The sequence below is a fragment of the Thalia democratica genome, chromosome 9, assembly GCF_965202585.1.
Source record: "Thalia democratica chromosome 9, ktThaDemo2.hap1.1, whole genome shotgun sequence".
Lineage (NCBI taxonomy): Eukaryota > Metazoa > Chordata > Thaliacea > Salpida > Salpidae > Thalia > Thalia democratica.
In genome coordinates, this window is record NC_139173.1 from 8,719,331 (window position 1) to 8,863,509 (window position 144,179).

Consider the following 144,179-nt stretch of genomic DNA (forward strand, 5'->3'; position numbering starts at 1 on the left):
CTTGAATACTATTAAAGGAAACAAAATGGTTAATTAAAGTAAATTAAGACACCTTCTAATAAAATTATTTTTATTTGCACAATTCTGTTTCTTTTTTGATCATAGAGATAGCCTCTAACTTATAGAGGTCAAAAACACTATTAAAGTTAGTAATTATATTATATCTAGATATCTGATGATTCTCAGCACAATCTCTATTATTTATTACACTTTCTGCAAATGAGGATCTTTTACCTGCATTTTTGGTTGCTGTTGCCTCGAAGTTTGTCCAATATAGCTTCGTTCATAGAACCAGTTGAACTTTTGTACCATACCAGAATTAAACAAAAGTTGTTTAATTTACAAGTTCAATTGCTTCTGTGAAAGAAGTTATATCGGTCAAACTTCGAAGCATTTCAAAACTAGGTTCAAAGAACATTTATCTGCATGCGTGTTAAAATTAAGGTGTATTTTTCTCAACTCTTATGGTCAACTGGTTAACAACTAACAACAGTGTAGTTTGATGACTACTTTCTGTGAGAACAAACATGTGATACTGTAGTAAATTTTTTCACACACAAACACAATCAAGTTTGTATTGATTATGATTACTTATACAGCTTCATTGTGGTATTCAAAGTTTACACTTATTGGCCTTTTATGAAACTGCCCTTTTATTTAGGGTGCAATACATATGCATTACAAATACAACTATTAAAAAAAAAATGTTCAACTCAAACATAAATAAATTTTACTTTCAATTTGTAACAAAATTTGTCAGATTTGTCGGATGACATACGAATTAATGCAGGGAAAGCATGCTGACGCCACGCTAAACATCCACTCATTAGACGACGACTACTTCTACTCCGTCCTCTACGCCTACTCCATGATCGAAGAAATCGCCATCTACGACCACCAACCAAACGGATTGAACCAGATTGAACTGAGGGTCGGTGACCAGATTGTTATCCGGGACGCAGGAGAGTTCAAAGACGCCGACATTTTCAAGGGGCCGAACAAGCGGACGGGCAATTTGTGGAACGGATGGTCGGTGGGAGTAAATAGGAGAACGTGGAAGGCCGGATGGTATCCCACTTTTAAAACTGTTAGCAATGTTCGAACAATGAAGTTTTCAAAGTACCCTGACTTTTGATGATTGTTTTTCTTATTAGGAAATTGCTAGTTGTATTAGCTTATGCTTGCAATTAAGTTAACTCTTATTTATTACAAACATTCTCACACTTAATGGTAAATAATGAACTTCACCACACGACCAACAACGACAGCATCCGAGACAACCTACGACCGGTTTCTTCCTTATTAATTACACACTTAATGGTATAAGTTTTTGTATGTTTATTTTTTAACTATGCAATTGTAAAAATGTTTTGTCTTTATTAGTTTTGTTTATACTTTTAATTTTTTCTTCTTAGCATATATTTATCAACTTAATTTAAACAAGTATAAACATAAAACTTCTGTAAAAATGATACTATCTTTAGCTTTACATTATTCTAAATTTGCGTCCTTTTGATTTTTGTAAAGAATCTTAATACTACAGGTATATAAATACCACAAAATATACAAAATATATACCACAATAGGTACAAAACTTCTTAATGTCTAAAAGAAGTTTATTTATTTTTTTACACATAATTAAAAAAAAACTAGAAATTTTTAAATGAAGTGTTTGGTAAAATCTATTTAAAATATTTTGTTTACTTACAACGGTCTAAAAATACATTAACTTATACAAGTTTTAATAACTATAAACTGAATAGTAGTGAATAAATTTGTTTAAGATGAATTAATTTTCTGATTTGTTTTGTATAAAAAAATCAACAATGTAGGCCAGCAAAAAGATCAAAAGTACAAATTTTAATGAGTTCGTGTATTTATCCAAGCTGTAAAATTTTTTAATTACCAAATTTTTTACTCATTTTTAATTATATTTAACTTGACGAGAGCAATTTATTATTTATGAAAAATAAAAGTTGGTTGTTGTGTTTCTACAAATTAAATGAAGTATGATGGCAAGTTTAATTAAAGTTTAAAAACATTAAAAATATATATAAATTAATTCAAAAAAATAACTTACAGTTAATTATTAGTTAAACGAAGCTAAAATATTTTTAAAATATATACTAAATACCCCTTTATTGTGTTTAGAACATAAAGCATATCTGTATTTTTTTTTTGAGTTTACTCTATCACAAGAACTTACTGCTTTTTAGATAGAATTTATTGCATAATATAAAGTTTATTCCAATTTATTTTTAGGAAATAATCTATCGACAAAGCTGAATTAGAGAAATTTATAGTCTTTGGGATTTTAAATCATAAGTTTTAACACTAATAATTATATCAAAAATTGTTTTCGGGCACAACTTAGCTAACGTACATTTATAACACTTTAGCTAGTTTAGTTTTATAGTTAATTTTGTAAACTTTTATAGTTATATACAGTCTATATGAACTAGTGTTCTTTACTTTAATATAAGTTTTACAATGAAAACAAACATATATCCAATAGCCTTGGTTTTTGTTAATTTTAACCGTGATGTTTGATTGGTTGTACGTAAGTAAAAGTAAAACTGAAACAGAAAAAAAAATTGTTCGTTTAAAATAGAACAAGTTATTAAAAAACGTAAAAATAGCTCTAATTTTTTTCTGTGAGACAAACTAAGTAATTAATATTTTATAATTATTTTTCAACTTAGAAGTTAACACTTTTGAAAAATTAAGAATTGATAATACCAGATAAAGTTCTTAATGCTTTATTAGTTTCCATTTGTTATCAGTAAGTTTTAATTATTATTTTTTATTTTTACCTTACATTAAAGGTGTATCAAATTCAAATAAAAAAAATTTTCTTACTAAGTTATTAAAATTTGAATAAAAAGAGTTTATAATTCTTTTAATAAAACCCAGAATTTAATAATCGTACTGTTTAAGAATAAATAATGTAACCAAAACAATGCTTAAATTCATTTAAAAAAAAATTATACAGTTAAGGTAAATCGTTTAACATCTTTAAAAGATGACTTATAAATTAGACTTTCTATAATAAAAGATAGTTTATGCGTAAGTTTCTTTAATAAATGACAATAAAAGTCTATTTTTTTTCTAATCTAAACAAGAACACAAAAAAATATATCAATTACAAAATTATCTGGTGTTGTTATTTTTATTGATCCTTCACAATACTCTGTAACTTATTATCCCTTAGTACAATAATCTCTATTACATTTTTGTTTTGAGTTTATCTGTTATAAAAACTAGTTTGTTCGTGCAAATGATTTGTTTTTAAATTTCTTTACCTAATTTTTGTATAATTTTTCATTTCTGTTTGTAATTGCTCTGTAGCAAATAAAAAACTTCGCCGGCGAATAAGTGTTGTAAGCAGAAACAACTGTCTAAGTTAAAAATTTGTTTTTGTTTACTATATTTATAATTTTTACCTACAGAAAGTAGATAGCCGCTATTGTCATTACAAGCTTCATGAAAAAATATTTATATATAAAGTTTATTACGTTCAAATTTTTAAATTATGTTTTATAGAGATGGATAATTTGTTATTAAGCAGAGCAAAGTTTTTTTTCTTTCAAATAAACAATCTTTTGTTTCATCTAAAGTTTCCTAGAAAATTTTCTGAAAAATCTAGAAAAATCTAAATTTTTTGAAGATAGTTCGAATGTAAAGTATTAAACTATAAATATAAAATTCCGACTTATAAACTCCAACCCAATTTATTTCCAACCCAGCTAAATGAAATGCTTTCCAGTATTATTTACAACCTTAATTGTTTTATGGTTGAACATAACAATTAATTAAAGTAGCTATTTGTCGGTTATCATTTAAATCACTTTTTTTTCTGAATAATTATTTGTTTTGTTTATTAAACGAAAAAAAGGGCTCAAAAATTTGGTCTAAGGACCTGATGTACGAAAGAACCTCTCGTTTAAAGAGTCGTACACCACGTGCTTTTACAAACTCTTATGAACTAATAAAAAAAAATTATAATCAAAAACTTTGAATCTTAAGAAATAGAATAATCAATAAAATAGAAAACAATAATTTTAAGCAATAATTAAAAAAAAAAAACTTTTAAGAAGGTTTGCTAGATCTCTTTTCTCTCTTTTCTACAAACAGACGGTTTAAGTAACACATCTATCTTTTTAAACATTGTTGTTTATCCTTTTTTATTTGATATTTAAAAGCATCAGAAACCTGAGCTTTGAATGATAGGCAGGTACCATTAAAATACAGAGAAACTAGTTCTTCAACAACATACCAGAGATGGCGATTCACGGCGTTTAACTAGGTTGCACTTAAATAATCAGTTTTTTTGTAACTTCAAAGTCTGTTTAATTAAACTGAATCCAAATAATAAGTATTTAAACCAAATAAAACCAGAGGAAGTCACAACCCATTACAAGACAAATAACAGGTTTCCAAAATATTCTAGGGAGAACAAAACTTTAAATGTTATAGTCTGTTTTTACTGTTTTAGTTTTACTCTTATATAAGAAACAAATTAATTTTATAAATTTGATTGTTTATATCTTAAGTTGTAAGACTATAATAATATAACTTTTAACAGCAGCTTATACCTTAAGTAAAATTCTACAAATTAAAACTCGGCATGTGAATAAAAGAAAATAACTTCTGCGATAAACTTGTTATGATACAATTCGAAACGAAGTTTTTAAATATCATTACCTAAAACTTCATAACAGCTAGGGAAAGTTTTATGCTGTTTACCATATGATTTTCAAACTAAAACAATTTACAACATTTCACTTGAATGCCAGAGCACTTGATGCACCCTAACTTATTTTTTTTCAAAGCAAGCTTGAATTTATTTCATCATGTGAATGATACTTATTTTTTGATATCACCAACATATAGATTTACTACAAAAAATTGTGAGAGCTGTTAGATATCCTTTAAAAATATTCAAGTAAAAACAAAGAAAAGTTCATAAGATTTTAGGCCGGCAGCGCGACGATAACTGCTATAGATAAGAGCCACTGAAAATATTTTTTGTAAAAACTGTATTTAGTCGAGTTGTTTACAAATTAAAGTTAATTCAGGTAAAACGCGTTCATTCTACTAATTTAAGTGAAGTAGAAAAAAATCGTTTTAAAGCATTTTATAGCCAAAATCAAGTATTTTATCTGCTCGTTGTAAATAAAGCACATAATTAAATGATAACCATCACGTACTTATCGCGAGCTTTATATCAAAACGATGGTCTTAACTGCAAGAGACAACAATTGTAATAAAGCAGGTTTATTCAAGCCAGCAAAAAAAATCTAAAAAATTAGAATTGTAATTATTGTTCCAACTTTTTGATGTTTTCATCTAACATTTTTATTTGGTCCTCAATTTTCTTCATATTTTTGGTGCATTCATCTCTGAAATCTTCAAGTTTTGTTGCTTCTGTCTTAAACGTACTAAAAAAAAGTTTAATTAAATTAACAAATTATAAAAACAATAATTTGATCTAATGTACTTGGAATTTTTTTTTAGGTTTCTTTTATTATATAGTTATACAACTAACTGTGCATTGAAAAGAGTTAATTTTACTTTGTTAAAAAATGTAACAAATTACAACACTTTATTTCTAAACTGATATTAGATAGCTACTTTCTTGTTACTGTATAAAAAATTATATTATGTTTATCATACAGTTTTTTTTATTAACTCACCAACTACAGTTTTAGATTAAGTTATAGTATTGTAATTTGTTACATTTTTTAACATTAACTCTTTAACTTAATCTAAAACTGTAGTTGGTGAGTTAATAAAAAAAAAACTGTGTGATAAAAATAATATAATTTTTTATACAGTAACGAAAAAGCAGCTATCAAATATCAGTTTAAAAATAAAATCAGCTATAGATATTTGAGACGCGGTTTATTACTTGAAATTAATTTAAAGAGAGGTTTTACACTGTTTAAGAACAAAAAAAAACTTGTATAGAAGTTAAAGTTAATTTATCTTCTAATTATGTTAAAATTTTGAACAATAAATTTTATAACGTTCTGTATTGTATAAATTTGTCTTTAACACGTTTTATTATCTAAAAACACACTAGAAACATAACACATTATTTTATTTGATGAAAATACAATGTACATAAGTTTATTAAATAAAGTTAAACTTACCCCCATTTATCTCCAACTGAACTCCAAGAATCCTTATACCCCTTGAAAATGGATGTTTCAAGCTCGTCCAATGACCGATCATGAGCAGCTACGCGTCTGAAAAAACGATTTGTCGATATTGTTTTTGAGACTAATTATAAATAACTAGACTTAAGTGTTTTAAGTTTATTTTAAACAATTTTTTTGCTCATCCAACTGATTTATTTGTTTTGAAATGACAATTTATTTACCAAACAAGCAACTAACTCCTCAAACTTTCCCTCCATCAACGTCTTTTCCTGGTAGCATTGATTTCTTTGTTTTCTTAAATCAGCTATTTGTTTTAAAACTTCTTTTTGTTCTTGGGAAACCTTCAAAACATAAATAAATTTACAAAGTATTGTAGTACGCTGATTTTTGTATAGCTAAAAGTTTTACATTATATTTACCAATCAAGTAGCAGATTTTCTTAATAATTTAAAATAACCATCCTTCAATATGTATTTAAGTTTCAAATAAACCGACACGTCGATTAAATACATACAATTAAATTTTAAAACTTAAGTTTTTTCACTAACAATTAAGTTTAGTTATAATAGAAATAGTCTAGATACAATTTTATATCAACTTAACCATTTGTTGCAAAAAGAAACTACAAATATGGCAAAATAACTGTAGGTTAAAAAATAAAATTTAATTGAATAATTACACTGTCGCATCAAACAAACCATCCTAGAGTCATTCCAGCCAAATTTCTTGCCACACTGTTGCATTGAACCAACCGTCTTGGAGTTTTTTCCGCCAAGCTGCTTACCACACTGTTGCATCAAACCAACCATTTTTGAGCTTCTCCCGCCAAATTCTTTGCTTTTCTCAGTTTTAAGGACATTTTCCCCGTAACCGAAATCACCCAACGCATGCTGAACCCCATTTAGTTTCTTGTTCAATTCCAAGTTTTTATTGGACATATCTTTTATGTGTTTCGTAAACATGTCTACTTCCTTGCTTAACAGACTGAAAAATGCGTACTATAGGTTTGAAAAAACAGTTATAGGTCCCTACTTTATATAAAGAAAACAAATACACTTTTTATTTTCAAAGGATCGTCATTGCTTTAAATAAAAGATTATATAATTAATACTAGCCTTCATGGAAAGTGACTCCAAAGTGTTTTTTTGAAAATGGAATAAAAGAAGACAGGGTTACTTTGGCTAAAATAGCTTTTTTTTGCAGTTTTTAAAAAACACCCAAACTTTAGATCCAGTTATTTTCCTTATTTTTAAAGCTTAAGATATTTTTGTTCTAGAAAACGCTCCTTTGCCTTTAATTAAAAACAAATCCATTGGATTGGGGTTTGAATTTAGTAGTGGGGTTTAAAAATTTAACGTTTATTAAAATTTTTACTTATTTTAGCTTTTCTCCAAAAATAAAATAATATTTTTTTCTAATGTAATTATCAAACTAAGTTTTTTATGATGGAAACAATTTTATCCGCAATTATCCGCAAATAAAATTTTCTAAATTATTCAAACTTATCATGGCTTTACTGCAAAAATATAATTTTATTTAAACAGTTTTCATCATCAATGTTATTATTTAACTAAGTTTTATGTCAACAAAATATTAATTCTTTTAATTTTTTTTTATCATATGAACTACGCAAATTTTACATAAATTTATAGCACTTAACCAGAAATCCTCGAATTATGTAAATTTATGTAAAACTGGCATAGGTGATATAATGAAAAAAAATAGGAAAAATTAATATTTCCTTAACATAAAAATTAGTTAAATAAGAATATCGATAATAAAAATTATTTGAAAATTATTGTACTTTTGCGGTAAAGCCATGATAAATTTGAATGTTTGGAAAATTCTTTTTAGGGATACTTGGGGATAAAATGATTTCATTATAAAAAACTTAGTTTAATAAGTACATTAAAAAAAAAGTATTTTATTTTTGAAGAAAAGCTAAAATGTTTAGAAAAGTTAAAAAAAAGATTAATTTTTTAAAAAGACGCCACTACTAAATTCAATACTCAATCCAATGGATTGATTAATTAAAGGCAAAGGAGCTTTCTCTAGAATTAAAAAATCTAAGTTAGCTTTAAAGATAAGGAAAATAATTGAATCTAAAGTTTGGATAGTTTTAAAAATTGCAAAAAAACCTATTCGAGCCAAAGTAACCCTCGTTAAAAGAAATACGTGTATACATACATACATAATATTACTTTTAAATATTACTCACAATTGTGTTTCAGGTTTTATTAGCTTTTTAAAAGCATTACTACGGCTATGTACAAATTCTTCACAACTATAAATATTTGTCTCACTAATCGTAATTTATTATTATGTGTTTGTTAGATACCGAATACTTCAAACGACTCCACTTACGAGTTGTAGTTTTGCTTTGGTGCTCCCGAAGCCGCACACACTTTTTCAAGATTAAAAAGCCTTTTTTGGAAATTCTCACCAAGTCTATAAATTTTATTATTATTTTGTTTTTTGTTATTATTTTCTCACTATAATGTTTTGCTCTGCTACAACTTTTTTTTAAATTTGTAGTTGTTCTGTTTTACTACATATTAAGCGCTTATTATATAGACATTATTTTAATACATACTTATTATTGTTCACATAGTTATTAAGTTTTATTACGTATATGTTTTTGCTAAGTTGCATTAGTTTCATTGATTTGTGCCTTTTGATACAATTCATTTATTCAAAATGTTAGGAAAATTTAAAAAAAGTAATCGAACAAAAAAGAACTATCTATAAAAAGATCATTGCAGATTTGATGGTGTGAGGAGTTATAACTGTATTTTTCACTGGTTATTTAAAAAACAACGATATTTATTTAATTTTTAGTACAATCAAAAAGCTCACTGCTCATAATTGTACTGCAGTGTCATATTCATTTCTTTGAGCTTATTTTTCTTCATCAAGAGGTCACGAACCACAACATCATTAACGGAAGAAGTGTTTACATTGCGCTGTTGAATGTGTAAAACTTTTAGATTTTAAAATATGCTAATGGTAGAAACATGCTTTAGTCAACAATGTACAAAAATAAAAGCAAAAAAAAGAAAAAAAAACTACATAGGTTATAAAACTGTATGAAATAGAGTGATCCATATATAAAAGCATAATTATTAAAAATAACTTTTATTCAACGATGTCAACTTAAGCTAACGCCGTTTCTCCATCACTTTTTCTCCATTATCACTAATTAATTTCTCTTCACCTTATCTCACTATATATATTTGTGTGCTTCGTATCATTTTTTTTCGCTTAAAAAGCTCAAAAGATCCTTTTAGGAGAATCGGCGTTAGCTTAAGTAGACAATCGTTTAATAAAAAAGTTTTACAAAAATAAAACAGTTAATTTTCTTTTATTATATTTAGTTTACAACAAAATTATAAAAAGAATAAACATTTCAGAGTTTGGTTAAAACCATTCAAAAACTTTAAATAGTGCTTTTCAAGAGATGATTTTGTATCTGAATTTATACAAAGTTATAACGTTGTATTCTATAGAAAACGATTCTTCTTGTTATTAATTTCATAATAAAACTATATTTAAGACAACTAGTATTTTTTCGATTCATTTTGAAAATCATATCTTATTAACATAAACAATTCTGCAAATACTAACCAACTTAGAACAATATTCTTTTTTTGTGTAGCAGGGGTTGACATCTACATCTTTTTTATAGTACTTCAATTGTTTTTTGTTTGCGTCAATTTCCAGGTCTAACTTTGAAAGGTTTTCTAAATACTCACTTTTGTATTTTTCGAAGCGTTCTATTTCTCTATTTCCGAAACTAAAATTGTGTACATAAAAAGGTGGTATTAGAAGATTTCAGAGTAAGACAAAAAGTAAGCGTGGTGTTTAGATTACTTTGTGTAGTAATAAAAAGGTATGGTTTATTTTTGCTTAAAGATTCTGCAATGGACAAAATTAAATGTTCAATGTGAAAACAGATATTAAGCAATACTAACATATGTAATATATATTATCATCATATATTTGCATATTGTTCCCTAAGTATTTTTTTTGATTCTAATGCAACAACTTAAACATAAACTAAGAACATTTGACTCAAAGCTTGGAGTTTGTAATATTTAAAAAAATTGAAACTAACTAAACATATTCCTTTTCTGATAATCCAGTCTTGAGCTGTTCTTTTAACTTGTTTAAATTATGCTGAAAAATATCTGAACGTCTGAAAATAACATAATATTTTATAATGTGCTTTTAATAATAAATGATAAGTCATACCATTTATTATATATGTAAATTCATAAAATTGAAATAATATTCTCATAATTCAAAAAATATGATATTCATAAAAAAACAAAAAAAGTCATATAATTAGAATTTAAACAAATTGTTTAGAAGTCATATGGTCTAATCACATACTTTTGTAAACTATTTAAAGGTTGTATTATAATATAACATACCTTAAAAAATTAAAAATAAAATTTTATTCTTATATTACACGTCTATTTTGATAGTAGTTTATAGGGCAGAAACCAATGACTACGCGTAGTATTTTTGTTAAAGGGTGCGGAAATTTACAATTAAAAAAAAATCTTAACTTGATGTCTACAAAAACAAAGCTTAGTTTATAAAAGTACTAAAACTAAAACACTTTTTTAGTGTTTATTAAAAAAAAAACTTAGTTTAATGGCTTTGTGAAATTTTATAAATTATTTTTAAATTATTTTCAATGTATTTCAAAGTTGTTTAATTAAAAGTTTATAGAACACTTTAAACTATAAATACATGTACAAACTACATTAAGTGAATAAAAATTATGCGTTGAATATCTAGTGATAGTTTTGGTATGTAATTTAAAAACTAATAAGGTAGTTATCTAATATGCGCTTAGGGACTTTTTTGCACGAAGGGTCAAATATGCACGAAGACACTAATGCACGGCATAAATTTTGCACGAAGGATCACTTTTGCATAATGACACTTTTGCACGAGTTGAAACATTTTTCAATTTATCTATTTCTATTAACTTTAAATTTTTATTAAGTTTTTTACTATTACTATTATCATTGGTCAGTATTTTTTTCTATTTTATCTGTTTTTTTATACCTTAAATTTTTTAAGTTAATTTTTTTTATTTTATTATTAGTTTTCAATAGGTTTATTTTTTTTTATCTATCACTGTTGTCCGTAACCCTAACCCTCGGTCGGTAACTTTTTATTTTCTATTTAGTTTTTCTTTAATTTTTTTTCTCATGTTTTTTCTATAATATTTTTTAATATATTATTTTTACTATCACTATTACCCTAACCCTTGGTCGATAATTTTTTTTTGTATTACTTTATCTTTTATTAATTTTTCTGTTTTTTTTTTTGCATTTTTTTCTGTTTATTTGGTACTTTTTTTACTCTGGTGCAAAAATGACTCCTTGTGAAAAAGTGACCTTCCGTGCAAAATGACGTTGTGCAAAAGTGTCCCTTTGTACATATTTGACCCGTTCCCTTTATAAATTAAAAAAAATCAAATGTTGTTTTAAACATAAGTTCTTTATATTTGATAATAATTTTATGGTCCAGAGTATTTTGCTAAAACCTGATTAAGTTTAAAACTTTAAAAACCACAAGCTCTATTAGAAATTTAAAGTTATATATTGTCTCATGTGAAAAGAAAAAGACTTTTTATCACAAACTCTAGAATAATGTAAAATGCAAAATTTAGGACTACTTTTCAAGCTACGACTCATGCACCCAAAATAAATTTCGTGCACCCTAAAACAAACTTTTGTACACTAGTGTGTATTGGTACACACTTTGAAGACCACTGTTCTAGACTACTAGACACCAAATGAATATTGATTCCAATGAAGTAAACTATGGTGTTTAGATTAGGAGTTATGTAAATAAATTGAAACTAAGCAGCTAACTTTTTGTAGTTGTTCAGCATAGTGTCTTTCATTTCACGGAGATGAATACTTTCCATCAAAAGTGTCGGAACCCTTGATGGTTCATCTTCATACGAACAAACGCTATTGACCTAGTAATTACAATAATTAAATTAAAAGTAAAAGCAATACAATTTAACTTCGTTTTCGATTAAATCGAATCACAAATAATTTGTTTTTAATGATTTTCAGAAAGATAAAAGTTAATACATATGTGCTATTTAATTGGTAGTTTTGAGTAGTAGTATAATGATTAGGTACTGACAAGTAAACAGAAAAGTTTTCTTCAAAAGAGTTGAAAAAATAATATCAAAATAAACCAGTTCTATACTCTTCCTTGTTTTTATACAAGATGTTAAAGTTTAAAGAAATATTAAAGTAACTTAACTAGTAAACTAGTATACTAAATCAATGAATTTTACTATAAACTACTCAAAAACAATTTACTTACCGCCCTAGAATAAGAACCAGAAAATTCTTTCTTCTTTTCAACTTTGCTGTCTTCATCATCATCAGGGTAACCAGACACCTTATTTAAAATTAATTAACTTTTTTTTTTATGTACGTATGTTAGAAGATTTTGGTAAGATAAAAGCAAATTATATTGTTATTCTTTATCTAAATCAAAAATGTATAATTTTAAGCTGTTGAAAACCCGATGTCAACAAAAAAAAACTTTTTAGATTAGCGTTTCCGCTTCAGTTTTCAGCAGTACAATTTCTAACTTTTGGGCAGCTATATAGTTTTAGTTTTTTACAGTATTGCCACTCTTTGAACCAAAAAAATCTGTCCTGAGTCATCCTGAGTTGTTTCAAAAGCTTTTAAAAATTATTTTTTAAAACCAATTGTTTAAACTCATGAAAATTCAAGTAATTCAACATAACTAGTTATAAAATAACAAAATATCGGAAACAAATCTTGTTCAAAACCTACAATAAAAAAACTGCCCTAATATTTTAAGATGTCTTAAAACTATCCTGAGTTTTTTTTTAAAAACAAAACTATCCTGAGGAATCCTGAGGTTTTCAAAAATTTTAACAAAGCCTTAGTTATCTTAAGTATCATAAGTATGTGGCATACCTGAGTAGCAATTTTTAAAATGAGCTTGGGAAGCTGTAGTTATCTACTAACCTTGAAACCATCTCTACCATGATTTTTCATCATTATTTTTTTCAACTTAAGTTTCAACAGAGCTTCTATCAGATCTTCTAATTCTTTCACGTGACCTTGTTCTGTAATTTATACTTTATGTTTAACTTATGTAATTAAGAAAAATATCATAATATAAACAAGAAAAAATTGAACTTTTTTTTTTAAATCTGAAAACATTATTTTTTTCATAGTTGTATAAATAGGAGTAATTTTTTGTTTTAAAATCTCTTCATTTTTACCTTGTTCTTCCTTCTGAAAGGCTTCTTCTACACTTGCTTGCATCTTGTTTACTTTTCTTTGAACCATTCTTTTCTTATATTGTTCTTTGTAGCAATTTTCTTCATTTCCATAGTAACTGTTACTACTACCATTTAATTCCTGGTAGCTGTTGCCAAGGCCACTCATTTCTTGACCCCTTCTCCAGTCAAGGACCACATCTAAGTAATATAATTTTTTATAACACGTTTTTATTCACTTTACACAAAATATGTTAAAAATACAAACTAAAATAAAAATGCATACCAAACTACTTTATTGCTAATAATCTTAAAAGTATCCTTTATTTAGTTGTTATTTTAAAACATAAAAAAAACTTGTTACATATATAAATAAAAATACTATTCTAAACAATTACCTTGGTTGTAGGCTTCACAACTGTCCTCACTTTTAACCGTGTAAGTGCACACTTCAGGGTAACCTCTCTCTTCTTGGTAATTTGCTTCTACTTCTTCCATTTTATAAACTTAAAATATTCTTAATACAATAAGTTATCTAAGTATAAGAGCAAGTTTAATTGTCGGCTGGTAGTATATGATAAAAAATTAATTTATTTTATAATTTAAACTTTGTGTTTAAAAGTTTTTGATCTTAAATTAATTTTTTTTTTGGAATTTTTACATACAAACTTTTATGAAACATATTTTGTTGGGATTTAAAACTATATTAGCACGTACTGCAAAATAATTAAAGATATACCGGACCCGGATCCGGACTTTTTTTTTCAAATTAGGATCCGGCCGGATCCGGATATCAGACAAAAATGGCAATATCCGGCCGGATCCGGACCCGGATAGTGAGTCCGGTAAACAGCTAGTTTTCACATAAAAAGTAGAGCTTACATTTGTAGCTTCAAAATTTCATTTTTATAAAAGCTTTTGTGATAAAAAAAAACTATGAATTACTTTAAATTTAGTATAAGGAAAATTGATAGAAAGATAAAGTACATCACAGAAACAATATCTGGTAGCTAAGATTAAAATCTATTAAATAAGATCAACTTGTAAAAATCAAGGAGGACCCCCCCTATAGCCTTACCAATCTAAAATCAATTAAAATCAACTTCTTGAACAAAATTAAACAGAAAATCACAAAATATTGAAAACTGGATCAGCTTAAACTCATTCAAAATCTAAAAGAAAACTAGCCTGAGTTTTTCAAAAAATCTTAAAACTAGCCTAACAATTAGGTAATAAAATTTTAATTTTACAATATAGATAAAGAGTTGCAGTTCTGAAATGTTTATTTCATAACTTAAATGTAAACAAATGTAAATTAGTCACATGTTCAAAATGAGCCAATCACTGTAGGTTTTTAATTTTAACTGACGAAAATGACTCTTTTTAATTTACAAGTGGTTTGTTTTTGAAAAAAATACTTTTCTATATGCTCTTTTTTACTAATTAGATCTGAATCGGCCGGACCTCTGTTAGGATCTGGCCGGAACCGGATCCGGACTTTTTTTTCAAATTAGGATCCGGCCGGAACCGGATCCGGACTTTTTTTTTCAAATTAGAATCCGGCCGGAGCCGGATCCGGACTTTTTTATATATCAAGATCCGGCCGGATCCGGATATCAGACAAAAATGGCCGGATCCTGACCCGGATAGTGAGTCCGGTACATCACTAAAAATAATAAACTTACATAAAACAATGTTTGTGACATTACTGTATTACAACTGGTTAATTATATTTTGGTTTAAAAATAAAGTTAACTTGTTCTTTTTGCTACTTATTATGACTATTTCACCCTATCTTATAACTTGTGAGTTTGTGTTATGTATGTGTGCATAATTTTGTTTTTTGCTAAACTAATTTCAAAAATATGTTTTCTATTAATTGTGTTTTATTTAGTTAACTTTGGTATATCAAATAATAAAAGTTACAGCAACTTCTGAAATAACCAACATTAATTTCTTTGCTTCAATGAACTGCTCTGAACCTTGAAAATCTCTAAAACTTCTTTGCACTCGTAGTTGCTTTAAAAATGACATGTTTACAAAATAAGCTCAAAAACTGCAAATTTCTAAACTACAGAGATTACGTTTAAGCAAATTTCCACATGCTTAACAGCGTTTTATTTTCTATCAAAAAACTTTCTATATGATATGTTTGTATAAATAAGTAGTATATAAGTAAGTATTTAAGTATAAGTTATATAAGTATATTACAGTATCTCTAAGGCAAATAATGTTATTTTACTATACTAATATATAATATATACTAGTACTATAATACCATTATAATACTAGTATAAGTAATACAATGCTATTAAGTATATATAATAGTATTATAGTATATATTATTAATATTAAGTACTAAGTACTTAATAAGTAGGATATTATGTAACTAATATTATTATTATTATTATTAATAAGTAAGTACTAATAATAAGTAAGTATTATTTACATAAGTATTGTAAATAAGTATATAAGTATAAGTAAAAATTAAGTATAAGTAATGATTAAGTTATTATTAAGTTAGTTAAAAGTAAGTATTATTAAGTATAAGTTAAGTATATATATAAGCTAGTTTTTAATTTTTAAAAACATTACAATTGCTAATGTGGTCAGATACAGCTGTTTTGCCTTTTAAATGTTCTTTAATTCTTTCTACTAATGGTCGTGACTGATCTGAAGCTGTATCTGACCACATTAGCAATTGTAATGTTTGTAAAAATGAAAAATTAACTGTTAACAATTTTGGAATTTTGAAAGAACGTAGAAATAAATTTGAGACCCTGATAAGTGAAGCTCTACTAATTAAACGATATAATCTAACTTTAAATAAACAATTAACTAAACCGGGTATTACCCATACACTAAGAATTTTTGATTAGTTTGATATATATTAGTTTAAAAATTTGTAAGTATTTATTTACCACTTTATTTTATTGTAGTTTATAATCTTAATTTATAAATGTTTATATACTGTATTACTTAAAGTTTTGTATACTTAGTTGTTTTTCACTAACTTTTAGTTATTTTTGCACAGTATTTTGTTGATAATGACTAATGGAAAGTCGAAACGTCGTCATGCGAAGTATAAGTATATTATAAGTATATTGTAAGAACATATATACTTATAAGTATATATTATTATAATAATAAGTTTAAGAATATTTATAAATAAATATATATATATATATACTAAGTATAAGTATATATTATAATATATTTTATTCTTAGAAGTACTATATGAGTAAAAATTCTATTAGTTAATTCTTATTTTAGATAAAAAACTTCTTAAAACTTCTGTTTCTTAGACATAGTTTATTTGTCAAGTCTGAAATTTCATTTTAAATACTTTTATAGCATAAAGGTTTTAACTTTATTACTTTGCTGTTGTTTTTTAATGCATTATAACACTCAATTTGTTACGCTTAGCAGGGGCGTGTCTAGACATTTTTCAAAGGGGCTTCACATTTTTTTGTTCTTATTTTGCCGCTTAAGTACGAGTTTCTTAGGTTTGCACTGCCAGTTACGTACGCAATAATTAGCCGAAAAACTCTGTGTTTAAAATATTTTTTCTGCTAAGAAGTAAAAAAAACATATAAGTAGTAATAGAAATGTTTTTTATTTATTATACTGTATTAAATTTAGATGATTTAAAACTAAAAGAATCAGAAAAAAGTTATGAACTTCGAAATTGTATATAAAAATTCAAATCCGTTTTTTAAAGCAAATATATTACATACAGTTTATTTAATAAACGAAAATAGCGAAAATTGTTTAGACTAATATAGGTAATTAAAGACCAAAACTTGCAGGTAGTCTTAGTATATTATAATCATTGGTTTAAAATTTAAAAAAAAACTTTATAAATCTGTTGTATAATACAAAACTCAGCACAAAACCTTTAGAAGTTGTCGAAAATAAAATTGCAAGTCAGTTAAAAAAAACAATTAAGAACATAATTTTTACGAATATTATCATTAATTTTCATATATTATTTGGAAAAGAATTAATAAAAAGCACAGCTGGAATAACATTTTCTAAGGTAAATAAAAATTTTTGAACTTTAAACAATCTATAAATACCAGTAATACAGAATGTAAAATCTTTAACCCCTTTTAACCCCTAATCTCTGCATGGTTTCACGTTTGTAAGTTTAAACTAGACGTTACTGAAATTCTACTCTGTAAAAACAAGTTTAATTTAGAGTAAACAGTTTTTTTTATAAACAATCAAAAAAAACGTTCCTTAAAGCCAAAACTTATTACTCTTCCAAAATTTCCTGTGTAAAGCTCGAATTTCCTGTAAAATCAGTCTAAGAATTTTACTTTTACTCTTCATTTCAAACCTCAAAAAATATAACTTTTAAAATTCGCATCCCATTGTAAATTGAAAGATGCACACGGGCAGCAGTTTGCCGACTCCTAGTCTAAAAATATGACACTTATGAGGTAAGTATATAGAACAGTTAGTAAAACGATTGATAATTTACAAAAATAGTGTACACAATAATAAGTCTAAGACAAACTTTTCTAAGTTGTGTTTTGTGTGCTTTTGTAACATATTCTTTTATGGGTTATTAAAGCAGCACATTTATAAGATTTTAAAAATTTACACTTAAATAGAAAGTTAATTACATATAGCAAACATAACATGGTATTTTAGATGTTAAGTGTGACCTTAAGTCAAATAAAAGTAAACATTTATTATAATATAATTTAAAAAAGATTTAGTTTGCACACTTTTAGCTAAGTTTAAAATAATATACTGTAAGTGTATCAAAAAAATATAATATATAAATAAGCCAATTGTTTTTATATTATTTTTTAAATTACAATTAATCGAATTAAAACTATGTTCTGTTTGATAGACTCCTTAAAGCTTAAAGAAAGTTAAAATCTATTCTTAATTTAAGAAATATATAAACATAACTTATTCAAGAAATTTACCGCGTAATTTTTTTTGTATTGTAAATATCGTTAACTTGTTTAACCTATGTAATCAAGTTTTTATATTTAAAATTCATTTAACTGAGGTAATTTTACACAGGAGAACAAGAACAAACAAATATCTTTGGTCAACTCAAACAACTCTTAGAACATTCATCTTATTCTGAGTCGCAATTCGATTAAGTTTTTGAATTATAATTATGAACGACAATCCTTTTCTAATACATACAACTTAAGCATTAGATTTTTTATTTTTTTCGGTTTTTTCAATACGAACTTTTAGTAACCAGAATCAAAAACCTTACAACTTTAACATCCAATTATAAATAACTTGTTTTTCACAGTTACTTGAAAATGATCATATCTTGAGTTTACCATGCTCGACACTTCTACCTTCTCACCTACTATGTGGTCGTAGCTTCAAAAACTTTTAAGCGTCTTTTAAGACAATCTCCCAATCCACCACTTTTCCCTGACAAGCTGAACAAGCCGCCTCATTTTTACTTCATCTCGGCAATACTTTTGAACGAGTAGTCTTTTGTAATTTTTTCTGTGCCAAATTGCGATCCGTGCGACGAATGTAGTTCCACCGCAAATACAAAATTCGTCTATCAAAGCACGAGAGCAAATGTAACAAAGAGTAGCTCATCAGCTACGCAACTAAGTTCAAGTGAATACTAATAAACACATTTAACATTTCCAGAACTATTTTTGCCTAAAAACACAAAAACTTTCTCTCTCTAATAAACCACTTAAAGAATTGCCCGAGGTTTTTTCATTTGTGGAGCGGTAGTTGTGAGATCGCTTAATTTTCAAGCATTAATTTCATATACATTACTAAAAATAACATTGATAACAAGTGAAACCTCTTGAAATAAGTAGATTAAACATGTTTTGATAACAATATCTGCAGTGAGTGAAAAGTTAAGTTGATTGAATTAGCTTTTAAACGTTTTTTATCAATTTTACACAACCATTATATCTTTTTAAAGCTTAACTTTCACGTAACAAACACTATGAACTTATGTCTGATAATAAACAGAGAACCACTTTTAGTAATGGATCGCAGGCAAAGGTTTCTTTATAGTTATGACTCAACCAATCATCAACTGCTTTTAAATCCTCAAGTTCGGAATTGATATGCAGTGAAGAACTTAAAAGTAGTTTTGCAAGAAGATCTAAATTTTTGGTGCAGAAAGTTTTTAGTTTTAGCATTTACAGAAAAGCAAATATTCATTGAAGTGCAAAAGCTTCTGAGTTAGATTTAGTAATTTGAAACGGTTAGCTATTTCGTAGTAGATTGTTACGTTTAAAAAGTTATTTTGTCTTCAAAAACGTTTTAAACTTTGTTTGCATCTATTTTATTTAAAAAATTACTGACTGTCTTCAGAGTTAAAACAACTTTCCCAACTTTAGATTTAAACATAACTTTTTTACAACACCAGAACTTAATGTTTTGTTTTTAACCGAGGAAGAGGCTAGTCTATTTAAACAAATTTAAAATAGCTCGTAGTATAACTGTTAAGTTATTATTTCGCAAGCATAAATATAAAACATAAATAAAATATAAACAAAAAACAATAAAAAAATATTACTAGTAAGTGTATTTTAATACTATATAAGTAGTTAACTTATCTAGTTTAAATTTTGCACGAATTTTGTTTATATTTACTTTTGTAACTAAACTAAATTTTAAACATTTTTATTGTTATCAGTTTGTAAATATTTGGTTTCATACAAACATTACGGACCTTATAAAATATGTAACTTGGATTTTTTAGCGACTTTTCTTGATATTAGGCATATATGACAAAAACAGCTAGTGCAAAATTGAAGGTGACTAAAAAAAATTCTTGGTAACAGTTTTTGGTTTTAAACCCGAGTGCAAACCCATGAAATAATGTAAAAATCTGCTAATATTTTGCACATGCTGTTTATGTGATATTTGTAACACATAAAACAATTTAGCTGATTTATGGACAATATAGCAGAATCATATTTTTTATAAGTACTTTAACGCACATATGTGAAATATATTGTTTCTGTGAAATATATTTATACAATTACACATGTTATTACTTTTTACTTTAGTTGTAGGTTTTTTTTACATAGGTATTATGATAGTTTTAAACATTAACCTTACTTAAAAAAACATTTTAAAGAAGCAAGCTATAAATCTCAACTAAACTATTAACAAAATTATAAGTAAAAGTTCAATGTGCAGTTTTTATTTTAAACATTTAATGATAAGACTGCAATTTTTAAAACAAAAGTTTAAATGTATACTAATAAAACATCACCTTTTTGGTAGGATGGAGCTTTATAAGCTTTGTTATTTTTCACTTTAGCAACGTTGACTCTGCAAAACCCAAAAAATTCTTCTTCTTTTATGTATTCACAAAATTTCTCAGTTTTTTGTTGTTTTTAGATTTCTCACTCATTATTTACCAGCTAGTTGTTGATTGCATTAATAGTAACTATAGCTTTGTTTTTTTTTAAAATATTAGTTTATATAACTATTTAAAAGGAATGAAGGTTGTGTTAAAAATAATAGTAAATGTATTGTTTTTTAAACAGTTTAGTATCAACTTTTACTGTCTAAGGCAGGGTTTCCCAAAGTAGGCGATATCGCCCCCCTGGGGGCGATTTTAGTATTTTGGGGGGCGATAATTAGTAAGGGGGCGAAAGGGTGGGCGATAACTAGTAAGGGGGCGAAAAGGGGGCGATTTTAAAATTTTGGGTTGTCATAAGATTTTTACTTTTTTTCTTGCTATTTTACTATTTTTAGCTTGCTATTAGTTATTTGACCCTGAGGTACAACTTAAACAAAAAAGTTTATTTAATTTATGAAAAAAAAAAAAAAATCTAGTGCTTATGACTCCTACTTTCAAGTAAATACTATATTTTCATTTATATATTTCCATATTTAACAATTACATATATCATAGACGATTGGAATCCCTCTCACTATTTTATAACCTGACATATATGTTATTTGGGGTTATAAATGGTTTGTAAAAATCTATGTTATTTTTTACTAACTATCACCTCATGATAATTCCAGTTGCTTTTTCAAAAGTCACTAAGTTAGACTAAGAAATAAAACTATACCAGGTTGCCAATTTACCTAGAAACCTGGAAAAACCTAGAATTTGACAATTTAAGCAAAAAAAAACCTGGGAAAAATCTGGAATTTTTAACAATTTTAACATATTAAGTAGTAAAATTTAGATTTGACACAAAAAAGCTATCATATAGATAAAAGTAAGGATCCCTTCGAGGCAAATACTTTTGAAGTAAACGACTTACAGGAAACCTTCTCAGACTTACAAACTGACCTTGAACTTGAAGTAAATTCTTCCAAAGAACGATATGAAAGCTTTGGACTCAACAAAAACTAAGGCAAAAGAATCCAATCATTTTAGAGAAATTTAGATTGTTGTTTATAGCTTTTCCTTCTAGCTATGTTGTTGAGAAAGCTTTCTGTTCAGTTATCAACATCTTGACCAAAAAGGTCTAATCTAGATATTTATAAAGCAGGTGACTTAAGGCTCTATTTTACTAATTAAGAATCAGATTAGAAAAACTTGCAAGCAGTCATATTCCTCATCCTTCACATTATATTCGACTTCAGTAGCAGACATTATTTTATGAAAGTTTTTTAATTTTATTTGATCTTTTGAAGTATTTCTTATTTAACCTGGTTTGTATTGTATTTAAGTAGTCTTTTTATAATAAAAATATTGTAAAGTTATTTATTCTGCAACAGGTTTGCATAATGCCTAACAAATATTATTTACGGTAGACTTCCTCTTGAGTTCGCACTTTTACCCAAAAAAAAGTGCAAATTTATATTTTCTTAAATTTAACTAAAGTAAAGTCTATTACTAACTAAATATTAATAAAACTAATATATATAATATTTAATAGCTTATATAGATCTTTTTTTTTATGAAAGTTTGTTTTATGTTTTAGTGGATTTCATGTTTATTCATAACATCATGGCATATAACATATTGTAATTTGTCATTTTGTAAAAAAAAATTAGGTAATAATTTTTTGAGTTTGAACTTTTTTATTTTTTTCAAAGTGCGAACTCAAGCGAAAGTCTACTATATTTATTAAAATGTTTATGTTTTAAAGATTTTAATAATTTTATTTTGACCTGGTTAATTTTGTAGTTGATATTCGTTGTTTTACATTACACTAAAAGTTTTAATAGCATAGTGATTAAAATATTTGTTTGAAAGACCTTTATTTGACAGGTTTTTGTTATTACTAGTTTAATTTGTATACAACTTATATCACTATAAAACTATTATCTGATTGTAATATTTTGACAACCATTAAAGTTTTTATTTCTAAAAAGATTTTTTTGGTTTTAAAAGTGTATAAATTTGAGGTCTCTATTTGAAATGACTTCTACTTTTTCATTTAAAAGTTTCTTAAACACAATTTTATTTTCTTAACTTGATTTATTATTGTTAAAAAATTTATTATTATATAAGGAGTTTTAAAGAATTGTTACAACTGTTTTTTGTTTTATCTTAATTCAATATATATAAGCAATTAGAATATACTTAGTTTATTTTAATACTTCAAAACTAGATTTTAGTTTTTCACTTTTTTCCTCTGTTTAATTATTATAGGCTAATAGCTAAAAAAAAACTTTTCAAACAGAATTAAATAAGCCATCAAAAAGACTGCTACAGTTACAAAAAAAAATTAAAACCTAGTTAAAAGTTTTTTTCTAATTGTTCACAGAATTAACAGTAAAACATTGGATTTTTTTTGAATTTAAATAAAGAAAAAAAATTGTTATAATTAAGGTTTAGTTCCCTAAAGATTATTCCAAGTCAAATGCTATTTCATGGTATTCTACTACGAAACAAATAGTTTAAACTGTTTAAAATTAAATTTTTAACTTTACAACTAACTTGCTTACAGTATATCTTAGCATTGAAATTAGTAAATTTACTGCATTAACTGAAGCTGTTGACGAAACCAATTTTTATGTGAGGTAATCAAACAGTCGGTCAAACATCCTTTAACTAGATCAGAAATAATGTTTTAATATTCATTTCATTATGTTTAAAATAAAACTATTAATTCTTTTATAGTTTTTTAATCTCTGGTATAGATATTTTTAAAAAAAGCCTATTTATAAAGTAGTTTAAGTATTTTGTGCGGCTTAAATAAGTTACTTAGTATTAACTTCTAAATGTCCAAATTTTTTTATATGAGATATTATTAAAATGTCAGGTTTAAGTTGAGATTTGAGGTGGGTAACGTACGGCTCAGATCCAGTCGCAGATCCAGTCGAATTTCGACCGGCTAAGTAAATTGAAAACTACTTGTGCAAAATAAATAAAAATTAGTTTTTTGATATTTAACATTTTGATATACTCTTTCATTTCGTTTTCAGTTCACAAAAGTATTTCCTAGATCACAATAATACTAAATCATTTTATTACAATTTTGCTCGAGTTTTTTAATTTTCTTATTTGTAATTTTTCTAAATCATGCAGCCCGCAATTACATTTTCTAACGAGTTGAAAATAGAAAATATTCTTTAGTAAATATGAATTGCAGACTACAAAAGTTGTCCACCACTGACCTAAAAGTTTCAATAGCTTCAAAACAGATCATATTTAAACAGGATTGATTACAGATTACTCAAGACTTTTTAATAATTTAGTAATTTAATACTTTTTACTGGGCTTCTAAGAAAATAACTGTAACTTATTTTCTCAAGCCCTGTAAACTACTTTGAACACAAAAGTGCGTGCATAAGAAGTACAAGACTAAATTATATTTCGAACACAACTTTTTTTAGCTCAAAAGTTTGTACTCAAAAGAAAAACTACTTTGTAAAATCGTGGGGGGCGATTTTTTTTTCAATTTACTGAAAAGGGGGCGATTTAGTAAATGAGTTTGGGAAACCCTGGTCTAAGGGCTTCGAGGATATCTAAAATTTTAATTTACTAATGATTTGAGTAAATATTGCTTAATAAACAATGTTTTCTTTTGTTTTACATGAACTGTTTGTAATATTAATTCTTACTAAACGACATAAATCATACTAAATAACATTTTTAAGTTTACATCTTTTTTTGTTAAAAAAAAACTAATTTTTAGTCTTTATTAAAAGCAAATGCACCAGTATGTGTTACGGAGAACAGCCAGCTACTGCCGACCCAATCCGGGTCTTCCAGCATATATTTCTCGTAAGGGGGCTTATTTTGTAAAATAAAATACTTCTAAAACTTAACTGACGTTCACTTTTGAACTCGTCATTATTATTTTAAGCATTAGTAAGTACACTTAAAAGTATAAAATAAGAATCAATTCATAAACTAGAGTCTGTTTAACTTTACTTCCTAAATTTACAATGGTGTGTTATTACTTATTACTGATGTTTTTTCTACTTTTTTTATTAAATAAAATTTTATTTAGTTTTAGTCTATTTAGTCTATTTATTACTTCAAATGTAGTTTTATTAAAAATTTTAGAAATAGTAAACAGTTTCTTATTCAGTGTGTCAACTTATGAATTGCTGGTTTTGTTAAACCTTATTTGTTTTGTTGATTTTCTGATTTACTAGTTTTTTAGAAATGCTTAAACAAATCAGTTGCATAAAACAAGCTTATGAAACAATTTAAAATATTTTTAATTCAAATTGTATTTTTATTAAACCTCTATTTTCGTTCAGATGTGTCAAAATAATTGAATGCTTAAAACTAAGTTAAATTTTTACCTCGTACCTTTGAAGTTTTGTTTTTAATAAAACATTATGTTACAATTTTTGGTATTCAGTATTTTTGATCTTAAAATGCACTTTAAGCTGTATCTTTCAATCAATTTTCCTTATACTAAACTTAAAGTTGTTCATTGTTTTTTTTATCACTTTTTTTATTATTTTATAGAAATGAAATTTTGAAACTACAAATGTAAGCTTTACTTTTTATGTGAAAACTACCTTTTAAGAAAAAATAATGTAGAAAGTATCTTAAATCTATATGATTAGTCTTTTTTAGTTCACAGTAGATTATTTGATGTTTTTTGATCTTTTTCTTATTAATTTTTCAAATTAATACCTAAAATAATGACATAAAACAGTTAGTTATAAAACTTAAATAGTAGTACCTGTTATTTTTATGGTTTAGTTTTAAGAAGTACTAATAAAAGCAATTTAGTTCTAATAGCTTTAATCCATTTGTTTTTCATTATTATGATGAACAAAGAAGATTAAAAGACCAGCTTAAAATTTGAAATAAATTCTTCTAGGTGTTTTTTATTGTAAAATAAGTTTTACTGTTTATAAGATGTAACTTTTTTTTTCAGTTTTGCTGGATTTTAGACAGTGAACTATTTACAACTTATACTTTGACTAGTTTTTATTATTTATATTATCTATATGTTGACTATGATAAAACTTTAGTGTTTAATATATTCTTTTTAGCTTGTTTATTGCAAATTTTTTCAACAAGTTACTTAATATATTTCAAGTTTTGGAAACCTAACTGATAGAATTCTGCATTTTAAAGTAATAAGTATAAACAAAAAACTGCAAGCAACTTTTAAATCAGCTAAAGAATGATAGCGGAATTTGTACTTTTAGTTAGCAAGAATTACTCTTTTAATATTTTAGTATAAAGAAATTAATTTCCGTGAACTAAAAGTTAATAAGAATAGCACTATAGTATAGTGTTTTATTTGTAGACTAATTCATTTATTGAAATTAAAAGAAAGTCAAACTTAGCTATTGGGCGATACTTAACGGTTAAAAATTTATATATGTCAATTTTCATATATAGGTTGAATGAGGGCAACCATAGCCGAATAATTCTGGCAACTATGGTTATTAGCTTTGTAGTGTACTTACCAACTTGTGAATTTGAGCTGTAGAAAAAAAGTATTTATATGTTCTAGAATATTAGTATAAGAAAACTTGGCTATTTAAAGCAAATTTTCAACTGTTTAAAGTTTTATTTAGTGGATGAGAAATTGTTTTTTTTACACTGCTTTTCATTACAAACAAAATTTTAAAAAGTACCTTATTCTACAGAACTTCATAGTAGTATAAGGTCTAAAAGCGAAATTCATATTAATTTTGTACATAAATATTTGATTCAGGTTTAGAACAATTTAAAGACTTGATAAAAAGAAGAGTTTTTATTTTTATTTTAGGAAATTAATTTAATTTTTTTCAGAATGTTTAATAAAAAGAGTTTTTAACAATACACATTGGTAATTTATTTTCCTTATTTTCGTACTAATGTTTAAACTTGATTTGAAAAAAAAGTTTAAGAATTAATAAAAGAAAACTAACAATGTTGAAAACCGAAACAGGTCAGTTTTGCACGAAGACACTTTTGCACAAAAATTAGTTAACAGATATGCTTTATATTTAAAAAAACTTACAATAAGGGAGTTTTTGGTATATATAAAAAACAAGTTAAAACTAATTTAAGCTAAAACTTAATTGTAACAAAAAAACGATTTTTTTGGAACTTTTTTATATACATTTTTTACACTTTTAAAGTTAAATTAAACTTTCCATCAATATTTTTATAACAAATTTATAGTAACACAACAACCAATGTTTATTTTTCTAATAATAAATTGTTCTCGTCAATTTAAATACAATTGATAAATAAGTGAAAAATTTTGTGATAAAAAAGTTACACGGTATACATATGAAAAAAAAAGCTTTTATAAGTCAAAAAGTTATTAAAAGTTAAACTTTTAGTTTTTTTGCTGGTTTAGAGTGTTGTTTTTTTTATTCAAAACAAATCCAAAAAAATGTTCACCTTAAATAGTTTTACTTAAAACGATTGAGTTTATAGTTACTAATACTTGTACAACTTATTGTATTTTTTAAACCGTTCTAAGTAGACCAAATTATTTTTGAATAGATTTTACTTTTTGGTGAATACCATTAACTTCATGTAAAAATTGCTAGTTTTTTTTATGTTTAAAAGAAACAAATAAGCTCTTTGTAAACGTTATAAAGTTTTGCACCTACTGTGGTGTGCTTAAAGTTTCTTTGTAAAAATCAAAAGGACGAAAGTTTAAAATAATGTAAAGCTAAAGATAGTATCAATTCGCACGTTTATACTTGTTTATACTTGTTTAATTCAGTTTAGAAATAGAAGCTAAGAAGATTAAAATTCAAAAATTAGAAACTAATTTAATGAAGACAGATTGTTTTTACAATTGCATAGTTAAAAATAAACATACAAGAACTAAGACCATTAAGTGTAAAAACGTTTGTAATAAATTAAAGTTAACTTTTAACTCGAAAGCATAAACTAATACGAACTAGCAATTTCCTAATAAGAAAAACAATCATAAAAAATCTGGGTACTTTGGAAACTTCATGGTTCGAAAATTGCTAACAGTTTTAAAAGTGGGATACCATCCGGCCTTCCTCGTTCTCCTATTTACTCCCACCGACCATCCGTTCCACAAATTACCCGTCCGCTTGTTCGGCCCCTTGAAAATGTCGGCGTCTTTGAACTCTCCTGCGTCCCGGATGACAATCTGGTCACCGACCCTCAGTTCGATCTGGTTCGGTCCGTTTGGTTGATGGTCGTAGATAGCGATTTCTTCGATCATGGAGTAGGCGTAGAGGACGGAGTAGAAGTAGTTGTCATCTAATGAGTGGATGTTTAGCGTGGCGTCAGCATGCTTTCCCTGCATTAACTCGTAAGTCATCCGGCAAATCTGACAAAAAGTTTGTTTTAAATTAAAGGTTAGAGTTTATTTATGTTTCAGTTGAACATTAATTTGTTTATAGTCGTGTTTGTAAGGCATCCTTATAAAAGGGCAGTTTCATAAAAAACAATAAAAATGTAAACTTTGAGTATCAGCATGAAGCTGTATTAATAATTAAAATTATACTAACTTGATTGTGTTTGTGTGTAATAAAAAAGTATTGCAGTGTGTGAAAAGTAATCAACAAACTACACTGTGGTTAGTTGTTAAGCAGTTGATCATAGGAATTGAGAAACAAAAGTTGTCAATACTCTTTGGTACTGAGAAAATTGATAAAAGTTTTCCTACTGCTAAGTCAATGATCATAGGAGTTGTGTAAAATAGACTTAAAAAGTTGTCCGAATTCTATGGTTTTAGATCAGGTTGTATCTGTTTTGTTCTTCAGTTTAGACTGCAGTTTTGACTCTCTTGATTGAAATCTAAATAGCTAAGCACAGTTCAGTTTCTGACATTGGAGCTTTTATATCAAGTAATTTTGACAAAAGTAATATTTCAATGTGTTATAGTTGCTTCATTGCAAAAAGTGTAGGCCGTTTATGAATTTATGTTGCTTTTGTAGTACCGATTCCATAGTTGCTTTATTGCAAAAGTTGAATAACTTACATTTGTTCTTGTATTGTCTTGAGTACAAACTTTTATATATTAAATCTAAACACTTATATTTGAAATTATGGACTCTCTTTATGTCCCACCTTTTAGTGTTGATTTAACTAACTTGTCAACTAGGAAGCCATCACCAAGCCAGTGCTGACACCGACCCTGGGGATTACCCTGAGAGGTTTCAAGCTAAACATAAAAGAATATTAAAATTTAAACTGAAGGCATTTTAAAACATAAAATTCCTGATAAAATTAAGCCTTTGTAATCATGAAGGTGATTTTGAAAGGATGCGTAGCATAAATACTACGCAAGTGTTACTGATGCTGAGGTTTTATTTTCTTTTTTTGTGCAAAATTAAATTCATAAGTTAAAACATATAATTTAAATGCAAAACTAATTGAAAAACTTTGATCAATAACGTGTTCAACTACATTTGTGTGTTGTAGTGAAAGTTTACATACTTTACTTTCGCTCTGTATTGTTTAAATGTAAAAAAATTACAACTAAAATAAAAATTTGATACAAAACGCATTTTTTTTAATTATCAACAGAAAGTTAAATCAACTCAGAAAATTTCGTTACATTAAAAACAAAAGACAAACAGACTAACATTGGAAGACAGCGTGCAGACGAGATAATTGCAATTGGACAGCATATGTACGTCAGTAACCACCCCAGACAAACTGGTCTGCGTGTATCTTGTCTTCATCTGTGCGGACTGTGATATGCTTGTGTCCCCATAAAACACATAATCCGGATATCTTTTGTTTGTTATTGCAATTTAATGTATGAAAGTAATTTTTAATCTTTGTTAAATCTTTTAGCTGAACAGTATTTTTAATATCAGTAACTTTTTATTTAATTTTCGTTTTGCAAAAGATTAATAAAAAAGTCCGAAACACTTTTAAATCATTAACTTGTCTCTAATAGTACTTTAAACAATGTTTTGTAATTCAGGCTCGAAACATTTTACCTCGAACAAAAAAATATATAATTTAAATAAAACATTCTTTTGATGACTGCTGTGTTTTCGTTATTAAATATTATGAAGTACATAAGCTTAATTTTTATACACACAAAAAGTACAACAAAGTAAAAAAGCAACATTTATACACAGCCGTTTTCTTTATACTTATCTAACTATCAAATTAAGTCATTAATTTAACACCCTTTCATAGCGTAAAGATATGTTTAAAGTTTTTTCAATGCAAATCATTGATTGAATAAAAGCACGGCGTTTTTAATCAATTATTATCAACTTGTGGTATAAGATTTAGCAGCTATACGCTTGACAATTTAGTTACATGGGTAATTTAGTAAGAACAATAAGTCATCGCAAAAGTTTCAAAAATGAAATTAATTAAAACTTTATTTAATCGAGTTTTCAATTAACTGGAAACTTAATGTTGATGCTTAAAAAAAATGCTAGGTTTGAAACAATGCTAGGTTTGAAACAAGTATACGTAGATAAAATTTAGAGCAAAAGTAGTTCACTTTTTTTCTAAGTATTAACAGAAAAATATAACGTACACATAAATAAATTAAAGCTTTAACAAAAAATACTTGATTTGTAGTACAAAAACAGAAAAACTCTATATAAAAGTAATTTGCATCAAAATCACATTAAAAACCAATGCAAATGTCAATTTATTAATGAGCTTACTTTTTTCTTGCTTCTGGAAGTACAGTTGGATCATCAGTTGCCAAATAAACTCTCTTCACTAGTTTGTAGTTTGCAGTTTTATTTCCACTGTACTTTAGTTTTGTTTCATATTTTTTGTACCAATTTTCAACAGGGGTCATGTATTCTTCTATTCCATAACGTCTCGCGTCTATTCCCAATTTGTCTGTTCTTCTTATTTGAACTCTGTTTTTTTAAACATAAATAAATTTGATTAATAAAAATTTATTCTTTAACAACGATGAGAATGATGTGTTTCATTATTTGAACAAAAACAGTCTAAAATTAAAATATTTTTATTGTTCATAAATATTTCATAAATTAAAACTTTAAAAATGTTAAACAACTAGTTACTTACAGTTCGTTGAAACAAAAAAAAGTTTACACGTTAACTCACCCAACAATTGGGGGGTTCAAAGCTTCTTTAAATTTTTCCAAATCTTTCAGCAGCCACGGTTGCGGTTTCCACAGATAAGTGAGAAGTTGTCCGACCCACCACAAGGGGGGGCTGCCGTGCAAAGTGGAAATTGTGGCGTGTAAATCTTGTGGGACGGATAGTAGCAGGTTCCTCGGTCTCTTTGGAAAGTTTCCGTTCATCAAGTTCACTATAAGCACTTCTGAATCTGTGTCTTCACCTGAATAAAAATTTATTGTTATTCAAATATTTAACTTTTAATTAATAGTATATTTTTAGCAACATTTATTGTAACTCTAGTACTTCTAAAATTATTGGAAGTATTTTTATGGTTCAGTTATTTTCGTCTTTAATTCATTTAAAATAATTATTTAGTTCACACATATTACAAATTACTTATTCTTTTCAAGTAGTTGTTTTTTTTACAGTTTTTATCTTACTTAAAAAGTAAATTAAAATCTTATATTGTGTAAGTATATAAGCTTTTATGTTAACGCTACACAGAGTTTAAATTAATTTAAAAAAGTATAAAAAAATTGAAGTTTGAAATTGTGATAAGAAGCTTGATATAATCAAGCTTAATTGAATTATAAAGTATTATATACTGTCAAGTTTGAAAATTTTTTTTGTATAAACAAATATTTTTGTTCAATGTATTTTAAAATCTAATTTAGAACAATTTAGTTTTTAATTAGATTTTAGCATATCAAGTATCATCACCAGAGTATGTTCTTTTAAATAGTGACTTAAAACACGTAAAAGGAATTTTAAGTATTGTTAGTAAGCAATTACTCACTCAGAGGTAATAATAGAAAATATACATGCAAATATCATTTCAACTATGTTGGTTGGCACAAATCTTTTTTCTATCGTTCGGTAAAAATGTGGAACAAACTTCCAAATGAACTAGTATCGTGCAAAAATCTTAAACATTTTTGATTAAACTTAAAAAGATTTGATTTAAATAAAATATTTACCAGTAAAATTTATAAGTGATTAGTTTTGTTCATCTCTTTAGCCATTGATTTGGTGTGTAGTATGTAGTTTATTGGTAGTTTAATCTGTAAGCCACACCTTCCTCTTATAGATTTTAGGTACTTTTCAACTTTGATTTTTTGGAAGGGCTATTGTTAATGTGCTTTGGGCTTTAGATTTTGAAATTATTGGATACTCAGTTGATTCCTAAGCTAGATTTGTGAACTGTTGCTGCCACATTTTTGAAGTGATTTTTGACTGAATTTGCCGTCATAACGAGTGGAAAATAGTAGCTGAGATCAATGTTCTGCAAGATGAAGACAGGTTCTGAAGATTTGACAGAAATGCTTGTTACAGGGATTTGTTGCTTTGGAACGTACAATTGCAGATTGGTGACTTTGGAACCGTTGAATATTTGGTTGTGAAAGTTTTAATTTATTCAGTTTGTGCCTTGTATAAGTTTTATGTTTATGTTTATTTAATCACTGTAATTTGTTTTTTCTTTTTATGTTAGTGTCTTTCAGTTTAAGTGGCTTAGGTTTTAATGCCTAGGTCCTTCGTTGGACAATAAACTTAATAATAATAATAATAATAATAATTTCATGCCTAAGACATTAAACTAAAAACAGTGCTACAGAACCAGTTAATTCGTTTTTCTTTTGATTATAAAAACTTTATATATTGTATACAAAAATACAACCCATAAATAGTAAATAGTCCCAAAAAAAAGCATACTAGTTCATCTTTTTTATTTAGAAAAATTTTAATCAAAGTTAAACATTCTGTTAAAACAAGTTATGGTACAAAAAAAAGTTTATAATAAAATTCTAACCGGTCCAGAGTTGTGGCTTAGCACCCCTCACATGCGTGCAATTTCCACTGACGTTCTGGAACACCGAGGACCATCCCTGGTCGCTGTACCTGCTCAGTATTGAGGGGTCGACCACTAGAGTGCGTTGTGTCTTGTATGCGATCATGAAGCAGTAGAGGAGCCAGTGGATCTGACAACCGGATCCGCATCCCTGATTCGTCTGACACACCAACCGTTTCGCATGAGTGCAGTCTGAAGGGTTCTAAAATTAAAATGTTTTAATAGTTTAAAAAATAGTTTAAAAATAGTTTTAATAGTTTAAAAAAAAACAGTTTTAGAAAAAATTGAAGTATCTTTTTTTCTTTAAAAAAATTATGTTATCTTTTTACTTTTTTGACCAAACTTTGACAAAATTACTAAATAGACTCATTAAGGTTTTATTTTTCATTAGTTTTTTTATACAGACTAATAGCAAGTTAAAACATGTATATACTTGGTTTTGTTAAGAAGCTGATCAAGTACAAAACATTTTGTTCAACTTATAAGCATTTTTTAATAAAATTTAATACATTCTACAGTACTTGATAAAAGATCATTGGTGAACATAACCAAATTTTAGATTCTTCCTAGCAAATTTAGTGTTGGCGTAATTTATAATAAATTAAACAAACTTTTTTTTCAAAACTTAGTTTAGATAAAAATTTAGGTTTTCTTAATATAACTTTTTTATTCTAATTCGAAAAAAGTTTGTTATGACAGAAAGTTTTTTGATTGACGTTTTTTTAAACTTTGCTTATAAAATAAAAACTGATTTACATCAAACTTAATGCTTATAGTAAATTAAAGTTCTCTTTGTTATTATCGAACAAAGTTTAAGTTAGAGATTAAAACTTTGATAGTTAAACACCTTAAGAAAAGTAGAAAACAACAAATAATTTAAAAATAGAACTTGTTAACAGTTTAGCAGCAAATTAACAAACTTGCAAATATTCTAGTCGTTTTTGAACGAGATTACTTAGCGAATTAGATTCCTTATTTATCCAATCAGCATTAACTTCTTGTAAATTTTCAACATCAATTTTTGCAGCTCTGTAAAAAATTCATTTCTATTATGACTTATTCATTACACACAATTGAAACTAAAGAATCGATGAGCTTATGTTGTTAAAAAAAACGGTTTAAAATATTTAATTATGTAACTTGTTTGGCAAACTAAAATATAGTTAAACTTGGTGCGGTAGTCTTTTATGGGTGGCTTGGCGTTTAGCCAACAGATCCTTTGCTCTACTGAGCACAAAAGATAGCTTTTTTTAATGAAGTAAAATCATTCAACCGTATAAATTGGTGCTAACAGCTAAACAGTAAAACACAACATAACATTTTTTGAGTGAACAATAAAATCTTATAATATTTGAAGTTATAAACAGTAGTAATGGTGACACAGTTAACAGCACATAGATAAATAAAATTGATATTAGCCTAATCTAAGAATGTGATTATAGTGTGAATATTATATTATTTTAAGTCTATTTGTTTAGTTGAAGTTCTCATTTTTATAAATGTGTTAAATTTTCTTTACAAAATTGATTGACCCCTCCCTATAATAGCCTTAGTAACATTTTGTTTGTTTCTTTGCTCATACAATTTATATGCCTTTATGAAATAGTTTGAAATATATTGCTTTTAAAAAGATGGAGGATATCTATTTTTAGTGAATTTTAAATTTCAGTAAGGTAATTTAATTAGCCCTGTTTTATATCAGCAGAGCTAATTTGACTCCTTTAGTGACATTTTTAAAAAACAAGTTTTAAAGAAACTAAAATTTAGACTCAAAACTTTTTGAGTTAAAAGGTGTGGGCCCAGCAGATCACCAATTGATGATTAAAAATATGACCATACTGGGTTTTGAAGCGGCATAGTTGGGCTTTGGCTGATATAAAGCCACACGCTTTAACCACTCGGCCATAGGAACTTACTAACCATATCATATTTAGCTTTTATAAATTTTATAACTCTAGAAATTTTTCCCAAATTTCTGCACTGCAATTATATTCTTAGATGTAAGTTCAAGAAATTATGCTAAAACAATTAACTATATGTCTATTTGGCTAAAAAACTAAATAAAAAATGAATTCATTAAACAAACACAAGATAAGAACTTATTTATTTTTAAAATAATTTGTTTACAACAACATTAAAGTCGTTTTAAATGTTCTTTTGTGTTTGTTTATGCCTAAAAGTTCATTTATTGTAAATTTTTTTATTAAACATGCTAAACTTACATTTTTTAATTAGTTTTCTAAATTATGTGATAAAAACCTCTACTTAGGACGTTTTAAAAGTTTTTTTGTATTTATTTTTACCAAAAATTTTGAACTTTGTAAGATTATCTTGTTTATAAATGCTTACTAAACCATTTTAAATTGTTTATTGTCATAGGAAATTATATTACCTATACAAACTGTTACTAAGTTTAACTGCTGAACAGATTATTAAACTATCTGAATTGTAATATGTGTTGTCAATAAAGATTGTAGGTAGATATTTTTATGAAAAGTTATTTTCTTTGTTAAGTACAGTATTTGATTTTTTTTTCATAACTTTAAATCAAAATAAAATAAAATAACTTTAAAGACGCTTTATTTGTGTTTTTGTTTCTGTAAATAAGTTTATTTATTGTAAGTTTATATAATATACCTGCTTAAACTAAAGTTTTATTATTTTTTGTAATTTTTGTGCTAAAAACCTCTACATAAGAGGTTTTATGAACATTTTTACGTTTTTTGTTACTAAAAAGTATATTTATTTTTTTGTTAAAACTGTTATCTTTAGATTAAAACTGTCTGTCTAATTTATGTACTAAAACGATAATTTAGAATTTTGGATTCTATAACTTTGTTTTCGTGTCTATAAAACCTTAAAGTATATTTATTCTCATATTCTCTACTTAAATTGCCTATAAAGCCATGCCTCGACCAATAACTAATGTTAAATATGTACGAAAGGGTTCTACTAAGTACGTTTAAACGGTTTTTTAGGTTTATTTTAAGTAAAAGACTAATTATTGAAAAAGATTAATTAAAATTTTTTAAATTATTACTTATAACTACTAAAAATGAGTTCTAGTTATTACGTTTAATTTTTTTTTTGCCTTTATTTTAAACATAAATTTATTAAAGTTATTTTTTATTTAAAATTGATTAAATTCCAACCTTTTAATCTATAAATTTGTTTTATTACGTTTCAACAGTTTCTCTTTTGTTTTAAGAAAACAATTATATTCGTTTACCAGTTTCAATCATCTTTATATCTTAAAGTGTAAACTTTTTTCAAAATACAATTTATTATTATACTTTAAATAAGTAAATGTTACTTTTTATTAGTTTTTATTTAAAATAGTACAATTAATAAACAATTATATGTTAAAAATATCCCTTTGCGTATTTAAATTAACTTAAAAAAAGATAATACTTTAATTAATGCTTTTATTAAAAATATTTTAAAATCTTGTAATTTTATTTTACATTAGATGTAGAAAAATTATAAAAGTTTTTGTTTAAAACTTTTAAATCAATATTATAAGTCTTATTAAACATCAATTATTTTATCCTAATATTTAATTTATATATAAAATAATTTTGAATAGGTAAGGTTGATTTTTACATGTAATTTTTAAACAAAACAATATTTATTTAGATATTTTAACCTTAAATACAACATAACTAATTTGTACAAATAGCGAAAGTTAGATAAAGTATAGTGTAAGAATACATTAAAAAACACTTGAAAATATGCCTGTTTAAAACATATTTAAATTTAATTTTTCAAACTCGCATTGGTTTCATCGCTATTTAACTATTTACGATAATGAACTTTCATATTAGATAACAGTAAGCTTTTTTTAAACGTTGAATACTTTCTTCAAAAAAGCTATCTTTTGTGCTCAGTAGAGCGAAGGATCTGTTGGCTAAACGCCAAGCCACCCGTCTTTTATCGATTTAAGTTAAAAATAAAATTTAAATATGTTAAATTATAATAAGTGAAATGTGGTTAAACTAAATAAACTTTAACGCCTACTTAAAACTTGGTATTTTTTTATTTAAAATACTTCAAGCATTAAAATCAGTCAAACTGGGAATTTAAATACAAACGCAAATAGTAGTTTTAAGATTCAACGAATTTACATACCACCGCTAGTTATCTATACTTTAACTTTTTTTTTCAAAGCCAAATTTTAAAATAACAAACATTATCTGTTCGTTGAATAGCGTCATAAATCCATCATCAAGTGTTTTGTTGTGTTTGCTTACAATTAAATTTGATATTTCAATAAAGTGATTGTAAATTTTTCGTTTGAGATTTTCTTCTTTATAAGAAGGCTTGTGATGTTCAACTTGACTTTTTAAATCTGAAATATATAGTTTACTTAACCTTATAACAATATCTAAATGATTAAAAACTTAAAAATTAACATTAATAAATCTGATAAACCATCTTTATGTTACAACCATCATTTTAGCTTAAATTTAAAACAAAAATTTTAATTTTTTCATTAAGTTTTACGGAAAAAACTTTTTTAATGGCCTTAAAACATTTAATTACTTTAACTTATCTAATTTTTCAAAGTTACTTTGTTTAATCTATTATGTATTTAGAGTTAACCATTTAATAAAATGGTCGTCTATTAAAAAATATTAAAGAACATCTGAAGTTAAATTTTTAGATACCTGTAGATATATAGTGCTTTTGTTTATAACAAATAAATACGCTACATTTCAAAATCAAAATTAGTATAACACCCTAAATTACATTAAAAATTGTGACATACTATTAACTTAATTTTGACACTATTAGCAAAACTACAAGAACTTTATTTTGCCTACATAACGTAATGTTTATGCGTATAAATAATTTATAATATGCTAGTTTATAACTAATTACTTTTAAGTACATTTATATTTTTTGTTAAGTTTTAAATTGACAAATTTCTAAGTATAGTTTATTATACATACTTCCAAACCAGTTATACTAAAATAGCATAATAGGCGCTACTTTTACTACTATTACGAACGTAATATATATTTAACTTAATATACTTTGATAAACTTATTGTACTTTACACACTTTAAATCCATCAAATTATTTTCAAAATGTTAATTTAATAAATATTTTCAAAGGTTTGAGGTAAATATTCGAACTCACAGAGTTTGTATAAATGAATCTCTATTAGTCTATTTTTATTTTTTCAAAACTTTTGAAGATTGTAAAATATATTCAAAAGACAAAGGTATTAGCTTTTTGCAAACTTTTCCAACGACAATGTTTGTATAAAAATAAAAAAATATAACAAACTTTTGTTAAAAAGTGCTTTATGTATAATTTAAAATAGAGTAGGTGAAACTTTTACATGCTCTAGTAACTGCACAAGTTACAATTATTTACGCTGATTAACTTTTGAAAATACGTTAGGATTTTCTAGGCTTAAATAAAAGTTAACTAATGTTCTCAATAGAATAGTTTTAAAAGCTCCAGAAACATAATAAAAAAGTTTTATTTAAACAAAAATATGTATGTATGACAACTCTAATACGTGTAGCATAAATAAGTCAGAAGTTTTAAATATTGACTTTTAAAGTATGACCTTAGTTACATTTTGATAAAAAAGTTTAACACCGTCGAGCTATCGATTGATTTAATTATTTTATTCAAGTTCAGATAAAAAACAGAACGAGGATAAATTAAATTAGCTGAAACTGCTTTCCTAATTATCCATTTCAATCGTGTCTTTATTATACGTCATAAAAGATGTCAAACTATTTGCACCAGTGAACTTTTCACGCAAGAATAATGTTCCTATAAAGGTGACAATTTAAGTCATTTTTCTGAAATTTGATCTTTTTTTGTGCAACTGATTTAATTTAGGTTAATGAAGAAAAACTAAACTATTTTGCTCGGAAGTATTTTAACTTTTAGTAATAACTATATGAGAAGTTAAATTGTTTTTTATACTGTATATCAAATTTGAGTCTTTAATAGTGTGGAAAAGCATGTTCAAACAGTTTGTAAAACGTAGGTAGACTAAAAAAAGATTAAAAAAATAAAAAACTTTACCACAGAAAACAAAAACAACACATAGATTAGGGACTGACAACACCCATGAGGGTCCGCCAAACATATACCTCTGGCGCACGATGTCTGTTTGATCTTGAAAACAACTTAGCGAAAAAATGTTGAGAATTTTTATAAAGTACGTTTGGAATCGGTTTTAATTTGATTTTAAGTTTACAGTAGTGCTTAATTAAAAATTATTTGAAGTTAATTTTCCTTTCAAAGTTTAAAAATAATAATACTCAGCCAATGAAGACTTTTTTCTTTTAAATTACAAATGTGACTCACAAAAACTAAAAAGAAATTATTTTAATAATGTAAAATATAATTATTATCTATATTTCTTTTTTTTTACAAAAATTGATTCCAAAATGTTTATTTTAACTGAACTTTATATAGATACGTCATGTATTTTTCTTAAGTTAAAATCTTACAAAGAAGTTAAAAACTTGTTATATTGATAAGATCATTTCTTTAAAAAACTTTCAAACCTTCGTTTTTTCTTAGTAGATTCAAAATTTCTTGTTTGGTATTTTGTTCGTTACTCGAGTCTTCATTTATCTTCTGCTCGTACAGATCGATTTGATTCTTTAAATCTATTTTATAATGTGCTATTAGTGATTAATGAAGTTAATCTGGACATTATAAATTAGCGTAATTTATAATTTAAGTATAAGAACAAAAAGTACTGCGTTTGCAAAATACTACTTACGCAAAATATAAACTTTTGTATAGTTAAATGTATAACTGCTTTTAAATCAAATGTTTTAAAATGTTTTTGAACTCAAAAAAAAAACTGTTCTTTTATTTTACAAGAAAAAATTTCGAACTTAAGTTAATACTTTTTAAAAAGCTAGGTATAAAAGTTTTATCATTTATTTGTTTCTTTTCTTAATACTTAATAGTTAAACTAAATTATCCATCAAAACTTTGAAAGTACAAAAATGTAAACTAACTATTAAACAGGAATAACTTATAGTTAGTAAAATTGAATTGAAAAATTAAATTTATGCCTTTTCAAATTCATATTTTACAAGCATTTAAGCTGATAAACTTCTTGACTAACAAAAACTAACATATTTTAAAGTTAAAAGCAAATTTCAAAACTGTATATTAAGTAGTATTCGTGTAACCTTTAAGAATTTTCGCATTGTTAGTTGATTCTGTCTCTTTTTCATTTTTATTTAGCAAACATTGGTCTAATTCTCCTCTTAATTTTGAAAAATTTTCCTTTGAATCTTTTAATTCGGCTCTGAAAAATTTGTAAAATCAAATGTTTTTAACTTAATTTTTCGTAAAAGCATAATTATGAAAATACAAATCTAAAACTATAATAAATTATGTTATTAAAAGTAAGAAAAATACAAGTAAAAAATATAAAAATTTAGTTTAAAATAAAAATAAAATTTTTAAATAAAAAATTATTTTTGTTTACTTCAAACAATGAAACAATTACTATAGCCAAATTGAAGATTAAAAACAGGAAATAAATAAAAGTTAAACTTAAAGTTCGTAAAGTCAAAAGCTAGTTAGGTGAACAAACAAAGACGAAAATTCAAAAGGTAACACTTTTTTCAGACTTTGTTTAACTTTGATTTACACAATTACAATCTTTTAATTAAAATCAAGTTATACTATTGAACTATTTTCAGCATCGTTTTTAAGCCTAACAATGTACAATTCGTTTTAAAAAAGGTAATATATTTATTATTATGAGAATGAAAAACTTCAATTTTTTCACTTCTTCTTTAAGACTGTACACTAGCTGATTATACCCGTTAGTTTCTTTATAATTTTCCACCAAAGTTTTGTGAAAATCCATTCTGAGAAGTTTAATTTAAGTTTTAAAGTTTAAAAAATTTTAAAGTATTGATTAATAGGATACTAGATAGACACTGTAAATCAAAACTATTTCAAATTTGAAAAAATATAAAACTTAAAAAGAAAAAAATATTTTTAAAAATTGTGGAAATCATATGATATAAAATTTTATAAAACTATTTTGATTTTATTCTACTATGGTTCTGTGCTTTAAAACAAATGAAATAAAATTTAATTCATAAAACAAAATTCTCTGTCATTGAAAACAATTAGACTTATGGTTAAATAGAAATACTTACTTTTCGTCATTTTAACACTTTCAGTAGTAGTATTTACAACTAAATTATTTTATAAAAGAAGCGTTTAGTAAGTAAGACAGGATTTAGAAGAAAAAGTATTTTAATAAATAACTTGTTTTACTTGTTTCTACTTATGAACTCTGAATTGTGTAGAATCTTTGATAATGTTTAAATACGAAAACTAGTATTGTTTTTAAATAAATACTTAAAATAAACAAACATATTCAAAAACATATACAACTAAGTAATACTAATAAAACTTTTATTTTTGCTAGTTGTTTGTTTGTGTACATTATAAATAAGTTTTAAGTTTTTAGATAAACCAAATTTAGTATGTATTATAACAAACTGCGCAAATAACCTGTTTTCATAATTGTTTGAAATATAAAACATAGTTGTAATACAAATCAATGAAATCACAATGAAAATTCCTTTCAAGTTTTCCATTAAGAATTGTAAAAAATATGTCTAGAACAAAATTGTTTAAACATTTAGAAAAGTTATCAATTAAAACAAACCTAACATTTTAAAACAAGGTTTTTAATTAATACTAAGTAGGTTTTTTAATGTTGTAAAAAAATCAAAGTATGTTTATTTTAAAGCTAATATTGCATTTTTAAAGATAGTTTTGATAATTGAACAAAGAATTCAATCAAAAAATATAAATTTGTAAAAATAAAAGTATAAAACAAAGAATTAAAATGACACCTGCATTTAATTTTTGTTTACGATAGTAGCATATTTTACAAAATCTGACATAATTACGCACTAAAAGTTTGTTTTATAAATATGCAATAATTTTAAAATAAAAACAAAACAAATAAAAACTAATAATCAAACTAAGATTTATTTAAACAAGACTAGCTGAAGATTTTGATTTTAAACTAATATATTTTTAGCATCTTTTTTTCTTTCTCTTGTATTTTTTTCTTCAGGTTTAACTTTTGAACATAAATTTATATAAAAGATGGGTTTGTGTAGAGAAACCTTTGCAAAATTAATCTGTAAATTTGTTTAATTTTTTCCATCTAATTATACTATTTCTTTGTCATTTATAATTAAATATGAATAAAAACACTTTTAGTTCATTTAATAAATTTATTGTTTGTATTAACTTCGAGACAAATAAAAAAAAGCTTGCATTTCCGGTTAACCGTTTTCTGGTATTAGTTATACTAAAACGTCTATAAACTGTAACACATTTAAATTCTTTAAAATAAATAAATAAAAATCGGCCTGCGATTTATTTTACAGGTTCTAAACGATTCTAAAACTATTTGAATATAGTTTGTAGTAAAAACTTTCAATTAAGCTCTAAATTCGATAACTACTAATTACTAGTGATTTATTATTGCTTGTGTTATTAAGTTTATGGTTTAGTTTGTAATTGTATGTCGATTACCACTAATACTTCAGAACGAGAGTAAATTATTCTGACATAATTACTCTCGACATGAAAAATGTTACCGACTCCTTGATTAAAATAAACTAAAGATCAAAGTAAAGTGCAAGATTAAACTCAAGTGAACAAAAAATAATATTTATATTAAACGTGTTGCAACTTTATTTATAAACTTATTTATACCACAAAATTCTTGTCAAAACTGTTTTATTTTAAGTTTCAATTCTAAAGCAACACTATCAAGAAGTTAATTCGATGCTAATGTAGTTTAATGTCTTAAAAGCGTTTCAAAGAAGTAATTAAACACAAATTTAATTGGTGGATTAGTCGTGCTTTTATTGTTACTAACAATTTGTTAGTATTTATATAAGTTATTTTTATCAAATAAAACTTTAATTAAGTTGTCTACTACTTCTTATATTTTTGGCTTAAAATTTACAAAAGCAAAGATAAAAAAATGCTTTAATAACATTATCATAAAGAACGATTTTACATTGAAGTAAAAATTTATTTATACTTTATTAACTATTTCTAAGTAGTTTGTGCTTTTTACTTGTAGCAGTAAAAACTTATTTCTTAACATCGATAAAAAACTTAGTTAGTTTTACAGTTATTATTCGAAAATTTAAACCAAATAGTATTATAATATTTTAGTTTTTTAAACGTTCCTGGTATTTAAACCGTTCTTTGTGATTTTTTTCTTTATCATTTACTAAATTACGTCAAAAATGATCAATTGTTTTATTTAACCTTTTTATTTTTGCTTCAAGTATTTACAAAACCTTCCTCAGCAAGCGAATAAAATAAAAATTGTTAGAAAAGAATATTTTTAACGCATAAAGTTTTATGTTCAATACAGTTATTATATTACTTGCTTGCTGAGTTTAATCTAAGTTTTAAAAGTAATTAGTACTTCAATAAAATCATAAAAATGTTTAAGATTATTATAATCTAAGTCTTTGATTTTTTGAATATAACTTAATTAATATTTTTGGGCAAAAGTTTTTACATTTTTCTGTTTATAGTTATTTGCCTTAACTAAAAAAGAATGCTCAATTTACTGGGATGTAAAGAGCTTATTTAAATAGATTTATGCAAATTGTATATTTTATTCGCGACCGGTTTCGGTGGCAAGAGATTGCGACCTTTTCAAGCAAAAATAAAATATGAAACTGCATATTACAATGTTAGTTAATTATACTGTTGTTTAAAAACTTATTCATGCGTGAAGAATATAAACAAAAACAAAAATGCTGCATATTCGAAAATTCAAGCATATCAGAGTATATTTAGGTAAAATTGGTACTAGTTAAAAAAAAACGGATTGAATTAATATTAATATAATAAGTCAAATAAAAAAACTGAATTCAGAGTTTTTTTTTTTAATAATAATAAAAAAATATTTATACCTTGAAATTTATCTAAATGAAATTAAGAATTGTCTAAAGTTGTGGTTTTAAGCCAACAGTCAACAAAACATTAATAAAACTCAAAGTCGTTGAAGATTTAAAAATCTAATTTGTTTTAAGCTAATATAACAGTCAAAATTTAAACGGATTTAAGAACTATCTAAAAAAATTCTAAAAATTTATCTAAGTTGAATTAAGAACTGTCTAAAAAAACTTTTTTTCTATTTAAGCCAAATGCAACAAAAGCTCAATGAAAAAATCAAGAAAAATAACCTACTTTTTACTTTAATTACCATTTTTCTGTTTAAAAATATTAAGCTTACAATAACTTTATATGATTCTAACTCATTGTCATAAAAAGATAGCACTTTCTTTTATAATGTTATTTAGTTTTAATTTCCACTTAATTTCCGATTTATTTTTGAAACTATTTGCTCAGGGTTTCCCAACCAGGGAAGCTCGCACCCCTTGGTGGTACGAGGCAGCATTCATGGGGGTGGCAAGATTGGATAGATAAGGAATTTTTTCTAAAACTTCGGTGACTGTAAGCTAAAACTTTGTATACTAAACATAACTACCGATTTTTAAAGCTAATAAGCAATTGAAATCATTGAAAAAAAAAAATTGATAATTACGCCATAGTATAATTCAGGGGTCGGCAAACTGCGGCCCGCGAGCATATTTTTTATTTAAATGGAATGCGGACCGCGAAAGAAAAAGTCTGCGGCCCGCTAGCATGTAAATGTGGCCCTCGAACATATAAATTTGGACCGCTAAACAAAACTAAATTTTAAATTGACTTTTTCGAAAATAAAAAAAAAGTATTTTTATTAGTTTTGTTTTTAAGTACCTGGATATCATATAAAAACCGTTTATTATTTTCACTGCTTAAGCTTAAATATGTGAATTAAGACAGATAGCAGTTCTAGCAGTTTTTTTTTTCGAGTTTTAGACTTTGATTTTCCTTTCAAATAACAACATCTTGGAGTGTATGACTTGACAACCAAAAGGTTTTTACGTGCACCAGGTATTTGGACCAAAGTTTTAGAATTTTTTTTTTTTGTTCATAAAGAATATTTATTTAAGTATATTCTTGTACTTTTTTATTATTACTAGCTTGTACTTAAAGTACAAATTAAAATGTTATATTTAGTTAGCTTTTTTTTCAAAAGGAAACAAGTTAAAAAAAAGTATTATTGATACAATACTTTTTTTTAAATATTATATTAAAACAATTATATACTTAATGTTACAAACATTTTTTTTTGTGTATTTTAGTGATTTGCGTTTTTTGTTCTAGATAGTTAATTTCCAAGTCTAATGTTTTGTATAAATAATTTCTTGAAAATTTCAACTACAATAATCTAGTTATAGTTTGTAATTACTTAAATGTGTTATCTCTTCATAACTTATCAATAAAGGGATTTGTTTTAAAAAACACAAAGTTTTTCTTTGAATACTAAGCTATAAGGCAGGGGTCGGCAAACTGCGGCCCACGAGCATGTTTTTTATTTAAATGGAATGCGGCCCGCGAAAGAATAAAACTGCGGCCCGCTAGCATATAAATGTGGCCCTCGAACATATAAATTTGGGCCGCTAAACAAAACTATATTTTAAATTGACTTTTTTGAAAAAAAACTCTATTTTTATTACCTTTAGTCCCTGGATATCGTATAAAAACCGTTTATTATCTTCATTGCTTAAGCTTAAATATGTGAATTAAGACAAATAGCAGTTCTAGCAGTTTTTTTTTAATTTTAGACTTTGACTTTCTTTTCAAATAACAACATCTTGGAGTTTATACAAAAACTTACGTACTTGGATTGGAAAGTTTTTTAGCTTTAGTAAGTTAACAATGCAATAAGTAATTTTATTTAGTATAAAGGCTCTTATGTGCACAAATATCACAGTATTTTACTAACATGTCTATTCTTTATGATTTAGGTATTTTGCTTTGACATGTAATTATAAAAATGTTTCTTTCATAATTATTTTATCACTATAGTGAAATTTGCAAAGAAACATTTAAAAGAAATCAAAAACTATTCAGCAATTTTTCTTTTTTAATTTGTAAATTACTTTGTTTAAATGGCAAAGTTTTTTAATCTTGGCTTTTTTACATTTTTTTATTCTTTAAAACACCGACTAATTTGATGTAACTGATTTTAACTTTTTTGTTTCAAAAAGTTGCAAACAGGAAAACTTTAAATAGATTATTAAAGTATTTAAGGGTTTTAAAAAAAAACTTAGGCTGTTCAAAATTAAATTAATAATATAAGTTTTGTTTGTATTTTACTTAACTTAACAAAATAACTGTAACTTTAAACGTGTGATGTGTAATGTATTGAATATATAAAGATTATTTTCAAAAACTTAAAATAAAATAATAACTAAATAAACAGAAGTTGATTATATAAAAAGTGTACAAAGTGATCCACATCTGTTTTTTAAGCTAATTTTTTCAGATGTCATTAAGAGTTGCTTGTAAATGACTACGTGAAATACTATCTACAAAATGCAAAAGACTAAAAGAAAGAGAAAAAACAACACTATATGAAAAGAACACTATATGAAACTGAACTAGAATAGGAAATGGATATCAAATTTTATCAATTGTTTTACTGCATCACTGTGTTTGCAGTTGATCTTTTATTGTTGTGTAACGTGTAATTTTTTTCTAACACAAAAAGTCTGATAGATTGCTTATTTCATTGTTAAAGAGTTAGGTAGTAATGAAAAGAACAAAACTGTTATATTATTCAAATAAATATATAAATAATGATAGAAATAGTTTTAGGACATAAGTATTATATAAATTATTAATTTTATACTCTAAAACAAAAAAAAAAATTAAATGGGCCTGGCCAGACGCTTATAAGTAGCTAAATATAACTAAAACCGATTGAAATTAAAAATTGACTAAAACAGAGTAGTTGCCAATAAAACTTTTATTTATTTAATTGTATTCAGTTCTTGATATTATAAACAGGCTGCTTAAAGTTTTAGCGTTAGTTTTTATTCATATTTATCTTCTACGAATGATATAATTAACGATTCTAAAACACTTGCCTTACGAGCAGCAAAACAAACAAATCCTGTAAACCGTTCTGTCTGAAAACACATTTTAAATTAATTTTTTAGCAATGAAATTTTGAATTATAAACACAAAAAAAAGTTTGTTGTGCAGCTGATCTACAAAACTTAATACATCATTTAATCTTTACATAACTTACGAACTAATAAGGCTGCTTACAACACACAAGCATAATAAACAAGAAAAAAGCTTATTGTGCTTTCAAGCAGATTGACTAACTGATGAATTCATAAAAGCTTCCTGCTTATTAGCTGCTTGGTAATGAGCAAATAGGTAGGCGTAAAGTGAACAATAAGTGCAGCTTGCTTACTTTGTTTGTTTTAAAAGTAAATAAATTTAGTTTTATTTTGAAGCTTTTAAAAGCAGCAGATCGCCTAATTTTCAAAAGATAAACAAAATTAAACTTCAGGGTTTTAGAAAAATCAGTTGTTAAAAAGTAAAACAATAACTGTTGTACTAGAAAAAAAAACAAGTGTTACATAAAATCGATTAAAATTTCAAAATTTTTTTCGTAAAACATTTTTGGTTAGTATAGTTCTACAGTTGTTTTTAGCTACCAGTTTAGTTATTATTTAATAAATCAAAATCGATAACACTAGTTTGTGATTTATTGTCTTAATAGTTATTTTGATCTAATATTTTTACGAATTTTTTTCTCCTTTACGCAAACTCATCATATATTTATCCCGCGGTATTTGATAAGTTTCAACGGAGCAACACTTTCAACTGAGCAATCTTCAACGCTTTCACATGGACTTTCCTCCTCTAACTCATTCTGAGCCTGATGAAAGTCAAGAAACTCTCATTGCAGTTTTCTTTATCTTAATTTACGAGCCCAGTTCTGAGTTTTTACAACAAAAACTTTATATTCTAAATGTATGTTTTTGCTGTAAAGTACTTTGCAGGCCGCATGTTATTGCTTTGTTATTCCCACGGGCTGCAGTTTGCCGACCCCTGACTTGACTTTACATGGTCAACATAAAAAAAAAACGTTGTGATCAAAATACATACTTATCAATGTTAATAGAATATTTATATTTGCGCAAGCGGTTAACTGTAGAAAAAGAAACTAAAGAAGCACGAAATCTAACATTTATTTTTGAAATTTAGCATCTCATGTTAAAATTTAAAAATTTCCAAAACGCGTATCTGTGAATTAAATTATTGGAAAAGATATACCCTTTCTCCTTAATTATCTACGGGCATAACTTCAAGAGATGTAAAGCCCAAAATAAAACATTAAAATGTTTTGAATTGCTGGTCGAATATTCTTTAGTTTAAAATAAATAAAAGCTCTTTTAAAAAAGTACTTTATAAGCACTATAACAATAGTAAAAAAAATTTTAAATGAAAACTTTTATAATTTTATCGATCGGCGATTAATTTAATCACAGTGACTTCAACGTATACCATAACATATAAACTTAATATAGAACAAAATACACTAATATTATCAATACAAAAGTTTTATTAGCTACGTTCTACCGATAATACTAAAAGTCAGAGCCGACGGTTTGTTTGCAGGGCAACTTTTATTAGATCTATTAGCGTTTGTTTACAGTTCTCAGCAATTCTTACTAAAATCAGAGCTAATTTAGGACGTTAATCTAGTAAAACGTCTAAAAGTCCGATTTGGTTGAACTACAATAGAAGTTTCTACTTGAGAAACAGTTTAAAAAAAGCAACGAATGATGGAAATACATACAAACCAATATACACTTGCTTTAGATTTTCGGCGGTTCTTACAGGAGTCAATTAACCAACTGTAGAAGTGCAGTGCTCGTAAAAACGGTTGTAAGCGATCAACGAAAGCTAAAAAATGTATTTAGATACAGTTGATTTCGTTTTTCATCGGAATTTACTAAAACCAGTGGACTACAACATAAGTGCAGTGCTGAGTAACAGTTGCCAAAAACAACTCAAGATGAACGCATATAATCACTAAAATACAATCTAAGTGACGTTCACAACTAGACCGAAATACGTTTTTCTAGGTCTTGTTTGTTACCAAGTCGAACAGTACACAATTCTAACTAAAAACAGTGAAATCTTCATCACAAAGAATCCAAAAAGTGCCTACTAAAACAAAAGAGCGTTTGCTTTAATTCTAAGTTTTTGTAACTTTTCTTGCCAACAATGATAGATAACCAGAACGAAAAGCGAATGAGCCTGCAAATGCAAAACGCGCTCGCTTTAAACAAAAAGCTGCGACGATTAACTACGACGGAAATTTTAACATTTTACTCAAGAATATTTAAAAACTACGCTGAAAGTTTTAAAACTTTATGCAAGAATATTCATAAAACTGCAAAACTCCCTTTCAAGCTGCGCTCGGCTTTATATAGTGCTAAGCAAGAGTAGAAACTAATCTCTCTTTTTTAAGTATCTTGGAACAAGCAGATTACGCTTACATTGTTTTTTTTAATGATAACCTTAAATTAACATATTGAAAAGCTAATATCCAACAAAGTTTTAAGAACACAAAAAAAGCTAACAAATGTGGTATTAGGACCTAGTGTGTCAAAAGACCTTTTGGTCATTAAGTCTTACATTACATGCTTATATTACCTAAAAAACACAATTTAAAGAAAAAAAATTAACAGATTTAGTCTTTGATAAAGTTTAACTATAGTTATATTAAAAAAATATTTCATGCTAAGTAAAAGCTTTCCTAAAAAATTAAATAAATATGTTACAGATATAAGAAATTTAATTGGTAGAATAGAAGAATTTTGTTTATCGATAATTTTTTTTTTAACTTTTATTTTTCACTTTTCAGTTACTTTGAACAAAAAACTATTTCAAAAAATATTTATTAGCCCTAAATAGTTTATCAGTAGCTTTAATAGATTATTATTTTATTTATTCTTAGATTAAGAACTGTAGTTTATGCAACAACTACCTTGCTTATACTTATTTAATACATATATTAAAGTTATGTTACAACTATTGTTACTTTAAATGGAATAAAAATAAAATATTTGGTAAAACATGTCTTTTTAACTTAAATAAGTTTGAAAACATTTATAAACTAAATAGAAAAACTCTTGTTCATTCTTTTTTAATTGATAAATTAGTAAATGAAACATGATATGAATGTTTAATGCAAAAGAAAAAAACTATTGACAGCAAAACTATAAAAATATACTATTTAGGAAAATAAATAAACCTTAATGAATAATAAAATTAAGATTTTCAACACTAAACCCAATTAGAAATTTGAGTTCAAAAATTTTGACTACTTAAATTTGTAGATAAATTTAATTTAAGCATTAATAAAGTTTAATAAAAGTATGTTGTATAAAAACAAGATCGTAGAAAATAGCTTATTTCCAAAACTTTTCATAGTATTACTAATATTCTGTTATACACAATTTTTTTTTTTAAAGGTTAGTTTTTTTCTTGCTTGCTATACTTTTTACTTATATATCTTTTTATTATAAAAGCTGCAGCGTTTTAAAAAGATTAATTACTCTACTTTTAACGACCGTTTTTACATTGTCTGCCTAAAAAAAAAATTAGATGTTTAATTTTTTTATGTTTAATAAGTATTTGTATATTCTAACAATAAGAATTAACAGTTTTTTGATTTTACATTACCTCGGCTTCTTTCTTCTTCTAATTTTTATGTAAACTTATTATTTACTTTTTTTTTCTAAATTCAGTGTGCTTTTTAACTTTTGTTGTCGATTGCTTTTTAAACTTTTGTTTTTTATTCAATTTTTACTGTTTTAATTATTTTCTAAGACGTTTATTATTAAATTTTTGTCGCATAATTTGTGACAAGCATTTTTTGTACTTTTACTTGTGAATAAAAGAAAAATACAGAACTACAGAATTGCTTATTTGTATGTTTCAGTTAAAAAATATAATAAAATGTCGAAGTAATTCGTGGTAAAAACCTTAAAAAAAGCTTCTAAATTGTATAGTCTATTTTAGGTATATATAACGAAGCAATAAATATAAAACAATTTTTTTTAAAGCCTTTTTATATATACTTCATTATTGTAAGCTTGTTTGATCAAAAAACTTATTTAGCTTTCACAAAACTTTTTATTTACCATAATCATTAGTTTAGATTTATTTGTAAACCCTTGATTAATTTATTTTTTACAAAATGATAGCTGCAACAAAAAAGTTTTCAAAGCTTTAAATGTTTGCAAAAATAAAAAATAAGGTTAAACGTTAAGACTAAACTAATATTTTTAAGTAAAAATAATAGTTTGAAATCTTAACTACTTGTGTGCTTTTATTCAATAATAGACTAAACTCTTAATTTTTCACTATTGAATGTTTAAAAAATCAAAGTGGTTGTAAAACAAAATTATACAAGCTAAAATGTAGTACTTTAAATATGTAAAATGTAAAATAGAATATACTTTGACATTATTTGGTAAACTTTTAATTCTAGTTAGAAGAAATTTAGATATTTATTTTATTTGGGTAGTATACTTTTATATGCTTCAAAAAAAAGGCTTATCTTGCATAAGTTCACATAAATTACATTTATAGATAATAAAAAATAGTAAAGCTCTAAATTTTTGTTTTTAAGACTTTAATAGCTTTAAAAAACAAACTTTATTTTAAGTTTTGTCATACTGACCGGTACTTATTTAACCTAAGAGTTGGCATAATGCAGCCCCGATACACTAGTCATCTGAACGTATTCTTTTTGATAACAATAAAAAAAAAACTTTATTGCAAAAACTTAAGATTAGGATTTTAATTCAACGATTCACTAGTGCCTTTATATTAAGTAGTTCATCATATTTTTGGTTCAAAATAGTTATTTTTACATTGATTACAACAATTCATTTAAATAACTGCAGCCCGCGGAAGACCTTATTCTTTACCAGCAATTTTTATAGAAAATTTACCATTTACTTAGGGGTCGGCAAACTGCAGTCGTCAAAGCCAAAATCTACAACCTGCAAGGTACTTTTAGCTTAAAACATAAATTTTTAAAAACATTTATAAGAAAAATTTTACGGTAAAAGCTTATAATTAGGCTCTTAATTTAGCATTTAATCATTTTTAATGCTCTACTGTTGATTTTAGTTCAATATAGTGTTTTTATGCTAGATACTACAATACTTGAAAATAGTTGCGGCCCATGGTAGACTTTATATAAACAATGCGGCCTGCAAATAATGTTTTAAGGAAAATTGGCCCCCAATTTATAAAAGGCTGCCGACCCCTACTTTACTTAAATAACATTAAAGTTTTTGACTATCGTTTTTGCGTTAAATTGTAAAAAATTGCATAAATGTACTAATTTTTTAATAGTTTCATTTTTATTAAATTTTTTTTACGAAATGACGTAACTATGCTTTAATTTTAGAAATCAAGTTTATAAATAAATAATTTCAAATTTATTAAATATTTTACATTTAATATTTTTACCGTCGAAAAAGAACTTTCAAACTGAACAAAGTTTACAGGAGAGGAAACCGTATTGAAATGAAAAAACTATTTTTTCTGGCTTGCGCTTTTACAGGCGTCTTATACAGCCAGAACCGTGTAGAAAAATCTGTTTTACCTGAATGGAGTGTATTCAACGCGAAAGAAGTTGATGATCTTCAACTTGATGAATACGAAAATGATTATGAAGGACCCATGACATACCCCGACCAATATAGTTTTGATTACAACTATTACAAAGAACATGTACCCGATGAAGACCTAGTACCTGATGAAGACCTGGTACCTGATCAAAGAAAACCAAGATACTCAGATCATTTTGCAAGTTTGTTTGGAAGCTTGCAATATTTTGTTTCTGGTTTCATTCCTGAATGGAATATGTTCAAGCAAACAAAATATGTTGACGATATTGAAACTGATAATTTAGATTTCGACGATTTTTATGAACCCATGCTTGACAACGACGAAGATGATATTGAACATTTTGACCAGGCCAACTTTGGAAACGAATATAAAGACAATCTTGGATACCCTGAACAAGATAGCTCTAAACAACTCGATCATCACAACTTAAAAGATTCCCAAAAAAAAGATAACAACTATAACAAATATTCAGAAAACTTCGAAGAAAATCCAAACAAAAAAGAGCTAGATGGTTTTGATAACGTTAAGGAAGAAAAACAAGTACCTTTAGACGAAAAAGAAAAAGGAGAGAATTTTGGATCTTACGTCTATGACTTCTTGCACGGTTGGTTCAACCAAGCTAAAGGTATAGAAAATACCAACCAAGCTAAAGAAGTTAAGGATCTTGAATTAGATGATCATATCCATGATAATGAAGATTACGAAGAGCAAGATATCTATGAAGATATAGACAGATTTGAAGACCCTAGTCATGAAAGTTTTGATTACCAAGACAAAGACGACTATGATAGCTATGAACGAGCTAATTATGATAGCTATTATCAAGACGACTATGATACATACTATGATGAATATTACCAAGATAACTATCATGGCTATAATCAAGATAACTATGATAGTAATTATCAAAACAAGTATGATAAATACTATGATGAGTATTACCAAGATAACTATCATGGCTATAATCAAGATAACTATGATAGCTATGACCCAGAGAACTATGGTAATTATGACCCAGAGAACTATGAAAGCTACGACCCAGAGAATTATGGTAGCTATGACGAAGAAAATTATGGTGGCTATGACTCAGAGAATTATGGCAACTTTGACCCAGAGAGTTATGATAGCTATGACCCAGAGAGTTATGGTGAGTATAACCCAGAGAATTATGGTAGCTATGACCATGATAATTACGATAGTTATGACCCAGAGAATTATCATGACTATGATACAGAGAATTATGGTAGCTATGATCATGATAATTACGATAGTTATGACCGAGAGAGTTATGGTGACTATAACCCAGATTCTTACCATGACACGAATAAGGAAAGTTCTCAAGATAATAGCAGTCATGAAGATAACAACCAAGACACTGAAGCTGACCAAAAACATATTGACTTTTTAGGATTATTCCCAGACAACTTTAAAGAGATTCTGAAAGACTCTAAAACGACATCTGAGGACAAAAAAGAGCCTAAACATCCTGAAGACACGTTTAATGAGGACGATTTTTTCGAGGAAACCAACAATGAAAAAGAAAACTTCGAAGAAACTCCAAACGATAAAGACAACTTTGAGGAGTTTGAAGGAGAAAAAAAGCTTTCTATTGACGAAAAAGCGAAATACTATTTCAAAATGTTCGCCTTGGAAACAGATCACTTGTGCATGTTCAGATTCAGTTGGTTTTTTAAAGACGTCGACCAGTTCTTGGACGAGAAGATGGCGCGGGTGTACTATGACGTGGCAGTGGCGATTGACGTCATCTCGGGTGCTATGACGTATTACTTGGAAGGACTGGCGCACATCTTGGCACCAATTGATTTCGATCTGGTCAAACTAGTGTTCATTATATTGGTCCTTGCCGTCTACATTTGGATGGCTTCAAAGTTTGTTTATTTGTTGTTGTTTCATATAAGCTTTTGAAGTTATTATAAAGTACTTTGGTTTGAATGGAAGAGGATAAAACAAAACTTGTAATCTACTATGTAATTTATCTACCACAATGTTGTGTTTTTAAATTAATTGCTAACATAAATAAATTTTCTCAGATAAATGAATTTGCTCACTATAGTTTGTCATAAAATCTTTTTGAGTCAAGGTATTAAGTACAATGTAAACTATATTTTAAAACGTTCGGTTTATAATTTAACAAACAGTTAAATTTACTAAATACCTAAACTGTTTTGCTTCAGATGGGTGTCAAGAAGAGTAACAAGACCTGAAGTTGAAATCCCAAGAGAAAGCGAAGAAGCAGCAAAAGATACCAGTAAACCGGAGGTTAGATTTTTCACATAATATTTTCTTTATTTGAATACAAGTTAAATTAATTAAGAACAGAAAAAAGCTATGCTTGTATATTAAAGCATTTGTATTGAATTATTAGGGTGCTATAGCATTAGTTTACAACTTATTTTTAAGTTTAAGCTTTATAATTTACATAACAAATTAGTAATTTTTTTTCTTTAATTTACTTTAGGTAGAAAAAGATGATGAATTTTTTGACGGTTTGGAAAACTGCATCGGAGATTCTAAAGTTCCAGGAATTTTTCAGGACCCCGAAGCTGTCATAACAACCAGCGTTGACCCCAAAAGTTTCCCCGAAATTGAAAGTGTTATTGTGAAGAAAGACGTAGAACTTACTGGTGAACAAGAGAAAAAAGGTTTGTATTAATAATTAAGCACACATTTATATTAAATTACATCTAAATAGTTTTGAAATGCTTTTACCTCAAAGTTTCTCACTTTGAAAATTTACAGACTAACTCGAAACAATGTTTTCTAGACTTAAAACCGCACTATACTTTAAAGAGTCTATAAAATATTTCTACCTAAATTGGCAATAAAAAAGCGTATATAACTAAACTAAAATTCTAAACTAGTTAAACTAATTAATAAACTATTTTTTTTAGTGCTTCAACGACCAAGGAGATTTGGTAGGAATAGAAACCTGTTTGCAGGAGTGCCAACATTGCGCACAGTGGTTGACCCACCAAGGATGAAGCTACCTGGAACTGATACAAACAATGACGAACATACTAGCATGAGGGCAGGAATGAAGGTGCAAAGACAAGCAATGAAAGCATCAACATCTAAAACTATTAAAAAAAACTAAGTAAAGAAGAATTCAGATACTAAAGAGTAATGGCTAAAATAAATTAAATAACTAACTTAAAAAAGAATTATTAAAACTAAAATAAACCGGATTAAAATTAACTTCTGCTGTTTGTTTTTTATTTTTGTTTACGTTAGATGATATGCTAAACTTATTTGTAAAAACTACTGGTTTTAGACATTCCTATGCTTTAACTTTATAAACAATTGTTTTTACAGTAATTTTTGTTAATATAAACGAATCTTATAAATTACTACTTGTTAAGTTTGTATCAATTTAGCATAGAGAAACGTCGTGCATTTTTAATGAAGTTAAGAATTAAATGAATTGTCTTTAGTCGTTGTATTTCATAAGAAATTTATTTACTTAAAGTCGACTCTATGCGTGCAAGTTAGGAGAAGCAAAAATAAAAAAGTAAATGCCCTGCAAAAAATTCAAAGGGTGCGTATAGTTTATTTAAAGTGATTTAATAACAGTTTCTAACTATTTTACCTTTAAATGTTTAAACTTTTTGCACCTCACACTAAGAAATAAAGATAGCTCGGTAAGTTAACAGTATTAACTTAATACTCGTAAAATTTTCAAAGCTTGTTGATAAAATTTTTCAAAAGTTAATCCAATAAAAGTCTTAGTCGAAATTCCGTATGACAGCTTAGTAATTTAGCCAACGTAAACTTTTAAATATTAAAAATTTATTTAAACAAACAACTTTAAACTTTACAACTTCTAAAAATCTCTACAAAAATAATTTTGTTTATACTAAAGATAATCAGCCAATTTCAAACTTAAAGAAGTTAAAGTCCTAAACAAGACGTAAAGTAATATCCAAATGGTGTACGGTTTTTCGAACGGTTTTTTTGTGCACCAGGTCCTAGGACCAATTATTATGAGCAAATTTTTTGTCGATCAATAAACAACAAAACATAGTAATTTATGACTTATCTCAATAGACTCATTAAATATATTGAAATTACTTGTTGTTATGTATCAAAGTTTGATAATGAATGTGAAACTTTTTATACACTACTTAAACGTCTATAATTTTTTCTGTAAAACTTGAATACTTTTGGTTTAATATTTTAATTTTAGTATTTACAAACTTATTAAAAACTATAAGAATATAAATAATACAGGATAGATTATAGTTAAAAATAAAATCATTGTTTTGTTTAATAATTATAAAAATTAGTCGCTTAAATTAAGAATTTTTGCGATCTACTGGAACCGGATTTATTTTTCAAACTATATAGGTTTGGAATGTTTTATTAGCAAATACTAGTTTTATTTAATGTTTTCAAAATCGTTATAGTTTGCTCGTCTGGTTTAGTAAGGGTGAAGTTCAAGTCATTAAACTACAATAACTAACTTGTAATTAACTAGCTTGTAATTATACTTAAGCATACTAAATTAAAACGTAGCAGTTATAGAGTAAATACTGGTGTAATATTTTTTGCATAAAAGAATATAAAACAAGGGTATCAATACTTTGAAAGGAAATAATATTTAGACTAGTTTTACTTCAATTATTTAACGTCTTGTAAACAGCTCATAAAAGTTGTAAAGCTGAAAAACGAATACAGAGCGATGAAATAATCTATGTATAATCATTAGTGTTTTGTTAAAGTTATAAGTTTTAATTGGGGTGAAATCATTAATTACAATAATAACTTTTAATTAAGAGAAAAAGGAAAAATTTAAGTAAATTTGAGTTTAAGTTGTGTAGTATTTCTTTAATCTATATAAACCAGTGTTTCCATAATAGGGCAACATTGATTAGAGACGATTTTGGCAGTCAGGTGGCTTTAACTGGTAAGGCGAAGAAAAATTAAACGAGTAATAACTAATACAGGGGCGATTTAAAAAAAAAAAAATTATTTTTTAAATTTTTGCCATTGAAAGTGATTTTCGGAAACCCTGGATAAAAAATTTAGTAAAAAAAAAAACTTAATTTATCAACTAATATACACAGTAGCTACTTTATATAAATCTTAATAAACCACTTAAAGAACGTTTTAATTAGAAAACTTAAATGTGTACCTGACAACGTTTAGTAATTGTTGATGAAATTTAAACAAAATTAAATATAGCTTAAGAAAAATACAGCTGACAAATTATGTTAAGACTGTTTTCTAGTTGAAATCAAAACAGATTAGAGTTTTCTTTTTAGAGAGTACTCTTTACCAGGTATTTATCTTATTAAAAAATAGTTCACTTAATACGTTATAATTTATCTTATTTTAAATGTCAAATTATAAACTCAAATAGTACTTTTTTTTTTAATTTTGGAATAAGATGACAATATTTAAGAAACTTTGAATTGTGAAAAGCATTAGAATTAGTTATAAGTCTTTCTTTTTTGTATTAAAAAACAGTAGCACCAAGTTTTCAATTAAACCAAAATACAGCAAAAGAATTTCTAATGCAGATGAATTAATTGGCTCATTGGTGTATAACTGCGACTCAAACAACTGTAGTTGTTGAACTTAGTAAGATCTAAACCCTTTAGTCAACATATATGCAAATAAAACCTTATATTAGGGAAATAGATAAACAAATAGATTAAATGGATAACATCATTTAATACCAAAAGCTCTTACACAGATGCAACAAGTAATACTTGTTAAAAAATATTTACTTACTTTAAATAAAATTTCCTTTTTGTCATTTGAAGCGTTGTTTTTTATGCCATCAATTTTTTCGATCGAGTATAAATAATGACCCAAATATCATTATAAATTTTTATACTAAAACTTTTAATATATTCTCATTTTTTGTTTCAAAAGCTCTTCAGAATTGACTTATAATTGAAAAGTCCTATTGGGAGAAACGATGTATTATAAAACATTCGAGTTAAATGGAATATCATTAAAAAATTGTAATAAATTTTTTTTATAAATTTTTTTCTACATAAATCTTAAAAACTAGTTTTATTTATTGTTAGAAACTTTCAAAATGGAAAACAGTTACAAGCGTACAAAATTTATTCTAAACAATTTGCGACTAAATCAATGTAAAGTACAACAAAAAACAGTTGACACAAAAAAGTGATTGTAATGCAATAAGGCACCTTGATTATTTAGCTTCGATTTAAAATAAAATCAGTAAACAAAAATAGCACTTACTGGCAAAAGTAATGGCCAAATTGGTGTAGTACGTAGAATGCAATATCAGACAACAAACCATTTATTAGCTTTTGGTAGAATTTAAACGAAATAAAAAATTAAGACACGATTTAATCAGAAGTGCAAAATTAGTGTTGTACCCAAAAATTGATTGGTGATCAATAAAAAATGAACAAATTGCACTAACAAAACGTTGCAATGTAAAAATAATTGAAATCTTCAGACTTTGGTTTTAACAAGTAACTGTTCAGAAAAATAACCAGAAAGTATTATCAGTTTATATTGATTTTTAAAATTTTAAAACGGAAACACTTCAACTAATTTTCTTTGAAACTCGAAAAAACCTCCAAGATTGAAATTGACCAATCAGAAGTTGCCATCATCCAAGTTATACGAGAATGAAGTTCTACCTGACTTGTACTGAGTAGACGGTCTCCTGTGTGTTGAGTTAATATTTCGCTGAGGTTTGTACTGATAACTCGTCTGCAGTTGTCCGTCTGCTTAGTTGATATTTGTATAAATACTTTAAGGGAAATATTTAATTATGTGTGATAACAGTGTTTTAGCAAAAAAATTAACACACTTTATTTTTATTTACATGACATTTCAACTTGTTTTATCATCGTTTTTTAATACTTCTGAGTAAATTTTTGTATAAGTGTAATTTAATAATATTTATCAAAAAATAAAAAACGAACAAATTTTGTGGAGTTGGGCTTCCCTGGTAATAAGAGGAGTCGTGACGTATCTGCTCTGTGACGTATAAAAACTTCTGCCCTCACCACAAGTGACATTATTGCAGCTAGTTGAATTGACATTATTGCAGCCAGTTGAAATGACATTATTGCTTGAAGAAGGCGAATGCTTCTTGGTGGCAACCGTGCGAGGGCGGATCTTTTTCGTGCGAGCAGTGCCCACTCTGAAAAATATTCAGCAATATAATTAAATTTTCAATGAAAATTATAAAACAACATTATACTTCTAGTTCTAAAATTAAAAAAAAATTGTTCTCAACTTCGAAGAGCAGAACATTGTTTTGTATTTAGAATATTTTCAAACAAAATATCAGTAAGTAAGAGTTAAGAAAAATTTAAAGTATGCATTCTGGTCATTAAAAGTAAATTTAGTCTTACCCAAAAATTTGGGTAAGTGAACGACCAAAAATATTTAAAGAAAAATTAAATTAAATTTTGGTAAGCAATTTTGTTTTTACAGCATAAACTTTTTTTAATTACATTGAATAAAAACTAATTAAACCTTTCATCTCCGCCCCATTTAACTCTGATCGGTTTGCGGCCGACCGAGTTGAGAGAAACTGGGGGAAAGTTTTTTCGATCATCCGCACACCTGCTGGTATCCGTACCTCGGTTATAAGTTTCGTAGTTGTCCGCATAACTCGAATGCGAATGGTCGAAAGTGGGAAGGGTTTGAGGTCCTCTGTTACGTTTCACAGAAGATTTCACGCCTGAGTGGTTGTATGTTAAATGACTTTTTGAAAAAAAATGAATTTTGATGTCCTAGTATTTTATTTGTATATCAATTAAAAATAAGCTACTTGTTTTATAAACGAACTGTAGTATATTTTGTTTAAATAAAGGTAAAAGTACTCACGAGATTTTGATGAAGGTTTCGGAGTTGAGGTTTTAACGTTGATGTTTCTGTTGTAAAAAAATAATTAACTAAAGTAATTTGTAAGAAACTAAAATGAAACTTATAAAATAAGTATTAACTTCGTATATGTTTCTGGTATTAAAAAGGAATTAATTGATTGCTGTAGTTTATAAAAACTTATAAATAAGTTTCAAAAAAACCTATAAATAAGTTAAATAAGTATTAACTTAAGAAGTTTGTGTGAAAAAATCCTTATAAAACGGTCATTCTAACATTGTTTATTATCTAATAATATTTGATGAACTAGTTTAACACAAAGTTTGTGTTCATTACTGGTAGCAACACAAAATAAGTTACATAAGCACCTAATTATCTGAAGTGGTTTTGAACAACAAAAAATATTAACTAACAACGCGACATATCAACACTTGAGTTTTCATGAAATTTAATCGAAATTGTGTGTATTTCAACAACTTTTTGTTATGAGAAATTAAAATATGTTTCCGCTTAAAACTTGTTTTTGTTGAGTTAACAATCAAAAACTATTTTAACATAACAATTTAAAAACAGTAAATAAAATCCAAGTAGTTAAGCTCTAAACCGTAAACATAAATTTCATTTAATCATAGATAAAAAAATAAACTATACTTATTCCAAATTAAAATGAAAACACGCAAGTTCTGTTCATACTGTAAGCTTTCATTAGTGTAAACAAGATCAAACAGCATCGCATTTATTTACCAACTTTAATAACATTTATTCATATAAAAATCTTATCGCTTCAGCTTTTTGAATTTCACACTCTATTAAAGTGTACTGGACATAAAAAACCAACATGTTTGTTTTTATGTTTAGTAAAGTGAATATTTAAAAAAAATTAAAAAAAAAACTGTTTGTAAAGCAAACTTACTTGATAATGGGCTGCAACTTATCTTGATTGTAACTGTCACCAACGTTTAGTGGTTTTATTTTGTTTTTAAACTTTTTATCATCTCCAAGTCGAGATGAATTAATTTCATCTTGGAGTGCATTATGTAGAGATCTAAAATAAAATAGGTTTCACTTGTTACAATTGTTTCATTAATTGTGCTTAAACTGTTCTAAACTATTATTATCTATATGTATGACTTAAAGTTATTAAAACTATAAATATATTAATAATCAATAATGTGGCATATGTGAAGAACAATCAAATTAAATTTTTTTTTTGTTCTGCAAGCTAAAAGATACTTTTAAAATTATTTACTTCCAGACATTATTTTTAGAAAATACTTTATAAAAAAAATATTGATCATAAATTTGTCCTTGTTTTAGAAACAATTTTATAAAGATGAATTTTAAGGTTAATATTACTTACAAAAGGACATTTACAAAAGTATTTCAACAAGCTAATATAATCAAAAAAAAACACATTTTTTAAAACAAACAACATATAAAACAAACTGACCCTTTTCTAGCAGAAGAAGCAAAAAGAACGTTGTCTTCGTCATCATGCTTCAACTTTTCCAAGTTTATTTTCATCTGTTTAAAAATAAAATATTTCATCAATCACAGTATAAATGACTGGAATACGAGGTGATATTACCAAGTAGTTTATAAGAAAAAAAATTTAAATAACAGGCTTGCCAATATTTGAAGCAAAAATTCAGCTTGAGTTATATTGAACTAGTCTGCATCAGCCGGAGTTTATAAGAAAACTTGAAAAAAAGTAAAAGAGCCAAAAAATAAAATATACTGTTACTTTAGACTAATTAGAATAGAAAAAGCTAAATAACTTGATTAAAACTATAATTAACAGTTAAAAACAGGCTAGAAGTTTAGGAAGTATATCTAAACTAGCCTGAATGAGTAGCAAACCTGCAATTAAACAAATTTTAAAGTTTTATATATAATATTTACAAACAATTTTATTTTTTTCTTCCTCCAATTTCTTCTTCTTTTCTTTTCTCCTCCTCCGACGCTCCTCCTTCTCCCTCCGTCTTTCTTCCTTTCTCCTCACTTCCTCCTCCTCAGTCACGTGGTTTGAGGGAGTTTCTTCCACGATAATTTCTTCCACTTGGTGGGGCAGCTGCGGTGGTGAGGAGAAAGAAGCTTCTTCCACGATCTCAGGTTCCTCGGGTTCAACACAAGGTGGCGTATTTCTCAATTTGTACCTGTTGTGACGTCATGATTGAAAATGTTTGAAGAACAGTTTGATGATAATTATCTAGCACTACAATGAGTACTAAAATAATTAAAGAGTATGGTTAGTGTGCGGAAAATTAAGTCAGGTTTGAATAATGTCATTTGTTTTATACTTATCTGGTGTTAATTTGTTTTGTTTATTTAACAAGAAACAAATTTTCTATTAGAAATACAGTAAAAAAGTAGAAGTTTAAAGAAATTAAATCAAACTTTTTCCAGTTGTTTTGTATGAGTGTGGCGGCGTTGTTGGCTCTTTGTAGCGTTTTCTTTCTGTTCTGCTGCAGCTGCTGAAGTATTTTGTTTTCTTCCGGTGACAACCCGGTCAGCATTCCTTCTATGTATTCCGACATCATCATGCTACTAAGTATGTTAATATTATATTTTAGCTGTCATACAAATAGTTAGAACATCGGATAACACAAACTGTGTTATTGGTATGCAATTTATAAATCTTATTGAAAAATAAATTTAGTTATACCTTGAACTTTATAAACAAACAGATATTTTTTTGAAGATTCAAAAACTATGATTATTTTAAAGGAAACGTACTTTTTTTTCAGTTTTTATGAATAAGTTAATATTAACTAATATTTTAGTTTAAATAATATAGACCAACAACCATGTAAAGCTTTGAAATACATTTTAATTAAAGTTGCTCAAAAAAAATACTTGAAAAGCAAAACAGTTTTCAAAAGTGTAGCAGTAAATATTTAAGAAAAAAAAAGTCATACTAGAATAAAATGGGTCTAATTTTTAAAATTTCTAACCTATCGGAAATTTGTACAGAAGAATTGTTGTTGTTATTATTTGTGTTTTTCTCTGGTGTTTTAGCAACTTTTTGTTTGCTTTCTTCTCTGCTTTTACGTTTTTTCTTTGACTTTTTCTTTTTCTCCTTTATTTTAAGCACATAAGTTTTTTAAATCGAATAAATTTACTTTTATTGCACTTATTATACATATTGCTTTGTCAATTGTATAAGAAAAATAACTTATTTGTTAAACATAAAAAAAATTAAACGAGGCCACTTAAAATTTCAGTTTTTTATACTTAGATACAAATTATTTTTACCTTTTTCGAGCTCCTTATGATGTCAGTGCCTTCGCTCGCTCCAACTGGCGGAGGCCGTTCGATGGTGGAAAATGAAGGGATCTGATTGGTCGGCTGCTTTTCGTCGAAAAACACGTCATCGTCGATCGACGTCGCAACACGAGGCTTCTCACGCGAATACTCTGAAATTTATAAAGATGTGAGTAATTGAAATAGTATCAGAAAAAAAGTTTATAAGCAAAGGTCTTGTCTCTCTGGCGGTTGTTAGTTTTAAGACAAGATAAAATTAGAAATAAAAAAGTTGATAATAAATTGTTGTGAGCTCAATATAAACTATAAGATAAATTATAAAATCAAAAAAGATTAAATATTGTATGCACAAAAATTTAACTACTTTCTTCGCTTTTCAGTGCAAATTGGTCGCTGTATTCGTTTGAAGTTTTTATCATCGTGTCGACGACGGATATCATGGAAGATTCCCTCACAAGTTTGCGAGCCTCCTTTTCTGCTTGCTTCACCTATATGGATTAAAATATTAATAATCTACTTAGAGCTTATCGAGTAACAAAAACAAAGCTAACACAAAAATAAACTCTTATTTTTTTATAAATTTAGTAGTATAAGTTTCAAACCTTTCTTCTGACCTTTTTAGATTTTTTCACAGGTTTAGTATCTTCTACTTCTTCTTTCTTAGCATCACCTTTTGGTTCTTTCAACAAGTTATCTTCTGGTATCGGGCTGAGAACTTTACCTTCTTCTTGTTGTGTAGATGGTTTTTTAATCAAACTTTCGTCAGAAACCATCGAACTTTCATCTTGCGTCTCATCCAACTTTTCACAAACTTCTTTTCCTTCTGATTTTTCATCAACTTCTCGTTCTTTTAACTTTTTACTAACATCCAGCTGATCAACTTTCGAACTTTCATTCAAACTTTCGCGTTTTTCTTCCGCGAAAAACCGCACAGAGTCGTCGACGACCTCGCAAAAATCGCATTGTGACGTCACTTCGAAGATCATGCTCTCCATCGTTTCGTCACAACCCTTTCGAATTTTGTCGTCGAAAACTTCCTCGATTATTTCTCCTTCAAACATGTCATCGCCGTTTTCTCCCGGATGAACTTCTTCTGTGACGTCAACAACAACTTCTTTGAACTTATCTCCCAAACTTTCCTCGACTAATAATGGCGTCACAACTTTATCTTTTTCGTCATTTTCTCCCAAACTTTCCTCTATCAGTGACGACGTCACGATTTCGTCGACAATCTGCGTCACTTCTCTTTCGATTTTCATTTTTGACAAATTTGTTTCATTTGAAACGTTTTTTTGCAAGTCTTCTTTTTCAAAAGTTATTTCTCCCTGATTAGTTTCGTTTGAAACTTGCACAACTATTTCCTCTGCATCTTCTTCATCCAATAATTTATCTTCAACTTCTACTTCTTCTGCATCATTTTCATCCGGTGAACTTTTTTCAACTTTTTCATCTTTTATTTTCTCATCATATACAAAAATTTCATCTTTTACTTTTTCCTCTGCATTTCGACAAGAAGCATTTTCTTCATCTGGTGATTTTTCCTCATTCATTTTTATTTTGTCGTCATTCCTCACAATTTCGATGTTTTTTACTTCAACAGGTTTTTCTTCAACTTCGGTTTTAAATTCAACTTTCTTGCATTTGTTCCTGATAAGTAAAACAAGTACGTGCTTTTATGGAGTTTTTTAGTTGAGTAATTAGAGTAAATAAATTTGAGTACAACCAAGTTTCGTAAACTTATACATCCCTACACATAGTTAGTGTTAAAAATTGAAAAAAAAATTAATTATTTAATAGATGTTGTTTATTAATCAGTAAAAAAATCACTCTGTAATATTATAAAAAATCTTTTATCAATAATTTTTTTTTTAATTGAAAATATTTTAAGTTGAAACTAACCTATCTTTTCGGTTTCTTAGCTTCATTTCGTGTTCCATCAAAAGATTTTTCCGTCTCAAAAAGTCTTTCCGCATCTAAAAAGCAGTTTTGAATAATGATATTTTTTAATGAATACATTTCAAAACAAAAAAAAAGTTACAATTTGATTATTAACTTTGGTAAAACAATTAAGAAACACACTAGTATTTAAAAGTCATTTACATATTTCAATAGCATGTTTAATGCTAGGATAAACAAAAAAATAATAGTTGTATAAATAATTTAATTTTTGATTCAAAAATTTGTTTAATTATTAAGAAAGTTTGTCATAATAATATAATCTTTATAACTGAGAAGTATTTAGACTAGTTTGTTAAACAATTAAAATAAAAGCAAACCTTATAACCTCTGTAGTAAGCCTGTATTCTTGCAGCAGCTATATTTCTAATTGTTTCAGAGGAAAAAGCTCCTAGATAAAAAAAAGACTTTATTAGCATTAATTCACAACACAACTTTATATCCTTAACAAAAAAATTAATTATAAATTAAACAAGTTTTTTTACACTTTTTCTTGCCAGTAATAAATTCATAATTGATAACTCCTAGCCTGAATCAACTAAAATTTGCAAAAAAAATTTGTTTATGGAAAAAAAGTTAAAAACAAAAAAAAAATACTAATGTTGATCAAGCTCGAGCATTTTTACATTCATAAAGCTTAAAAAAATGTTAACATCGAAAACAAAACTTTCAAAGAAAAAATAAACTTAAAGTAATAAAAATCAGCTTGAGTGTGTGGCTGAACTATAAAAGTTCAAATTTAGTATAGCTAACATTTTTTAAAGTAAAATTTAGTAGTTTATATATACTAAATATAGTTTATACAGAACATATAACGATCAATACCTTGCTCCATGAGGTACTGGGCCATCTCATCGTTGCTGATTAGCAACGCGTGATCCAACGGGGTCAGCCTCTCCTCAGTGAACTCCATTAAATTGGGAAACCCCCTGTACTGAATTAACAACTTGGCAGCGTCCAGGTGACCCGACTGCGCCGCCCAGTGGAGAGCCGACATCCCCTGTGAGTTAATAAGGAAATTAACTATGTATTTAACTTAATTAAATTCGAAGAACTTAGTGTTATTATTTTTGTCCTTTCAAATAACACCACGTAAATAAAAATTCATGTATATAATCTTTAACCAGTACCAAATTAGTTCATTTAAGACTTGATCGATTGCACCAAATGTTACGCCCTTTAGTTTTGATTATTTTAAAATAATTGTTTTTTTTTTTAATAATTGTTAGTAAAGATCCTTACGAAACAAGTTAGTTGGTATATACAATAGTAACAACAATTTTCACAGTATCTGACGAACGTTTCTCTGTGTTAAACAATTAACACTTTCGTGTTATTAATACTTTCATTAAGTTTTCCAAAATTTATTTGTTTAAATAGAGAACCTTGCGTCAGTTTCAATAAAGCAAGTACTTAGTAAACTTAGTTTGTTATTATTGTTTTGAAACATCGGTTGTAGTATATTTATTTTTAAATAATACTAAAAGTTTTTTAGTTATGCTTCGGTGTATTACACGTATTAAAAAAATAATTGGCAACTAAAATTTTCTTTTTCTTAAGGTAAAATATCATATACGAAAAGATGATAAAGTTTTAATTGTTTGATATAATGATTTTTTTTAGAATAAAATTTTATGATTTTTTGTTTAGCTTTTTTCCGGTGCATAACTTACTAAAAATATATAACATAATGCATTTCATTTTCTTTGTTGGACAATCCTGAGTGTGTTAAAAATTATAAAAAGGACAATTTTTCAGTCTTAGTGAGAGCGGAGAACTCTTTTCAATTGCATATTCTGGAAGCCTTATGTATTCAATCTTTAAGGCCCAGTTTATGTAAGCAGAAAAAGTTCGTTTACCAAACTAGACTTTTTAAATCCTTATATTAGTAATTTTAAAGTAATTAGTTTCTTGTTAAATTTTATTTTTAAGCATAGTTTTAATTTAAAAATTTTTATTGCTTCTTTATTTAGATTGTTTTAATTCTACCGAGTTTTATTAGTATACCAAATTTGTTTAACATTAGCACTTATTTAATTTTTAACATTTGATTATTACGTCATTTTATATCTGAAAACTTTAAACTGCAGTATAATTTTATTTCAATTTGTATTCATTCCAATCCAGTAGGAAACAATTTCTGACGAGTCCTACTTGAAAGTACTTAAATAAATTCAAAGAAAATGAAATGCATTATGTTATATATTTTTAGATTTTTTGTTTCTAGTAATAGTCTTAATAAATGAAATAAAAAAAAAAAAATTTGAATACCATTATCAAATTATAGAGAGTTAGAGAAACTAAATTTTTTCGATTGTTTGAAACTATTTACGATGCTGTTAAAGTATAAAGTAAGTAATCTTATTTAGGTTATTTATATGTTTTTAATTTAACAGTGATATTTAACAGTACAAATGTCACTAAAAGTAAAAAATTGTTGTAATTTGTTTAATTTTAATATCATTTATTAACCCATCATTTTTTATATTAGAAAATAGCTTACTTTCGTAGTGATCTAATAAAACCTTATTAATTATGGTGTTAATTAACTAATTCATTTATCAAATTTGCATTACCCACTTAGGTTTGATTTGAATTAGTTTAAAATGTAATTTTGAAAGAAAAACTTTATTAAAAACAGTAAACATGAAACAGTAAAAATTAAGTTCAACAATTAATATTAACACATACAACTTATACAGTTTTTAAAAAAAGAATGTGTAATTTTTTTTTAGTACGAGTAAAACATTTGTACAACATCTATACAAAATATACTAGTTTATACGAATTAAATCAAAGTAACCACAAATTAAATCATAAATAACAACTTTAGTTTCGACGAAGCAATTACAAAGTTAATTAATTAATAAAACCACAACAGAGGCAAAGTCAAGTGTTTGAAACAGTCTAAAATTTTTGTTGAAGTTGTAAACTTTATTTGTTACCAACGCTTAGTACGTCATGATTTGTTTTATCTGACAATTTGAAATTAAAAAGATATCAACTTTAATTATCTCTGAAGTATATGTATACTATTTTTTTCATAGTAAAGAATTTTAAACATTTAATTTTTTTTCTTCAAAAAAAAAAGGAAAACAAATAGCTACGATTTTTATATCTTTTTTAAGATTGAAAATTAATTTTTATTTTAAAGTAAAAATACAATTAAAACCAAATCAAACAATTTACTTCTTTAAAAATTACACACTTATTGTTTTTGCTGTAAAAACCTCATACAAAAGTATAATATTGTCAAAAATGTTAATTTATTCTTAAGATTTTAGAATTAAAATCGATTAACAAAACAAAAAATCTTGAGGTAAACTTAAAGCGATTTGGAATTTTTCCAAATATTTTACAAAATGTAGATAATGCCTTCAAGCAATCACCAATATACACGATAAACATATGTTATCTTATTTGTTTTTAAACGTATTGAATACTTAAATTGATTACTTCAGCTTTATTAAGTAAATAGATTTATTAAGCATTGAATGAAAACGCAATAACTATGACATTAAAGTTGAAAAACTTAAAATGTTGTACATTTTTTTTGTAAGCTTAAAAAAATTACAGCTTAACTTGATAGTTTCATAACTAGAACATGTGTTATAATTTAGAAAACATGTTTTCTATCTCAAAGTTATGTTGCATTTACAATCATTTTAATTAAACTTTAAATATCTTGTAACTTACACCTTGTTTTATAAATATAATTAAATATTTCCGTATTCATAAAATTATTTGCTTATAGTTTAAAGTTATTTTAATAATATAACAAGCGTATAAAAATAGAGCAAATACTTTAAAAATAATTCATGATAAATTACTACTTACACTTACACAACTCATTAAAATTAAAGTTTTAAATAGCAAAATTTATTCAAATTGTGTTACATGTTTTGCATAAAATTACAAAAAGAAAAATTAGAAAATTTTAACGTCATACTAATAATCACCTACTTATAAGTAAAATGTATTTGTTATCGTTTTAAACGGTATACATGTTATCAAAAGCACCAATAAAGTTGAAAATAAAAAACAAATAACTTATCAGGATTGCCAAAGTTTTTTTTGTAAATTTCTTCCAGGTTTTTAAAAAGCAAGTTTTTTGGTCAGTTTTTTGTAAAAAACTAAACTTAACTTAAAGTATTGTCTTAAATAGCATAAAGGCAATGAAAATATACTGTTAGGCTACTTTAAAAAACTATTTTTAATTTTTTTTTTAGTTATACAAAAAATTTGTATCTTAATAATAGAATTTTTGTATCTAATTGAAATTTCTTTAGTTAACTTATCAAAATAATTTAAAATTCTAGATTTTTTTGCGTTTTTTGTTCAAAATTCCAGGTTTTTCAAAGTTTTTATAAAAATTTCTCAAATTCCAAGTTTTCGAGGTTTTTTTTGCTTAAATTGTCAAACTCCAGGTTTTTCCAGGATTCCAGGTTTTTCGGCAATCCTGATTTATAAATCAACGAAGTTTTTTACCTAGAAAATCAACAATAACTATTTTATAATATTGTAAGATTTTAATAATTATAAAGATTTACACAAAATTGTTTAAAAACCATTATAAACTTATGTAAGAAATAAAATATTTTTAGTAACCAACGTTTTTACGTTTTAAATCACCAACTTAATTTGTAAGATTGTAGGTTTTTACTACTTTTAAGGTTAACCGAAAAGTAAACTAAACTTATAAAAAGCTTTCAATATAAAACAAACTTCATTGTCTTGCAAATCAACGTTGGCCTGATGTTCTAGCAGCAAGTTCATGCAGTTGATGTAACCACCGAACGCAGCACAATGAAGTGGTGATCTCATGTACGCGTCTTGTTTGTCCTGGTGCAATCCTGTCAATAGTTATTACATAATGTCCAATCCTGTATAAAACTTAAATATTGTATTGTATGCATACAAAAGTTTGTTGAAGTTACTTTTTCCACTAAGCATTTATGTACAATGTAATCTATTTGTTAATATTTTTTTTTAAGTCAACAAGTCGTCTTTAACTGGATGTCAGTTAATTTGAAATCAAACAATCTCAAATTTATTCAATGAAACTGTCTTTTTTTTTTGAACACCTATTTTTCTAAAACTTAATACAAGAATCTAAAGATATCCAAACATATATAATATATAATCAATTACCTTTTTGTATGAGGAAGTCGCAGACGTCGGCGTGGCCACCGAGTGCGGCCCAGTGCAATGGCGACCTGTTTTCCATGTCCACCAGAAATATGGACGCGTTGTAGTCCAACAGGTGCTTCACAACCTCCAACTGGCCCTGTGACGTCACAATTAACGTTTGTCACGTGGTTAAATTTAATTCGGTCGTAACGTTTTAACTTTAAAGTTAAACCATTTAACATTATTTAAACTAACAAAGTAATCATTAATATAAGATACAGTTTAAGTAAATATACTCTTTTTATCAAAGATGCAAACTTAAATATCTAAAAAATCGTTATAAAAGTACCAACTTTAAATGTTTTTTATTCAAAAGTTTATTATTTAAAGTGAAGGTGAACTCTTACTCTGAAAGTTTAAAACTTATGTTATTTTCTTCCAAAGTTACATAATTTATTCTGAAGTTAAAGTATATTCAAAAAAGACTTATTTACTCTGACAAGTAACAAACTTTTTCGCAAGCGGAGAATAGCGCGGTGTGGTTCATGTTGTTCTGCATGTCGTGTCTCGCCGAGTAACTCAACAATAATTCACACGATCTCGCGTGCCCGTTCCACGCCGACACGTGCAATGCTGTTAGTTTGTTAAATTAAACATTTACTTGATATTGTAATTTAAACACACAATGCAACTTACTTAGTCTAAAGTTATTTTTGTAAAAAAAATTTCTTTACTTATAGAAGTTTTTATACTTTTTTTCCTCTGCACAGTAAAAATTTTAATAAAAAAATATTTTAAAACTATTTAGTTACTTTAAAATTAAACTGTTCAGATTTAGTTAACTTTTACTTATCAAATGGGAATGCTAACAAAAAAGAGATAATTTAAACGAAAATGTGGTAGTCAAAAAAATTGTCTGTACAGATTCAAATATATGGATGGTTTAAGTAATCTAGTCTACATATTTAATAAAAAACATTTAGTTTCTGTAAATTTAAATTAAGTTAGATCGAGTTTATTTGTATTTCATTTAAATTATATCATTTAAAAATTCATATTTGTTTTAAATATTTAATATTTGAAAAATATTTATACCTGTATTTCCTTTATTATCAGTCGCATTGACGTCAACAATTTTGCTCTTTTTAAGTTTCCTTCCTTGCCTGAAGCTTGAAATACGTTGGTCGTTATCTGAAAAAATAAATGTGTTTTATTACAAAAAAAGCTTTTAGTTTTTAGTGATAAAACTACCTTCACAACTATGCAAACATATTTTATGTGTTTTTTTTTGAAACTCTTAAATAACCTTCATAATAAAAATAAAAACTAGGAATACTAAGAAAAACATATATTTTCCAGCAGTTTTTCGTGTAATTTTGTAATTTTTCGCAAAAATATTCCAACGAACCCTCGCTTCCGTGCAGTTTCTCCTCAACGTTGCTGACGTCATCATCGTCACTTCCTAGCCTCAGCAACGCCAATATGACGTCATAGGCGCCCCTGCCACTTGCCCACATGAGTGCGTTTCTCCCCTGAAGATCGCAGGCCGACACTAGGTGGGGCTCGTGCTCCAACATGGCCAGAATCACCACCTTGCATTTTTTTGTTAATATTTTATTGAGTTTTTTTTATCAATTTTATTGTTAGGATTACCACCTTGGATTATTTGTAAATACAACATAAAAAATATCTTTGCTGAAAAAAAGAACTATTGAAAAACTTAAAAACATCTTAAACTTTTAAGTTTTTTTATATTTTCTAAATAGAATACAAAAAAGTATCATTGGTGATAAACTCCGTTATATGAGATCAATACTTACATAAGATTTTATGCAAAACAAAACTAAGTTGAATATATGTATAATAAAATAAGTCTTTTACTACGAAGTTTAAATATTTTTTATGAGAACTACTTGAAACTTAAACAAAAACTTTTTTGTTGATACAATATACAGTATTATAACTAAACACTTTTGCAAAACTAATAATTAAAACAATTTTTACTAACTGGGTTGTTGTTGAGGGCAGCGTACAGGAATGGCGTGGCTCCGTTCAAATCTGAAATTGAATTTTTCGCTCCAGACTCCAAAAGTTTCTTCACTATTTCAGCATTTCCTGTTCGCATGTACATACTAAATTAAATTAATATACCTAAAAGAATGTTAAACCTGCAACTGTTACAAAGAAATTGTTACAAAGAAATTTCCAGTAAAAACTCAAACGGTGCGCTAATTTTATTACTGAATTAATTTTTATCGAACATTTATCGAAATATCTACTTGCAAATCTTAGCATCTTCATACCGTTGCATTACTCGTGTTAATCGTCTTATCACACACAAACACTTTGTAAAATCTCCAACAGAGCTAAACATTCATACCGAGCTGAGCGGCCCAGTGAAGGGGTGTTCTGAACGAGTTGTCGGGTCTGTCCAGCACCGCGGATATTTCCTCGATTGACAGCAGATGCTCGACCACCTCAATGTTCTCTACCGCCACCGCGTAGTGGATCGCCGTCCTCCCCTCGTAATCCTGCCACGTCAGCACGTTCGGTGAGTAATCCTGTGGGTTTGACTTGTGAAAAGTAAAAGAATTATGTAAACAAAAATATTTTGATTATAATAAATTGGTGTCTTTATTTGTTTTATTGAGTGACCATTGTTTTGAATGTATTAGATAAATAATTGTTTTTTTTAATTAGTTAGCCTTAAGATATTCTTTTGTTGTTTTTAGTGAAAAACTGTGTTTCAAACCTTGATACGCTGCGTTTCTTACGTTTCTTAAGACATGCAATAAAAATACATTGAAACGTTTAACAATAGCATCTGAGTATTTTTTATATAATTTGATTAAATTACAATATACACTGATCTTTGTTTTATTAAAAGTAAAAGGTTGTTGTAATCAAGTTTCAACCATTTCAGTTGTTTAAGAAGTAGGTAAGGGAACAAAGAAGTTTATGAATAGTTTTCTGTTATATTAAACTTGAATCTTTTTTATCACTTATTGTAAGATTTTCAAACTCCTTCATTAAAACAAAAATTAATACACAATAAAAAAATACAAAATAAATTAAGTTTCTATTAGCTTAGTATTTTAACTCATATGATTTTTAGGCGGGTCTAAATTTATAAACAAAATAATTAATTGATACTCAATTTAACATTACACTTTGTTTTTAAAAGCTTAAATTACTTGTCCTGCTTTTGAATGGTTATTAAACCTCGCAAAAACAACTTAATAAGCAAAATAAAATAAACAATCATAACATAATACTAACAAGTAGCGTTTGCACGCACGCAACCGCGTTGGGGTGATGGTTGTTGGCGGCCCAGTGCAGCGGGGTTTTCCCCTCGTCGTCAACCAGCGCCACGTTGCTGTTGTTCTTCAATAATAACTTCATGCAATCCACGTTGTTGAACGCCGACGCCCAGTGCAAAGCCGTTCGCTGTGTGTAATAGTCTAAATTGATAAAAAAGCTCTATCTGTCAGCTCTAATGTGAGTGCAATAACTGTTTTCACACGCAAAATTTTTTAAGTGTTACTAGTTAACGGGTTATTAAACATAGTTTATTTGTACTTTTTTATTTTAAACATTTTTGTAAAATGATATTTTGTAGAGAGCCGTCCGCTGTTTAACAGTTGAACTGTCACTCAGTATTTTAAGGACTTCATGTGAAAAACAAATTTATAATTTAAATAACTTAATGAAAAATTGTATTATCTTAAACTTTATGCTTTAAACATGGCCATCTCTTCTATTAAACATCATTTTATCAAGCACATTAAACGAAAAACTATTTAACATTTCAATCCACATAAAAGAACAAAACAAAGGTCTTGTCTCAGACTAAAGTCGACGTGCTCCAAAACAACACAAAGTATTTTTTCAAACAAACAATAGTGTATTAAAACGAACATTGTTGCTATCGGGGGAGTCCACGTATCCCGGTGACAACCTTTTTAATAAGAACTCGGTGCACCTAGTGTGCTTGTTCCTGGTGGTCAGGTGCAATGGTGTCTGCATGTCCTTGTCCTTCATGTGGATGCTCCCCCCTCTCATGTGAAGAAGCTCTAATATCTTGTAACTCGCCTGTTGGATTTTTTATTTTAAAATTAGATACAATAACTTGGTATTTAGACATTTTGGTAAATTAATTTTCAATAAACATCTTGTAGCTCGTCTGTTGATGTTTTAAATAAATATTTAGAAATTTTGTAAGGATGTTTTGAATTAATATATCTTAACTCGCCTGTTGCTTAAATTATTTAATTGACAGTTTGGAAGTTTTGGTATTTTGAATAGAAGTCTTGTAACTTGCTTGTACTGAGTTTTTTTAAATAAATATTTATATAAGTTCTGTAAGGATATGCTGAAGAAGTTTTTTTTTTAATTCGTTTGATTGGCTGAATTTTTAAATTTGTTTCAAAGTTGAAGAACAAATAATCATCGAATAATATTTTAAGTTGCTGTTTGTTCTAATGTTTACACCTTTTATTAAACTACTAGTAGAAGTTATACAACTTGAAATGTATTATTTATATTTGTCTTTAGTATGTACTTTTAGTAGAATTAATTCCTGAGTACTAAAAGGGCACAGGGGGGTTAATCACCTTTTTCACAATTTAGTCTTATTTTATTGACTTTTAAGTAAGCTGCAAGTTTTTTTTACAGAGTTTCTAAACTCAAAAAAAAAATTGAGATACAGCTGGTCTAAGTCGAAGACTTCAATACCTTCTTTATGGGAGGCGCAAGCTTTGATCAAATTGTGAAAAAAGTGATTTACATCACTCTATGCCCTTAACTATAAAAGTTGAATTTCGTAATATGGTAATTTCGAATTGCTGCTTAATTTAATTTTGATAATAATTCTAATGTTAAGTTGAAAAGTTATAGAATATTGGTCAAAAAAATAATTAACCTTGGGGTCTTGTTGAAAAAAATATTACTAAAAAACAAAGAAACTACAACACCAAGTTTTTAGCTTTAAACAACTAGGCAAAGAGACAAAAATAATAAATACAACAATCAGTCAAGATAAATGCAAAAAACAAGGCGAGACGCTTTAGAGCAGTTTTATTGTCATAAAAAAAGTATATCAAAAGAAAATAATCATAAAAACTACGTTAACAACCTGACCTATACCGACAACTTTTTGTCCACTCAAAAACAGAAGGCTCAATCTTTTGTTTAATTAGCGCGTTTACGGAAAGCACTCGAAATTAATGCGGCTTATTGTTTCAAGTGCTTTATAAAAAGTTCCTGAACGCTGTTGTAGTAAAATTAAAACTGCTTTTTATGAACCAATAAAAAATATTTGTGTTAACTACATTTCACATGAGGAATTTGTTATTAAAAATATCACCAAAAGATGATTACGAAAATATGTTTTATGTAACTATTTTTAGACTAAACCAGTAATGGGTGCGCGACTATTCGAATTCAAATCAATTCAAATCCGACAACTCACATTCTTTTAAAAAAAATTGAAGGGCCGGAACTCAAAAACGGCACTTTTTTTTAAATACATATGTAGGTCCAAGTAACACCTAAAGACCTTTTTTTTGCAAAACTTAAAACGTTTTTTGAGATATGGCTAAAATTAGGTTTAATTTGGTAACTTTTAGTAACTTCAAAATTTACTATTTCATAATTTTCTTTTAAGTTTATTTTTTACTATCAATCATAATCATTTTAATTAAATCTATAACCGCTTTTTCTTTTTTTTTTTCAAATATATATAACTTTTTGAGATATATTCTCTAAAACACTTTTAAAGATATTGAATTGTCAAGTAACCACCACTTTTACTGTTTCCAAAAAAAATTACTGTAAAAATATTTAATTACTAAGTATATAAAAATTAAAAACAACTATATAAAAACTTTGATACAAACAAGTATTAATAAAACAGTTTATTAATAAAATTATAAAACAGTAAAAATTTTCATCTGTTTGAAAAACAATTCGAAATCTATAATTGACTTTATAATTCCAACAGTTTTATTTATTAAAATATTTCTACGCCAAAAACTATTTTATATAGAAAAAATTATAACAATGTTTTGAGTTAGGAAAATGTCTTTATACTTTTTTTTTTGTTTTATTGACTTTTTATTACAAGATTAGTTCAGTTTTAATTTTTACAAGTTTTTTTAGCATCTATTACTACTAAGGTACAACAAAATAAGCTATGATCTGATAGCTTTAAAGGTGGTAAAGGTAAAATACTTACGAATAACCTTGCAAACTTTTATTTATAACGTACAACAACCATTATTAGAATCAAAGTCTAAAGTTCGAACAAGGACTTGGTATGCACATTTCAGTGGTCACAGTATACAAATAAAATTATTTAAAATATATCATCATATAAATATGATCTGATAGCTTTGAAACAATGTATAGCGCATTAACTACATTTAAAAAAAACCATTAAATAACTTTTATTTTTAAACAAAGACTAAATACCAAAAGACTTTAACAACTTTAACTGTCAGAAAATAAGAATAAACAAAAACTAACAAAGTTGAAATTATAAAACGAAAATAACAATAAAAATGATAAGAAAAATAAAACAAAGTCTAAAAAAACTTGATTAAAATTTAAAAAAAAGAGTTTAAATATCAAACTCAAACCTTGTGTGCAGCCAAGTGTAACGCGCTTCTTCCCGCCTTGTCCACCTGGTCCAGCTGACATCCCATTTTTAGCAACAATTTGGCGCATGACACCCGGTCGCTCAGCACGCAGTACATCAGCGGCGTCCTCCCGAAATTGTCCTGACCCTCCACTATGTACGGATGCGCTGTCAGTATTTTAACAACGTTAGAAAGTTTCTTAGCAAGTTAGTGGCTCATATTTAGCTTACAGAGCTAATAAAGTCATCAGGCTTAAAAACAAGAATTATTAAAAAGTATTCTTTTACGACAATCTGTCAAAATATTAGCTTTCACAGGTTATGGCAAAAATAACTAAAAATCTATCAAAGATGAAACGTAAAACAGTGAATACAAATGATGACTAAATTTACTTATTGTACAAGAGCCAAAACCAAATATGTAAAATGCAATAGCTAACTAAAAGTTTAATAATTATAAAGTTACAAAGGAATAGTTTTATATATTTAGTTTTTAGATAAAAGTTCTAAGTTTGGGAAATCATCTTTAAGTACCACCCTTTTAATAAATAAAAAAATACTGGACGAAAGAATCAAACAGTTGGCAGACAAAACTGATTTATTAAGGTAATAAAAAGTATTATATAAACGTAAAACTATTACTAATTGATTAATGAAAAAAAAATATTCATACGAAAATGTTATTTTTCTAGATCAAACAAATGTGCCAAGAATGTAGTTTAATGTGCTTGTGTAAAAAATAAAATATATTAAATGTATGTTTAGTAAACACTGCAAGTTGTAATTAAAGTAGACGAAAATAAAAGCAATCACAAAATTTGAACAAATTGTAGATACCATACTATAATAATACAAATTAAGTATATTGGTTAAATTTAAGTAGTTAATTAGTGAGTTAAAAAATGTTTAAATCTAATAAAAAAAAAGAGTTTATAATTTTAAAGAAGAGGTTTTAAAAAAGTACATAGAGCAAAATATTTGTAAACAGTCTTATCCTTAGCCAATATGTTGTTTTCTCACCAGTCAGCAGCTTTTTAACTTCTAGCTTCTGTCCCTTGATGATAGCAGCGTACAGAGCCATCATTTGCGGATGGTTGGATTCATTCAAATTGTTCTCATTTACTAACTTCAAGTTCACCTGGTAAAGTTGTGTAAATACTGTTGTGAATTATCCGTGTTGTGAAGCAAATGAAAATATTAATCTCATTAATTTATCAGGTTAAAAGTTGAAAGGTTTTGAATGTCGCAACCATTTAAATCATAAACTTTATTTTGAAAAATTGTCTGTAGCTTATTTCAATTTTAATTCAAAACTTTGTTCTTTGATACAATATATCAAAATTTAAAAAAAAATATTTTTCACTCAAACTTTATTTGGACTTATTCAATAGATTAAAAATAAACTTTCAGCCTTATTTTCATATTTTATATAATAGTATTTATTTAGGTAAAAATATTTTTTTACCAACGTTATCTTGTAACATTCCAGGACTCTTTGAGCTGTCTTCCATCAAGTCTTCAAAAATTACACTTTTTATTGGTTTTTCTAAAGAATTCAAACTGACAGGTTCCACCAATGTTTTTTCGTATGGCTTTTCAGTAACTACCTCTTGTTCATCTGAAAATTATTTGTTATATTGTTAGGAAACATACTTAGTATTTTTCAAAAGTTTATTCTGCAAATAATGTTTCGCTTAAAAGGGCCGGTCAGGGCTTATAAAACTACAAACTTTCAAAACATATGTGAAAGTAGTAGAAAATGGGTTACTAAAAAAATAGTTTGAATATTTATAGAAAACAAAACTATACAATACAAGTCTAGTTACTATTTTAAAATAAAAGTAAAAAAAATAACAACATTAATTTAATTTTAAAACAAATTTATTAGATTACAATACTATTTATAAAACAATTTTTCACCTAGTTAAACAACAAGATTAAATTAATGAGACCCCCAGTTAATATAAACTTCTAAAAATCAGCATATGGCTTAGTTAAAAACTATATTCAAACAAAGAACAAAAAATAAATAAATATTTTAAAACAAGTAGAAACAAACATAAAACTCCTGAAAGTATAATTTAAAAAATATATTCTTTTACTAGAAACAAAAGTTGAACAAATCAATAATTTAAAGATATAAGTAGCATTAAGTTGTAAATAATAGTTTATATCAAAAACATTTATACGCTGTAAAAATACTAAAACAAATATTATGAAAGATACTAACCACTTTGTAAAGATTTCGAAAAATTATTTTCTTCAATTTCTTTTGCTTTTAGAGAACCATTTTCTTTAAACAAAGGTTCCTAAAAAATTTAGTACATCTATCTTACTTATTCTGTTCAGAATGTTATGATGCCTAATATTTGTTTGCCACAAATATTTTTAAAAGACACTTTAAACACAATAATAATTCAAAGTGTATTTGTAGACAGTAAAATTTGATTATTAATTTTTTTTTTAATATTAATAATTTTGCACATATACATTGTATATTGAAATCAAAAGTACATTCTTTTGAAAAGATATACAAGTAGTAATATATAATGTCTCAATAAAAATAAAAAATTGAAAAACTTAAACTACTCGACTAGCTAAGTTTATCAAAAAACTTCTTTAGGTTATAACAAAAAATAACTTTTTAAACAATAACTGTTTTTAAATGACTTTAAATTTTACACACTAAAAATAAACAAATATAAATTCAGTTTTAAAAATCAAATCAGTAAAATTGAAATTATTAATAGATTTCAATAAATAAAAAACTTTTAAGAAAGTTCAAAAAAGTATGACTAAATATATATTTTAAAATTTACTACTTAAAAATTATGCGCCTTACATTTTTCAGTCAAAACAGTATTTATTATTAAACATAGTACCCGAAATTTCATAACAAAAAAAATATTAGTTAAAAAATAAATCAAACACATTTAACTTAATTTATACGGGTGCTTAATTATATAAGTTTAAAAACAAAAATTCAAGCTAGTTAATTAAAAATGTGCATTTGAAATTGCAAACTGAGTACATGATTTATATTTTCAGTACTACCTAATCTTAATTCTTTGGTTAGAAAGAAAAAGTATACTATTTAAAGAACTTACCAATAATAAATAACTTAATGTTTTTTTAAACTACCTAAAACATAAAAGACTTAACAATAAGTATATTTTAATTAAGTTTCAAAGAATTCTTAATGTACTTAATTATGAAAAAAAAATCCTATAATTTAAAATAAAAAATACTAATTATACCCAAATAAAAAAGGCTGTATTAAATAAATAAAATTATAAAAACAATTTGCATTTACCTCAAAAGTTTTAGTTTCATCATTTTGGTAGTTGCCATCATAATGAGTGATTGCAGCATTTGATCTTCGCAAACCAGCCAAATTTCTGTCACCCTGGTCATCGCCGTGATGGCTTGTGGCATCCAAAACTGACACTGATGATTTGCGATTTCCAAACAGTTTCAACAACTTCATCTTTATTTTACAGTTGTGTGTGTCATTTCATTACATTTAATTTATATATAACTTTTGTTGTATAATTACACTAAAATAAAAATTAAAAAAACTTGTGTTTTTTGAACTAACAAAATCTAAAAAATGTAAACAAGACTTTATTGCTATGCATGACCTTAAAAAGTAAACATCTGAATTCTAAATATAATGTTTGCTAAAACTTCTAAATATGTTTAGTTTACTTTAAAACTTCTTAATTAATAACCGTTTAATAAAAAATAAGGTTATATTATTTTTAAGAATTTAATCAGATAGGTTTTTTTAAAAATTTACCTGGTTAAAATGCTATATAAATAAGTTCTAGTTACAATAAAATTCATTACATTTAAATAAAGCCTTTTAATCACCTTTAAGTTGTGATTGTATAACTCACTTTTTGATACTCACTTTTTAAATTTTTTAAAGGAAAGAGTTATAAATAACATATTTTGTATGCCTTTTTTGTATTTTGAAAACAACAAAAAAAGTATAATTACAGAATGAAAACAGAACTATTCATTAAATTTCAAAAGTACTTACAATCAAGTATTACTTTTACAATCATCATTTATAAACAGATTTTTTAACAGTAAAATTTTTAAATTAATATTTTAAAATCCAAATTGACCACAGAAAAATATAAATTTAAGTTAAAAACTATGTCTTTCACTTTTTTACTCCACTTAAAAACTGCAAGTCTTAAGTATACCAACTGATTAGTTTTTTCAAGTTTTAGCAAAATTTAAGTTAATCCTTCTCTTTTTTTTTTGAAAGTTGTGCAGAACTTTAAATTTGTACTTTTAGAAACCATTTTAAATAAGGGTAGTTTAATGTTTTGGGCATAGGGGGTAAATCACTTTTTTCACAATTTGATTTTATTTTATAGAGTTTCTAAACAACAAAATTCATTTTACAGATTTTAAAAGTTCAAAGTAATCTTTGAGGTATAGCAGGTCAAAGCTGGAAGCAACAATAGGTTCCTTATGGGAGGGAGAAACTAAAAAGACTATTTCACTAAAAATCTATCTTCTCTTATGTATTTTGAGATAACTACCTCAAACTTTCAGGAAACCTTCCTTACAATAGTTTTTTCCAGGATTTCCAGGATTTTTTTCCAAAACTGTCAAACTCCAGGCTTTCCAGGTAAAGTGGCAACCCTGAAAAACATAAAATAGGGTAGATCTCTACAGATTTCTATTGATTTGCAGTTTTAGTTTGAGCTCCCAATAAGGATCCTATTGTATTCTCTAACTTTGACCAGCCATATCTCAAAAAATATTTTTGAGTTACAAAAATCTGTAGAAAGCAACTTGTAGCTTATTTAAAACTTAATAAAATCAGACCAAATTGTGAAAAAGGTGATTTACCCCCCAAGCCCTTAAAGTATTTTCTTTAGAACAATATATAACTTATACTTTTAAATGACTAAACCAGTCTGGGCTGTTTGAAAATTTCTTCCATATAGACCCTTTAAGTGTACTTAGAAATGTTTATAATTACATTATTACAACTTTTTTTCAACTCTACCCTTTGCAACAATAAAAGTTTTCTTGGGAAAAGCAAGTGTGTCACATCATGTGTAATTTCATTTGCTCCAATAATATTCAACTTATAATTAACCAAAATAAAAACCTATACTTGAAAAAAATAAAAACCCTTGGTGGCAAACCTTTTAGAGAACACTCACAAAGCTTTTTTTTTAGGTAGAAAAACATCAGAAGAAACCCACTCCCCCCTCTACAACAATAAACGTTTTCTGAAGGTCATGCAAGTGAGTTAAAGCTCATCACATGTTATTCTACCTGCCCTATCTTTTAAATTTACTAAGAAAAAAAAATTTCTTTTTAATTAAAAATAAAACTAAATCTGTCTAAAAACTAAAAAAAAAATGTCTAACTAACCAAAATAAAAACTAATCCTAACCCTTTATTCAAAAAACAAAACCCTTGGTGACATAACATTTGGCAAACAATCACAAGGCTAAAATTTCAACATCAAAAACCACAAAGTGTGGGAAAACGATGAAGCTCAAATCCCCAAGTAAGTATCCACCGGCTCTACAACAAAAAACACATCAACAACCCAATCATGTAATCACTGCCACCAGTGTGAACTCACAATCAGCTGTTGCAAACTCAAATAAACCAATATTAAACTTAAAGTATTTAGTTCTAGAAAAACAAGCTAGAATAAGAAAACAAGCTAGATTACTACAACTAAAACCACTAAAACTACAATTTTGAGTAGGTCATTGTACACTTTGGTTTAATCAAAAGTTACAAGTTTCTTATTTGTGTACACAAAATTTTCTAACTTAATTTATAGATATATTTATACTTCTAGACAGAATAGACTTTAAGTTATCTTTTATTATCTATTTACTATGGAAAGTAGTAATACAACATATTAAATTACTAAGTTTTCTTTATAAAATAGTTTTACTTAGGGTTATTCACCACATTCTTTTTAAGCTTACTTCAGGGGTGCATTTTAAAACATGCAACTAAGTTGCATAAATCACAACAAAATTAAGAATATCAAAATAAGACTACTGCTACTACTCTTAGATACTCTAGAATCGTTTTCTTATGTTAAATTTTTAAATGTATAGAGTTCAAAAAAATGTATAAAAACAACACACAAGACGTAGTTTAGTTTTTAGTACATTTATTTCATTTATTCTTCATTTGTTATCGTAGAACGTGTGTATTACATTTGTTTTATAAATTATATTTTCTTATATACTTACTGGTTTATACTTTTATAATCGTTTAAATGTGTTTAGTATGTGTATAATTTAGTTTTTTATAATGTTTGTGTATATATGTAAAAACGTTTCTTTTGTCCTAGACAAGACATTGAACTGTATCTAAGTAATGTACTATTTAATAACCGATGTAGTCCACAATTTCCTAGTACTAATTATTTTGAGTGTTTATTTTAGTCGTTCAATAAACAAGATGACAATTTATTGTATAGACTTTTGAATTTTTATAAGTGTGTTTCAATATTTAAATGGTTAGTTATATCTCTTCAACGACAATAAACAAACTATTTTTATAGATTTTTTAATGCATATAAAGTTATATAACCTAAATTATAAATAGCTTTTAACATTACATACGTAAGTTCATATATTCGTGCTAGGTCTTGGGAAAAAAAAATTGAGCGCTTTTTTGTCGTTCAATAAACTATATTATGTATACAATAATAATATAATATACATAGAAAACAATATGATTATGTAAACTTAATCACTTTTTACAGAGCCCACTTCGACGGCTTTTAAATAATTTATTGAGTAAAATAGAGTTTAGAAATAACAGAACGTATGTTTAATAAAAACAATAAAATTATTTTTAATAAACAGCTGTAGGTTTATATATCAATATATATATATATATATATATATATATATATATAAAATAGGGTGATTATTAAAACTTAATCACTTTCTACAGAGCCCATTTGAAGGGCTTCTAATAATTTATAAGGAAAATGTAATCTTTAAAATTCCAGAACATATGTTTCATCAGGGAACCGTTCAGTTCCAACCCGCGCACAATTCCCACCCGATCAATTCCAACTCAAATCAAATCACACCCGATCATTTCCCACCCGATCAATTCCAACCCAAATCAAATCCCACCCGATCAAATCCAACCCGAATCAAATCCCACCCAAATCAAATCCCACCCGATCATTTCCCACCATATCATTTCCCACCCGAATCAAATCCCACCCAAATTAAATCCCACCCGAGCATTCCCATTCGAATCTAATCCCACCCGAGAATTTCCCACCCGAATCAAGTCCCATCCGATCAAATCCAACCCGAATCAAATCCCACCCGAATCAAATCCCACCTAAATCAAATCCCACCCGATCAAATCCCACCTAAATCAATTCCCACCCAAATCAATTCCTACCTGATCATTTCCCACCCGAATCAATTCCCATCCACATAATTCCTACCCGGTCAATTCCCACTATATTATCAAACCCGATTATTCTGGTAAGAATTAAAAATTTTAATACGTTTGGAGCTCACATTAAAACTTTAGTTTTTGTAATTTAAAAAATCATTTGAAATATGAAATTAGTAAGGTAAGAACGATTTTTTTATTTAAGCTAAAATTGGTACTGTTGCTTATTTTATCATGTTTTTAGTTTAATGTCATTTTTGTTTGTTGATAACTACGATAATTAAATAATTACGACTTGCGAGCAACAGAAAGTTGGTCAGTCACTTGTAAAATGCTATCATTGTTATTAAAGTTTAATCCAGATCAGGTTTAGATAATAATTAAGTTTTTAGTATTGGAACCATTTTCTATAATGTTAACTAATTTAAGTCCAATTGATTTCTTTTTGTACGAGTTGGAACAATTGACATTGACACTTAATTATATATTAGTTTTTGTAACTATTTAAAACAACAAAATAATATAGTATTGTACAACATAGTTTTTTTTAATAGAACTTTGGAATTTTAAAATTATGTTAATGCTTATTTTATTAAACTCTTGACCTAAATTACTTTTGTTTGTTGATTACTAGACTTTTTTAAGTAATTACGGCCGGCAAGGAAAATTGGCCTATGTTTTGTAAAATGCTTTTACGGCTAATACAATTCAGTCCAAATCAGGTTCAAAGCAAATTCAAGTTTTTTTAGTACCCAAAATATTTTTTACAACAAAGTATTTTACGGTAACTGATTTATGTTCAATTAAATCTACCCTTGTAACGACTATAGAAATTAATATTGCTCGGCATAATTTTTTTTATTTGCAATTTTTGGAAAATATTTTGTTTTCTTAAGCTTAATGTTTCATATTTCTGGTTTAAAACAATACTTCTTAGTTTAATTTAACAACAATTTTAAGTACTTGATGCCTGCAGCGCGAATAAGTTATTATAGAAAAATTGATCTTTTTTAAAAAATATTTGTTATTCAAAAAAGTTCTTATTTGGTTGTTATTCAATTTTTTCTTTAAGTCTTAGCTTTTAAACCAACTAAATTAATTGAGTACTGTATCTACCTAAAAATGAGCTTATTTTAATTGTAGCTATGAAGTTTTTTTTTTCTAAAACATATGTTTTATTATTTATGTGAAAATAGATGAGTTAAAGAAAAATTAGTACTTGAAAATAACTTGAGTTATAGCGTAACCGAGCGAATTTTCTTTAGCAGAGGACTAAATTTTTGTATTCACTAGTCGCAATATAACATATAAACATGCTCTCGAGCCACACTTTTACAAATATGGGCCACAGTTTGCCGAACTCTTGTGTAGATCATTAAAAAAGATTATCTCAGTGTAGCAGAGACATTTCTAGGCCTTTTCAAATGAAGAAGCACTATTTTTTGCTTTAGTTTAAAATGATTCTTCTTCTAACTATAAATAAAAGTTGTCTTTTAAATATATAAGCATCTACTCAACTGTTAACATATTTGTTAATCATAGTATTTAAATACATAATGTTAAACTATCAATAATGGTTTTCAGTAAAATATCTATATTTTTTTGTCTATTTCATAAATAGTTTCTCACTTAATAACCTTGCTAGTTTAGATCAGGTTATCCTAAACTTTTTTTCAATTGGTCTCCTTTAACAACATTAAAAAAGCTATGGCCCTCGGCAAAAATATTACTCGAAAAACTACCATTAAAAGCACCTAAATAACTGTAATAAACTTTTTTTTTTCTTAATCAACAACTCCAGAATATCTAGATACCTATTTAAGTTTCAAGTTATGATATCTTAAATATCTATACTGCTCATGGCCTCCCTTTGGCCCCTTTGCTGCTCATAGCCTCCTAAGTATATGTCATGGCCCCTAAGGGAGCCACTTTGGGAAACCCTGGTTTAGATCAATTTAAAAACTATTTAACTCATTTAATTTATCAAATGTTTTAAATATTTAATTATGTAATAGCAAAAAATAAAGTAAAGACAAAATTGATTTAAAATATAAAAGAACACGAGATAATTGAAGTTAAATGGCAAGTTAAAGAACATGTAGTAATGTCACTATATAGAGGTCGTGTTTGAATAGTTTTGTAAAGTCTAAGGTCTTTTTTAATGTATAAGAATCAAAACTGGAATAATAATAAAAAAAAACAAGTTAAAAATATAACATGCTAAAAGATGTGCTTGAATTAGCATGTATAATTTTAATAAATATGAAGTTAGAAGTAAAGTTGCAATATATAGTTGTAAATAACGCATAAGTTAATGAAAAGTCTTCTTTACAAACAAAGTTTTAAAAGTTATAAGCCGTTTATGACACAATGAAAAGAAAATAAAGATTTTTCTTATTAGCGCAAACCACAAAAACAAACCTTTTTTACGATAAAACAAAATGTTTGCATTTTGTTATTGCATTTGGTTCTTAAAGCATTTTTAATATTTGTTGTTTTAACATTTACAGTTTTGGAAAGAAAGCACAAGCGAAACAAGTAAAAGTTTATAAATAAACAGCTTTTTTGGTTAATAAACGAAACTTTCTTTTTCTCTTTTTCGTCTTTTTTCATCGTCGCACAGGCTCCAGGTAACCAGTCTAAACACGCCCCTGCAGTTAGGTACAGCTTATTGAAAATGAAAACAATAAAAATGTGTTAAATTAATAATTTCTCTCATTAAAAGTTATTATAAAACTTTTTTTAAATTGTTAAACGTTATTAAAAAAAAACTTTTTTGGTCGAAATATATGAGGTAATATGAAACTTTAAACTTAAAAAGAACGGAACTTGACTGAAACTTATAATCAATCTTTCTTCTAAACTTTACATGTACCAAAATTAAACGGATCAGAATTTATGCATAAAACTATTGATCTGAACTAACCGTATAACATATATAAAGGTTGATATTTATTTTGTACAAAATATTCATAAGCTGGATTGAAAAAAAAAACTGGGTTGAGTCGAATGAGAATTCCGTCGAGTGATAATTTACCTGGATGGGAATTGATCGGGTGGGATTTGATTTGGCCGGTAATTAATTAGTGTTGGAATTGTGCGGGTTGGATTTTATTTGGGTTGGATTTGATTCGGGTGGGATTTAATCGGGTTGGAATTGATTCGGGTTAAATTTGATCGGGTGGGAATTAATCGGTCGGGAATTGATTCGGGTGGGATTTGATTGGGTTGGAATTGATTTGGGTGGGATTTGATTCGGGTTAGATTTGATCGGGTGGGATCTGATTCGGGTTGGATTTGATCGGATGGGAATTGATCGGTTGGGAAATGATCGGGTGGGATTTGATTTGGGTGGGAATTGATCCGGGTGGGAATTAATGGGGTGGGAGTTGATCGGGTTGAAATTGATTCGGGTGGGATTTGATCGGGTTGGAATTGATTCGGGTGGGATTTGATTCGGGTTGGATTTGATCGGATGGGAATTGATCGGTTGGGAAATGATCGGGTGGGATTTGATTTGGGTGGGAATTGATCCGGGTGGGAATTAATGGGGTGGGAGTTGATCGGGTTGAAATTGATTCGGGTGGGATTTGATCGGGTTGGAATTGATTCGGGTGGGATTTGATTCGGGTGGGATTTGATCGGGTTGGAATCGTGTGGCTGGGAACTGAGCGCGGGTTGGAAATGTTAGTATACCAACAATAATAAACTTATTTATAACTAAGTTATTTCAATGTGATTATTTTTTTTTAAATAAACTTAAATATTCAATAAAACAATTATTGAATTAATACCAACATAACAACAAAGGTTAATTTTTTTATAGTAAATTGTTCATGTCAAGTTGACCGCAATTGAAAGTAAAAGTTATACGGTAAATATATGATTATAAAACACAGCTTTTATACATAATCAAATTTATTTGAATTTATACTTTTAAAATTTTTGCTTGCCTACACTTATATTTATTTTAAATCAAAACAAGTTCAGAAGTCAAATAAGTTTACTCATACTTTACAGCTTACACTTTTTAATACTCGTTCAAGTTAATATCTCATTTAAATCAAATTAAGAAAAACAAAACAGTTAATAGTTTAATGACGTAACATGTTTAAATAATTTTAAACCTGCAAAAGATTGTTTTGTGAATTAAGACTTTTTCAGCTTAAATTTTAGTTATTCTTTAGTGCTGTTCCTAGAAGAAATAAAATCTGTTGGATCACATAAGGTAAAAAAAATTGTTAAGTTTAGCTAATGGTTACAAAAATAAATCGAAAAAAAAAGTGAAAATAAGCACTAAATAACGTTATAAAAAAAGTGCTAACTTATTATGAAAATGAGTTAGAATCATATCAAGTTATTGTCAGTCTAATATTTTTCAAAAAAGAAAAAAGTGAGCTTTTCTGCCTTAAAATAATTATTAAGTTAAGGCTAAAAATTTCACGACATAGAAAATAATAGTAAAAGACATTTTAATGCTTTTTAAAAAGTACTAATTATTTTTAAACTTAGATGAAACTCAGCAATCAAGTAAAATAGTAGTTGTATAGAACATAATTCTTTATGCGGTAAAAATATGCTTTTATAACGGGTGGGTGTCACTTTTGCACGAACGTCACTTTTGCATGAGCGTCACTTTAGCACGAGGAGACACTTTTGCACGGCGTCACTTTTGCACGAGGGGAAATTTTTGCACGGCGTCACTTTTGCACGAGCGTCACTTTAGCACGAGGGGACACTTTTGCACGGCGACACTTTTGCACGGAGGGTCACTTTAGCACGAAGGGACACTTTTGCACGGCGACATTTTTTCACGATGACAATTTTTCACGGCAGCATTGTTGCACAACTTCACATTTTTACGATGAAATTTTTGCACAGCGACATTTTAGCACGATGAATTTTTCGCACGGAAAATCAATTTTGCATGCAGGCCAAGTAAAAGTTTTTTAGCTACTACCAAGTCTGTAACATAAAAAGAAACTGAAAACTAAAGTTTTATAATATACCTATATTAAAGGCAAAAAATGAAAGATCTAAAATCTTAAACAGTAAAAGTTAATGTTAGAAACAAACTAACAAAAAGATAAAACAAAACTATTTATACAAGATTCATACCAAGGACAATAAAGTTAATTTGTTTAGAAACTAGGATAAAAAAAACTTTAAGTGTAAGTAAGTTGTTCTAGTTTATACTTAATTTTAATATATTAATCAACAACTATGTCTTTTTATATATTTCACTATACGGTTACAAGTTTATTGTCCATATGATGAACCTAGGCATTAAAACCTGGACCACTTAAACTGGAAGACACATAAAAAAAATAAAACAACAGAAATAGTTTATTTAATATAACAAAGATAAAAACATAACTTGATATAAAATTTATAGGTTAACATAAAAAGCAAAATTTTAACCATAAACTTAATTTTATTTACGCTCTGATGTAGAACCATCAACATCAAGTATTTAAATGCATTGACTAACAACAAAAATAAAAACCTAACGCTCCAAGGACATTAACGTTAGGCTCTCATTGGCTTATTTCATGATCATGGAATGCTGGTGTAAGCACCTCTTTATACTTTTGATGAACATAAGTTCAAACTTTCAAATGTTACTCTCTCATTGGCTTATCATGATCATGCAACATTATTGTAATGAAATAATCTAAGTTTAAATCATGAAAAATGCGCTATTTTATTGCTTTTTTTCTTCTCAAGCTATATTAAAAAATAAAATAAAAAACATTAGGTAAGATTTGAAATATCTTTACATTTCATAAAGTAACTAAATCTTTTTTTTAATTTAACAATTGTTTGAAATAAAAATAAAATTAATTAGAATATTTTTTAATAGCTATATAATGCTAATTATAACATCAAGAGAAAATAAGTAAAAATAATAGTCAAAATTCGTGCTTTGAAGCCTTACTAAGTTAAGTTTATCTTTCTTTTTAAAAAGTAATAAAATTCAAATTATTTTCATTTAATGTATTCAAAGTTGTTTTTATTTAAAATTAAAAATGTGTATTCAACTAGTTTATTTAAATTAAGCTAATAAATAATATAAATTAATGAATTGTGGTACGTTATTACATTGTTCTACGTAAAACTTCAAATAAAAACTTTACATTGAAATTTCATTAAAAAACTACCACGTTTTATTTATTCAAAATAACTTGCGTTTAAAAGCGAATATCATGTAAGTAAAAAAAAGATATTTTTTATTTAAAAAAAAATTTTGCCGTGCAAAAGTGTCTCCTCGTGCAAAAGTGTCACCTCGTGCAAAAGTGACCCTGCGTGCAAAAGAGTCGCCGTGCAAAAGTGTCCCCTAGTGCAAAAGTGACCCTGCGTGCAAAAGTGACGCCGTGCAAAAGTGTCCCCTCGTGCTAAAGTGACGCTCGTGCAAAAGTGACCCGTTCCCTTTTCTAACAGTTGTTATTTTATTCGCTGAGGGAGTTTTTAAAAGTACTTCAAACAAAAATAATGAGTAAACATAAAACATTTGTTGATTTTTTGACGTGTTTTTTTATACATTTAGTAAATTATAAAGACAAAAATCACAAAGATTAATAAATTATAAAGACAAAAATCACAAAGAACAATTGAAATACCAGGAAAACTTAAATTATGTAAATACTATAATATTATTTGCTTTAAATTTTGAAGTTATAATTGTAAAGTTAACTTAGTTTTTATCGAAACAAAATAAAAATGGTAAGAACCATTAAAAAAAATCAGTTACAGTCTTATACAAGCACTTTGAAGAGATCTTTCGTTTATTAAAAAAAAAACATTTAAATTAAATATTTTTAGTAAAATTAAAAATAAAACTAAAAACTACCATATCATTAAAATACTGAATTTTAACTATTATTTACTTTTACTGCAAAATTAATGGAACACTTATATTTGAGATTAGTCAGTAAAGTTTGATATAATTTTTCAATTTAAGAAACTGAGAAAACGACACTTTAGAAAATTATTTTTGTTTACTGTAACTAAGAAAAACTATTTCTATAAACAACAAACAATTAAAAAATCCCCTAGTATTGTACTTGATAAAAAAATTTTTGATGACATTTTAAATTTTTTTATTAAGAATATTCTTTAAAAACACTGTTTAAATTAATTTTTGCCTTAGTTTTTCAATCCACCATTGTTCTTTGTAGTCTAAATTAGTTCTTATAGGGCTTTCTAAAAGCTTGACTGTGTAGGCATTTTCTATCTTTTCTGGTATATTGTTTTTGTGAAATTTATTATAATGTATAGTTAGAGCAAATTGGTCTTTTATTTCATGGTTTAGTTCAGTTTTATTGTTTTTCCATATGTTTCTGTGGGCATTCCACCTCTTAGTAAAGCTATTCATAGTCTGTCCAATGTATAAATTTTTGCATATGTTGCATGTAGCTGCATAAATTCCATAATTTTTCCAATTTAAATGTTGTTTAATTTTCATATTTTGTATTGTTTTATTATTACTTATCATACTTTTATTATAGTTTCCAAAATTTCCACATAAAGCACACTTTCCACATTCAGCTGTTTTGTTGTTTTCTGTTTTAGTAAAATTATTTCTGTTTATTAATATATTTCTCAGTGTTTTTGGTCTCTTATAAGTTAATCTTAATGATTCTGTACTATAACATTGTTCATTTTTGCTAAAGTTTATAAATTGTTTAAAACTGGTTGCCCAAGTCACTTTTTCACTTTGTTCTGATTTTTTTATGTTATTTGTATTAGGATTTTTATTACATACTTCATCTAGTTCATTAAAGGTATTATTTATTAATTTCTTACCAAAACTTGATCTACTGCATTTAATTTTTATATTAATTAGTGCCTTTTCATAATCTTCTGTTTTTTCATTTAATTTTTTAAGTCTATTAGCTTCTGATAAAATTATTCCTCTAAAAACATGTGTTGGATGGTAAGAATTGCCATTTAAGAATTTTGCTGATTTTGCTGTGGGTTTGGTGTGGTTTACTGTTTTAAATCCGTTTATTTCAGAGTTATTTATAATATGTAAATTATCTAAAAATTCCAGTTGTTTTCCTTCTTCTGTATTTGAGATTTTTTTAAATTGTAAATTTAGATCATGAGATTGAAATTTTTTGGTGAGTTCATCTTGAATAAAAATAGATTTATCTGCTGGGCACAAAAAAATGATGTCGTCTATGTATCTTTTATAAATAAAACATAAGTTTAAAAGGTTTATTTTTTTAGTTATAAAGTGGAGGGCAATATTTGCCAGTGAGACACTGAAATTTTCTCCTGTAGGTATCCCTTGGTTATTTTTGTATAGACTATTTTTAAAACTAACATAATTGTTTTCTAAGCAGAACATTATTGTTTCTACTATTTGTTTATTTTGTTTACAGTTATAATGAGTACAAACTTTCAGGCAATCTTCAAGGGAGTTTTTTATCAGAATTCTTTTGAGGGATGGGTATAGGTTTTTAACATCTGCTGTGATTATATTAATTTCTTCTCTAATTTCATTTTTTTCCAACTAAATAATTCTTCTAGGTATTGGTCACTATCTTTGCAATATTCATTAATTTCAGTTTTACAGTAGTTAATTGCAATATTTTTAATAAGGTTTTGGAGCATGGTGGTAATTCTAGATAAAAAACTGTTGCCTATAGCCCAAATCATTCTTGTAGATATTTCTCTTATATTTTTTGTTTTCACTTGTTCTGGATTTAATTTCTGAGTTTTGAATGTTGGATATATATGTCCTGGGTTATCATTTTTGAAATATTTAGCTTTTGGACCTGTAATTTTTGACAGTATTCCACTTTTGTTAACTTTTTTTCCTATTGTGTGGAATAATATGTTTTCATCTATTACATTAATTTTGTTTAAATTTTCTACTTTAAGTTCTGCTTTTACTTTGGTTTGATTTATAGAATTGCTTAAAGATGTATTTGTCCTGATTTCTTCAAATTTTTTAAGTTCTTCAGAAACTATGTGTGTGTAGTCTTCAAAATTTAGTATTAAAATTTTTCCATCTTTGTCTGAGTTAGTTATAACTATTTTATTTTGGTTTACTAGTTTTTTTTAATTCTCTTAATGCTATTTTCATTTCATTATTCAAGTTATTTTTCAATTTAAATTTTTTTTTACTTTTTCTTTTAAATCTTTCATTTTTCTGTGTATTAGTTTTGTATAATCCTTTATTTCTTTACTTATGTCTGTTTGTGGGGGTAAAGAAAGTGGGAATTTTATTTTTTTTGGAATATGTGTTTTTTGATCTGTTTCTGCTATGTCTTTATTTTTATAAAAATCTTTCCACTGTGCTCTTTTTATATGTTCTGTTAGGAATTTAAACTCTTTTTTTTCTATTTCTATTTCTTCTGTCCATTGTGGTGTTGGGACAAAGTTTAGTCCATGGTTTAGTAGTATTAGTGGGTTATCTGTTATGTTTATACTTGATTTATTTAATACATTTTCTTATGCTGAGTCAATAAGGTTATTTACTTTTTTAAATTTTTGTCTTGATCTGTACCTGTTTCTATCATATTTGTTTTTATTTTTTAGTTTTTTGCTGTTTTGTTTGTGGAAATTTTTTCTTCTAATTTTTGTTTGTTTTGGAGCCAGTTAAATTTTTTTATGTAATGTGATCTTTTTTCTAGTCTTTTATAGTCTTGTTTTTCTAGTCTTGTTCAAAAAGTTCTATTTTAAGTTTTAGTTCTTAAGCAACGCTATCAAGAAATTAATTTAATGCCAATGTAGTTTAATTTCAGAGAAACGTTTAAAGTAATAAGTTAACTTATATTTTTTGGTGGTTTAATCGTACTTTTATTGTTAGTTTTTATCGATGTTAAGAATTAAGTGTTTATTGCTAAAAGTAAAAAGTATAAACTAATTATGAAAAAGACCAATCAACAAAATATTTTATTTCAATGTTAAATCGTTTTTTATTATGTTGTTGTTGAGGCAATTTTTTATCACTGCTTTAAAAAAATTTCAAACCAAAAATATAAGAAGTAGACATTTTAGCTAAAACTTTGTTTAATAAAAATGACTTACATAAAAACTAACAATAAAAGTACGATTAAACCACCAAAAAATATAAGTTAACTTATTGCTTTAAACGTTTCTTGGAAATTAAACTACATTGGCATCAAATTAATTTCTTGATAGCGTTGCTTAAGAATTAAAACTTAAAATAGAACTTTTTGAACAAGAATTTTATGGTATAAGTAAGCTTATAAAACAAAGTTGCAATACGTTAGTTATAAATACTATTTTTCATTACTTGAGTTTGATCTTGTACTCTACTTTGATCTTTAGTTTATTTTAATCAAGGAGTTGACAACATTTTATAAGTCGAGAGTAATTTTGTAATTTACTCTCGAGCCGAAATTATTCAAAACATATGTGGTAATCGACATACAATTACAAACTAAACCATAAATTTGATAACAGAAGCAATAATAAATCACTAGTAACATAATAAACAAAATTAAAGGTTAATTTTGCAAAACCTTCTCTACACAAACCCTTCTTTTAAATAAATATATGTTCAGAAGTTAAAACTGAAGGAAAAAAGGTGCTCAAAATATTTTATGTTAAAGTCTAATTTTTTCAGCAAGTTTTTTTTAAAGAAAACTTGGTGAAATTATTAGTTCTTATTTGGTTTATTTTTAGCTTTTAATTATTGCATGTTTATATAACAAGTTTTTAATGCCTAATTATGTCAGATTTTGTAAAACATGCCACTAACGAAAACAAAAAATTAAGTGCAGTTATCATTTTAATTCTTTGTTTTATACTTTTATTTTTACAAATTAATATTTTTTGATTTGGATTCTTTGTTAGATTATCAAAACTATCTTTAAGATAGCAATATAAGCGATTAAATAAGTGTACTTCAATTTTTTACAATATTAAAAAACCTACTTATTATTTATTAAAAATCTTGTTTTAAAATGTTAGATTTGTTTCAACTAATTACTTTTCTAAACGTTTAAATAACTTTGTTCTAGACATATTTTTTTACAATTCTTAATGGAAAACTTGAAAGGAATTTTCATTGTGATTTCATTGCTTTGTATTACAACTATATTTTATATTTCAAACAATTATGAAAACAGGTTATTTGCAAAGTTTGTTATAATATATACTAAATGTGGTTTTAATAAAAGCTTACAACTTATTTATAATGTACACAAACAAATAAATAGCACAAATAATATTTTTATTAGTATTACTTAGTTGTATATGATTTGGAATATGTTTATTTATAATAAGTATTTATTTAAAAACCATACTAAAATTCGTATTTATGCAATATCAAAATTACTACACAATTCAGAGTTCATAAGTAGAAACAAATAAAACAATTTATTTATTAAAATATTTTTTTTTCTAAATCTTTTCTTACTTACTAAATGCTTGCTTCTTTTATAAAATAATTTAGTTGTACATACTACTACTGAAAGTGTTAAAACGACGAAAAGTAAGTATTTTAATTTAACCACAAGTCTAATTGTTTTTAATGACAGATGATTTTATTTTCTAAACTAAATTAATTTTCTTTTCATTTGTTTTAAAGCACAGAACCATAGTAGAATAAAATCAAAATAGTTTCATAAAAATTTATATCATATGATTTCCACAGTTTTAAAAGATACTTTTTCTTTTTAAGTTTTATACCTTTTTAGGTTTGAAATAATTTTGATTTACAGTGTCTATCTAGTACTCCTATTAAACTTTCAAAATTATTTAAACATTTAAACTTAAATTAAACTTCTCAGAATGGATTTTCACAAAACCTTGATGAAAAATTATAAAGAAACTAACGGGTATAATCAGCAAATGTACAGTCTTAAAGAAGAAGTGAAAAAATTAAAGTTTCTTATTCTCATTATAATAAATTCGTTACCTTTTTCAAACAATGTTGTACTTTTTTAGGCTTAAAAACGATGCTGAAATAGTTCAATAGTATAACTAAATTTTAATTAAAAAATTTTAATTGTGTAAATTAAATTAAACAAAGTCTGAAAAAAGTGTTACCTTTTTAACTTTCTTCTTTGTATGTTCACCTAACTAGCTTTTGACTTTACGAACTAATTAGATTCAATTTATATATATTTTTCCTGTTTTTAATCTTCAATTTGGCTATAAAAATTCTTTCATTGTTTGAAAAAAAAAAAAATTATTTAAAGTTTTCATTTTTATTTTAAACTAAATTTTTATATTTTTTACTTGTATTTTTCTTACTTTAAATAACATAATTTATTATAGTTTTAGATTTGTATTTTCATGATTATGCTTTTACGAAAAATTAAGTTAAAAACATTTGATTTTATAAATTTTCAGAGCAGAATTAAAAGATTCAAAGGAAAATTTTTCAAAATTAAGAGGAGAATTAGAACAATGTTTGTTAAATAAAAATGAAAAAGAGACAGAATCAACTAACAATGCAAAAATTATTAAAGGTTACACGAATACTACTTAATATACAATTTTGAAATTTGCTTTTAACTAAAAAGTATGTTAGTTTTTGTTAGTCAAGAAGTTTATCAGCTTAAATGCTTGTAAATTATGAATTTGAAAAAGCATAAAGTTAATTTTTTCAATTCAATTTTACTAACTATAAGTTATTCCTGTTTGATAGTTAGTTTACTTTTTGTACTTTCAAAGTTTTGATGGATAATTTAGTTTAACTATTAAGTATTAAGAAAATAAACAAATAAATGATAAAACTTTTATACCAAGCTCGTTAAAAAGTATTAACTTAAATTTGAAATTTTTTGTTGTAAAATAAAAGAACCGTTTTTTTAATGAGCTCAAAAACATTTTAAAACATTTCATTTAAAAGCAGTTATACATTTAACTAAAAAAAAGTTTATATTATATTTTGTGTAAGTAGTATTTTTTGTTGTTCTAGTTAAATTGTAAACTACGCTAATTTATAATGTCCAGATTAACTTCATTAATCACTCATAGCACATTATAAAATAGATTTAAAGAATCAAATCAATCTGTACGAGCAGAAGATAAATGAAGACTCGAGTAACGAACAAAATACCAAACAAGAAATTTTGAACCTACAAAGAAAAAACGAAGGTTTGAAGATTTTTTAAAGAAATGAACTTATTAATATAACAAGTTTTTAACTTCTTTATAAGATTTTAATTTTAGAAAAATACATGACGTATCTATATAAAGTTCAGTTAAATAAACATTTTGGAATCAATTTTTGTAAAAAAAAAATATAGGTAATAATTATATTTTGCATTAATAAATTAATTTTTTTTTTAATTTTTGTGAGTCACATTTGTAATTTAAAAGAAAAAAGTCTTCATTGGCTGAGTGTTATTATTTTTAAACTTTGAAAGGAAAATTAACTTCAAATAACTTTTAAACAAGCACTTCTGTAAAGTAAACTTAAAATTTATTTTAAAATAACTCAAAAAGTATTCTTTCAAAAAATTCTCAACATTTTTTCGCTAAGTTGTTTTCAAGATCAAACAGACATCGTGCGCCAGAGGTATATGTTTGGCGGACCCTCATGGGTGTTGTCAGTCCCTAATCTATGTAGTTGTTTTTGTTTTTTGTGGTAAAGTTTTTTTATTTTTTTAATCTTTTTTTAGTCTACCTACGTTTTACAAACATTTTGAACATGCTTTTCCTATTAAACACTTATTATTGATTTATAGTATAAAAAAAATTTAACTTCTCATATAGTTTTTACTAAAAATTAAAATACTTCCGAGCAAAAGAGTTTATTTTTTCTTCATTAACATAAATTAAATCACCTGAATAAAATAAGATCAAATTTCAGAAAAATGACTTAAATTGTCACCTTTATAGGAACATTATTCTTGCGTGAAAAGTTCACTGGTGCAAATAGTTTGACATCTTTTATGACGTATAATAAAGACACGATTGAAATGGATAATTAGGAAAGCAGTTTCAGCTAATTTATTTTAACCTTGTTCTGTATTTTATCTGAATTTGAATAAAATAATTAAATCCATCGATAGCTCGACGGTGTTAAACTTTTTTATCAAAATGTAACTAAGGTCATACTTTAAAAGTCAATATTTAAAACTTCTGACTTATTTTTGCTACACGTATTAGAGTTGTCATACATACATATTTTTGTTTAAATAAAACTTTTTTATTATGTATCTGGAGCTTTTAAAACTATTCTATTGAGAACATTAGTTAACTTTTATATAAGCCTAGAAAATCCTAACGTACTTTCAAAAGTTAATCATCGTAAATAATTGTAACTTGTGCAGTTACTAGAGCATGTAAAAGTTTCACCTACTCTATTTTAAATTATACATAAAGCACTTTTTAACAAAAGTTTGTTATATTTTTTTATTTTTATACAAACATTGTCATTGGAAAAGTTTGCAAAAAGCTAATACCTTTGTCTTTTGAATATATTTTACAAGCTTCAAAAGTTTTGAAAAAATAAAAATAGACTAATAGAGATTCATTTATACAAACTCTGTGAGTTCGAATATTTACCTCAAACCTTTGAAAATATTTATTAAATTAACATTTTGAAAATAATTTGATGGATTTAAAGTGTGTAAAGTACAATAAGTTTATCAAAGTATATTAAGTTAAATATATATAACGTTCGTAATAGTAGTAAAAGTAGCGCCTATTATGCTATTTTATTATAACTGGTTTGGAAGTAATAATAAACTATACTTAGAAATTTGTCAATTTAAAACTTAACAAAAAATATAAATGTACTAGTATAAACTAGCATATTATAAATTAATTATACGCATAACTAAACATTACGTTATGTAGGCAAAATAAAGTTCTTGTAGTTTTGCTAATAGTGTCAAAATTAAGTTAATAGTATGTCACAATTTTTAATGTAATTTAGGGTGTTATACTAATTTTGATTTTAAAATGTAGCGTATTTATTTGTTATAAACAAAAGCACTATATATCTACAGATATCTAAAAACTTTACTTTAGATATTCTTTAATATTTTTTAACAGACGACCACTTTATTAAATGGTTAACTCTAAATACATAATAGATTAAATAAAGTAACTTTGAAAAATTAGAAAAGTTAAAGTAATTAAATGTTTTAAGGCCATTAAAAAAGTTTTTTCCGTAAAACTTAATGAAAAAATTAAAATTTTTGTTTTAAATTTAAGCGAAAATGATGGTTGTAACATAAAGATGGTTTATTAGATTTATTAATGTTAATTTTTAAGTTTTTAATCATTTAGATATTGTTATAGGGTTAAGTAAACTATATATTTCAGATTTAAAAAGTCAAGTTGAACATCACAAGCCTTCTTATAGAGAAGAAAATCTCAAACGAAAAATTTACAATCACTTTATTGAAATATCAAATTTAGTTGGAAGCAAAACACTTGATGATGGATTTATGACGCTATTCAACGAACAGATAATGTCAGCAGTGTTTGTTTTGATATTTTAGTTTGAAAAAATAATGATTAAGTATAGATAACTAGCGGTGGTGTGTAAATTCGTTGAATCTTAGAAATATTATTTGTGTTTGTATTTAAATTCCCAGTTTGACTGATTTTAATGCTTGAAGTATTTGAAATTGAAAAAAATACCAAGTTTTAAGTAGGCGTTAAAGTTTATTTAGTTTTACCACATTTCACTTATTATAATTTAACATATTTAAATTTTATTTTTAACTTTATCAATATTAAAGACTACCGCACCAAGTTTAACTATATTTTAGTTTACCAAACAAATTACATAACTAAATATGTAAAACCGTTTTTTTAACAAAATAAGTTCGCCGATTCTTTAGTTTCAATCGTGTGTAATGAATAAGTCATAATAGAAATGAAATTTTTACAGAGCTGCGAAAATTGATGTTGAAAATTTACAAGAAGTTAATGCTGATTGGAGAAATAAGGAATCTAAATCGCTAAGTAATCTCGTTCAAAAACGACTAGAATATTTGCAAGTTTGTTAATTTGCTACTAAACTGTTAACAAGTTCTATTTTTAATTTATTTGTTGTTTTCTACTTTTCTTAAGGTGTTTAACTATCAAAGTTTTAAGGGCATAGGGGGGGGTAAACACCCTTTTTTGGTTTTTGATCTTATTTTATATAGTTTTTACTAAGCTACAAGATGCTTTTTACAGATTTTAAAAATTCAAAATAATTTTTTAGATATAGCCGGTCAAAGTCGGAGGCTACAATAGGATCCTTATGGGAGGCGCAAACTAAAACGGCAAATAACTAGAAATAACTAAAAATCTATCTCCTCCTACATTTTTTGAGCTAACTACCTCAAATTTTCAGGAAATGTTCCTTGCAATATTTAGAAAATTCTGTCGGAACAGAATTTAAAAAAATTAAAAAATAAAAATTTTATAATAAAAAAACTAAAAAAAAACTGTTTTTTTTGTTTATTTTTTTTATAAAATTTTTATTTTTTAATTTTTTAAAAATTCCTTCCGACAGAATTTTCTAAATATATCAAGGAACGTTTCCTGAAAGTTTGAGGTAGTTATCTCAAAAAACGTAGGAGAAGATAGATTTTTAGTGAAATAGTCTATTTTTGCTGTTTTAGTTTGCGCCTCCCATAAGAAACCTACTGTTGCCTCCGACTTTGACCGGCTATATCTCAAAAATTATTTTGAATTTTTTAAATCTGTAAAAAGCATCTTGTAACTTAGTAAAAACTATATAAAATAAGATCAAAAACCAAAAAAGGGTGTTTACCCCCCCCCCCCTATGCCCTTTATCTCTAACTTAAAATTTGTTCGATAATAACAAAGAGAACTTCAACTTACTATAAGCATTAAATTTGATGTAAATCAGTTTTTATTTTATAAGCAAAGTTTGAAAAACGTCATTCAAAAAACTTTCTGTCATAACAAACTTTTTCCGAATTAAAATAAAAAAGTTATATTAAGAAAACCTAAATTTTTATCTAAATTAAGTTTTGAAAAAAAAGTTTGTTTAATATTTTGTAAATTACGCCAACACTAAATTTGCTAGGAAGAATATAAAATTTGGTTATGTTCACCAATGATCTTTTATCGAGTACTGTAGAATGTATTAAATTTTATTAAAAATGCTTATAAGTTGAACAAAATGTTTTGTACTTGATCAGCTTCTTAACAAAACCAAGTATATACATGTTTTAACTTGCTATTAGTCTGTATAAAAATACTAATAAAAGATAAAACCTTAATGAGTCTGTTTAGTAATTTTGTCAAAGTTTGGTCAAAAAAGTAAAAAGATAACATAATTTTTTTAAAGAAAAAAAGATACTTCAAGTTTTTCTAAAACTGTTTTTTTTTAAACTATTAAAACTATTTTTAAACTATTTTTTAAACTATTAAATATTTTAATTTTAGAACCCTTCAGACTGCACTCATGCGAAACGGCTCGTGTGTCAGACGAATCAGGGATGCGGATCCGGTTGTCAGATCCACTGGCTCCTCTACTGCTTCATGATCGCATACAAGACACAACGCACTCTAGTGGTCGACCCCTCAATACTGAGCAGTTACAGCGACCAGGGATGGTCCTCGGTGTTCCAGAACGTCAGTGGAAATTGCACGCATGTGAGGGGTGCTAAGCCACAACTCTGGACCGGTTAGAATTTTATTATAAACCTTTTTTTGTACCAAAACTTTTTTTAACAGAATGTTTAACTTTGATTAAAATTTTTCAAAATAAAAAAGATGAACTAGTATGCTTTTTTTAGGACTATTTTTTTAATTGTATTTTTGTATACAATATATAAAGTTTTTAAAATAAATAAAAAAACGAATTAACTGGTTCTGTAGCACTGTTTTTAGTTTAATGTCTTAAGCATGAAATTATTATTATTATTATTATTAAGTTTATTGTTCAACGAAGGATCTAGGCATTAAAACCTAAGCCACTAAAACTGAAAGACACTAACATAAAAAGAAAAAACAAATTACAGTGATTAAATAAACATAAACATAAAACTTATACAAGGCACAAACTGAATAAATTAAAACTTTCACAACCAAATATTCAACGGTTCCAAAGTCACCAATCTGCAATTATACGTTCCAAAGCAACAAATCCCTGTAACAAGCATTACTGTCAAATCTTCAGAACCTGTCTTCATCTTGCAGAACATTGATCTCAGCTACTATTTTCCACTCGTTATGACGGCAAATTCAGTCAAAAATCACTTCAAAAATGTGGCAGCAACAGTTCACAAATCTAGCTTAGGAATTAACTGAGTATCCAATAATTTCAAAATCTAAAGCCCAAAGCACATTAACAATAGCCCTTCCAAAAAATCAAAGTTGAAAAGTACCTAAAATCTATAAGAGGAAGGTGTAGCTTACAGATTAAACTACCAATAAACTACATACTATACACCAAATCAATGGCTAAAGAGATGAACAAAACTAATCACTTATAAATTTTACTGGTAAATATTTTATTTAAATCAAATCTTTTTAAGTTTAACCGAAAATGTTTAAGATTTTTGTACGATACTAGTTCATTTGGAAGTTTGTTCCACATTTTTACCGAACGATAGAAAAAAGATTTGTGCCAACCAACATAGTTGAAATGATATTTACATGTATATTTTCTATTATTACCTCTGAGTGAGTAATTGCGTACTAACAATACTTAAAATTCCTTTTACGTGTTTTAAGTCACTATTTAAAAGAACATACTCTGGTGATGATACTTGATATGCTAAAATCTAATTAAAATTTAAATTGTTCTAAATTAGATTTTAAAATACATTGAACAAAAATATTTGTTTATACAAGAAATTTTTTCAAACTTGACAGTATATAATACTTCATAATTCAATTAAGCTTGATTATATCAAGCTTCTTATCACAATTTTAAACTTCAATTTTTTTATACTTTTTTAAATTAATTTAAACTCTGTGTAGCGTTAACATAAAAGTTTAAATACTTACACAACATAAGATTTTAATTTACTTTTTAAGTAAGATAAAAACTGTAAAAAAAACAACTACTTGAAAAGAATAAGTATTTTGTAATATGTGTGAACTAAATAGTTATTTTAAATGAATTAAAGACGAAAATAACTGAACCATAAAACAGGAGACTTCTAAATACTTCCAATAATTTTAGAAGTACTAGAGTTACAATAAATGTTGCTAAAAATATACTATTAATTAAAAGTTGAATTCAGCTAATTTGTCAGAAGTTCTTATCAATAAGTAAGTAATTTAAAGTACTTTATACAGAAAAAAGACCTAAATTTAATTGAAATTAAAAATTTCATGTAAAAAACTTTTTAAAACACTCTACCACTACATAGATTACAAAAAAACTTTTGTTAACTTATTATCAACTAATTTATTCTTTGATACAAAATATAAGTTTATTAAACATTTTATTAAAAAGTTCATAGCTAATATTAAAAACTATTACATTAGTTTTCAAGAAAAGTAATTAACTTATTAGTTATTATAATCTAACACACCATTAAAATTTTATTAATTTTTATTTAAAATTAAGCATTATATTTTTGAATTTTTCAAAAAAAAAACCTTCAAATTTAGTTTAAGTTTGCTTGACAGTTGTTTTTATATTTTATATCGACTACAACTTGTTTCAAGCAATAAAACGAATAATTTGAATAACAATAAATTTTTGTTCAGGTGAAGACACAGATTCAGAAGTGCTTATAGTGAACTTGATGACCGGAAACTTTCCAAAGAAACCGAGGAACCTGCTACTATCCGTCCCACAAGATTTACACGCCACAATTTCAACGTTGAACGGCAGCCCCCCCTTGTGGTGGGTCGGACAACTTCTCACTTATCTGTGGAAACCGCAACCGTGGCTGCTGAAAGATTTGGAAAAATTTAAAGAAGCTTTGAACCCCCCAATTGTTGGGTGAGTTAACGTGTAAACTTTTTTTATTTCAACGAACTGTAAGTAACTAGTTGTTTGCCTTTTTAAATATTTTAATTTATGAAATATTTATGAATAGTAAAAAAAATTTAATTTTAAACTGTTTTTGTTCAAATAATGAAACACATCATTCTCATCGTTCTTAAAGAATAAATTTTTATTAATCAATTTTATTTATGTTTAAAAAAAACAGAGTTCAAATAAGAAGAACAGACAAGTTGAGAATAGACGCGAGACGTTATGGAATAGAAGAATACATGACCCCTGTTGAAAATTGGTACAAAAAATATGAAACAAAACTAAAGTATAGTGGAAATAAAACTGTAAACTACAAACTAGTGAAGAGAGTTTATTTGGCAACTGATGACCCAACTGTACTTCCAGAAGCAAGAAAAAAGTAAGCTAAATAATAAATTGACATTTGTATTGGTTTTTAATGTTATTTTGATGCAAACTTACTTTTACATAGAGTTTTTCTGTTTTTGTACTACAAATCAAGTATTTTTTGTTAAAGCTTTAACTTATTTATGTGTACGTTTTACTTTTCTGTTAATACTTATAAAAAAAGTGAAGTACTTTTGCTTAAAATTTTATCTACGTATACTTGTTTCAAACCTAGAATTGATTTTTTTTAAGCATCAACATTAAGTTTTCAGTTAATTGAAAACTCGATTAAATAATGTTTTAATTAATTTCTTTTTTAAACTTTTGCGATGACTTATTGTTCTTAGTAAATTACCCATGTTACTAAATTAACAAGCGTATAGCTGCTAAATCTTATATTACAAGTTGATAATAATTGATTAAAAATGCCGTGCTTTTATTCAATGAATGATTTGCATTATTATGCTATGAAAGGGTGTTAAATTAATGACTTAATATAATAGTTTGAAAAATCTAAAGCAACGGGATGTGTTTGTTGTTTTACTTTGTTGTACTTTTTGTGTGTACTAAAAATTAAGCTTATGTACTTCATAGTATTTAATAACGAAAACACAGCAGTCATCAAAAGACTGTTTTATATAAGTTTTATTATTTTTGTTCGAGGTAAAATATTTCGAGCCTTAATTAAAAAACATTGTTTAAAGTATTATTTATGTATTTTTTATCAATCTTTTAAAAAACAAAAAAAAAAAGTTACTGATACTAAAAATACAGTTCAGCTAAAATAATTAACAAATATAAAAATTTAATTTCATGCATAAACTTCTAATAACAAACAAAAGATATCCGGATTATGTGTTTTATGGGGACACAAGCATATCACAGTCCGCACAGATGAAGACAAGATACACACAGACCAGTTTGTCTGGAGTGGTCACTGACGTACATATGCTGTCCAATTGCAATTATCTCGTCTGCACACTGTCTTCCAATGTTAGTCTATTTGTCTTTTGTTTTTAATGTAACGAAATTTTCTGAGTTGATTTAACTCTCTGTTGATAATTCAAAAAATTTACGTGTATTTTCAAAATTTTGTTTTAGTTGTAATTTTTTTACATTTAAACGATACAGAGCGAAAAAAGTATGTAAACTTTCACTACAACACACAAATGTAGTCGAACACGTTTTCGATCAAGGTTTTTCAATCATTTTTTGCAATTTGTTTTAACTTATGAATTTAATTTTGCACAAAAAAAGAAAATAAAGTCTCAGCATCAGTAACACTTGCGTAGTATTTATGCTACGCATCCTTTCAAAATCACCTTCATGAAAACTAAGCCTTAATTTTTCCGAAATTTTATATTTTAAAATGCCTTCACGTTAAATCTAAATATACTTTAATGTTTAGCTTGAAACCTCTCAGGGTAATCCCCAGGGTCGGTGTCAGCACTGGCTTAGTGATGGCTTCCTGGTTGACAAGTTAGTTAAATTAACACTAAAAGGTGGAACGTAAAGAGATACCATAATTCTAAATATAAATATATAGATTTAATATATAAAAGTTTGTACTCAAGACAATACAAGAACAAATGTAAGTTATTCAACTTTTGCAATAAAGCAATTATGGAATCGGTACTACAAAAGCAACATAAATTCATAAACGGCCTACACTTTTTGCAATGAAGCAACTATAAGACATTGAAATATTACTTTTGTCAAAATTATTTGATGTAAAAGCTCCAATGTCAGAAACTGAACTGTGCTTGGCAATTTAGATTTCAATCAAGAGAGTCAAAACTGCAGTCTAAACTTCAGAACAAAACAGATACAACCTGATCTAAAACCATAGAATTCGGACAACTTTTTAAGTCTACTTTACACAACTCCTATGATCAATGACTTAGCAGTAGGAAAACTTTTATCAAGTTTCTTAATACCACAGAGTATTGACAACATTTGAGGTGTTTTTTGTTTCAACTGCGATGGTCAACTGCTTAACAACTAACAACAATGTAGTTTGGTGAATACTTTCTCACACACTGCAATAAATTTGTTTCACACTTAAACACAATTAAGTTTATATAATTTTAATTATTAATACAGCTTCATGCTGATACTCAAAATTTACACTCTTTGCCTTTTATGAAAGTGTCCTTTTATAAGGATACCTTACAAATACAACTATAAACAATTTAATGTTCAACTCAAACACAAATAAACTTAAACCTTTAATTTAAAACAAACTTTTTGTCAGATTTGCCGGATGACTTACGAGTTAATGCAGGGAAAGCATCCTGATGCGACCAGCTTGATCCACTCATTAGATGACAACTACTTCTACTCCGTCCTCTACGCCTACTCCATGATCGAAGAAATCGCCATCTACGACCACGAACCAAACGGACCGAACCAGATCGAACTGAGGGTCGGTGACCAGATTGTTATCCGGGGCGCCGGCGACTACGAAGACGCCGACATTTTCAAGGGGCCGAACAAGCGGACGGGTAATTTGTGGAACGGATGGTCGGTGGGAGTAAATAGGAGAACGTGGAAGGCCGGATGGTATCCCACTTTTAAAACTGTTAGCAATTTTCGAACCATGAAGTTTCCTAAGTACCCTGATTTTTGATGATTGTTTTTCTTATTAGGAAATTGCTAGTTCGTACTAGCTTATGCTTGCGAGTTTAAAAGTTAACTTTAATTTCTTACAAACTTTTTTACACTTAATGGTCTTAGTTCTAACTATGCAATTGTAAAAACAATCTGTCTTCATTAAATTAGTTTCTACTTTTTGAATTTTAATATTTCTAGCTTCTATTTCTAAACTGAATTAAACAAGTATAAACATAAAACTTTCGTGCAAACTGATACTATCTTTAGCTTTACATTATTTAAACTTTCGTCCTTTTGATTTTTACAAAGAAACTTTAAGCACACCACAGTAGGTGCAAAACTTTATAACGTTTACAAAGAGCTTATTTGCTTCTTTTACACATAAAAAAACTAGAAATTTTTACATGAAATTAATGGTATTCACCAAAAAATAAAATTTATTCAAAAATAATTTGTTCTACTTAGAACGGTTTAAAAGATACAATAAGTTGTACAAGTATTAGTAACTATAAACTCAATAGCTGTAAGTAAAATTATTTAAGGTGAACTTTTTTTTGGATTTGTTTCGAATAAAAAAAACAACAATCTAAACCAGCAAAAAAGCTAGAAGTTTAAATTTTAATAACTTTTTGACTTATAAAAGCTGTTTTTTTTTCATATGTATACCGTGTAACTTTTTTATTACCGAATTTTTCACTTATTTATCAACTGTATTTAACTTAACGAGAACAATTTGTTATTAGAAAAGTAAACATTGTTTGTTGTGTTACTATAAATTTGTAAAAAAGATATTGATGGAAAGTTTTATTTAACTTTAAAAATGTAAAAAAAATATATAAAAAAGTTCCAAAAAAATCTGTTTTTGTTACATTTAAGTATTAGCTTAAATTTGTTTTAATTTGTTTGAAAAATATACCAAGTACTCCCTTATTCTAAGTTTTTTTAAAATATAAAGCATATCTGATAACTAATTTTTGTGCAAAAGTGTCTTCGAGCAAAACTGACCCGTTTCGGTTTTCAACAAGGTTAGTTTTCTTTTATTAATTCTTAAACTTTTTTTTTCAAATCAAGTTTAAATCATTAGTACGAAAATAAAGAAAATAAATTACCAATGTGTAAAAATTAATTTAATTCATAAATAAAAATAAAAACTCTTCTTTTTATCAAGTCTTTAAATTGTTCTAAACCTGAATCAAATATTTATGTGTAAAATTAACATGAATTTCGATTTTAGACCTTATACTATTATCAAGTTCTGTAGAATAAGGTACTTTTTAAAATTTTGTTCGTAATGAAAAGCAGTGTGAAAAAAACAATTTCAAATCCACTAAACAAAATTTCAAACAGTTGAAAATTTGCTTTAAATAGCCAAGTTTTCTTATACTAATATTCTAGACAGATAAATACTTTTTTCCTACAGTTTAAATTTACAAGTTGATAAGTATACTACAAAACTAATAACCATAGTGGCCAGAATTATTCGGCTATTTTTGCCCTCATTCAACCTTTATATGAAAATTGATATATATAAATTTTAAACCATTAAGTATCGCCCAAGAGCTAAGTTTGACTTTCTTTTAATTTCAATAAATTAATTAGTCTACAAATAAAACACTATACTACAGTGCTATTCTTATTAACTTTTGGTTCACGGAAATTAATTTCTTTATACTAAAATATTAGAAGAGTAATTCTTGCAAACTAAAAGTACAAATTCCGCTATCATTCTTTAGCTAATTAAAAAGTTGCTTGCAGTTTTTTGTTTATACTTATTACTTTAAAATGCAGAATTCTATCAGTTAGGTTCGCGTTTTTTGAGTTCGCACAGTCGGTTAAATTTGCAAATATTGAGTTCGCACTGCTGTTTAAGTTTGGGTTTTAAATTAAAAAATTATGCTTAGTATGTAATTTTTTCAATTTTAAGTTAAGTTAATTTGAGTTTAATATAAGCTTCAAAATATTATTATTAATTGAGTAATTTTTTTCTAATGTGTTTTATCAAATATATAAAAACATTAGAAAATTAAAAAAAAAAGATACGTAAAACTTTTGAATGTACTAAATGTTCTAATCAAAGAAATAATTTTTTAATTCAAAACTTTAATTTTATTTTTCTGTAAATTCAGTCTCAAAATAGTAGTAATATCACTTTCATTTGAAAAAAAGTAAATTATAAGATTATGGCAAAAATTTAAAAAAGATTTTTTTTTTAGAAATTGCCCCTGTATTAGTTATTACTCGTTTAATTTTTCTTCGCCTTACCAGTTAAAGCCACCTGACTGCCAAAATCGTCTCTAATCAATGTTGCCCTATTATGGAAACACTGGTTTATATAGATTAAAGAAATACTACACAACTTAAACTCAAACTTACTTAAATTTATTTCTTTTTCTCCTAATTAAAAGTTATTGTTGTAAATAATGATATTACCCCAATTGAAAATTATAATTTTAACAAAACACTAATGATTATCCATATATTATTTCATCGCTCTGTATTTGTTTTTCAGCTTTTCAACATCTGATGAGCTGTTTACCAGACGTTATATAAATAAAGTAAAACTAGTCTAAATCTTATACCCTTTCAAAGTATTGATACCTTTGTTTTATGTGCGTTTATACAAACAAAATAATACACCATTATTTACTCTATTACTGCTACGTTTTAATTTAGTATGCTTAAATATAATTACACACAATCAGTTAATTATTGTAGTTTAATGACTAGAACTTCATCCTTACTAAACCAGACGAGCAAACTAAAACGTTTTTAAAAACAATAAATAAAATTAGTATTTGGTAATAAAATATTACAAACCTATATAGTTGAATCTTTTTCTGTAAGTATTTATTTTTCTACTACTACTGTATCTTGTTCCTATAAAAACTCTGAATACATCTAGTTTATGCACAAAGAGTTATCATTTAGCTACCAGCTCTAGGCGATTCTGATTGGTTAAAATTTTGTTTTAAGTTTAAAATGATAAAACTGTTTTTCTTATCGAATTTTTAGTTATATGTTTGGGTTATTGGGATTAAAGGTGAAGGTATAGATTAAAATAAATGATGTAAAATTGTTAGGAGAAAGAGTGATCTACCGGATTTAGATCTAGCTGAGTCTTAGCTTGAAAAATTAATTGGACCCAGTAGATCGCTAAAATTCTTAATTTAAGCGACTAGTTTTTATAATTATTGAACAAAACATAGGTTTATTTTTAACTATAATCTATCGTGTATTATTTATATTGTTATAGTTTTTTTTTTAAAGCTTGTTAATACTAAACCTAAAATATTAAAAGTATTCAAGTTTTACAGAAAATTTTATAGACGTATAAGCAGTGTATAAAATTGTTTCACATTCATTATGAAATTTTGATACTTAACAGCAAGTAATTTCGAAATATATAATGAGTTTATTAAAAAGAGAGTTAGATTACTATGTTTTGTTGTTAATTGATCGACAAACAATTTGCTCATAACAATTGGTCCTAGGACCTGGTGTACAAAAAAAACGTTCGATTAATGTGTCGTACACTATTTGGATTTTACTTAACGTCTTGTTTAGGACTTTAACTTCTTTAAGTTTGAAATTGGCTGATTATCTTTAGTAGAAAAAAATATTTTCATAGATATTTTTAGAAGTTGTAACGTTTAAAGTTGTTTGTTTAAATTAATTAATAATATTTAAAAGTTTACGTTTGCTAAATTACTAAGCTGTCTTACGGCATTTTGATTAAGATTTTTATTGGATTAACTTTTGAAAAATTTTATCAACTAGCTTTGAAAATTTTACGACTATTAACTCGCCGAATTATCTTTATTTCTTAGTGTGAGGTGCAAAAAGTTTAAATATTCAAAGTTTAATAGTTAAAAATTGTCATTAAATCCCTTTAAATAAACTATATGTACCCTCTGAAGTTTTTTGCAGGGCATTTACTTTTTTATTTTTGCTTCTCCTGACCTGAACGGATAGAAGCGACTTTAAGTAAATAAATTTCTTATGAAGTACAACGATTAAAAACAATTCGTAAAGTAAGAAACTTCATTAAAAACGATTGGCGTTTCTCTAATATATGTTTAACAAATATTAATTGTTAAGATTCGTTTGTATTATCAAAAAATATTGTATAGTAGTTGATTTGAGAGATCTAAAAACAACAACTTATAATGATTAAGCATATGAATGTCTAAAAACAGTACTTTTTATAAATAAATTTAGCATATCATCTAACCTAAATAAAAATAAAAAACAAACAGTCAAAGTTATTTTAAGTCCGGTTTATTTAAGTTTTAATAATTTATTTAAAGTTAGTTATTTAGATTATTTTAGCCATTATTCTTTAGTTTCTGAATTCTTCTTTAGTTAGTTTTTTTAGTAGTTTTAGATGTTGATGCCTTCATCGCTTGTCTTTGCGCCTTCATTCTTGCCCTCATGCTAACATGTTCGTCATTGTTTGTATCAGTTCCAGGTAGCTTCATCCTTGGTGGGTCAACCACTGTGCGTAATGTTGGTACTCCTGCAAACAGGTTTCTATTCCTACCAAATCTCCTTGGTCGTTGAAGCACTATAGAAATAGTTTATTAGTTAGTGTAACGAGTTTAGAAACTTTTGTTTAGTTGTATACGCATTTTTATAGCCAATTAAGGTAAAAATATTTTATAGACTCTTTAAAGTATAGTGCAGTTTTAAGTCTAGAAAACATTGTTTCGAGTTAGTCTGTAAATTTCTAAAGTGAGAAACTTTGAGGTGAAAGCATTTCAAAACTATTTAGATGTAATCAAATATAAATGTATACTTAATGATTACTACAAACCTTTTTTCTCTTGTTCACCAGTAAGTTCTACGTCTTTCTTCACAATAACACTTTCAATTTCGGAGAAACTTTTGGGGTCAACACTGGTTGTTACGACAGCTTCGGTGTCCTGAAAAATTCCTGGAACTTTGGAATCTCCGATGCAGTTTTCCAAACCGTCAAAAAATTCATCTTCTTTTTCAACCTAAAATAAATTTAAGAAAAAAATTACTAATTTGTTATATAAACTATTAAGATTTTAAACTTAAAATACGTTGTAAATTAATGCTCTAGCATCCTAATAATTCAAGACAACTGCTTTAATATGCAAGCTTAAGTTTTTTAGTTCTTTACTTGGTTTGTGTTCAAATAAATATTATGATAATGATAAAGAAAATATTATGTGAAAAATCTAACCTCCGGTTTACTGGTTTCTTTTACTGCTTCTTCGCTTTCTCTTGGGTTTTCAACTTCAGGTTTTGGTCTTGCTACTCTTCTTGACACCCATCTGAAGGAAAATAGTTTTAGCATTTAGTAAATTCAAATGTTTGTTAAAATACAAACCAAAAGTTTTAAAACTTAGTTTACATTGTACTTAATATCTTGACTCAAAAAGATTTTATGTCAAACTATAGTGAGCAAATTCATTTATCTGGGAAAATTTATTTATGTTAGCAAGTAATTTAAACAGCACAGGATAGTGGCAGATAAACTATAGAGTAGATTACAAATTTAGTTTTTATACTCTTCTATTCAAACCAAAGTACTTTATAATAACTTCAAAAGTTTATATGAATCAAAAACAAATAAACAAACTTTGAAGCCATCCAAATGTAGACGGCAAGGACCAATATAATGAACACTAGTTTGACCAGATCGAAATCAATTGGTGCCAGTATGTGCACCAGTCCTTCCAAGTAATACGTCATAACACCCGAGATGACGTCAATCGCCACTGCCACGTCATAGTACACCCGCGCCATCTTCTCGTTCAAGAACTGGTCGACGTCTTTAAAAAACCAACTGAATCTGGACATGAACAAGTAATCTGTTTCCAAGGCGAACATTTTGAAATAGTATTTCGCTTTTTCGTCCAGAGAAAGCTTTTTTTCTCCTTCAAACTCCTTAAAGTTGTCTTTATCGTTTGGAGTTTCATCGAAGTTTTCTTTTTCATTGTTGGTTTCCTCGAAAAAATCGTCCTCATTTAACGTGTCCTCTGGATGTTTAAGCTCTTGTTCGTCTTCAGATGTCTTTTGAGAGTCTTTTAGAATCTCTTCAAAATTTTCAGGGAATAATCCTAAAAAGTCAACATGTTTTTGGTCAGCTTCAGTGTTTTGGTTGTTATCTTCATGACTGCTACTATATTGGGAACTTTTCTGATTCGTGTCATGGTAAGATTCTGGGTCATATTTACCATAACTCTCTCGGTCATAACTATCGTAATTATCATGGTCATAGCTAACATAATTCTCTGTATCATAGTTACCATAATTCTCTGGGTCATAGCTATCGTAACTCTCTGGGTCAAAGTTACCATAATTCTCTGAGTCATAGCCACCATAATTTTTTTCGTCATAGCTACCATAATTCTCTGGGTCGTAGCTATCATAGTTCTCTGGGTCATAATTACCATAGTTCTCTGGGTCATAGCTATCATAGTAATCTTGATTATAGCCATGATAGTTATCTTGGTAATACTCATCATAGTATTTATCATAATTGTTTTGATAATTACTATCATAGTTATATTGATTATAGCTATCATAATTATCTTGGTAATATTCATCATAGTATGTATCATAGTCGTCTTGATAATAACTACCATAATTAGCTCGTTCATAGCTATCATAGTCGTCTTTGTCTTGGTAATCAAAACTTTCATGACTAGGGTCTTCAAATCTGTCAATATCTTCATAGATATCTAGCTCTTCGTAAGGCTCTTCGTTATCTTCATTATCACGGATATGATCATCTAATTCAAGGTACTTAACTTCTTTAGCTTGCTTGGTATTTTCTATACCTCTAGCTTGGTTGAACCAACCGTGCAAGAAGTCATAGACGTAAGATCCAAAATTCTCTCCATTTTCTTTTTCGTCCAAAGGTACTTGTTTTTCTTCCATAAAGTTATCAAAACCATCTAGCTCGTCATTGTTTGGATTTTCTTCGAAGTTTTCTGAATATTTGTTATAGTTGTTATCTTTTTTTTGGGAATCTTTTAAGTTGTGATGATCGAGTTGTTTAGAGCTATCTTGTTCAGAGTATCCAAGATTGTCTTTATTTTCGTTTCCAAAGTTGTCCTGGTCGAGATGTTCAGTATTATCTTCGTCGTTGTCAAGCATGGGTTCATAAAAATCGTCGAAATCTAAATTATCAGTTTCAATATCGTCAACATCTTTTGTTTGCTTGAATGTATTCCATTCGGGAATGAAACCAGAAACAAAATATTGCAAACTTCCAAACAAACTTGCAAAATGGTCAGAGTATCTTGGTTTTCTTTGATCAGGTACCAGGTCTTCATCAGGTACTAGGTCTTCATCGGGTACATGTTCTTTGTAATAGTTGTAATCAAAGCTATCTTGGTCGGGGTATTTCATGGGTCCTTTATAATCATTTTCGTATTCATCAAGTTGAAAATCATCAACTTCTTTCGCGTTGAATGCACTCCATTCAGGTAACACAGATTTGTCTACACGGTTCTGGCTGTACAAGACGCCTGTAAAAGCGCAAGCCAGAAAAAATAGTTTCTTCATTTCAATACCGTTTCCTCTCCTGTAAACTTTGTTCAGTTTAAAAGTTCTGTTTCGAAGGTAAAAATATTAAATGTAAAATATTTAAAAAATTTAAATTATTTTATACTAATATGATTTCTAAAATTAAAGCATAGTTACGTCATTCCGTAAAAAATATTTTTAAATAAAAATGAGAATATTACAAAAATATTATAGTTTTAAAATGTTTACGAGTTAATGCAAAAACAATAGGCAGGCTTATATAAGTAAAGTAGGCAGCCTTTTATAAATTGCGAGCCAATTTTCCTAAAAAAATTGTTTGCAGGCAACTGTATAAATAAAGTCTACCGTGGCCGCAGTTATTTTTAAGTATTTGTAGTATTTAGTATAAAAACTTCCGCTTTATGCCAACTCAAAGGTTAATTAAATTCTGGTCAGTATAATAAAATGTTAAATAAATTACATTCTTAAAACTTTTGAAGGTTTAAAAATAACAAATTCACCATTTTCCACTATCTATATAGCATTTTTTAGCTTTTTTTTGTATTCATAAACCTTTGTTTGATATTAGCTTTTCAATATTTGAATTTAAGGTTATCATAAAAAATGATGAAAAATGTAAGCATAGACTGATTGTTCCGAGAGACTTAAAAAAGAGAGATTTGTTTCTACTCTAGCTTAGCACTATATAAAGCCGAGCGCAGCTTTAAGGAGAGTTTTGCAGTTTTATGAATATTCTTGCATAAAGTTTCAAACTTTCAGCGCAGAATTTGAGTATTCTTGAGTATAATGTTAAAACTTCCGTCGTAGTTAATCGTCGCAGCGTTTTGTTCAAAGCGAGTGCGTTTTGCATTTGCAGGTTCATTCGCTTCTCGTTCTGGTTATATGTCATTGTTGGCAAGAATAGTTACAAAAAGTTAGAATTTAAGCAAACGCTCTTTTGTTTTAGTAGGCACTTTTTGGATCCTTTGTGAAGAAGATTTCACTGTTTTAAGTTAGAATCGTGTATTGTTCGACTTGATAACAAACAAGACCTAGAGAAACGTATTTCGGTCTAGTTGTGAACGTCACTTAGACTGTATTTTAGTGATTATATGCGTTCATCTTGAGTTGTTTTTGGTGACTGGTAATCAGCATTGCACTTATGTTGTAGTTCACTGATTTCAGTAAATTCCGCTGAAAAACGAAAACAAGTGTATCTCAATACATTTTTTAGCTTTCGTTGATCGCTTACAACAGTTTTTACGAGCACTGCACTTCTATTGTTGGTTAATTGACTCCTGTAAGAACCGCCGAAAATCTAAAGCAAGTGTTTGTTGGTTTGTATGTATTTCCAGCTTTCGTTGCTTTTTTTAAACTGTTTCTCAAGTAGAAACTTCTATTGTAATTCAACTAAAGCAGACTTTTATACGTTTCAGGTCCTAAATAAGCTCTGGCTTCAGTAAGAATTGCTGAGAACTGTAAACAAATGTTAATACATCTAATAAAAGTTGCCCTGCAAACAAACCGTCGGCTCTGACTTTTAGTATTATCGGTAGAACGTAGCTAATAAAACTTTTGTATTGATAATATTAGTGTATTTTGTTCTATATTAAGTTTATATGTTATGGTATACGTTGAAGTCACTGTGATTAAATTAATCGCCGATCGATAAAATCATAAAAGTTTAAAAATTTGTTACTATTATTATAGTGCTTATAAAGTACTTTTTTAAAAGAGCTTTTATTTATTTTAAACTAAAGAATATTCGACCATCAATTCAAAACATTTTAATGTTTTATTTTGTGCTTTATATCTCTTGAAGTTATTTCCGTAGATAATTAAGGAGAAAGGGCATATCTTTTCCAATAATTTAATTCACAGATACGCGTTTTGGGAATTTTTAAATTTTAACATGAGATGCTAAATTTGAAAAATAAATGTTAGAAATGTTGCTTCTTTAGTTTCTTTTTCTACAGTAAAACGCTTGCGCAAATATAAATATTCTATTAACATTGATAAGTATGTATTTTGATCACAACGTTTATTTATGTTGACCATGTTAAGTCAAATCAGGGGTCGGCAAACTGCAGCCCGCGGGAATAACAAAGCAATAACATGCGGCCTGCAAAGTACTTTTCAGCAAAAACATAGATTTAGAATATAAAGTTTTTGTTGTAAAAACTCAGAACTGAGCTCGTAAATTTAGATAAAGAAAGCTGCAATGAGAGCTTCTTGACTTTCATCAAGCTCAGAATGAGCTAGAAGAGGAAAGTCCATGTGAAAGCGTTGAAGATTGCTCAGTTGAAAGTGTTGCTCCGTTGAAACTTATCAAATACCGCGGGATAAATATATGATGAGTTTGCGTAAAGGAGAAAGAAATTCGAAAAAATATTAGATCAAAATAACTATTAAGACAATAAATCACAAACTTGTGTTATCGATTTTGATTTATTAAATCATAACTAAACTGATAGCTAAAAACAACTGTAGAACTATACTAATCAAAAAATTTTTACGAAAAAAATTTTGAAATTTTAATCGATTTTATGTAACACTTTTTTTTTCTAGTACAACAGTTATTTATGTTTTACTTTTTAACAACTGATTTTTCTAAAACCCTGAAGTTTAATTTTTTTCAATATTTCATTATAAAACGGTCAACGATAAATAGAATGGTTTTTAATAATTTCTTAAAGTGTAAATATTTTTGACTTGTAACGACTTTGATCACTTAAAAGAAAGTAGACAATGTAGAAATAGTTTCTAAAAACGATGTTAAAAATATTAAAAACAATTTTCTCCACAAATACGGTAATATACAGAATTAGAGTGCTAATTTGAACCCTAATTTTTATACTGTTTTAATTGTTTGAAAATAAGAAATTTATTTACATGGTTCTAATAGTTTTTTAAGTTTCCAAACAGAAAGAAACACAACTTATGAACAAAGATTTGAAAAATATTATAAATTATCAGTTTAAAAGACTTAAAACAATTTCGATTTTAGTTTAACATATATTAAATTCAAAGCACTTAAAATGTATGAAGTGACAGCTTTAACTAATTACAAACATTTTCTCTATAAACTAAACACAATTTTATACTTTTATTTTCATACTAATAAACATAAAAGGTTTGTAAAAAGTCTTTAAAGCTACATAAAATTTAATTTAGAATTTATAAATTTTAGAACTTGTAATATTTCGATTTTGTAAATAAAAATAAATATACTCTAATGTGGTTGTAACTCGTTTTAATTATTTTACATGAACCTTTTAGCCTTCAATTGGTCTGTTACTATATACTTTAATGTAAGATACAGAAATATAAAAAGTAAATAGTTCACGTTTAATTACTGTTAAATATAATATGCAACTATATTTTGAAGTATAAAATCAATCTAAACACTAATACAGTATTTTTATGCAGATACCTACATGAATGACTTGATAATTAAAATGTTTAAGTTTTAACGTAAGTTTTAATCATTTTTACAAAGTTTAAAAACTGTTATGCGTTCTTTATAACACCTATCTAGATAATAAATGTCTCTGAATGCATTTATTTTTGTTTATTTAAAAAAAGTTATTATGTACATAAAGTAGTCTACTAACAAAAACATCATTAATTATAAATCAATAACATCAAACGTCCCACAAAGCCTTCATCATGTCGTAGTTGATCTTGTGATTCAACACGCTGTCTCCTTTGTAATCTTCGTGATCTTCAACGAACCGCCTCATCTTCTGCGCTATCGTGAGCGTCTCGCCTGAAGCTATGCCGCTCAAGTGGCTCATGTAAGCGTCGAGCTTCTCTGAAGTTTCAACGTTGTGAGCTTCACTCTTCAAATACTCTTTGACGAGCCCGATCAGCCCGATGAAGTCTTCCCCGTCTCCGTTGATAATTTTGTCTGCGGGCATCAGCACCACTTCGCCCTTCTCACCGCCGCCAACCCGCAGTTTGCCGGGAAAACTGAACTTTTGCGTCCGGACGGCGTCCCTCTTCTGCGCCTTGTCCATGTTCGAGTGATGCCCGGAAAGGGGAGTGGTCAAGTCCACGTCAAATTTCGCGAAAGCCCTGACCAGCAGCACCACGAACGTGGCAAAAGCGGCGTTTTCAAAATCGGTCGGTTGAATTTCCATGACGCGGAACTCGCACCTCCAGCCGACCGGCGACTTCGGTCCGGGTGGCGGTTTGAACCTCACCGGCTGAAACACCGAACTGTTCATGGTCTCGAAGCTGCAGTAGCTCTCTTCGATGTCCGCTTCGTCGTCGGACACGAGGTACGGATCTCGCACCCAAACGTGGGCGACGTGCCTCGACACGGCCTCGTCGACGCCTCGCGAAATGAGAAAATCGAACGCTTGTCGGTCGTACGAAGCGGGGACGTCGTTTAGCTTGAGGTGGTCTTCTCGCAGGAACATCTCCGCCGAGTCCCAACGCGAGCTCTTCACCGTTTTCGTTTCTTCTCGCGTCCGGTCGTCGTTGCACTGTACCATCATCGTCCATCTGGTGTCCACGTCTGAGACGAAGCCGCGATAAAAGGGGCTGGAGGCGCTCATGGCCATCAAAACTGGCGAGATTGCCACGAGCTGGTCGTACACTTTTTTGCACTGGTCCAAGTCGGCTAGTTGAACAGTGGTTTGAAGGCAGCAGCTGCTGTAGGCGATCCAAACGCTGTCCAGGTAGATGTGGCCTTCCTTGCTCGCATCCCGGTCTTCTTTCCGCGCAAAGTTTTCTCTGAACGGAAGCCGAGTGTTGTTGTCCTTGTAAACCGGAACGTTGCCGACAAACTTGGATCCTTTTCTTGCCAGCATGTTTAAACCCCATGCTCTGTAAGCCGGCGAAGTGCTGCAGGCGTCGTCGTGGAAAAATATCGATCTCGAGATTGGGTTTTTGTCTTCTGGCCCAACTTGCAAGGCGGGCACGGTGAAGTCTTCGCAGCCTATCAGCGGGTATGTAGTCATGGTCACCACTTTTTCGTTTTCACCCAGAAAACTGTTTATCTGGTCCCTTCTGGCCTTCATGTCAGCCTCCACTTTCACCAGATCGTCCACCGAGCTTCCAAAAGGCCGACCCGGCGTGCTCTCCGCCATGAACTCGCTCGATTCCGTCTGCCAGCAGATCCGGTCCCCCTCATCCAGTGTCTCGTTGAACTTTTTCAGTTTTTCGAGCACTCCAGTCGCCTTCAGCACCAACTTGACCGTCTCGGCTTCGTCGTCCACTCTGACGATCAACTGTTCGACCTCGTCGCCCCATTTAAATGGGTAATCCCCTCGACCCCGCGTTCTCGTGTAATTGTGGACGAACTGCTCCAATCCTTGCCGTTTCAACTTTGGGATGATCTGCTTCATTTCTTCCCAGTTGTGAAAGTTTGGGGCGCGTTCGAAAACTTCCATTTGTTTTAAAATATTAAACTGGAATATCAAAGTAAAATTGTTGTGGTTTTTAAACCTTTCACAAATAATTTATATTTTTCTATATTAACAAAAGCAACAAAAAAATAACTTGGTTTAAGTTTTTATAAAAGGCATAATGTAGGTTTTTTTCGATCTTTTGTTAAATAATAAAATGCTTTGTTCGAAAAATATATTTTAAAGTTATTCAACTGTTTTCAAAAATAATTAAGTATACTTTTTTTTTCTAATGATAGAACGAAAGTATTCTAAGAACACTGATAACAAACAATCTCAGTTTTTCTAAACACTTTAAAAGATAATAATATTTTCTTAAATAAACTTGCTAAATAAATAAAATAGTCCTTTTTGTAATAAATAGGGGTTTGGATGTAATAATGCTTAACTTTAATGACTTTTATTTTTATACTATTTCTTGTATTATATTTTTGATTTATGGATAACAAACTAACGCATCACTTTATACTTTTTTTTACTTAACATTTTAGCTACAATAACTATTTTAATAGACTTATTTGTACTGAATAAATTTTTTTGTTTTCAAAACTTTTGTACTACAAGAAAAAATTTTTAATTTGCTTTTTTATCTATGGCTTTTGAAGGTGTTTTTTTAATTTTTTCTATTTTTTAAACTTCAAGCTGATAATACAAAATATGAATGGAAATGTTTATCTATAGTTTTATTTAAAGGATTTAAATCACTTTTACGATGAGCACACTTGAAAGCGGACACTGACTTGCTTGTGGACACTGACCATTTTAGTGAATGAAAATTAAACCTCGAGTTTTAATTAACTGTGTAGAGCTAGATTTCTTCTTTTTAAAACTGTTTTTAGTTCTATTCTGCTTAAAGTATATTAAAAATTTCGTCAGGTTAAATGTATCAATTTCTTACTATTTTGAAATTGAAAAATTTAACGAAAATTTTTTTAAATAATGTCGAAATTAAGTCTTACAGCAACAGCTTAAAAAACACCCTAAAATCCTTTATGCAATTAACCTTTTTATATTTATTGTTTTCTTTGGTTTAGTATTAACTAAAAATTATTTTTTTTTAGTCACTTGAAAATAAAAACTGCTATTTTGTTCGAAAACTTATTGGTGTTTTTAGGTCAAAATAGGTATTTTTCAATGTTGAATACCTCAAAACACCCACGCTGACATATTTTTTATACTTGTTTTTATCTTTTAGCAAACATGACATATTTATAAAATTTTTAAAAATCTATCGATGAGTAAACAACTACTTTTTAATGGTTTATACAAACGATACTTTAATGCCTAATTATTTTTTTGTTTAATATCAATGATTTTTAATCTAAAATAAAGATTAAAAGTTTTAATTCTGAAATAACTTATATAACTCTTGATTAACATTATACTAAATGGTAAAGAAAAAGTTTTTTTAGATAAGTTTTACAGGTATTTTTCTGTAACTTTCTGCAAGCAAATTTTTGAAGAAAACTAAAAAAAATTCTAAATAGTTTTTACCCTGTAAAAGGCAAAAACTAATTGGATTAAACTCACATGATTTCTCAAATACTTGAAGCAACAAAGTAAAAAACCAGCTTTGAAACAAAATAAATAAAGTTATATCTAACTATTTTTAACACAAAGTTTGATTTTTTATTCAACAAAATTATTTTTTATAGTCAATTGCCGCTTAAACCCTGTTTTCAGCCTACTGTGGAGCTATTAAAATACACTTAACTAGAATTTCATACTAGTAGAACAGCTCAAATAAATTGTTTTAGCTTCAAACAACTTTTCTTTTTAGCTAAATTCTGATATATCTAGAAAAATAACAGCTTAGTTTAACTAAGCTAAAACAACTAAGCTAACACAACTAAGCTTGAATAACCTAAAACGTTTTGATGTCCCGTCTTGTCCTCGACAATCCGTGGTGTGCAACTCGATAACCGAAAAGTTCTTCGTGCATCAGGACTAAATTTTTTGAGCGTCTTTTTTGTCGTTAATTAAATAATTCTAATAGTATAAACGATTAAACCAAAATAAGTTAATAAAAAACCGTAAAAAGAAAAGTATTCTACTAGTCTTTATCATAAACACGTGTATCAATCAAATGCAAGCTTTTACATCAGGGTTTCCCAAAGTGGGCGATATCGCCCCCCTGGGGACGATTTTAGTAAGTCAGGGGGCGATAACTAGTAAAGGGGCGAAAGGGTGGGCGATAACAGACAAGGGGGCGAAAGGGGGGCGATTTTAAAATTTTGGGCAGTCATAAAACTTTTACTTATTACCTCGCAATTTTACTAATTTTACCTTGCTATTAAATATTTGAACCAGAGGTAAAACAAAAATGTCCATTTTGTTTACTTAAAATAAACAAAAAGAATTAAGTTCTTATGACTCCTATTTTCAAGTAAATTACATATTTTTATCAATATATTTTCTTATTTAACAATTACATAGGTCATAGACAATCGGAATCCCTCTCACCATTTCATAACCTGACATATATTCTATTTCGGATCATCAACGGTTTGTAAAAGTATTTGTTATCTGTTATTAACTATCACCTCATAATATTTTCAACAGTCTTTTGAAAAGTCACTTAGTTAGACTAAAAAGAAAACTATAAAGGGGTGCCAATTTACCTAGAAACCTGGAAAAACTTGGAATTTGACACTTTAGGGAAAAAACCTGGAATTCTAACAATTTTAGATATTAAGTAGTAAAATTTCGATTTGACACAAAAAATTTATCATATAGATAAAAGTATGGATCCCTTCAAAGCAGATATTTTTGAAGTAAACGTTGACTTACAAGAAACCTTTTTAGACTTACAGTAACCTTAAACTTAAAGTAAATTTTTTCATAGAACAATATGAAAGCTTTTGAACTTAACAAAAACTAAGGCAAAAGTATCCAATCAGTTGGAATGAATTTAGATCGTTGTTTATAGCTTTTCCTTCTAGCTATGTTGTTAAGAAATCTTTTGGTTCAGTTATCAACTTCTTGAGCAAAAGATCTAATCTAAATATTTGTAAAGGAGGTGACTTGAGGCTTTATTTGGCTGATTTAAAATCAGATATAATAAAAACTTGCAAGCAGTCATAAAGCTCAATCGTAACATGATGTTAGACTTCAGTAGCAGACATTGTTTTTTGCAAGTTTTTTTACTTAATTTGATATTTTAAAATATTTATTATTTAACCTGGTTTGTATTGTATTTCAGTAGTCTGTTTATGATAACTATTTTTTTAAGTTATTTATTTTACAACAGGTTCGCATAATGCCTAATAAATATTAATTACGGTAGACTTCCTCTTGAGTTCGATTTTTTACCCAAAAAAATGTGAAAGTATATATGTTCTTAAACAGATGTTATTGTGTTAAAACTTTATTCCGACTAACGGCGTTTCACTGCTCTCAAATAAATTTAATAACAGATCTACGGAGTCTATAAAATATTAACACACATTAGAAAAAAAGCAGAAAAAGTATGTATAATTATGTATAGTGTTAATGTAGGTAGTAACTATAAACGAGCCTTATGGTTTAAAAACAAAGTTTGGGATAAAAACATAAAAATATAAAATTGTCTACAAAAAATACAAATTTAATAAAAGTAAGCACTAACCTCAAAAAGCTCTAAGAATAGGCAAGTTTTTAAAATGAAAATTAAATTGAGTTGTGCAGAAATGTTACGTTGCCTATTTTTAGAACTTTTTGAGGTTAGTGCTTACTTTATTAAATTCGTATTTTTTGTAGACAACTTTATAATTTTATGTTTTTATCCCAAACTTTGTTTTTAAACCATAAAGTTCGTTTATAGTTACTACCTACATAAACACTATACATAATTATACATACCTTTTATGCTTTTTTTCTAACGTGTGTTAATATTTTATAGACTCCGTAGATCTGTTCTTAAATTTATTTGAGAGCAGTGAAACGCCGTTAGTCGGAATAAAGTTTTAACACAATAACATTTGTGGTATATATTCCGATAAGCTTAGCTTATCAGGATCTCCAGGATTTAACGCTTTTTAACGTTACATCTTATATTCTTAAACTTAACTTAAATATAGTCTATTATTAACTAATGTAAAAAACAAAAATAATTATTAAACTTAATAGCTAATATAGATCTATATTTTTCAATGAATGTTTATTTTATGTTTTAGTGGATTTTACGTTTATTCATAACATTGTGCATTATAACGTACTGAAACTTGAAATTTTGTAAAAAAAAATGATTATGCATTTTTGAGTTCGGACTTTTTGATTTCGTTCAAAGTGCAAATTCAAGCGGAAGTCTATTGTATTTATTAAGTGGTTAATGTTTTAAAGTTATTAGTATGTTTGTTTTGACCTGGTTAATTTTGTAGTTTATATTTGTATTTTTATATTACATAAAAAAATTTCATAGCATAGTAATTAAAATATTTGTTTGATAGATATTTATTTAACAGCTTTTTGTTATTATTTGTTTAATCTGTATAAATAAAAAATTATCAATAACCATTAAAAATTTTGTTTCAAAATAAATTTTCTAACTTTAAAAGAGTATAGATTTGAGGTCTCTAGTTGAGATGACTTTAAATTTTTCACCTAAAAGATTCTTTAAGTTAATTTAGTTTTCTAAGTGATTTATTAATGTTATGAAATCTATATTTTAAGATATTATAGAATATTAGTACAATTGTTTTTGTTTTATCTTAATTCAAAATATTTTGACAATTAAAATGTGTTGTTTATTTTAATAGTTCCAACCTAGCTTTTAGTTTTTTATTTATTTTCCTCTGTTAAATTCTTATAGGCTAATAGCTAGAAAAAAAAAGTTTTGAACAGAATTGAATAAGCCATCAAAAAGACTGCTACAGTTGCGAAACAAAATTTTAACCTAAATCATTGGTTTTTAAATTGATTTATTTCTGTTCACAGAATTAACTGTAAAATATTAAATTTTTATTTTTTTAAATTTAAATTAAGAAAAAAAAAAGTTAGAATTAAGATTTAGTTTCTTATTCCAGGTCAATTACTATTTCATGGTATTCGACTACGAAACATATAATTTGAAAATTAAAAATTTATTTTTAACCTTTCAACTAACTTGCTTATAATATCTCTTAGCATTGAAATCAATAATTTTACTGCATTAACTAAAGCTGTTAATGAAACCACTTTTCATGTGATATCATCAACCAGACGGTCAAACTTCCTTAAACTAGATCAGAAATGACGTTTTAATATTTATTTTATTGTCTGTATAATAAACTGTTTATTCTTTTATAGCTTTTTTAATATTTGGTATAGTAATTTTATAATATGCCTTTTTATAAAATAATTTAAGTATTTTGTGCGGCTTAAACAAGTTACTTACTATTAAATTCTCAATATCCATAATTCGTTATATGAGAGATAATTATAATATTAGTTTTCAGTTAAGATTTCAGATGGGTAACGTACGGTTCAGATCCAGCCAAATTTCGACCCGCTAAGTAACTTGAAAACTACTTGTGCAAACTAAAAAAAAATAGTTTCCTGATACTTAATATTATTAAATACGCTTTCAATTTGGCTTTAAGTTTACAGTAGTATTTCCTAGATCACAATAGTACTAAATCATTTTATTACAACTTTGCTCTAGTTTTTATTTTTTCTTATATGTTATTTTTTTAAACTGTGCAACCCGCAAGTAGATTTTTTTAACGAGTTGACACCAGAAAAGATTTTTTAGTAAATATGACCTGCTGACTACAAAACTTGTCCATCACTGACCTAAAGCTTTAACTAGTTTCAAAACAATTCATATTTAAACAGGATTGATTACAGATTACACAAGGTTTTTTAATAATTAAGTATTTTAATACACTTTACTGGGCTTATAAGAAAATAATTGTAACTTATTTTCTCAAGCCCTGTAAACTACTATGAACACAGCCCAAAAATGCGTGCTTTAGAAGTACCAGACTAAATTACATTTTGAACACAATTTTATTGGCTCAAAAGTTCGTACTAAGAGAAAAACAACTTTAAAAAATCATGGGGGGCGATTTTTTTTCAAATTTCCGAAAAGGGGGCGATTTAGTAAATTAGCTTGGGAAACCCTGTTTTACATTAAACGAAGTAACTTGTTTTGTTTAAAATTATATAGCTTGAGACGAACCTACTACAATTTATCAAATATTTAAGATGAAACAATAAAGTAGCTTCAATAATGTTTCACAAAAAACAATAATGTATATTAGTCATTGTTGTTCATGGTGTGTTTGCATTCACGTAAATAATTAACCTTGAACTTGAGTGAAAATACACATTACTGCAATGTTACTAAATTAATTTTATGCAAGTGATGAGTTTGCGTAAAAAAGAAATAAACTTGTAATAACTTTAAGTAATTAAAAATAACTTCGGCAACAAAATCATAAATGTATACCTTCTAGTATGGTTTATTATGTTATATCTAAACTGGTCAGTATACATAAAAATAGAAAAACTACATTATTTAGAAAAATTTGCAGATACTAAGAAAATTTGTTATGTGTTTTTTGTAATACTTGTTCGTTTTTTTTTTCTGATTGTTCACATACTTGTGTTATACTTTCAAGAATTTGCTTTATTAAAATGCCAAAAAAGAAGTTATTTCATACAAATTGTTTTTTTAATTATCGGTTTTATTTAACAACTTACAAAACTTTTTCAAATATCAAAAAACGATATTAAGGTATTACTTATTCTATTAGCTAGAAGGCTCACTTTAGTATAGCGAAGAATATCAAAATAAAGAATATCTAAATTTCATTAACTTTATTTAAAGTTGATTGTAAGGGAATTATAATAAACACAAACACAAACTTTTTTTGAATATAAATGGAATCCGGCCCGCGAACAAAATTAATCCGGCCCGCGAGTGGATGATCCGGCCCGCTTAGCATTTTGTCTTACAGTCAGGGTCAGAGTCTTACAGTTTGTATTGTTTTCACAATACGAAACTGTAAGACTCTGACCCTGAAAATATTTTTAAATGGCTTCTTTTTAGATAAGTTGGTTAAAAATTTAAACCAAACATATAACTTTCATTACTTTTAATATATAATTAAATATATTTTATGTATATTGAACAAGTCAAAGTTTGTCAACTTCAAAAAATGACCATGAAACTAGTTGCATTGTTTGAGACTTCATACATTTGCAAACAAACATTTCCGACCATAAACATCAACAAAGATTTCAAACCTAATCGGTATTCCAGAGCACTAGCAGTTTTTCCCAAAGCGTCATATAATTAGATTTAAACAAATCAAATATATGATCAACCTTAAGTGTTTCATTGACATCTTTTAACTTTTTTTTTGCTTTTTATGGTAAAACTGTTTATTATATTAGAATTTTTTGTTGTTTTGTTTCTTTTATACGTGCTAAATGTGTAATGAATCTTTATTAATTTATTTAAACTGAAAGATAGTAGTTTATTATGGTGATATTAGTTATCTTTGAATAACATTATTAATGTAAACTCCAACCAAGGATTACCAAAATTAGATAATTTCGAATAGTTGACAATTTTTAAATGTTTTAGTTTAAAATTTTAGACTCGAGTAACTTTTAGTAAGTAAATTATTGTTTTTTGAAGATTATTCTTATAACTAGTATTAATTCGGTCCAGAGTTATAATAAATATAGAATTATGAATACTCAATAAAAATTAATATTAAATTTCATACTTAAGAACCTTGGTGGTAAAAAAAGTTTATTCAAATTTCAGAAACAACCGATCAATTAGCATCAAGCCGGATCCAAACCTTTTTGAAATTAGTTTCCATTAGGATTCTGATCTTTGTCTTAAATTAGTTTTTAGCCGGATCCGGTAAAATTTTCAAATTAAGATCCGGATCTAAAAAAGGATACAGCAGAATCCGGTAGATCACTAACTCGATATGCTCCGGCCCGCTGAAGACTTATTTTTTAAAGATCCGGGCCGTCATTTTTTTACGTTGCCCACCCCTAGTCTACTCAGTACAAGTCGGGTAGAACTTCATTCTCGTATAACCTGGATGATGGCAACTTCTGATTGGTCAATTTCAATCTTGGAGGTTTTTCGAGTTTCAAAGAAAATTAGTTGAAGTGTTTCCGTTTTAAAGTTTAAAAAATCAATCTAAACTGATAATACTTTCTGGTCATTTTCTAAACAGTTACTTGTTAAAACTAAAGTCTGAAGATTTCAAATATTTTTACATTGCAACGTTTTGTTAGTGCAACTTGTTCATTTTTTATTGAACACCAATCAATTTTTGGGTACAACACTAATTTTGCACTTTTGATTAAATCGTTTCTTAAAACTTTTTTTCTATTTCGTTTAAATTCTACCAAAAGCTAATAAATGGTTTGTTGTCTGATATTGCATTCTACGTACTACACCAATTTGGCCATTACTTTTGCCAGTAAGTACTTTTTTTGTTTACTGATTTTTTTTTATTAAATCGAAGCTAAATAATCAAGGTGCCTTGATGCATTACAATCACTTTTCTGTGTCAACTGTTTTTTTGTACTTTACATTGATTTAGTCGCAAATTGTTTAGAATAAATTTTGTACGCTTTCAAGGTTTTACCTTTTAAAAAGTTTTTAACGATAAAAAAATTGGTTTAAAGATTTATGTAGAAAAAACTAAACAAAATGTTTTTTCAATTAAAATTTTTAAGTGATTAACCATTTAACTCGAATGTTTTATAATACAACGTTTCTCCCTATAGGACTTTTCAATTATAAGTCAAGTCTGAAAAGAGCTTTTGAAACAAAAAATGGAAGATATTAAAAGTTTTTTTATTATAATGTTTAAATAACGATTTTTGGCACATTATTTTTACTCAATCGAAAAAACTGATGACATGAAAAACAGCGCTTTAAATAAAAGTAAAGAAACTTTAAATTTTTGCTTAAGCTATTTTAAGTAAGTAATTAGTTTCTAATAAGTATTACTTGTCGCATCAGTGTAAGAGCTTTTGGCATTAACTGTTATCAATTTAATGAGTGTGCGTATTTTTTTCCCTAATTAAAGTTTTTATTTGCCAATATGTTGACCACCGGTTTTGATCTTACTAAGTTCAACAACTACAGTTGTTTAAGTCGCAATTATACACAAATGAGCCACTTCATTCATCTGCATAAGAAATTCTTTTGCTGCATTTCGGTTTAGTTGAAAACTTGGTGTTACCATTTTTTAATACAAAAAACAAAGACTGTTAACTATTTCTAATGCCTTTCGCAATTCAAAGTTATTTTTTAAGTATTGTCTACTTAGTTCAAAATACATTATCTAAATCTTATATCATTTCAAAGTATTGATACCTCTGTTTAATGTGCGTTTATACAAACAAAATATTACATCAGTATTTACTCTATTACTGCTACGTTTTAATTTAGTATGCTTAAATATAATTACAAGCAGTTAATTATTGTAGTTAAGTGACTAAAACTTCACCCTTACTAAACCTGTCGAGCAAACTAAAAAGTTTTTGAAAACATTAAATAAAACTAGTATTTGGTGATAATACATTCCAAACCTATATAGTTGGATCTTTTTCTGTAAGTATCCATATTTCTATTACCACTGTATCTTGTTCCCATAAAAACTCTGAATGCATCTAGTTTATGCACAAAAAGTTATCATTTAGCTGCCAGCTCTAGGCGATTCTGACTGGTTAACATTTTGTTTTAAGTTCAAAATGATAAAACTGTTTTTCTTATCGACTTTCTAGTTATTAGTTTGGTAAGGTGGATTAAGGGTGAAGGTATAGATTTAAAAAATGATGTGAAATTGTTAGGAAAAAGAGTGATCTACCGGATCTGGATCTAGCTGGATCTTAGTTTGAAACATAAAACCGGATCCAGTAGATCGCTAAAATTTTTAATTTAAGCGACTAGTATTTATAACTATTGAACAAAACATTGATTTTATTTTTAACTATAATCTATCGTGTATTATTTATATTCTTACAGTTTTTTTAAAGTTTGTGAATACTAATTTTAAAATATTAAACCAAAAACATATATTCAAGTTTTACATAAAACTTAATAGACGTATAAGTAGTGTATAAAATATTTTCACATTCATTATCAAACTTTGATACATAAAAACAAGTAATTTCAACATATTTAATAAGTTTATTGAGATGAGACATAAATTACTATGTTTTTTGTTTATTGAACGACAAAAAAATTGCTCATTATAGTTGGTCCTAGGACCTGGTGTACAAAAAAATCGTTCGATTAATTTGTCGTACACCATTTTGATATTACTTTACGTCTTGTTTAGGACTTTAACTTCTTTAAGTTTGAAATTGGCTGATTATCTTTAGTAGAAACAAAATTATTTTGTAGAGATTTTTAGAAGTTGTAAAGTTTAAAGTTGTTTGTTTAAGTTAATTAATAATATTTAAAAGTTTACGTTGGCTAAATTACTAAGCTGTCATACGGAATTTAGATTAAGATTTTTATTGGATTAACTTTTGAAAAATTTTATCAACTAGCTTTGAAAATTTTACGAGTATTAACTTACCGAACTATCTTTATTTCTTAGTGTGAGGTGCAAAAAGTTTAAATAGTTAAAAATTGTTATTAAATCCCTATAAATAAACTACATGTACCCTTTGAAGTTTTTTGCAGGGCATTTATATTTTTATTTTTGCTTCTCCTAACTTGAACGCATAGAAGCGACTTTAAGCAAATAAATTTCTTATGAAATACAACGTTTAAAGACAATTCATAAAGTAGTTAACTTCATGAAAAATGCACGGCGTTTCTCTCTGCTAAATTAATACAAACTTAACAACTATAACTAGTAATTTACAATATTCGTTTATATAATCAAAAAATACTTTTAAAATGATAAAGCATAGGAATGTCTAAAAACAGTAGTTTTTACAAATAAATTTAGCATATCATCTAACGCAAATAAGAATAAAAAACAAACAACCAAAGTTAATTTAAGTCCGGTTTATTTAAGTTTTAATAGTTTTTTTAAGTTAGTTATTTAAGTTGTTTTAGTAGTTATTCTTTAGTATCTGAACTCTTCTTTCGTTAGTTTTTCTTAGTAATTTTAGATGTTGATGCTTTCATCGCTTGTCTTTGCGCCTTCATTCCTGCCCTCATGCTAGTATGTTCGTCATTGTTTGTATCAGTTCCAGGTAGCTTCATCCTTGGTGGGTCAACCACTGTGCGCAATGTTGGCACTCCTGCAAACAGGTTTCTATTCCTACCAAATCTCCTTGGTCGTTGAAGCACTAAAAAAAATAGTTTATTAATTAGTTTAACTAGTTTAGAATTTTCGTTTAGTTATATACGCTTTTTTATTGCCAATTTAGGTAAAAATATTTTATAGACTATTTGTAGTATAGTGCGGTTTTAAGTCTAGAAAACATTGTTTCGAGTTAGTCTGTAAATTTTCAAAGTGAGAAACTTTGAGGTAAAAGCATTTCAAAACTATTTAGATGTAATTTAATATAAATGTGTGCTTAATTATTAATACAAACCTTTTTTCTCTTGTTCACCAGTAAGTTCTACGTCTTTCTTCACAATGACACTTTCAATTTCGGGGAAACTTTTGGGGTCAACACTGGTTGTTACGACAGCTTCGGGGTCCTGAAAAATTCCTGGAACTTTGGAATCTCCGATGCAGTTTTCCAAACCGTCAAAAAATTCATCTTCTTCTTCTGCCTAAAATAAATTAAAGAAACAAATTGCTAATTTGTTATATAAACTAAAAAGATTTTAAACTTAAAATACGTTGTAAACTAATGCTCTAGCATCCTTATAATTCAATACAAGTGCTTTAATATGCAAGCTTAAGTTTTTTAGTTCTTTACTTAGTTTGTGTTCAAATAAATATTATGATAAAAATAAAGAAAATATTATGCGAAAAATCTAACCTCCGGTTTACTGGTTTCTTTTGCTGCTTCTTCGGTTTCTCTTGGGTTTTCAACTTCAGGTCTCGGTCTTGTTACTCCTCTTGACACCCATCTGAAGCAAAACAGTTTAAAGTATTTAGTAAGTTTAACTGTTTGTTAAATTATAAACCGAACGTTTTGAAATATAGTTTACATTGTACTTAATACCTTGACTCAAAAAGATTTTATGACAAACTATAGTGAGCAAATTCATTTATCTGAGAAAATTTATTTATGTTAGCAAGTAATTTAAAAACACAACATTGTGGTAGATAAATTACATAGTAGATTACAAGTTTTGTTTTATCCTCTTCTATCCAAACCAAAGTACTTTATAATAACTTCAAAAGTTTATATGAAACAACAACAAATAAACAAACTTTGAAGCCATCCAAATGTAGACGGCAAGGACCAATATAATGAACACGAGTTTGACCAGATCGAAATCAATTGGTGCCAAGATGTGCGCCAGTCCTTCCAAGTAATACGTCATAGCACCCGAGATGACGTCAATCGCCACTGCCACGTCATAGTACACCCGCGCCATCTTCTCGTTCAAGAACTGGTCGACGTCTTTAAAAAACCAACTGAACCTGGACATGAACAAGTAATCTGTTTCCAAGGCGTACATTTTGAAATAGTATTTCGCTTTTTCGTCCAGAGAAAGCTTTTTTTCTCCTTCAAACTCCTCAAAGTTATCTTTATCGTTTGGAGTTTCTTCGAAGTTTTCTTTTTCATTGTTGGTTTCCTCGAAAAAATCGTCCTCATTAAACGTGTCTTCTGGATGTTTAGGCTCTTGTTTGTCCTCAGATGTCGATTTAGAGTCTTTCAGAATCTCTTCAAAGTTGTCAGGGAATAATCCTAAAAAGTCAACATGTTTTTGGTCAGTTTCGGTGTCTTGGTTGTTATTTTCATGTATGCTACTATCTTGGAAACTTTCCTTATTCGTGTCATGGTAAGAATCTGGGTTATAGTCACCATAACTCTCTGTGCGATAACTATCGTAATTATCATGGTCATAGCTACCATAATTCTCTGGGTTATATTCACCATAATTCTCTGGGTCATAGCTATCATAACTCTCTGGGTCAAAGTTACCATAATTCTCTAAGTCATAGTCACCATATTTTTCTTCGTCATAGCTACCATAATTCTCTGGGTCGTAGCTATCATAATTCTCTGGGTCATAATTACCATAATTCTCTGGATAATAGTCATAGCTATCATAGTTATTTTGATTATAGCCATGATAGTTATTTTGGTAATACTCATCATAGTATTTATCATAGTTGTTTTGATAATTACTATCATAGTTATTTTGATTATAGCTATCATAATTGTCTTGGTAATACTCATCATAGTATTTATCATACTTGTTTTGATAATTAATATCATAGTTATCTTGATTATAGCCATGATAGTTATCTTGGTAATATTCATCATAGTATGTATCATAGTCGTCTTGATAATAGCTATCATAATTAGCTCGTTCATAGCTATCATAGTCGTCTTTGTCTTGGTAATCAAAACTTTCATGACTAGGGTCTTCAAATCTGTCTTTATCTTCATAACTTTCTTGCTCTTCGTAATCTTCATTATCACGGATATGATCATCTAATTCAAGATCCTTAACTTCTTTAGCTTGCTTGGTATTTTCTATACCTTTAGCTTGGTTGAACCAACCGTGCAAGAGTTCATAGACGTAAGATCCAAAATTCTCTTCTTTTTGTTTTTCCTCAAAGTTAACAAAACCATCTAGCTCGACATTGTTTGGATTTTCTTCGAAGTTTTCTGAATCTTTGTTATAGTTGTTATCTTTTTTTTGGGAATCTTTGAAATTGTGATGATCAGGTTGTTTAGAGCCATCTTGTTCAGGGTATCCAAGATTGTCTTTATTTTCGTTTCCAAAGTTGTCCTGGTCGAGATGTTCAGTATTATCTTCGTCGTTGTCAAGCATGGGTTCATAAAAATCGTCGAAATCTAAATTATCAGTTTCAATATCGTCAACATCTTTTGTTTGCTTGAATGTATTCCATTCGGGAATGAAACCAGAAACAAAATATTGCAAACTTCCAAACAAACTTGCAAAATGGTCAGAGTATCTTGGTTTTCTTTGATCAGGTACCAGGTCTTCATCAGGTACTAGGTCTTCATCGGGTACATGTTCTTTGTAATAGTTGTAATCAAAGCTATATTGGTCGGGGTATGTCATGGGTCCTTCATTGTCATTGTCGTATTCATCAAGTTGAAAATTATCAACTTCTTTCGCGTTGAATACACTCCATTCAGGTAACACAGATTTGTCTACACGGTTCTGGTTGTATAGGACGCCTGTAAAAGCGCAAGCCAGAAAAAATAGTTTCTTCATTTCAATACCGTTTCCTCTCCTGTAAACTTTGTTCAGTTTAAAAGTTATGTTTCGACGGTAAAAAAATTAAATGTAAAATATTTAATAAGTTTTAAATTATTGTTTACTACTAAGATTTCTAAAATTAAAGCATAGTTACGTCATTTCGTAAAAAATATTTTTAAATAAAAATGAGAATATTACAAAAATATTATATTTCTGAACTTTTTTACGAATTAATGCAAAAACAATAAGCAGGCTTATATAAGTAAAGTAGGCGGCCTTTTATAACTTGCGAGCCAATTTTCCTAAAAAAATTGTTTGCAGGCCACTTTATAAATAATGCCAACTCTAAGGCTAATTAAATACCGGTCATTATAATCAAAATGTAAAATAGATTTATCCTTAAAACTTTTGAAGGCTTAAAAACAATAAATTCACCATTTTCCGTTATCTATATAGCATTTTTTAGCTTTTTCTTGTATTCATTAATCTTTGTTGGATATTAGCTTTTCATTATTTGAATTTAAGGTTATCATAGAAAATAATGAAAAATGTAAGCATAATCTGCTTGTTCCGAGAGACTTAAAAAATAGAGATTAGTTTCTACTCTAGCTTAGCACTATATAAAGCCGAGCGCAGCTTGAAAGGGTAATTTTGCAGTTTTATGAATATTCTTGCGTAAAGTTTTAAAACTTTCAGCGCAGAATTTGAATATTCTTGTGTAGAGTGTTAAAACTTCCGTCGTATTTAATCGTCGCAGCTTTTTGTTTAAAGCGAGTGCGCTTTGCATTTGCAGGTTCATGCGCTTCTCGTTATGGTTATCTATCATTGTTGGCAAGAAAAGTTACAAAAACTTAGAATTAAAGCAAACGATCTTTTGTTTTAGTTGGCACTTTTTGGATTCTTTGTGAAGAAGATTTCACTGTTTTTAGTTAGAATTGTGTATTGTTTGACTTGGTAACAAACAAGACCTAGAGAAACGTATTTCGGTCTAGTTGTGAACGTCACTTAGATTGTATTTTAATGATTGCATGATAGCTTTCGTTGTTTTTTGCGACTGTCACTCAGCATTGTACTTATGTTGTAGTCCACTGGTTTCAGTAAATTCCGCTGAAAAACGAAAACAAGTGTATCTCAATAATTTTTTAGCTTTCGTTGATCGCTTACAACCGTTTTTACGAGCACTGCACTTCTACAGTTGGTTAATTGACTCCTGTAAGAACCGCCGAAAAACTAAAGCAAGTGTATATTGGTTTGTATGTACTTCCAGCTTTCGTTGCTTTTTCTAAACTGTTTCTCAAGTAGAAACTTCTATTGTAGTTCAACCAAATCGGACTTTTAGACGTTTTATACGTTTCAGGTCCTAAATTAGCTCTGATTTTAGTAAGAATTGCTGAGAACTGTAAACAAATGCTAATACATCTAATTAAAGTTGCCCTGCAAACAAACCGTTGGCTCTGACTTTTAGTATTATCGGTAGAACGTAGCTAATAAAACTTTTGTATTGATAATATTAGTGTATCGTATTTTGTTCTATATTAAGTTTATATGTTATGGTATACGTTGAAGTCACTGTGATTAAATTAATCGCCGATCGATAAAATCATAAAAGTATTCATTTTAAAAATTTGTTACTATTATTATAGTGCTTATAAAGTACTTTTTTAAAAGAGCTTTTATTTATTTTAAACTAAAGAATATTCGACCATCAATTCAAAACGTTTTAATGTTTTATTTTGTGCTTTATATCTCTTGAAGTTATGCCCGTAGATAATTAAGGAGAAAGGGCATATTTTTTCCAATAATTTAATTCACAGATACGCGTTTTGGGAATTTTTAAATTTTAACATGAGATGCTAAATTTGAAAAATAAATGTTAGATTTGTTGCTTCTTTAGTTTTATTTTCTACAGTTAAACACTTGCGCAAATATAAATATTCTATTAACAATAATAAGTATGTATTTTGATCACAACGTTTTTTTTTTATGTTGACCATGTAAAGTCAAATCAGGGGTCGGCAAACTGCAGCCCGCGGGAATAACAAAGCAATAACATGCGGCCTGCAAAGTACTTTTCAGCAAAAACATAGATTTAGAATATAAAGTTTTTGTTGTAAAAACTCAGAACTGGGCTCGTAAATTAAGATAAAGAAAGCTTCAATGAGAGTTTCTTGACTTTCATCAGACTCAGTATGAGCTAGAGGAGGAAAGTCCATGTGAAAGCGTTGAAGATCGCTCCGTTGAAAGTGTTGCTCCGTTGAAACTTATCAAATACCGCGGGATAAATATATGATGAGTTTGCGTAAAGGAGAAAGAAATTCGTAAAAATATTAGATCAAAATAACTATTAAGACAATAAATCACAAACTTGTGTTATCGATTTTGATTTATTAAACAATAACTAAACTCATAGCTAAAAACAACTGTAGAACTATACTAACCAAAAATGTTTTACGAAAAAAATTTTGAAATTTTAATCAATTTTATGTAACACTTGTTTTTTTCTAGTACAACAGCTATTTATGTTTTACTTTTTAACAACTAATTTTTCTAAAACACTGAACTTTATTTTTTTTTCAATATTTCATTATAAAACGGTCAACGATAAGTTGAATGGTTTTTAATAGTTTCTTAAAGTGTAAATATTTTTGACTTGTAACGACTTTGATCACTTAAAAGAAAGTAGACAATGTAGAAATAGTTTCTAAAAACGATGTTAAAAATATTAAAAACAATTTTCTCTACAAATACAGTAATATACAGAATTAGAGTGCTAATTTAAACCCTAATTTTTATACTGTTTTAATTGTTTGAAAATAAGAAATTTATTTACATGGTCCTAATAGTTTTTTTAAGTTTCTAAACAGAACGAAACACAACGTATGAACAAAGATTTGAAAAAATGATATAAATTATCAGTTTAAAAAACTAAAAACCATTTCGATTTCAGTTTAACATATATTAAATTCAAAGCACTTAAAATGTATAAAGTGACAGCTTTAACTAATTACAAACATTTTCTCTATAAACTAAATACAATTTTATATTTTTATTTTCATACTAATAAACATAAAAGGTTTGTAAAAAGCCTTTAAAGCTACATAAAAATTAATTCAGAATTTATAAATTTTAGAACTTGCAATATTTAGATTTTGTAAATAAAATTAAATATACTCTAATGTAAGGTTGTAAGTCGTTTTGATTATTTTACATGAACCTTTTAGCCTTCAATTGGTCTGTTACTATATACTTTAAAATAAGATACAGCAAAACAAAAAGTAAATAATTCACGTTTATTTACTGTTAAATATAATATGCAACTTTATTTTGAAGTATAAAATCAATCTAAACACTAAAACAGTGTTTTTATGCAGATACCTACATGAATGACTTTATAATTTAAATGTTCAAGTTTTAACGTAAGTATTAATCATTTTTACAAAGTTTAAAAACTGTTATGCGCTATTTATAACACCTATCTAAATAATAAATGTTTTTGAATGCATTTATTTTTGTTTATTTAAAAAAAAGTTATTATGTATATAAAGTAGTCTAATAATAAAAACATCATCAATTATAAATCAATAACATCAAACGGCCCACAAAGCCTTCATCATGTCGTAGTTGATCTTGTGATTCAACACGCTGTCTCCTTTGTAATCTTCGTGATCTTCAACGAACCGCCTCATCTTCTGCGCTATCGTGAGCGTCTCGCCTGAAGCTATGCCGCTCAAGTGGCTCATGTAAGCGTCGAGCTTCTCTGAAGTTTCAACGTTGTGAGCTTCACTCTTCAAATACTCTTTGACGAGCCCGATCAGCCCGATGAAGTCTTCCCCGTCTCCGTTGATAATTTTGTCTGCGGGCATCAGCACCACTTCGCCCTTCTCACCGCCACCAACCCGCAGTTTGCCGGGAAAACTGAACTTTTGCGTCCGGACGGCGTCCCTCTTCTGCGCCTTGTCCATGTTCGAGTGATGCCCGGACAGGGGAGTGGTCAAGTCCACGTCAAATTTCGCGAAAGCCCTGACCAGCAGCACCACGAACGTGGCAAAAGCGGCGTTTTCAAAATCGGTCGGTTGAATTTCCATGACGCGGAACTCGCACCTCCAGCCGACCGGCGACTTCGGTCCGGGTGGCGGTTTGAACCTCACCGGCTGAAACACCGAACTGTTCATGGTCTCGAAGCTGCAGTAGCTCTCTTCGATGTCCGCTTCGTCGTCGGACACGAGGTACGGATCTCGCACCCAAACGTGGGCGACGTGCCTCGACACGGCCTCGTCGACGCCTCGCGAAATGAGAAAATCGAACGCTTGTCGGTCGTACGAAGCGGGAACGTCGTTGAGCTTGAGGTGGTCTTCGCGCAGGAACATCTCCGCCGAGTCCCAACGCGAGCTCTTCACCGTTTTCGTTTCTTCTCGCGTCCGGTCGTCGTTGCACTGTACCATCATCGTCCATCTGGTGTCCACGTCTGAGACGAAGCCGCGGTAAAAGGGGCTGGAGGCGCTCATGGCCATCAAAACTGGCGAGATCGCCACAAGCTGGTCGTACACTTTCTTGCACTGGTCCAAGTCGGCTAGTTGAACGGTGGTTTGAAGGCAGCAGCTGCTGTAGGCGATCCAAACGCTGTCCAGGTAGATGTGGCCTTCCTTGCTCGCATCCCGGTCTTCTTTCCGCGTAAAGTTTTCTCTGAACGGAAGCCGAGTGTTGTTGTCCTTGTAAACCGGAACGTTGCCGACAAACTTGGATCCTTTTCTTGCCAGCATGTTCAAACCCCATGCTCTGTAAGCCGGCGAAGTGCTGCAGGCGTCGTCGTGGAAAAATATCGATCTCGAGATTGGGTTTTTGTCTTCTGGCCCAACTTGCAAGGCGGGCACGGTGAAGTCCTCGCAGCCTATCAGCGGGTATGTAGTCATGGTCACCACTTTTTCGTTTTCATCCAGAAAACTGTTTATCTGGTCCCTTCTGGCCTTCATGTCAGCCTCCACTTTCACCAGATCGTCCACCGAGCTTCCGAAAGGCCGACCCGGCGTGCTCTCCGCCATGAACTCGCTCGATTCCGTCTGCCAGCAGATCCGGTCCCCCTCATCAAGTGTCTCGTTGAACTTTTTCAGTTTTTCGAGCACTCCAGTCGCCTTCAGCACCAACTTGACCGTCTCGGCTTCGTCGTCCACTCTGACGATCAACTGTTCGACCTCGTCGCCCCATTTAAATGGGTAATCCCCTCGGCCCCGCGTTCTCGTGTAATTGTGGACGAACTGCTCCAATCCTTGCCGTTTCAACTTTGGGATGAGCTGCTTCATTTCTTCCCAGTTGTGAAAGTTTGGGGCGCGTTCGAAAACTTCCATTTGTTTTAAAATATAAAACTGGAATATCTAAGTAAAATTGTTGTGGTTTTTAAACCTTTCACAAATAATTTATATTTTTCTATATTAACAAAAGCAAAAAAAAAAAACTTGGTTTACGTTTTTATAAAAGGCATAATGTATGTTTTTTTCGATCTTTTGTTAAATAGTAAAATGCTTTGTTCGAAAAATATATTTTAAAGTTATTCAACTGTTTTCAAAAAGAATTAAGTATACTTTTTTTTTCTAATGATAGAACGAAAGTATTCTAAGAACACTGATAACAAACAATCTCAGTTTTTCTAAACACTTTAAAAGATAATAATATTTTCTTAAATGAACTTGCTAAATAAATAAAATAGTCCTTTTCGTAATAAATAGGGGTTTGGATGTAATAATGCTTAACTTTAATGACTTTTATTTTTATACTATTTCTTGTATTATATTTTTGATTTATGGATAACAAACTAACGCATCACTTTATACTTTTTTTTACTTAACATTTTAGCTACAATAACTATTTTAATAGACTTATTTGTACTGAATAAATTTTTTTGTTTTCAAAACTTTTGTACTACAAGAAAAAAATTTTAATTTGCTTTTTTATCTATGGCTTTTGAAGGTGTTTTTTTAATTTTTTCTATTTTTTAAACTTCAAGCTGATAATACAAAATATGAATGGACATTTTTATCTATAGTTTTATTTAAAGGATTTAAATCACTTAAACGATGAGCACACTTGAAAGCGGACACTGACTTGCTTGTGGACACTGACCATTTTAGTGAATGAAAATTAAACCTCGAGTTTTAATTAACTGTGTAGAGCTAGATTTCTTCTTTTTAAAACTGTTTTTAGTTCTATTCTGCTTAAAGTATATTAAAAATTTCGTCAGGTTAAATGTATCAATTTCTTACTATTTTGAAATTGAAAAATTTAACGAAAATTTTTTTAAATAATGTTGAAATTAAGTCTTACAGCAACTGCTTAAAAAACACCCTAAAATCCTTTATGCAATTAACCTTTTTATATTTATTGTTTTCTTTGGTTTAGTATTAACTAAAAATTATTTTTTTTTAGTCACTTGAAAATAAAAACTGCTATTTTGTTCGAAAACTTATTGGTGTTTTTAGGTCAAAATTTTCCAATGTTGAATACCTCAAAACACCCACGCTGACATATTTTTTATACTTTTTTTTATCTTTTAGCAAACATGACATATTTATAAAATTTTTAAAAATCTATCGATGAGTAAACAACTACTTTTTAATGGTTTATACAAACGATACTTTAATGCCTAATTATTTTTTTGTTTAATATCAATGATTTTTAATCTAAAATAAAGATTAAAAGTTTTAATTCTGAAATAACTTATATAACTCTTGATTAACATTATACTAAATGGTAAAGAAAAAGTTTTTTTAGATAAGTTTTACAGGTATTTTTCTGTAACTTTCTGCAAGCAAATTTTTGAAGAAAACTAAAAAAAATTCTAAATAGTTTTTACCCTGTAAAAGGCAAAAACTAATTGGATTAAACTCACATGATTTCTCAAATACTTGAAGCAACAAAGTAAAAAACCAGCTTTGAAACAAAAGAAATAAAGTTATATCTAACTATTTTTAACACAAAGTTTGATTTTTTTTCAGCAAAATTATTTTTTATACTCAATTGCCGCTTGAACCCTGTTTTCAGCCTACTGTGGAGCTATTAAAATACACTTAACTAGAATTTCATACTAGTAGAACAGCTCAAATAAATTGTTTTAGCTTCAAACAACTTTTCTTTTTAGCTAAATTCTGATATATCTAGAAAAATAACAGCTTAGTTTAACTAAGCTAAAACAACTAAGCTAACACAACTAAGCTTGAATAACCTAAAACGTTTTGATGTCCCGTCTTGTCCTCGACAATCCGTGGTGTGCAACTCGATAACCGAAAAGTTCTTCGTGCATCAGGACTAAATTTTTTGAGCGTCTTTTTTGTCGTTAATTAAATAATTCTAATAGTATAAACGATTAAACCAAAATAAGTTAATAAAAAACCGTAAAAAGAAAAGTATTCTACTAGTCTTTATCATAAACACGTGTATCAATCAAATGCAAGCTTTTACATCAGGGTTTCCAAAAGTGGGCGATATCGCCCCCCTGGGGACGATTTTAGTAAGTCAGGGGGCGATAACTAGTAAAGGGGCGAAAGGGTGGGCGATAACAGGCAAGGGGGCGAAAGGGGGGCGATTTTAAAATTTTGGGCAGTCATAAAACTTTTACTTATTACCTCGCAATTTTACTAATTTTACCTTGCTATTAAATATTTGAACCAGAGGTAAAACAAAAATGTCCATTTTGTTTACTTAAAATAAACAAAAAGAATTAAGTTCTTATGACTCCTATTTTCAAGTAAATTACATATTTTTATCAATATATTTTCTTATTTAACAATTACATAGGTCATAGACAATCGGAATCCCTCTCACCATTTCATAACCTGACATATATTCTATTTCGGATCATCAACGGTTTGTAAAAGTATTTGTTATCTGTTATTAACTATCACCTCATAATATTTTCAACAGTCTTTTGAAAAGTCACTTAGTTAGACTAAAAAGAAAACTATAAAGGGGTGCCAATTTACCTAGAAACCTGGAAAAACTTGGAATTTGACACTTTAGGGAAAAAACCTGGAATTCTAACAATTTTAGATATTAAGTAGTAAAATTTCGATTTGACACAAAAAATTTATCATATAGATAAAAGTATGGATCCCTTCAAAGCAGATATTTTTGAAGTAAACGTTGACTTACAAGAAACCTTTTTAGACTTACAGTAACCTTAAACTTAAAGTAAATTTTTTCATAGAACAATATGAAAGCTTTTGAACTTAACAAAAACTAAGGCAAAAGTATCCAATCAGTTGGAATGAATTTAGATCGTTGTTTATAGCTTTTCCTTCTAGCTATGTTGTTAAGAAATCTTTTGGTTCAGTTATCAACTTCTTGAGCAAAAAATCTAATCTAAATATTTGTAAAGGAGGTGACTTGAGGCTTTATTTGGCTGATTTAAAATCAGATATAATAAAAACTTGCAAGCAGTCATAAAGCTCAATCGTAACATGATGTTAGACTTCAGTAGCAGACATTGTTTTTTGCAAGTTTTTTTACTTAATTTGATATTTTAAAATATTTATTATTTAACCTGGTTTGTATTGTATTTCAGTAGTCTGTTTATGATAACTATTTTTTTAAGTTATTTATTTTACAACAGGTTCGCATAATGCCTAATAAATATTAATTACGGTAGACTTCCTCTAGAGTTCGATCTTTTACCCAAAAAAATGTGAAAATATATATGTTCTTAAACAGATGTTATTGTGTTAAAACTTTATTCCGACTAACGGCGTTTCACTGCTCTCAAATAAATTTAATAACAGATCTACGGAGTCTATAAAATATTAACACACATTAGAAAAAAAGCAGAAAAAGTATGTATAATTATGTATAGTGTTAATGTAGGTAGTAACTATAAACGAGCCTTATGGTTTAAAAACAAAGTTTGGGATAAAAACATAAAAATATAAAATTGTCTACAAAAAATACAAATTTAATAAAAGTAAGCACTAACCTCAAAAAGCTCTAAGAATAGGCAAGTTTTTAAAATGAAAATTAAATTAGTTGTGCAGAAATGTTACGTTGCCTATTTTTAGAACTTTTTGAGGTTAGTGCTTACTTTATTAAATTCGTATTTTTTGTAGACAACTTTATAATTTTATGTTTTTATCCCAAACTTTGTTTTTAAACCATAAAGTTCGTTTATAGTTACTACCTACATAAACACTATACATAATTATACATACCTTTTCTGCTTTTTTTCTAACGTGTGTTAATATTTTATAGACTCCGTAGATCTGTTCTTAAATTTATTTGAGAGCAGTGAAACGCCGTTAGTCGGAATAAAGTTTTAACACAATAACATTTGTGGTATATATTCCGATAAGCTTAGCTTATCAGGACCTCCAGGATTTAACGCTTTTTAACGTTACATCTTATATTCTTAAACTTAACTTAAATATAGTCTATTACTAACTAATGTAAAAAACAAAAATAATTATTAAACTTAATAGCTAATATAGATCTATATTTT

The 144,179-nt window shown here is 27.4% G+C and overlaps 5 protein-coding genes and 2 pseudogenes across 8 annotated transcripts in view; 2 read left to right on the top strand and 5 right to left on the bottom strand.

Moving 5' to 3' along the window:
* LOC145844396 (alpha-(1,6)-fucosyltransferase-like) overlaps window positions 1-1,304 on the top strand; it is a 5,343-nt gene extending 4,039 nt beyond the window's left edge. Inside the window, exon 6 of the mRNA XM_082951794.1 lies at window positions 761-1,304. Coding sequence (XP_082807920.1) covers window positions 761-1,135 — 375 coding nt within the window. The 3' untranslated portion in view covers window positions 1,136-1,304. The remainder of the gene's footprint in view (window positions 1-760) is intronic.
* A 26,360-nt stretch (window positions 1,305-27,664) lies between these two features.
* Window positions 27,665-29,513, bottom strand: LOC145844618 (alpha-(1,6)-fucosyltransferase-like). The gene is made up of 2 exons (XM_082952014.1): window positions 29,398-29,513; window positions 27,665-28,136 (listed from the first exon to the last, which is right to left on the bottom strand). Exons 1-2 carry the CDS (start codon window positions 29,494-29,496, stop codon window positions 27,759-27,761), a joined length of 477 nt encoding a protein of 158 aa, XP_082808140.1. The 5' UTR covers window positions 29,497-29,513; the 3' UTR covers window positions 27,665-27,758.
* A 933-nt stretch (window positions 29,514-30,446) lies between these two features.
* Window positions 30,447-40,599, bottom strand: LOC145844744 (alpha-(1,6)-fucosyltransferase-like). Its single transcript, XM_082952168.1, has 8 exons — window positions 40,505-40,599; window positions 39,911-40,029; window positions 39,269-39,373; window positions 36,918-37,077; window positions 33,650-33,758; window positions 32,691-32,931; window positions 30,866-31,103; window positions 30,447-30,654 (listed from the first exon to the last, which is right to left on the bottom strand). Exons 1-8 carry the CDS (start codon window positions 40,597-40,599, stop codon window positions 30,447-30,449), a joined length of 1,275 nt encoding a protein of 424 aa, XP_082808294.1.
* A 17,852-nt stretch (window positions 40,600-58,451) lies between these two features.
* LOC145844628 (uncharacterized) lies at window positions 58,452-80,751 on the bottom strand. Of its 4 annotated transcripts, none has more exons than XM_082952027.1 (29): window positions 80,513-80,751; window positions 79,430-79,508; window positions 78,669-78,817; window positions 78,220-78,337; window positions 77,201-77,367; window positions 74,481-74,654; window positions 73,842-74,009; window positions 72,943-73,123; window positions 72,571-72,677; window positions 71,971-72,154; window positions 71,658-71,753; window positions 71,074-71,195; window positions 70,584-70,719; window positions 70,158-70,285; window positions 66,258-66,432; window positions 65,753-65,823; window positions 65,376-65,449; window positions 64,091-65,123; window positions 63,841-63,964; window positions 63,468-63,628; window positions 63,167-63,291; window positions 62,610-62,759; window positions 62,119-62,368; window positions 61,663-61,736; window positions 61,126-61,257; window positions 60,216-60,262; window positions 59,862-60,069; window positions 59,303-59,523; window positions 58,452-59,104 (listed from the first exon to the last, which is right to left on the bottom strand). In XM_082952027.1, the coding sequence occupies exons 1-29, from the start codon at window positions 80,684-80,686 to the stop codon at window positions 58,971-58,973; spliced, it is 4,962 nt and encodes a 1,653-aa protein (XP_082808153.1). In that variant the 5' UTR covers window positions 80,687-80,751; the 3' UTR covers window positions 58,452-58,970. The 4 variants fall into 4 exon arrangements, with proteins under 4 accessions (XP_082808153.1, XP_082808152.1, XP_082808151.1 ...); XM_082952026.1 differs by having other exon boundaries at window positions 62,610-62,756; window positions 64,079-65,123; XM_082952025.1 differs by having other exon boundaries at window positions 58,452-59,101; window positions 64,079-65,123.
* A 15,651-nt stretch (window positions 80,752-96,402) lies between these two features.
* Window positions 96,403-107,534, top strand: LOC145844745 (alpha-(1,6)-fucosyltransferase-like). The gene is made up of 10 exons (XM_082952169.1): window positions 96,403-96,497; window positions 96,967-97,025; window positions 97,597-97,716; window positions 99,898-100,057; window positions 100,472-100,580; window positions 101,986-102,226; window positions 104,266-104,503; window positions 104,715-104,787; window positions 105,800-105,898; window positions 107,160-107,534. The coding sequence occupies exons 1-10, from the start codon at window positions 96,403-96,405 to the stop codon at window positions 107,532-107,534; spliced, it is 1,569 nt and encodes a 522-aa protein (XP_082808295.1).
* An 11,131-nt stretch (window positions 107,535-118,665) lies between these two features.
* LOC145844746 (glutamate--cysteine ligase catalytic subunit pseudogene) lies at window positions 118,666-120,465 on the bottom strand (annotated as a pseudogene).
* A 17,826-nt stretch (window positions 120,466-138,291) lies between these two features.
* LOC145844747 (glutamate--cysteine ligase catalytic subunit pseudogene) lies at window positions 138,292-140,046 on the bottom strand (annotated as a pseudogene).
* Window positions 140,047-144,179: the final 4,133 nt, after the last annotated feature.

What these genes read in the sequence shown, in the direction of transcription:
- LOC145844618 (XM_082952014.1), bottom strand. Translation starts at nt 29,496, where the DNA reads ATGAAGACAAGATACACGCAGACCAGTTTGTCTGGGGTGGTTACTGAC. An exon ending in TCTGCACGCTGTCTTCCAAT is followed by an intron (nt 28,137 to 29,397) that starts GTTAGTCTGTTT and finishes ACTTTTTGTCAG; the next exon opens with ATTTGCCGGATGACTTACGA.
- LOC145844744 (XM_082952168.1), bottom strand. Translation starts at nt 40,599, where the DNA reads ATGGATTTTCACAAAACTTTGGTGGAAAATTATAAAGAAACTAACGGG. An exon ending in CAATGCGAAAATTCTTAAAG is followed by an intron (nt 39,374 to 39,910) that starts GTTACACGAATA and finishes ATTATAAAATAG; the next exon opens with ATTTAAAGAATCAAATCGAT. An exon ending in AACGACTAGAATATTTGCAA is followed by an intron (nt 32,932 to 33,649) that starts GTTTGTTAATTT and finishes TTTTAATTTTAG; the next exon opens with AACCCTTCAGACTGCACTCA.
- LOC145844628 (XM_082952024.1), bottom strand. Translation starts at nt 80,686, where the DNA reads ATGAAGTTGTTGAAACTGTTTGGAAATCGCAAATCATCAGTGTCAGTT. An exon ending in TCACTGGGCCGCTCAGCTCG is followed by an intron (nt 72,678 to 72,942) that starts GTATGAATGTTT and finishes ACATGCGAACAG; the next exon opens with GAAATGCTGAAATAGTGAAG. An exon ending in TTGATTTGCAAGACAATGAA is followed by an intron (nt 66,433 to 70,157) that starts GTTTGTTTTATA and finishes ATTAACTCACAG; the next exon opens with GGGATGTCGGCTCTCCACTG.
- LOC145844745 (XM_082952169.1), top strand. Translation starts at nt 96,403, where the DNA reads ATGGATTTTCACAAAACCTTGATGAAAAATTATAAAGAAACTAACGGG. An exon ending in GAAGAAGTGAAAAAATTAAA is followed by an intron (nt 96,498 to 96,966) that starts GTTTCTTATTCT and finishes ATAAATTTTCAG; the next exon opens with AGCAGAATTAAAAGATTCAA. An exon ending in TAAGCCACAACTCTGGACCG is followed by an intron (nt 102,227 to 104,265) that starts GTTAGAATTTTA and finishes ATTTTTGTTCAG; the next exon opens with GTGAAGACACAGATTCAGAA.